The sequence below is a fragment of the Dama dama genome, unplaced genomic scaffold (assembly GCF_033118175.1).
Source record: "Dama dama isolate Ldn47 unplaced genomic scaffold, ASM3311817v1 ptg000051l, whole genome shotgun sequence".
NCBI lineage: Eukaryota > Metazoa > Chordata > Mammalia > Artiodactyla > Cervidae > Dama > Dama dama.
This window is the reverse complement of record NW_026870882.1, coordinates 1,643,715-1,787,893: the sequence shown is the minus strand read 5'-3', so window position 1 is coordinate 1,787,893 and position 144,179 is coordinate 1,643,715.

Here is a 144,179-nt window from a genome sequence, read left to right as displayed (position 1 = left end):
GGAGCCTTGATTTCCTTGATGGCACTCCAGAGAAAACCCAAGATCACTGTCTCAAGTCTAGAGGGATCCTGAGGTCACTGGAGCAACACGAAAGGGCTCCGTGAACCCCAAATCAACTCGAGATGAGAGCTTAGTCCCTGGCTTCGACTCAAGAGGAATACCAACTTTCCACAAGCACCTCAAGAGGAGGCTTCTCTCAGCTACAGGTATGTGAGAGGGACCCTGAGTTTGTGGGCTCAAGTGGAATGGACACCGAGATGCTCTGACTCGAAGTAAGGCCGGATATCCCTGCAGTGAAGTGAATGCAGGCTCGTCTTGCATCTCCCAAGACGAAGGGATGTCTGAATCCCCTGTGGAGACCACAGAGAAAGACCTAATTCTCCGCCTCATCGCGAGTGGAGGCCTCACATCCTTTGAAAACTCTAGAGGTCTTTGGAGATCAATGCTTCAAAAGGAGACGATGCCTGACTCCTCTTGAAAATGGATAGGAGTCCCAGGATCCCTGTGGCTCGTGGAAAGGGACCCTGGGTCTCCCGCCTCACGTGGAGACGCGTCCCAATTGCCATGCCAAGGCTCGAGGAGAATCCCGAGGTTTCCCTCGCACCTAGGCAGGATTCCTGACGACGCAGAACAAACACGTGTCTGGAAGGGCCCTCCCCGTCGTAACTCGAGAATATACCCCAGGTTCCAGCTACAACTCGAGAAAAACCATGAGACTTCCCCCTCGCCGGTGGATGAGGCCCGATTACCCTGCACTGCGTGCAGAACAATTCCGTGTTCCACATCAAACGTGAAAGGAGCCTTGATTTCCTTGATGGCACTCCAGAGAAAACCCAAGATCACTGTCTCAAGTCTACAGGGATCCTGAGGTCACTGGAGCAACACGAAAGGGCTCCGTGGACCCCAAATCAACTCGAGATGAGAGCTTAGTCCCTGGCTTCGACTCAAGAGGAATACCAACTTTCCACAAGCACCTCAAGAGGAGGCTTCTCTCAGCTCCAGGTATGTGAGAGGGCCCCTGAGTTTGTGGCCTCAAGTGGAATGGACACCGAGATGCTCTGACTCGAAGTAAGGCCGGATATCCCTGCAGTGAATTGAATGCAGGCTCGTCTTGCATCTCCCAAGACGAAGGGATGTCTGAATCCCCTGTGCAGACCACAGAGAAAGACCTAGTCCTCCGCCTCATCGCGACCGGAGGCCTCACATCCTTTGAAAATTCGAGAGGTCCACGGAGATCAATGCTTCCAAAGGAGACGATGCCTGACCCCTCTTGAAAATGGATAGGAATCCCAGGATCCCTGTGGCACGTGGAAAATGACACTGGGTCTCCCGCCTCACGTGGAGACGCGTCCCAATTGCCATGCCAAGACTCGAGGAGAATCCCGAGGTGTCCCTCGCACCTAGGCAGGAGTCCTGACGTCGCTGAACAAACACGTGTCTGGAAGGGCCCGCCCCGTCGTAACTCGAGAATATACCCCAGGTTCCGGCCGCAACTCGAGAAAAACCATGAGATTTCCCCCTCGCCTCGAGTTGAGGCCCGATTCCCCTGCACTGCATGCAGAGCAATTCCGTGTTCCACATCAAACGTGAAAGGACTCTTGATTTCCTTGATTGCACTCCAGAGAAAACCCAAGATCACTGTCTCAAGTCTGGAGGGATCCTGAGGTCACTGGATCAACAGGAAAGGGCTCCGTGGACCCCAAATCAACTCGAGATGAGAGCTTAGTCCCTGGTTTTGACTCAAGAGGAATACCAACTTTCCACAAGCACCTCAAGAGGAGGCTTCTCGCAGCTACAGGTATGTGAGAGGGACCCTGAGTTTGTGGCCTCAAGTGGAATGGACACCGTGATGCTCTGAATCGAAGTAAGGCCGGATATCCCTGCAGTGAATTGAATGCAGGCTCGTCTTGCATCTCCCAAGACGAAGGGATGTCTGAATCCCCTGTGGAGACCACAGAGAAAGACCTAGTCCTCCGCCTCATCGCGACCGGAGGCCTCACATCTTTGAAAACTCGAGAGGTCTGCAGAGATCAATGCTTCCAAAGGAGACGATGCCCGACTCCTCTTGAAAATGGATAGGAGTCCCAGCATCCCTGTGGCACGTGGAAAGGGACCCTGGGTCTCCCGCCTCACGTGGAGACGCATCCCAATTGCCATGCCAAGGCTCGAGGAGAATCCCGAGGTGTCCCTCGCACCTAGGCAGGAGTCCTGACGTCGCTGAACAAACACGTGTCTGGAAGGGCCCTCCCCGTCGTAACTCGAGAATATACCCCAGGTTCCGGCCGCAACTCGAGAAAAACCATGAGACTTCCCCCTCGCCGCGAGATGAGGCCCGATTCTCCTGCCCTGCGTGCAGAGCAATTCCGTATTCCACATCAAAAGTGAAAGGAGCCTTGATTTCCTTGATGGCACTACAGAGAAAACCCAAGATCACTGTCTCAAGTCTAGAGGAATCCTGAGGTCACTGTAGCAACACGAAAGGGCTCCGTGGACCCCAAATCAACTCGAGATGAGAGCTTAGTCCCTGGCTTCGACTCAAGAGGAATACCAACTTTCCACAAGCACCTCAAGAGGAGGCTTCTCTCAGCTCCAGGTATGTGAGAGGGCCCCTGAGTTTGTGGCCTCAAGTGGAATGGACACCGAGATGCTCTGACTCGAAGTCAGGCCGGATATCCCTGCAGTGAATTGAATGCAGGCTCGTCTTGCATCTACCAAGACGAAGGGATGTCTGAATCCCCTGTGGAGACCACAGAGAAAGACCTAGTCCTCCGCCTCATCGCGACCGGAGGCCTCACATCCTTGGAAAATTCGAGAGGTCCGCGGAGATCAATGCTTCCAACGGAGACGATGCCTGACTCCTCTTGAAAATGGATAGGAGTCCCAGGATCCCTGTGGCACGTGGAAAATGACCCTGGGTCTCCCGCCTCACGTGGAGACGCGTCCCAATTGCCATGCCAAGACTCGAGGAGAATCCCGAGGTGTCCCTCGCACCTAGGCAGGAGTCCTGACGTCGCTGAAAAAACACGTGTCTGGAAGGGCCCTCCCCGTCGTAACTCGAGAATATACCCCAGGATCCAGCTACAACTCGAGAAAAACCATGAGACTTCCCCCTCGCCGCGAGATGAGGCCCGATTCCCCTGCACTGCGTGCAGAACAATTCCGTGTTCCACAGCAAACGTGAAAGGAGCCTTGATTTCCTTGATGGCACTCCAGAGAAAACCCAAGATCACTGTCTCAAGTCTAGAGGGATCCTGAGGTCACTGGAGCAACATGAAAGGGCTCCGTGGACCCCAAATCAACTCGAGATGAGAGCTTAGTCCCTGGCTTCGACTCAAGAGGAATACCAACTTTCCACAAGCACCTCAAGAGGAGGCTTCTCTCAGCTACAGGTATGTGAGAGGGACCCTGAGTTTGTGGCCTCAAGTGGAATGGACACCGAGATGCTCTGACTCGAAGTCAGGCCGGATATACCTGCAGTGAATTGAATGCAGGCTCGTCTTGCATCTCCCAAGATGAAGGGATGTCTGAATCCCCTGTGGAGACCACAGAGAAAGACCGAGTTCTCCGCCTCATCGCGACCGGAGGCCTCACATCCTTTGAAAACTCGAGAGGTCCGCGGAGATCAATGCTTCCAAAGGAGACGATGCCTGACTCCTCTTGAAAATGGATAGGAGTCCCAGGATCCCTGTGGCACGTGGAAAGGGACCCTGGGTCTCCCGCCTCACGTGGAGACGCGTCCCAATTGCCATGCCAAGACTCGAGGAGAATCCTGAGGTGTCCCTCGCACCTACGCAGGAGTCCTGACGTCGCTGAACAAACACGTGTCTGGAAGGGCCCTCCCCGTCGTAACTCGAGAATATACCCCAGGTTCCGGCCGCAACTCGAGAAAAACCATGAGATTTCCCCGTCGCCGCGAGTAGAGGCCCGATTCCCCTTCACTGCATGCAGAGCAATTCCGTGTTCCACATGAAACGTGAAAGGAGTCTTGATTTCCTTGATGGCACTCCAGAGAAAACCCAAGATCACTGTCTCAAGTCTAGAGGGATCCTGAGGTCACTGGAGCAACACGAAAGCGCTCCTTGGACCCCAAATCAACTCGAGATGAGATCTTAGTCCCTGGCTTCGACTCAAGAGGAATACCAACTTTCCACAAGCACCTCAAGAGGAGGCTTCTCTCAGCTACAGGTATGTGAGAGGGACCCTGAGTTTGTGGCCTCACGTGGAATGGACACCGTGATGCTCTGAATCGAAGTCAGGCCGGATATCCCTGCAGTGCATTGAATGCAGGCTCGTGTTGCATCTCCCAAGACGAAGGGATGTCTGAATCCCATGTGGAGACCACATAGAAAGACCTACTTCTCCGCCTCATCGCGACCGGAGGCCTCACATCCTTTGAAAACTCGAGAGGTCTGCAGAGATCAATGCTTCCAAAGGAGACGATGCCCGACTCCTCTTGAAAATGGATAGGAGTCCCAGCATCCCTGTGGCACGTGGAAAGGGACCCTGGGTCTCCCGCCTCACGTGGAGACGCATCCCAATTGCCATGCCAAGACTCGAGGAGAATCCCGAGGTGTCCCTCGCACCTAGGCAGGAGTCCTGACGACGCTGAACAAACACGTGTCTGGAAGGGCCCTCCCCGTCGTAACTCGAGAATATACCCCAGGTTCCGGCCGCAACTCGAGAAAAACCATGAGACTTCCCCCTCGCCGCGAGATGAGGCCCGATTCCCCTGCCCTGCGTGCAGAGCAATTCCGTATTCCACATCAAAAGTGAAAGGAGCCTTGATTTCCTTGATGGCACTCCAGAGAAAACCCAAGATCACTGTCTCAAGTCTAGAGGGATCCTGAGGTCACTGTAGCAACACGAAAGGGCTCCGTGGACCCCAAATCAACTCGAGATGAGAGCTTCGTCCCTGGCTTCGACTCAAGAGGAATACCAACTTTCCACAAGCACCTCAAGAGGAGGCTTCTCTCAGCTACAGGTATGTGAGAGGGACCCTGAGTTTGTGGCCTCAAGTGGAATGGACACCGAGATGCTCTGACTCGAAGTCAGGCCGGATATCCCTGCAGTGAATTGAATGCAGGCTCGTCTTGCATCTCCCAAGACGAAGGGATGTCTGAATCCCCTGTGGAGACCACAGAGAATGACCGAGTTCTCCGCCTCATCGCGACCGGAGGCCTCACATCCTTTGAAAACTCGAGAGGTCCGCGGAGATCAATGCTTCCAAAGGAGACGATGCCTGACTCCTCTTGAAAATGGATAGGAGTCCCAGGATCCCTGTGGCACGTGGAAAGGGACCCTGGGTCTCCCGCCTCACGTGGAGACGCGTCCCAATTGCAATGCCAAGACTCGAGGAGAATCCCGAGGTGTCCCTCTCACCTAGGCCAGAGTCCTGACGTCGCTGAACAAACACGTGTCTGGAAGGGCCCTCCCCGTCGTAACTCGAGAATATACCCCAGGTTCCGGCCGCAACTCGAGAAAAACCATGAGACTTCCCCCTCGCCGCGAGATGAGGCGCGATTCCCCTGCACTGCGTGCAGAGCAATTCCGTGTTCCACATCAAACGTGAAAGGAGCCTTGATTTCCTTGATGGCACTGCAGAGAAAACCCAAGATCACTGTCTCAAGTCTAGAGGGATCCTGAGGTCACTGGAGCAACACGAAAGGGCTCCGTGGACCCCAAATCAACTCGAGATGAGAGCTTAGTCCCTGGCTTCGACTCAAGAGGAATACCAACTTTACACTAGCACCTCAAGAGGAGGATTCTCTCAGCTACAGGTATGTGAGAGGGACCCTGAGTTTGTGGGCTCAAGTGGAATGGACTCCGAGATGCTCTGACTCGAAGTAAGGCCGGATATCCCTGCAGTGAATTTAATGCAGGCTCGTCCTGCATCTCCCAAGATGAAGGGATGTCTGAATCCCCTGTGGAGACAACAGAGAAAGACCTAGTCCTCCGCCTCATCGCGACCGGAGGCCTCACATCCTTTGAAAACTCGAGAGGTCCGCGGAGATCAATGCTTCCAAAGGAGACGATGCCTGACTCCTCTTGAAAATGGATAGGAGTCCCAGGATCCCTGTGGCACGTGGAAAGGGACCCTGGGTCTCCTGCCTCACGTGGAGACGCGTCCCAATTGCCATGCCAATACTCGAGGAGAATCCCGAGGTGTCCCTCGCACCTAGGCAGGAGTCCTGACGTCGCTGAACAAACAGGTGTCTGGAAGGGCCCGCCCCGTCGTAACTCGAGAATATACCCCAGGTTCCGGCCGCCACTCGAGAAAAACCATGAGACTTTCCCCTCGCCGCGACATGAGGCCCGATTCCCCTGCACTGCGTGCAGAGCAATTCCGTGTTCCACATCAAACGTGAAAGGAGCCTTGATTTCCTTGATGGCACTCCAGAGAAAACCCAAGATCACTGTCTCAAGTCTAGAGGGATCCTGAGTTCACTGGAGCAACACGAAAGGGCTCCGTGGACCCCAAATCAACTCGAGATGAGAGCTTAGTCCCTGGCTTCGACTCAAGAGGAATACCAACTTTCCACAAGCACCTCAAGAGGAGGCTTCTCTCAGCTACAGGTATGTGAGAGGGACCCTGCGTTTGTGGCCTCAAGTGGAATGGACACCGAGATGCTCTGACTCGAAGTAAGGCCGGATATCCCTGCAGTGAATTGAATGAAGGCTCGTCTTGCATCTCCCAAGACGACGGGTTTTCTGAATCCCCTGTGGAGACCACAGAGAAAGACCTAGTCCTCCGCCTCCTCGCGACCGGAGGCCTCATATCCTTTGAAAACTCGAGAGGTCCGCTGAGATCAATACTTCCGAAGGAGACGATGCCTGACTCCTCTTGAAAATGGATAGGAGTCCCAGGATATCTCTGGCACGTGGAAAGGGACCCTGGGTCTCCCGCCTCACGTGGAGACGCGTCCCAATTGCAATACAAAGACTCGAGGATAATTCCGAGGTGTCACTCGCACCTAGGCAGGGGTCCTGACGTCGCTGAACAAACACGTGTCTGGACGGGCCCTCCCCGTCGTAACTCGAGAATATACCCCAGGTTCTGGCCGCAACTCGAGAAAAAGCATGAGACTTCCCCCTCGCCGCGAGATGAGGCCTGATTCCCCTGCACTGCGTGCAGAGCAATTCCGTGTTCCACATCAAACGTGAAAGGAGCCTTGATTTCCTTGATGGCACTGCAGAGAAAACCAAAGATCACTGTCTCAAGTCTAGAGGGATCCTGAGGTCACTGTAGCAACACGAAAGTTCTCCGTGGACCCCAAATCAACTCGAGATGAGAGCTTAGTCCCTGGCTTCGACTCAAGAGGAATACCAACTTTCCACAAGCACCTCAAGAGGAGGCTTCTCTCAGCTACAGGTATGTGAGAGGGACCCTGATTTTGTGGCCTCAAGTGGAATGGACACCGAGATGCTCTGACTCGAAGTAAGGCCGGATATCCCTGCAGTGAATTGAATGCAGGCTCGTCCTGCATCTCCCAAGACGAAGGGATGTCTGAATCTGCTGTGGAGACCACAGAGAAAGACCTAGTCCTCCGCCTCATCGCGAGCTGAGGCCTCACATCCTTTGAAAACTCGAGAGGTCCGCGGAGATCAATGCTTCCAAAGAAGACGATGCCTGACTCCTCTTGAAAAAGGATAGGAGTCCCAGGATTCCTGTGGCACGTGGAAAGGGACCCTGGGTCTCCCGCCTCATGTGGAGACGCTTCCCAATTGCCATGCCAAGACTCGAGGAGAATCCCGAGGTGTCCCTCACACCTAGGCAGGAGTCCTGACGTCGCTGAACAAACACGTGTCTGGAAGGGCCCTCCCCGTCGTAACTCGAGAATATACCCCAGGTTCCGGCCGCCACTCGAGAAAAACCATGAGACTTCCCCCTCGCCGCGACATGAGGCCCGATTCCCCTGCACTGCGTGCAGAGCAATTCCGTGTTCCACATCAAACGTGAAAGGAGCCTTGATTTCCTTGATGGCACTCCAGAGAAAACCAAAGATCACTGTCTCAAGTCTAGAGGGATTCTGAGTTCACTGGAGCAACACGAAAGGGCTCCGTGGACCCCAAATCAACTCGAGATGAGAGCTTAGTCCCTGGCTTCGACTCAAGAGGAATACCAACTTTCCACAAGCACCTCAAGAGGAGGCTTCTCTCAGCTACAGGTATGTGAGAGGGACCCTGAGTTTGTGGCCTCAAGTGGAATGGACACCGAGATGCTCTGACTCGAAGTAAGGCCGGATATCCCTGCAGTGAATTGAATGCAGGCTCGTCTTGGATCTCCCAAGACGAAGGGATGTCTGAATCCCCTGTGGAGACCACAGAGAAAGACCTAATTCTCCGCCTCATCGCGAGCTGAGGCCTCACATCCTTTGAAAACTGGAGAGGTCCGCGGAGATCAATGCTTCCAAATGAGACGATGCCTGACTCCTCTTGAAAATGGATAGGAGTCCCAGGATCCCTGTGGCACGTGGAAAGGGACCCTGGGTCTCCCGCCTCACGTGCAGACGCCTCCCAATTGCCATGCCAAGACTCGAGGAGAATCCCGAGGTGTCCCTCGCTCCTAGGCAGGAGTCCTGTCATCGCTGAACAAACACGTGTCTGGAAGGGACCTCCCCGTCGTAACTCGAGAATATACTCCAGGTTCCGGCCGCAACTCGAGAAAAACCATGAGACTTCCCCCTCGAAGTGAGATGAGGCCCGATTCCCCAGCACTGCATGCAGAGCAATCCGTGTTCCACATCAAACGTGAAAGGAGCCTTGATTTCCTTGATGGCACTCCAGTGAAAACCCAAGATCACTGTCTCAAGTCTAGAGGGATCCTGAGGTCACTGGAGCAACACGAAAGGGCTCCGTGGACCCCAAATCAACTCGAGATGAGAGCTTAGTCCCTGGCTTCGACTCAAGTGGAATACCAACTTTCCACAAGCACCTCAAGAGGAGGCTTCTCTCAGCTACAGGTATGTGAGAGGGACCCTGAGTTTGTGGCCTCAAGTGGAATGGACACCGAGATGCTCTGACTCGAAGTAAGGCCGGATATCCCTGCAATGAATTGAATGCAGGCTCCTCTTGCATCTCCCAAGACGAAGGGTTGTCTGAATCCCCTGTGGAGACCACAGAGAAATACCTAGTCCTCCGCCTTAACGCGAACGGAGGCCTCACATCCTTTGAAAACTCGAGAGGTCCGCGGAGATCAATGCTTCCAAAGGACACGATGCCTGACTCCTCTTGAAAATGGATAGGAGTACCAGGATCCCTGTGGCACGTGGAAAGGGACCCTGGGTCTTCCGCCTCAGGTGGAGACTCGTCCCAATTGCCATGACAAGACTCGAGGAGAATCCCGAGGTGTCCCTCGCACCTAGGCAGGAGTCCTGAAATCGCTGAACAAACACGTGTCTGGAAGGGCCCTCCCCGTCGTAACTCGAGAATATACCCCAGGTTCCGGCCGGAACTCAAGAAAAACCAAGAGACTTCCCCCTCGCCGCGAGATGCGGCCCGATTCCCCTGCACTGAGTGCAGATCAATTCCGTGTTCCACATCAAACGTGAAAGGAGCCTTGATTTCCTTGATGGCACTCCAGAGAAAACCCAAGATCACTGTCTCAAGTCTAGAGGGATCCTGAGGTCACTGGAGCAATACGAAAGGACTCCGTGGACCCCAAATCAACTCGAGATGAGAGCTTAGTCCCTGGCTTCGACTCAAGAGGAATACCAACTTTCCACAAGCACCTCAAGAGGAGGCATCTCTCAGCTACAGGTATGTGAGAGGGACCCTGAGTTTGTGGCCTCAAGTGGAATGGACACCGAGATGCTCTGACTCGAAGTAAGGCCGGATATCCCTGCAGTGAATTGAATGCAGGCTCGTCTTGCATCTCCCAAGACGAAGGGATGTCTGAATCCCCTGTGGAGACCACAGAGAAAGACCTAGTCCTCCGCCTCATCGCGACCGGAGGCCTCAGATCCTTTGAAAATTCGAGAGGTCCACGGAGATCAATGCTTCCAAAGGAGACGATGCCTGACTCCTCTTGAAAATGGATAGGAGTCCCAGGATCCCTGTGGCACGTGGAAAGGGAGCCTGGGTCTCCCGCCTCACGTGGAGACGCGTCCCAATTGCGATGCCAAGACTCGAGGAGAATCCCGAGGTGTCCCTCGCACCTAGGCAGGAGTCCTGACGTCGCTGAACAAACACGTGTCTGGAAGGGCCCTCCCCGTCGTAACTCGAGAATATACCCCAGGTTCCGGCCGCACCTCGAGAAAAACCATGAGACTTACCCCTCGCCGCGAGATGAGGCCCGATTCCCCTGCCCTGCGTGCAGAGCAATTCCGTATTCCACATCAAAAGTGAAAGGAGCCTTGATTTCCTTGATGGCACTACAGAGAAAACCCAAGATCACTGTCTCTAGTCTAGAGGGATCCTGAGGTCACTGTAGCAACACGAAAGGGCTCCGTGGACCCAAAATCAACTCGAGATGAGAGCTTAGTCCCTGGCTTCGACTCAAGAGGAATACCAACTTTCCACAAGCACCTCAAGAGGAGGCTTCTCTCAGCTGAAGGTATGTGAGAGGGCCCCTGAGTTTGTGGCCTCAAGTGGAATGGACACCGAAATGCTCTGACTCGAAGTAAGGCCGGATATCCCTGCAGTGAATTGAATGCAGGCTCGTCTTGCATCTCCCAAGACGAAGGGATGTCTGAATCCCCTGTGGAGACCACAGAGAAAGACCTAGTCCTCCGCCTCATCACGACCGGAGGCCTCACATCCTTTGAAAATTCGAGAGGTCCACGGAGATCAATGCTTCCAAAGGAGACGATGCCTGACTCCTCTTGAAAATGGATAGGAGTCCCAGGATCCCTGTGGCACGTGGAAAATGACCCTGGGTCTCACGCCTCACGTGGATTCGCGTCCCAATTGCCATGCCAAGACTCGAGGAGAATCCCGAGGTGTCCCTCGCACCTAGGCAGGAGTCCTGACGTCGCTGAACAAACACGTGTCTGGAAGGGCCCGCCCCGTCGTAACTCGAGAATATACCCCAGGTTCCGGCCGCAACTCGAGAAAAACCATGAGATTTCCCCCTCGCCTCGAGTTGAGGCCCGATTCCCCTGCACTGCATGCAGAGCAATTCCATGTTCCACATCAAACGTGAAAGGACTCTTGATTTCCTTGATTGCACTCCAGAGAAAACCCAAGATCACTGTCTCAAGTCTAGAGGGATCCTGAGGTCACTGGATCAACAGGAAAGGGTTCCGTGGACCCCAAATCAACTCGAGATGAGAGCTTAGTCCCTGGCTTTGACTCAAGAGGAATACCAACTTTCCACAAGCACCTCAAGAAGAGGCTTCTCTCAGCTACAGGTATGTGAGAGGGACCCTGAGTTTGTGGCCTCAAGTGGAATGGACACCGTGATGCTCTGAATCGAAGTAAGGCCGGATATCCCTGCAGTGAATTGAATGCAGGCTCGTGTTGCATCTCCCAAGACGAAGGGATGTCTGAATCCCCTGTGGAGACCACAGAGAAAGACCTAGTCCTCCGCCTCATCGCGACCGGAGGCCTCACATCCTTTGAAAACTCGAGAGGTCTGCAGAGATCAATGCTTCCCTAGGAGACGATGCCCGACTCCTCTTGAAAATGGATAGGAGTCCCAGGATCTCTGTGGCACGTGGAAAGGGACCCTGGGTCTCCCGCCTCACGTGGAGACGCATCCCAATTGCCATGCCAAGACTCGAGGAGATTCCCGAGGTGTCCCTCGCACCTAGGCAGGAGTCCTGACGACGCAGAACAAACACGTGTCTGGAAGGGCCCTCCCCGTCGTAACTCGAGAATATACCCCAGGTTCCGGCCGCAACTCGAGAAAAACCATGAGACTTCCCCCTCGCCGCGAGATGAGGCCCGATTCCCCTGCCCTGCGTGCAGAGCAATTCCGTATTCCACATCAAAAGTGAAAGGAGCCTTGATTTCCTTGATGGCACTACAGAGAAAACCCAAGATCACTGTCTCAAGTCTAGAGGGATCCTGAGGTCACTGTAGCAACACGAAAGGGCTCCGTGAACCCCAAATCAACTCGAGATGAGAGCTTAGTCCCTGGCTTCGACTCAAGAGGAATACCAACTTTCCACAAGCACCTCAAGAGGAGGCTTCTCTCAGCTCCAGGTATGTGAGAGGGCCCCTGAGTTTGTGGCCTCAAGTGGAATGGACACCGAGATTATCTGACTCGAAGTCAGGCCGGATATCCCTGCAGTGAATTGAATGCAGGCTCGTCTTGCATCTACCAAGACGAAGGGATGTCTGAATCCCCTGTGGACACCACAGAGAAAGACCTAGTCCTCCGCCTCATCGCGACCGGAGGCCTCACATCCTTTGAAAATTCGAGAGGTCCGCGGAGATCAATGCTTCCAACGGAGACGATGCCTGACTCCTCTTGAAAATGGATAGGAGTCCCAGGATCCCTGTGGCACGTGGAAAGGGACGCTGGGTCTCCCGCCTCACGTGGAGACGCGTCCCCATTGACATGCCAAGACTCGAGGAGAATCCCGAGGTGTCCCTCGCACCTAGGCAGGAGTCCTGACGACGCAGAACAAACACGTGTCTGGAAGGGCCCTCCCCGTCGTAACTCGAGAATATACCCCAGGATCCAGCTACAACTCGAGAAAAACCATGAGACTTCCCCCTCGCCGCGAGATGAGGCCCGAATCCCCTGCACTGCGTGCAGAACAATTCCGTGTTCCACATCAAACGTGAAAGGAGCCTTGATTTCCTTGATGGCACTCCAGAGAAAACCCAAGATCACTGTCTCAAGTCTAGAGGGATCCTGAGGTCACTGGAGCAACACGAAAGCGCTCCTTGGACCCCAAATCAACTCGAGATGAGATCTTAGTCCCTGGCTTCGACTCAAGAGGAATACCAACTTTCCACAAGCACCTCAAGAGGAGGCTTCTCTCAGCTACAGGTATGTGAGAGGGACCCTGAGTTTGTAGCCTCACGTGGAATGGACACCGAGATGCTCTGACTCGAAATAAGGCCGGATATCCCTGCAGTGAATTGAATGCAGGCTCGTCTTGCATCTCCCAAGACGAAGGGATGTCTGAATCCCCTGTGGAGACGACAGAGAAAGACCTAGTCCTCCGCCTCATCGCGACCGGAGGCCTCACATCCTTTGAGAACTTGAGAGGTCTGCGGAGATCAGTGCTTCTAAAGGAGAGGATGCCTGACTCCTCTTGAAAATGGATAGGAGTCCCAGGATCGCTGTGGCACATGGAAAGGGACCCTGGGTCTCCCGCCTCACGTGGAGACGCATGCCAATTGCCATGCCAAGACTCGAGGAGAATCCCGAGGTGTCCCTCGCACCTAGGCAGGAGTCCTGACGTCGCTAAACAAACACGTGTCTGGAAGGGCCCTCCCCGTCGTAACTCGAGAATATACCCCAGGTTCCTTCCGGCCGCAACTCGAGTAAACCATGAGATTTCCCCTTCACCGCGAGATGAGGCCCGATTCCCCTGCACTGCGTGCAGAGCAATTCCGTGTTCCACATCAAACTTCAAAGGTGCCTTGATTTCCTTGATGGCACTCCAGAGAAAACCCAAGATCACTGTCTCAAGTCTAGAGGGATCCTGAGGTCACTGGAGCAACACGAAAGGGCTCCGTGGACCCCTTATCAACTCGAGATGAGTGGTTAGTCCCTGGCTTCGACTCAAGAGGAATACCAACTTTCCACTAGCACCTCAAGAGGAGGCTTCTCTCAGCTACAGGTATGTGAGAGGGACCCTGAGTTTGTGGCCTCAAGTGGAATGGACACCGAGATGCTCTGACTCGAAGTCAGGCCGGATATCCCTGCAGTAAATTGAATGCAGGCTCGTCTTGCATCTCCCAAGACGAAGGGATGTCTGAATCCCCTGTGGAGACCACAGAGAAAGACATAGTCCTCCGCCTCAAAGCGACCGGAGGCCTCACATCATTTGAAAATTCGAGAGGTCCACGGAGATCAATGCTTCCAAAGGAGACGATGCCTGACTCCTCTTGAAAATAGATAGGAGTCCCAGGATCCCTGTGGCACGTGGAAAGGGACCCTGGGTCTCCCGCCTCACGTGGAGACGCGTCCCAATTGCCATGCCAAGACTCGAGGAGAATCCCGAGGTGTCCCTCGCACCTAGGCAGGAGTCCTGACATCGCTGAACAAACACGTGTCTGGAAGGGCCCTCCCTGTCGTAACTCGAGAATATACCCCAGGTTCCGGCCGCTACTTAGAAAAACCATGAGACATCCCCCTTGCCGCGAGATGAGGCCCGATTCCCCTGCACTGAGTGCAGAGCAATTCCGTGTTCCACATCAAACTTGAAAGGAGCCTTGATTTCCTTGATGGCGCTCCAGAGAAAACCCAAGATCACTGTCTCAAGTCTAGAGGGATCCTGAGGTCACTGGAGCAACACGAAAGGGCTCCATGGACCCCAAATCAACTCGAGATGAGAGCTTATTCCCTGGCTTCGACTCAAGAGGAATAGGAACTTTCCACAAGCACCTCAAGAGGAGGCTTCTCTCAGCTACTGGTATGTGAGAGGGACCCTGAGTTTGTGGCCTCAAGTGGAATGGACACCGAGATGCTCTGACTCGACGTAAGGCCGGATATCCCTGCAGTGAATTGAATGCAGGCTCGTCTTACATCTCCCAAGACGAAGGGTTGTCTGAATCCCCTGTGGAGACCACAGAGAAAGACCTAGTCCTCCGCCTCATCGCGACCGGTGGCCTCACATCCTTTGAAAACTCGAGAGGTCGGCGGAGATCAATGCTTCCAAAGGAGACGATGCCTGACGCCTCTTGAACATGGATAGGAGTCCCAGGATCCCTGTCCACGTGGAAAGGGACCCTGGGTCTCCCGACTCACGTGGATAGGCGTCCCATTTGCCATGCCAAGACTCGAGGAGAATTCCGAGGTGACCCTCGCACCTAGGCAGGAGTCATGACGTCGCTGAACAAACACGTGTCTGGAAGGGCCCTCCCCGTCGTAAGTCGAGAATATACCACAGGTTCCAGCCGCAACTCGAGAAAAACCATGAGACTTCCCCCTCGCCGCGAGATGAGGCCCGATTCCCCTGCACTGCGTGCAGAGCAATTCCGTGTTCCACATCAAACGTGAAAGGAGCCTTGATTTCCTTGATGGCACTCCAGAGAAAACCCAAGATCACTGTCTCAAGTCTAGAGGGATCCTGAGGTCACTGGAGCAACACGAAAGGGCTCCGTGGACCCCAAATCAACTCGAGATGAGAGCTTAGTCCCTGGCTTCGACTCAAGAGGAATACCAACTTTCCACAAGCACCTCAAGAGGAGGCTTCTCTCAGCTACAGGTCTGTGAGAGGGACCCTGAGTTTGTGGCCTCAAGTGGAATGGACACCGAGATGCTCTGACTCGAAGTAAGGCCGGATATCCCTGCAGTGAATTGAATGCAGGCACGTCTTGCATCTCCCAAGACGAAGGGATGTCTGAATCCTCTGTGGAGACCACCGAGAAAGACCTAGTCCTCCGCCTCAACGCGAACGGAGGCCTCACATCCTTTGAAAACTCGAGACGTCCGAGGAGATCAATGCTTCCCACGGAGACGATGCCTGACTCCTCTTGAAAGTGGATAGGAGTCCCAGGATCCCTGTGGCACGTGGAAAGGGACGCTGGGTCTCCTGCCTCACGTGGAGACTTGTCCCAATTGCCATGCCAAGACTCGAGGAGAATCCCGCGGTGTCCCTCGTACCTAGGCAGGAGTCCTGACGTCGCTCAGCAAACACATGTCTGGAAGGGCCCTCCCGGTCGTAACTCGAGAATATACCCCAGGTTCTGGCCGCAAGTCGAGAAAAACCATGAGACTTCCCCCTCGCCGCGAGATGAGGCCCGATTTCCCTGCACTGCGTGCAGAGCAATTCCGTGTTCCACATCAAACGTGAAAGGAGCCATGATTTCCTTGATGACACTCCAGAGAAAACCCAAGATCACTGTCTCAAGTCTAGAGGGATCCTGAGGTCACTGTAGCAACACGAAAGGGCTCCGTGGACCCCAAATCAACTCGAGATGAGAGCTTAGTCCCTGGCTTCAACTCAAGAGGAATACGAACTTTCCACAAGCGCCTCAAGAGGAGGCTTCTCTCAGCTACATGTATGTGAGAGGGACCCTGAGTTTGTGGCCTCAAGTGGAATGGACACCGAGATGCTCTGACTCGAAGAAAGGCCGGATATCCCTGCAGTGAATTGAATGCAGGCTCGTCTTGCATCTCCCATGACGAAGGGATGTCTGAATCCCCTGTGGAGACCACAGAGAAAGACCTAGTTCCCCGCCTCATCGCGACCGGAGGCCTCACATCCTTTGAAAACTCCAGAGGTACGCGGACGTCAGTGCTTCAAAAGGAGACGATGCCTGACACCTCTTTAATATGGATAGTAGTCCCAGGATTCCTGTGGCAAGTGGAACGGGACCCCTGGTCTCCCCCCTCAGCTGGAGAGACATCCCAATTGCCCTGCCAAGCCTCGAGGAGAGTCCCGAGGTGTCGCTCGCATCTAGGCACAAGTCCTGACGTCGCTCTTCATATTTTTCAGACCTTTTCATGCTCTTCATATGTTTCACACCTTATCATGCTCTTCATATTTTTCACACCTTTTCATGCTGTTAATATTTTTCACACCTTTTTATGCTCCACATATTTAACACACCTTTCCATGCTCTTCTTATTTTTCAGACCTTTTCATGCTCCTTATATTTTTCAGACCTTTTCATGCTCTTCGTATTGTTCACAACTTTTCCTGCTCCTCGTATTGTTCACACCATTTCATGCTCCTCGTATTGTTCACAGCGTTTCATGCTCCTCATAATTTTCACACCTTTTCATGCTCTTCATATTTTTCACAGCATTTCATGCTCTTCATATTTTTCACACTTTTTCAATCACTTCATATTTTTCAGATCTTTTCATGCTCTTAAAATTTTTCAGACCTTTTCATGCTCTTCATAGTTTTCAGACTGTTTCATGCTCCTCGTATTTTTCTGACCTTTTCATGCTCTTCTTATTTTTCAGATCTTTTCATGCTCCTCGTATTTTTTAGACCTCCTCATGCTCTTAGTATTTTTCAGACCTCTTCATGCTCCTCTGATATTTCAGACCTATTCATGCTCTTTGTATTTTTCAGAACTCTTCATGCTACTCGTATTTTTCAGAAATTTTCATGCTCTTCATAATGTTCACACATTTTCATGCTCTTCATATATTTCAGACCTTTTCAAGTTCTTGATATTTTTCAGACCTTTTCATGCTCTTCGTATTTTTCAGACCATTTCATGCTCCTCATTTTTTTCACACCTTTTCATGCTCTTTGTAATATTTCACACCTGTTCATGCTCTTCGTGTTTTTGACACCTTTTCATACTCCTCGCATTTTTCACACCTTTTTATGCTCCTTCTATTTTTCAGACCTTTTCATGCTCCTCATATTTTTCACACCGTTTAATGCTGTTCATATTTTTCACACCTTTTCATGCTCTTCGTATTTTTCACACCTTTTCATGCTCTTTTTATTTTTCACATCTTTTCATGGTCTTCGTAATTTTTTACAACTTTTCCTGCACTTCGTAATTTTTCACACCTTTTCATGCTCTTCGTATATTTCACACCTTTTCATGCTACTCGTATTTTTCAGACTTTTGCAAGCTCCTCGTATTTTTCAGACCTTTGCATGCTCCTCATATTTTTCAGAACTTTTCACGCTCCTCGTGTTTTTCACAGCTTCTCATGCTCCTCACATTGTTCACACCTTTTCATACTCCTCATATTATTCACACCTTTTTATGCTCCTGGTATTTTTCAGACCTTTTCATGCTCCTCCTATTTTTCAGATCTTTTCATTCTGCTCGTAAATCACAGCTTTTTATGCTCCTGGTATTTTTCACACGTTTTCATGCTCTTCATATTTACACACCGTTTCATACTCTTCATATTTTTCAAACCATTTCATGAACCTCATATTGTTCACAACTTTTCATGCTCTTCATAGTTTTCAAACCTTTGCATGCTCTTCGTATGTTTCAGAATTTTTCATGCTCTTCGTATTGTTCACAGCTTTTCATGCTCCTGATATTTTTCACACCTTTTCACGCTCTTCATATTTTTCAGAACTTTTCAAGCTCTTCCTATTTTTCACAGCGTTTCATGCACTTTGTATTTTTCACACCGTTTAATGCTCTTCATATTTTTCACACCTTTTCATGCTCTTCGTATTTTTCACAGCTTTTCATGCTCTTTGTATTTTTCACATCTTTTCATGGTCTTCGTAATTTTTCACAACTTTTCATGCACTTCATAATATTTCACACTTTTTCATGCTCTTTGTATATTTCACACCTTTTCATGCTTTTTGTATTATTCACACCTTTTCATGCTCCTTGTATGTTTTAGACCCTTTCATGCTCCTCGTATTATTCACACCTTTTCATGCTCCTCGTATATTTTAGACCTTTTCATGCTACTCGTATTTTTCAGACCTTTGCAAGCTCCTCGTATTTTTCAGACCTTTGCATGCTCCTCGTATTTTTCAGACCTTTTCACGCTCCTTGTGTTTTTCACAACTTCCCATGCTCCTCATATTGTTCACACCTTTTCATACTCCTCATATTATTCACAACTTTTTATGCTCCTGGTATTTTTCAGACCTTTTCATGCTCCTCGCATTTTTCACACCTTTTCATGCTCCTCCTATTTTTCAGAACTTTTCATTCTCCTCGTAAATCACAGCTTTTCATGCTCCTGGTATTTTTCACACCTTTTCATGCTTTTCATACTTTACACACCGTTTCATGCTCTTCATATTTTTCACACCATTTCATGAACCTCATATTGTTCACAACTTTTCATGCTCTTCATAATTTTCACACCTCTTCAGGCTCTTCGAAATTTTTCACACGTTTTCATGCTCTTCATATTTTTCACACATTTTCATCCTCTTCTCATTTTTCACACCGTTTCATGCTCAATGTATTTTTCAGACCTTTTCATGCTCCTTGTATTTTTCAGACCTTTTCATGCTCCTCGTATTTTTCAGACCTTTGCATGTTCCTCATATTTTTCTGAAATTTTCACGCTCCTCGTATTTTTCACAACTTCTCATTCTCCTCATATTGTTCACACCTTTCATACTCCTCATATTATTCACAACTTTTCATGCTCATTATATTTTTCACACCTTTTCAGCTCTTCATATTTTTCAGAAATTTTCATGCTCTTCATGCTCTTCGTATTTTTCAGACCTTTTCATGCTCTTCGTATTTTTCAGAACTTTTCATGCTCTTCGTATTTTTCACACCTTTTCATGCTCTTGATATTTTTCAGAAGTTTTCATGTTCTTGATATTTTTCAGACCTTTTCATGCTCTTCAATTTTTCACAACTTTTCATGCCTTTCATACTTTTCAGACCTTTTCAGTCTCTTGATATTTTTCAGACCTTTTCATGCTCTTCGTATTTTTCAGACCTTTTCATGCTCTTCATATATTTTACAGCTTTTCATGCTCTTCTTATTTTTCACACCATTTCATGCTCCTCATATATTTCACATCTTTTCATGAGCTTCATGTTGTCACACCGTTTCATGCTCCTCAGATTTTTCACACCTTTTCACGCTCTTCGTATTTTTCAGGCCTTTGCATGCTCCCTGTATTTTTCACACATTTTCATGCTCCTCGTATTTTTCAGAACTTTTCATGCTCCTCATATTTTGCACACCTTTTCATGCTCTTCGTATTTTTCAGACGTTTGCATGCTCTTCGTATTTTTCAGACATTTTCATGCTCTTGATAGTTTTGAAACCTTTTCAGGCTCCTCGTATTTTTCAGACCTTTTCATGCTCCTCGTATTTTTCACACATTTCCATGCTCCTCGTATTTTTCACACCTTTTCACGACCCTTGTATTTTTCAGAACTTTCCATGCTCCTCGTATTTTTCACACCGTTTCATGCTCTTCATATTTTCAGATAGTTTCATGCTCCTCATATTTTTCACACGTTTCATGCTCTTCATATTTTTCAGAAAGCTCTTTGTATTTTTCAGACTTTTTCATGTTCTTGGTAATTTTTCATATCTTTTAATGCTCTCTGAATTTTTCACAACTTTTCATGCTTTTCGTGATTTTTCACAACGTTTCATGCTCTTCATATTTTTCACACCGTTTGATGCGTTTGTACTTTTCACACTTTTTCATGCTCTTTGTATTTTTCACACATTTTAATGCTCTTCGTATATTTCACACCTTTTCATGCACTTCGTATGATTCACACCTTTTCATGCTCTTCATATTTTTCACACCGTTTCATGCTCTTCATATTTTTCACACCTTTTCATGCTCTTCATATTTTTCACACCATTTCATGCTCTTCATATTTTTCACACTGTTTCATGCTCTTCGTATTTTTGACACTTTTTCATGCTCTTCGTATATTTCACACCTTTTCATGCTCTTCATATTTTTCACACCGTTTCATGCTGTTCATATTGTTCACAACTTTTCAGGCTCCCCGTATTTTTCAGACCTTTTCATGCTCCTTGTGTTTTTCAGACCTTTTCATGCTCCTCGTATTTTTCAGACCTTTTCATCCTCCTCGTATTTATCAGACCTTTTCATGCTTCTCGTATTTTTCACACCTTTTCATGCTCCTCGTATTTTTCACACTTTTTCATTCTCCTCGTATTTTTCACACCTTTATATGCTCTTTGTATTTTTCACACCTTTTCATGCTCTTCCTGTTTTTCACACCTTTTCATGCTCTTCGTGTTTTTCACTCCTTTTAATGCTCTTCATATTTTTCAGGCCTTTTCATGCTCTTGATATTTTCCACACCTTTTCATGCTCTCCATGTTTTTCACACCGTTTCTTGCTCTTCGTGTTTTTCACACATTTCATGCTCCTATTTTTCACACTTTTCATGCTCTTCATATTTTCCACACCTTTTCATGCTCCTCGTATTTTTCACACTTTTTCATGCTCCTCATATTTTTCAAACCTTTTCATGCTCTTCGAATTTTTCATTCATTTTCATGCTCTTCGTGTTTTTCACACCTTTTCATGCTCCTCGTATTTTTCACACCTTTTCATGCTCCTCGTATTTTTCACACCTTTTCATGCTCCTTTTTTTTTCAGACCTTGCCTGGTCCTCGTATTTTATAGACCTTTCCATGCTCTTACTATTTTTCAGACAACTTCATGCTCCTCTTATTTTTCAGACCTATTCATGCTCTTCGTATTTTTCAGAACTCTTCATGCTACTCGTATTTTTCAGAACTCTTCATGCTCTTCATACTGTTCACACGTTTTCATGCTCTTCATATATTTCAGACCTTTTCAAATTCTTGATATTTTTCAGACCATTTCATGCTCCTCATATTTTTCACACCTTTTCATGCTCTTTGTAATATTTCACACCTGTTCATGCTCTTCGTGTTTTTGACACCTTTTCATACTCCTCGTATTTTTCACACCTTTTCATGCTCCTCGTATTTTTCAGACCTTTTCATGCTCCCCGTATTTTTCAGACCTTTTTATGCTACTTCTATTTTTCAGACCTTTACATGCTCCTCGTATTTTTCACACCTTTTCATGCTCTTCGTGATTTTCACGCATTTTCATGGTTCTCGTATTTTTCACACCATTTCATGTTCCTCTTTTTTTTTCAGACCTTTTCATGCTCCTCGTATTTTTCACACATTTTCATGCTCCTCGTATTTTTCACACCTTTGCATGCTCTTCGTGATTTTCACGCCTTTTCATGCTCTTTGTATTTTTCAGACCTTTTCATGCTCCGGGTATTTTTCAGAACTTTGCATGCTCTTCATATTTTTCAGAATTTTTAACCTCCTCGTATTTTTCAGATCTTTTCATGCTCCTCAAATTTTTCAGACCTTTCAAGCTCCTCTTATTTTTCAGACCTTTTCATGCTCCTCATATTTTTCACACCTTTTCATGCTCTTCATATAGTTCACACCTTTTCATGCTCTTCATATTGTTCAGAACTTTTCATGCTCCTCGTATTTTTCACAACTTCTCATGCTCCTCATATTGTTCACACCTTTTCATGCTCGTCATAATATTCACACATTTTCATGCTCTTCATATTTTTCACAACTTTTCATGCTCTTCATATTTTTCAGAACTTTTCATTCTCTTCATGCTCTTCGTATTTTCAGACCTATTCATGCTCCTCCTATTTTTCAGACCTTTTCATATTCTGCGTATTTTTCACACCTTTTCTTGCTCTTCATATTTTACACACCGTTTCATGCTCTTCATATTTTTCACACCATTTCATTAACCTTATATTATTCACACCTTTTCATGCTCTTCATATTTTACACACCGTTTCAGGCTCTTCGTATGTTTCACACCTTTTCATGCACTTCGTATTTTTCACAAATTTTCATGCTCTTCGTATTTTTCACACCTTTTCAGGCTCTTCGAAATTTTTCACCCCTTTTCATGCTCTTCGTATTTTTCACACCCTGTCGTGCTCTTCATATTTTTTACATCTTTTCATCCTCTTCGTATTTGTCTCATCTTTTCATGTTCTTCGTATTTTTCAGAACTTTTCATGCTCTTCGTATTTTTCACACTATTTCATGCTCTTCGTATTTTTCAGACATTCTGATGCTTCGTATTTTTCACAGCATTTCATGCACTTCGTATTTTTCACACCTTTTCATGCTCTTCATATTTTTCACACCTTTTCATGCTCTTCGTATTTTTCACACCTTTTCATGCTCTTTTTATTTTTCACATTTGTTCATGGTCTTCGTAATTTTTCACAAATTTTCATGCACTTTGTAATTTTTCACACCTTTTCATGCTCTTCGTATTATTCACACCTTTTCATGCTCCTTGTATATTTTAGACCTTTTCATGCTCCTCGTATTATTCACACCTTTTCATGCTCCTCGTATATTTTAGACCTTTTCATGCTACTCGTATTTTTCAGACGTTTGCAAGCTCCTCGTATTTTTCAGACCTTTGCATGCTCCTCGTATTTTTCAGAACTTTTCACGCTCCTCGTGTTTTTCACAACTTCTCATGCTCCTCATATTGTTCACACCTTTTCATACTCCTCATATTATTCACAACTTTTTATGCTTCTGGTATTTTTCAGACCTTTTCATGCTCCTCCTATTTTTCAGAACTTTTCATTGTCCTTGTAAATCACAGCTTTTCATGCTCCTGGTATTTTTCACACCGTTTCATGCTCTTCATATTTTACACACCGTTTCATGCTCTTCATATTTTTCACACCATTTCATGAACCTCATATTGTTCACAACTTTTCATGCTCTTCATAGTTTTCAAACCTTTACATGCTCTTCGTATGTTTCAGAATTTTTCATGCTCTTCGTATTGTTCACAGCTTTTCATGCTCCTGGGATTTTTCACACCTTTTCATGCTCTTCATATTTTTCAGAACTTTTCAAGCTCTTCCTATTTTTCACAGCGTTTCATGCACTTCGTATTTTTCACACCGTTTAATGCTCTTCATATTTATCACACCTTTTCATGCTCTTTGTATTTTTCACCTTTTCATGCTCTTTGTATTTTTCACATCTTTTCATGTTCCTCGTAATTTTTCACAACTTTTCTTGCACTTCGTAATTTTTCACACCTTTTCATGCTCTTCGTATTTTTCACAACTTTTCGTGCTTTTTGTATTATTCACACCTTTTCATGCTCCTTGTATATTTTAGACCTTTTCATGCTCCTCGTATTATTCACACCTTTTCATGCTCCTCGTATATTTTAGACCTTTTCATGCTACTCGTATTTTTCAGACCTTTGCAAGCTCCTCGTATTTTTCAGACCTTTGCATGCTCCTCGTATTTTTCAGACCTTTTCACGCTCCTTGTGTTTTTCACAACTTCCCATGCTCCTCATATTGTTCACACCTTTTCATACTCCTCATATTATTCACAACTTTTTATGCTCCTGGTATTTTTCAGACCTTTTCATGCTCCTCGCATTTTTCACACCTTTTCATGCTCCTCCTATTTTTCAGAACTTTTCATTCTCCTCGTAAATCACAGCTTTTCATGCTCCTGGTATTTTTCAAACCTTTTCATGCTCTTCATATTTTACACACCGTTTCATGCTCTTCATATTTTTCACACCATTTCATGAACCTCATATTGTTCACAACTTTTCATGCTCTTCATAGTTTTCAGACCTTTACATGCTCTTCGTATTTTTCAGAATTTTTCTTGCTCTTCGTATTTTTCACAGCTTTTCATGCTCCTGGTATTTTTCACACCTTTTCATGCTCTTCATATACTTCAGAACTTTTCAAGCTCTTGATATTTTTCAGACCTTTTCAAGCTCTTCGTAGTTTTCACAACCTTTCATGCTCTGCACATTTTTCACACCATTTCAGGCTCTTCGTATGTTTCACACCTTTTCAAGCACTTCGTATTTTTCACAACTTTTCATGCTCTTCGTATTTTTCACACCTCTTCAGGCTCTTCGAAATTTTTCACACCTTTTCATATTTTTCACACCTTTTCATCCTCTTCTCATTTTTCCGTTTCATGCTTTTTGTATTTTTCAGACCTTTTCATGCTCCTCGTATTTTTCAGACCTTTGCATGCTCCTCGTATTTTTCTGAACTTTTCACACTCCTCGTATTTTTCACAACTTCTCATCCTCCTCATATTGTTCACAACTTTCATACTCCTCATATTATTCACAACTTTTCATGCTCATTATATTTTTCACACCTTTTCAGCTCTTCATATTTTTCAGAAATTTTCATGCTCTTCATGCTCTTCGTATTTTCAGAACTTTTCATGCTCCTCATATTTTTCATACCTTTTCATGCTCTTGATATTTTTCAGAAGTTTTCATGTTCTTGATATTTTTCAGACCTTTTCATGCTCTTCAATTTTTCACAACTTTTCATGCCTTTCATATTTTTCAGACCTTTTCAATCTCTTGATATTTTTCAGACCTTTTCATGCTCCTCCTATTTTTCAGAACTTTTCATGCTCTTCGTATTTTTCCCACCTTTTCATGCTCTTTGTATTTTTCACACCTTTTCATGCTCTTCATATTTTTCACACCTTTTCATGCTCTTCATATTTTTTAGAGCTTTTCATGCTCTTCTTATTTTTCACACCATTTCATGCTCCTCATATTTTTCACATCTTTTCATGAGCTTCATATTGTCACACCGTTTCATGCTCCTCAGATTTTTCACAGCTTTTCATGCTCTTCACATTTTTCAGACCTTTTCATGCTCCACATATTTTTCACACGTTTACATGCTCTTCAAATTTTACACAACTTCTCATGCTCTTCTTATTTTTTAAACCTTTTCTTGCTCTTCTTATTTTTCACACCGTTTCATGCTCTTCATATTTTTCACACCTTGTCATGCTTTTCAAATTTTTTACACCTTTTCATGCTCTTCGTATTTTTCAGGTTTTATCATTCTCTTCGTATTTTTCAGATCTTTTCATGCTCTTTGTATTTTTCACACCGTTTCATGCTCTTCGTATTTATCAGATGTTTTCATGATCTTCTTATTTTTCACACCATTTCATGCTTTTCGTATTTATCAGAACTTTTCGTGATCTCCATATTTTTCAGAACTTTTCATGCTCTTCGCATTTTTCACACCGTTTCATGCACTTCATATTTTTCACACCTTTTCATGCTATTCATATTTTTCACACTGTTTCATAATCTTCATATTTTTCACTTCTTTTCATGCTCTTCATATATTTCACACTGTTTCATGCTCTTCATATGTTCACACCATTACATGCTCCTCATATTTATCATAGTTTCATGCTCTTCAAATTTTTCACACCTTTACATGCTCCTCATATTTTTGACACCATTTCTTGCTCCTCGTATTTTTCAGAACTTTTCATGCTCTTCATATTTTTCACACCTTTACATGCTCCTCATATTTTTGACACCTTTTCTTGCTCCTCATATTTTTCACACCGTTTCATGCTCTTCATATTTTTCACACCTTTTCCTGCTCTTCATATTTTTCATACCGTTTCATGCTCTTCATATTCTCACACTGTTTCATGCTCCTCATATTTTTCAGACCTTTCCATGGTCCTCGTATTTTTCAGACCTTTTCATGCTCCTCATAATTTTCAGACCTTGGCATGCTCCTCGTATTTTCCAGACCTTTTCATCCTCCTCATATTTTTCACACCTTTTCACGCTCTTCGTATTTTTCAGGCCTTTGCATGCTCCCTGTATTTTTCACACATTTTCATGCTCCTCGTATTTTTCAGAACTTTTCATGCTCCTCATATTTTGCACACCTTTTCATGCTCTTCGTATTTTTCAGACGTTTGCATGCTCTTCATATTTTTCAGACATTTTCATGCTCTTGATAGTTTTGAAACCTTTTCAGGCTCCTCGTATTTTTCAGACCTTTTCATGCTCCTCGTATTTTTCACACATTTCCATGCTCCTCGTATTTTTCACACCTTTTCACGACCCTTGTATTTTTCAGACCTTTCCATGCTCCTCGTATTTTTCACACCGTTTCATGCTCTTCATATTTTCAGATAGTTTCATGCTCCTCATATTTTTCACACGTTTCATGCTCTTCATATTTTTCAGAAAGCTCTTTGTATTTTTCAGACTTTTTCATGTTCTTGGTAATTTTTCACATCTTTTAATGCTCTCTGAATTTTTCACAACTTTTCATGCTTTTCGTGATTTTTCACAACGTTTCATGCTCTTCATATTTTTCACACCGTTTGATGCGTTTGTACTTTTCACACTTTTTCATGCTCTTTGTATTTTTCACACATTTTAATGCTCTTCGTATATTTCACACCTTTTCATGCACTTCATATGATTCACACCTTTTCATGCTCTTCATATTTTTCACACCGTTTCATGCTCTTCATATTTTTCACACCTTTTCATGCTCTTCATATTTTTCACACCATTTCATGCTCTTCATATTTTTCACACTGTTTCATGCTCTTTGTATTTTTGACACTTTTTCATGCTCTTCGTATATTTCACACCTTTTCATGCTCTTCATATTTTTCACACCGTTTCATGCTGTTCATATTGTTCACAACTTTTCAGGCTCCCCGTATTTTTCAGACCTTTTCATGCTCCTTGTGTTTTTCACACCTTTTCATGCTTCTCGTATTTTTCACACCTTTTCATGCTCCTCGTATTTTTCACACTTTTTCATTCTCCTCGTATTTTTCACACCTATATGCTCTTTGTATTTTTCACACCTTTTCATGCTCTTCCTGTTTTTCACACCTTTTCATGCTCTTCGTGTTTTTCACTCCTTTTAATGCTCTTCATATTTTTCAGGCCTTTTCATGCTCTTGATATTTTCCACACCTTTTCATGCTCTCCATGTTTTTCACACCGTTTCTTGCTCTTCGTGTTTTTCACACATTTCATGCTCCTATTTTTCACACTTTTCATGCTCTTCATATTTTTCACACCTTTTCATGCTCCTCGTATTTTTCACACTTTTTCATGCTCCTCATATTTTTCAAACCTTTTCATGCTCTTCGAATTTTTCATTCATTTTCATGCTCTTCGTGTTTTTCACACCTTTTCATGCTCCTCGTATTTTTCACACCTTTTCATGCTCCTCGTATTTTTCACACCTTTTCATGCTCCTCGTATTTTTCAGACCTTGCCTGGTCCTCGTATTTTATAGACCTTTCCATGCTCTTACTATTTTTCAGTCATCTTCATGCTCCTCTTATTTTTCAGACCTATTCATGCTCTTCGTATTTTTCAGAACTCTTCATGCTACTCGTATTTTTCAGAACTCTTCATGCTCTTCATACTGTTCACACGTTTTCATGCTCTTCGTATATTTCAGACCTTTTCAAATTCTTGATATTTTTCAGACCATTTCATGCTCCTCATATTTTTCACACCTTTTCCTGCTCTTTGTAATATTTCACACCTGTTCATGCTCTTCGTATTTTTGACACCTTTTCATACTCCTCGTATTTTTCACACCTTTTCATGCTCCTCGTATTTTTCAGACCTTTTCATGCTCCCCGTATTTTTCAGACCTTTTTATGCTACTTCTATTTTTCAGACCTTTACATGTTCCTCGTATTTTTCACACCTTTTCATGCTCTTCGTGATTTTCACGCATTTTCATGGTTCTCGTATTTTTCACACCATTTCATGTTCCTCTTTTTTTTTTTTCAGACCTTTTCATGCTCCTCGTATTTTTCACACATTTTCATGCTCCTCGTATTTTTCACACCTTTGCATGCTCTTCGTGATTTTCACGCCTTTTCATGCTCTTTGTATTTTTCAGACCTTTTCATGCTCCGGGTATTTTTCAGAACTTTGCATGCTCTTCATATTTTTCAGAATTTTTCAACCTCCTCGTATTTTTCAGATCTTTTCATGCTCCTCAAATTTTTCAGACCTTTCAAGCTCCTCTTATTTTTCAGACCTTTTCATGCTCCTCATATTTTTCACACCTTTTCATGCTCTTCATATAGTTCACACCTTTTCATGCTCTTCATATTGTTCAGAACTTTTCATGCTCCTCGTATTTTTCACAACTTCTCATGCTCCTCATATTGTTCACACCTTTTCATGCTCGTCATAATATTCACACATTTTCATGCTCTTCATATTTTTCACAACTTTTCATGCTCTTCATATTTTTCAGAACTTTTCATTCTCTTCATGCTCTTCGTATTTTCAGACCTATTCATGCTCCTCCTATTTTTCAGACCTTTTCATATTCTGCGTATTTTTCACACCTTTTCTTGCTCTTCATATTTTACACACCGTTTCATGCTCTTCATATTTTTCACACCATTTCATTAACCTTATATTATTCACACCTTTTCATGCTCTTCATATTTTACACACCGTTTCAGGCTCTTCGTATGTTTCACACCTTTTCATGCACTTCGTATTTTTCACAAATTTTCATGCTCTTCGTATTTTTCACACCTTTTCAGGCTCTTCGAAATTTTTCACCCCTTTTCATGCTCTTCGTATTTTTCACACCCTGTCGTGCTCTTCATATTTTTTACATCTTTTCATCCTCTTCGTATTTGTCTCATCTTTTTATGTTCTTCGTATTTTTCAGAACTTTTCATGCTCTTCGTATTTTTCACACTATTTCATGCTCTTCGTATTTTTCAGACATTCTGATGCTTCGTATTTTTCACAGCATTTCATGCACTTCGTATTTTTCACACCTTTTCATGCTCTTCATATTTTTCACACCTTTTCATGCTCTTCGTATTTTTCACACCTTTTCATGCTCTTTTTATTTTTCACATTTGTTCATGGTCTTCGTAATTTTTCACAAATTTTCATGCACTTTGTAATTTTTCACACCTTTTCATGCTCTTCGTATTATTCACACCTTTTCATGCTCCTTGTATATTTTAGACCTTTTCATGCTCCTCGTATTATTCACACCTTTTCATGCTCCTCGTATATTTTAGACCTTTTCATGCTACTCGTATTTTTCAGACGTTTGCAAGCTCCTCGTATTTTTCAGACCTTTGCATGCTCCTCGTATTTTTCAGAACTTTTCACGCTCCTCGTGTTTTTCACAACTTCTCATGCTCCTCATATTGTTCACACCTTTTCATACTCCTCATATTATTCACAACTTTTTATGCTTCTGGTATTTTTCAGACCTTTTCATGCTCCTCCTATTTTTCAGAACTTTTCATTGTCCTTGTAAATCACAGCTTTTCATGCTCCTGGTATTTTTCACACCGTTTCATGCTCTTCATATTTTACACACCGTTTCATGCTCTTCATATTTTTCACACCATTTCATGAACCTCATATTGTTCACAACTTTTCATGCTCTTCATAGTTTTCAAACCTTTACATGCTCTTCGTATGTTTCAGAATTTTTCATGCTCTTCGTATTGTTCACAGCTTTTCATGCTCCTGGGATTTTTCACACCTTTTCATGCTCTTCATATTTTTCAGAACTTTTCAAGCTCTTCCTATTTTTCACAGCGTTTCATGCACTTCGTATTTTTCACACCGTTTAATGCTCTTCATATTTATCACACCTTTTCATGCTCTTTGTATTTTTCACCTTTTCATGCTCTTTGTATTTTTCACATCTTTTCATGTTCCTCGTAATTTTTCACAACTTTTCTTGCACTTCGTAATTTTTCACACCTTTTCATGCTCTTCGTATTTTTCACAACTTTTCGTGCTTTTTGTATTATTCACACCTTTTCATGCTCCTTGTATATTTTAGACCTTTTCATGCTCCTCGTATTATTCACACCTTTTCATGCTCCTCGTATATTTTAGACCTTTTCATGCTACTCGTATTTTTCAGACCTTTGCAAGCTCCTCGTATTTTTCAGACCTTTGCATGCTCCTCGTATTTTTCAGACCTTTTCACGCTCCTTGTGTTTTTCACAACTTCCCATGCTCCTCATATTGTTCACACCTTTTCATACTCCTCATATTATTCACAACTTTTTATGCTCCTGGTATTTTTCAGACCTTTTCATGCTCCTCGCATTTTTCACACCTTTTCATGCTCCTCCTATTTTTCAGAACTTTTCATTCTCCTCGTAAATCACAGCTTTTCATGCTCCTGGTATTTTTCAAACCTTTTCATGCTCTTCATATTTTACACACCGTTTCATGCTCTTCATATTTTTCACACCATTTCATGAACCTCATATTGTTCACAACTTTTCATGCTCTTCATAGTTTTCAGACCTTTACATGCTCTTCGTATTTTTCAGAATTTTTCTTGCTCTTCGTATTTTTCACAGCTTTTCATGCTCCTGGTATTTTTCACACCTTTTCATGCTCTTCATATACTTCAGAACTTTTCAAGCTCTTGATATTTTTCAGACCTTTTCAAGCTCTTCGTAGTTTTCACAACCTTTCATGCTCTGCACATTTTTCACACCATTTCAGGCTCTTCGTATGTTTCACACCTTTTCAAGCACTTCGTATTTTTCACAACTTTTCATGCTCTTCGTATTTTTCACACCTCTTCAGGCTCTTCGAAATTTTTCACACCTTTTCATATTTTTCACACCTTTTCATCCTCTTCTCATTTTTCCGTTTCATGCTTTTTGTATTTTTCAGACCTTTTCATGCTCCTCGTATTTTTCAGACCTTTGCATGCTCCTCGTATTTTTCTGAACTTTTCACACTCCTCGTATTTTTCACAACTTCTCATCCTCCTCATATTGTTCACAACTTTCATACTCCTCATATTATTCACAACTTTTCATGCTCATTATATTTTTCACACCTTTTCAGCTCTTCATATTTTTCAGAAATTTTCATGCTCTTCATGCTCTTCGTATTTTCAGAACTTTTCATGCTCCTCATATTTTTCATACCTTTTCATGCTCTTGATATTTTTCAGAAGTTTTCATGTTCTTGATATTTTTCAGACCTTTTCATGCTCTTCAATTTTTCACAACTTTTCATGCCTTTCATATTTTTCAGACCTTTTCAATCTCTTGATATTTTTCAGACCTTTTCATGCTCCTCCTATTTTTCAGAACTTTTCATGCTCTTCGTATTTTTCCCACCTTTTCATGCTCTTTGTATTTTTCACACCTTTTCATGCTCTTCATATTTTTCACACCTTTTCATGCTCTTCATATTTTTTAGAGCTTTTCATGCTCTTCTTATTTTTCACACCATTTCATGCTCCTCATATTTTTCACATCTTTTCATGAGCTTCATATTGTCACACCGTTTCATGCTCCTCAGATTTTTCACAGCTTTTCATGCTCTTCACATTTTTCAGACCTTTTCATGCTCCACATATTTTTCACACGTTTACATGCTCTTCAAATTTTACACAACTTCTCATGCTCTTCTTATTTTTTAAACCTTTTCTTGCTCTTCTTATTTTTCACACCGTTTCATGCTCTTCATATTTTTCACACCTTGTCATGCTTTTCAAATTTTTTACACCTTTTCATGCTCTTCGTATTTTTCAGGTTTTATCATTCTCTTCGTATTTTTCAGATCTTTTCATGCTCTTTGTATTTTTCACACCGTTTCATGCTCTTCGTATTTATCAGATGTTTTCATGATCTTCTTATTTTTCACACCATTTCATGCTTTTCGTATTTATCAGAACTTTTCGTGATCTCCATATTTTTCAGAACTTTTCATGCTCTTCGCATTTTTCACACCGTTTCATGCACTTCATATTTTTCACACCTTTTCATGCTATTCATATTTTTCACACTGTTTCATAATCTTCATATTTTTCACTTCTTTTCATGCTCTTCATATATTTCACACTGTTTCATGCTCTTCATATGTTCACACCATTACATGCTCCTCATATTTATCATAGTTTCATGCTCTTCAAATTTTTCACACCTTTACATGCTCCTCATATTTTTGACACCATTTCTTGCTCCTCGTATTTTTCAGAACTTTTCATGCTCTTCATATTTTTCACACCTTTACATGCTCCTCATATTTTTGACACCTTTTCTTGCTCCTCATATTTTTCACACCGTTTCATGCTCTTCATATTTTTCACACCTTTTCCTGCTCTTCATATTTTTCATACCGTTTCATGCTCTTCATATTCTCACACTGTTTCATGCTCCTCATATTTTTCAGACCTTTCCATGGTCCTCGTATTTTTCAGACCTTTTCATGCTCCTCATAATTTTCAGACCTTGGCATGCTCCTCGTATTTTCCAGACCTTTTCATCCTCCTCATATTTTTCACACCTTTTCACGCTCTTCGTATTTTTCAGGCCTTTGCATGCTCCCTGTATTTTTCACACATTTTCATGCTCCTCGTATTTTTCAGAACTTTTCATGCTCCTCATATTTTGCACACCTTTTCATGCTCTTCGTATTTTTCAGACGTTTGCATGCTCTTCATATTTTTCAGACATTTTCATGCTCTTGATAGTTTTGAAACCTTTTCAGGCTCCTCGTATTTTTCAGACCTTTTCATGCTCCTCGTATTTTTCACACATTTCCATGCTCCTCGTATTTTTCACACCTTTTCACGACCCTTGTATTTTTCAGACCTTTCCATGCTCCTCGTATTTTTCACACCGTTTCATGCTCTTCATATTTTCAGATAGTTTCATGCTCCTCATATTTTTCACACGTTTCATGCTCTTCATATTTTTCAGAAAGCTCTTTGTATTTTTCAGACTTTTTCATGTTCTTGGTAATTTTTCACATCTTTTAATGCTCTCTGAATTTTTCACAACTTTTCATGCTTTTCGTGATTTTTCACAACGTTTCATGCTCTTCATATTTTTCACACCGTTTGATGCGTTTGTACTTTTCACACTTTTTCATGCTCTTTGTATTTTTCACACATTTTAATGCTCTTCGTATATTTCACACCTTTTCATGCACTTCATATGATTCACACCTTTTCATGCTCTTCATATTTTTCACACCGTTTCATGCTCTTCATATTTTTCACACCTTTTCATGCTCTTCATATTTTTCACACCATTTCATGCTCTTCATATTTTTCACACTGTTTCATGCTCTTTGTATTTTTGACACTTTTTCATGCTCTTCGTATATTTCACACCTTTTCATGCTCTTCATATTTTTCACACCGTTTCATGCTGTTCATATTGTTCACAACTTTTCAGGCTCCCCGTATTTTTCAGACCTTTTCATGCTCCTTGTGTTTTTCACACCTTTTCATGCTTCTCGTATTTTTCACACCTTTTCATGCTCCTCGTATTTTTCACACTTTTTCATTCTCCTCGTATTTTTCACACCTATATGCTCTTTGTATTTTTCACACCTTTTCATGCTCTTCCTGTTTTTCACACCTTTTCATGCTCTTCGTGTTTTTCACTCCTTTTAATGCTCTTCATATTTTTCAGGCCTTTTCATGCTCTTGATATTTTCCACACCTTTTCATGCTCTCCATGTTTTTCACACCGTTTCTTGCTCTTCGTGTTTTTCACACATTTCATGCTCCTATTTTTCACACTTTTCATGCTCTTCATATTTTTCACACCTTTTCATGCTCCTCGTATTTTTCACACTTTTTCATGCTCCTCATATTTTTCAAACCTTTTCATGCTCTTCGAATTTTTCATTCATTTTCATGCTCTTCGTGTTTTTCACACCTTTTCATGCTCCTCGTATTTTTCACACCTTTTCATGCTCCTCGTATTTTTCACACCTTTTCATGCTCCTCGTATTTTTCAGACCTTGCCTGGTCCTCGTATTTTATAGACCTTTCCATGCTCTTACTATTTTTCAGTCATCTTCATGCTCCTCTTATTTTTCAGACCTATTCATGCTCTTCGTATTTTTCAGAACTCTTCATGCTACTCGTATTTTTCAGAACTCTTCATGCTCTTCATACTGTTCACACGTTTTCATGCTCTTCGTATATTTCAGACCTTTTCAAATTCTTGATATTTTTCAGACCATTTCATGCTCCTCATATTTTTCACACCTTTTCCTGCTCTTTGTAATATTTCACACCTGTTCATGCTCTTCGTATTTTTGACACCTTTTCATACTCCTCGTATTTTTCACACCTTTTCATGCTCCTCGTATTTTTCAGACCTTTTCATGCTCCCCGTATTTTTCAGACCTTTTTATGCTACTTCTATTTTTCAGACCTTTACATGTTCCTCGTATTTTTCACACCTTTTCATGCTCTTCGTGATTTTCACGCATTTTCATGGTTCTCGTATTTTTCACACCATTTCATGTTCCTCTTTTTTTTTTTTCAGACCTTTTCATGCTCCTCGTATTTTTCACACATTTTCATGCTCCTCGTATTTTTCACACCTTTGCATGCTCTTCGTGATTTTCACGCCTTTTCATGCTCTTTGTATTTTTCAGACCTTTTCATGCTCCGGGTATTTTTCAGAACTTTGCATGCTCTTCATATTTTTCAGAATTTTTCAACCTCCTCGTATTTTTCAGATCTTTTCATGCTCCTCAAATTTTTCAGACCTTTCAAGCTCCTCTTATTTTTCAGACCTTTTCATGCTCCTCATATTTTTCACACCTTTTCATGCTCTTCATATAGTTCACACCTTTTCATGCTCTTCATATTGTTCAGAACTTTTCATGCTCCTCGTATTTTTCACAACTTCTCATGCTCCTCATATTGTTCACACCTTTTCATGCTCGTCATAATATTCACACATTTTCATGCTCTTCATATTTTTCACAACTTTTCATGCTCTTCATATTTTTCAGAACTTTTCATTCTCTTCATGCTCTTCGTATTTTCAGACCTATTCATGCTCCTCCTATTTTTCAGACCTTTTCATATTCTGCGTATTTTTCACACCTTTTCTTGCTCTTCATATTTTACACACCGTTTCATGATCTTCATATTTTTCACACCATTTCATTAACCTTATATTATTCACACCTTTTCATGCTCTTCATATTTTACACACCGTTTCAGGCTCTTCGTATGTTTCACACCTTTTCATGCACTTCGTATTTTTCACAAATTTTCATGCTCTTCGTATTTTTCACACCTTTTCAGGCTCTTCGAAATTTTTCACCCCTTTTCATGCTCTTCGTATTTTTCACACCCTGTCGTGCTCTTCATATTTTTTACATCTTTTCATCCTCTTCGTATTTGTCCCATCTTTTCATGTTCTTCGTATTTTTCAGAACTTTTCATGCTCTTCGTATTTTTCACACTATTTCATGCTCTTCGTATTTTTCAGACATTCTGATGCTTCGTATTTTTCACAGCGTTTCATGCACTTCGTGTTTTTCACACCATTTAATGCTCTTCATATTTTTCACACCTTTTCATGCTCTTCGTATTTTTCACACCTTTTCATGCTCTTTTTATTTTTCACATCTGTTCATGGACTTCGTAATTTTTCACAAATTTTCATGCACTTTGTAATTTTTCACACCTTTTCATGCTCTTCGTATTTTTCACACCTTTTCATGCTTTTCGTATTATTCACACCTTTTCATGCTCCTTGTATATTTTAGACCTTTTCATGCTCCTCGTATTATTCACACCTTTTCATGCTCCTCGTATATTTTAGACCTTTTCATGCTACTCGTATTTTTCAGACGTTTGCAAGCTCCTCGTATTTTTCAGACCTTTGCATGCTCCTCGTATTTTTCAGAACTTTTCACGCTCCTCGTGTTTTTCACAACTTCTCATGCTCCTCATATTGTTCACACCTTTTCATACTCCTCATATTATTCACAACTTTTTATGCTTCTGGTATTTTTCAGACCTTTTCATGCTCCTCCTATTTTTCAGAACTTTTCATTGTCCTTGTAAATCACAGCTTTTCATGCTCCTGGTATTTTTCACACCGTTTCATGCTCTTCATATTTTACACACCGTTTCATGCTCTTCATATTTTTCACACCATTTCATGAACCTCATATTGTTCACAACTTTTCATGCTCTTCATAGTTTTCAAACCTTTACATGCTCTTCGTATGTTTCAGAATTTTTCATGCTCTTCATATTGTTCACAGCTTTTCATGCTCCTGGGATTTTTCACACCTTTTCATGCTCTTCATATTTTTCAGAACTTTTCAAGCTCTTCCTATTTTTCACAGCGTTTCATTCACTTCGTATTTTTCACACCGTTTAATGCTCTTCATATTTATCACACCTTTTCATGCTCTTTGTATTTTTCACCTTTTCATGCTCTTTGTATTTTTCACATCTTTTCATGTTCCTCGTAATTTTTCACAACTTTTCTTGCACTTCGTAATTTTTCACACCTTTTCATGCTCTTCGTATTTTTCACAACTTTTCGTGCTTTTTGTATTATTCACACCTTTTCATGCTCCTTGTATATTTTAGACCTTTTCATGCTCCTCGTATTATTCACACCTTTTCATGCTCCTCGTATATTTTAGACCTTTTCATGCTACTCGTATTTTTCAGACCTTTGCAAGCTCCTCGTATTTTTCAGACCTTTGCATGCTCCTCGTATTTTTCAGACCTTTTCACGCTCCTTGTGTTTTTCACAACTTCCCATGCTCCTCATATTGTTCACACCTTTTCATACTCCTCATATTATTCACAACTTTTTATGCTCCTGGTATTTTTCAGACCTTTTCATGCTCCTCGCATTTTTCACATCTTTTCATGCTCCTCCTATTTTTCAGAACTTTTCATTCTCCTCGTAAATCACAGCTTTTCATGCTCCTGGTATTTTTCAAACCTTTTCATGCTCTTCATATTTTACACACCGTTTCATGCTCTTCATATTTTTCACACCATTTCATGAACCTCATATTGTTCACAACTTTTCATGCTCTTCATAGTTTTCAGACCTTTACATGCTCTTCGTATTTTTCACAGCTTTTCATGCTCCTGGTATTTTTCACACCTTTTCATGCTCTTCATATACTTCAGAACTTTTCAAGCTCTTGATATTTTTCAGACCTTTTCAAGCTCTTCGTAGTTTTCACAACCTTTCATGCTCTGCACATTTTTCACACCATTTCAGGCTCTTCGTATGTTTCACACCTTTTCAAGCACTTCGTATTTTTCACAACTTTTCATGCTCTTCGTATTTTTCACACCTCTTCAGGCTCTTCGAAATTTTTCACACCTTTTCATATTTTTCACACCTTTTCATCCTCTTCTCATTTTTCCGTTTCATGCTTTTTGTATTTTTCAGACCTTTTCATGCTCCTCGTATTTTTCAGACCTTTGCATGCTCCTCGTATTTTTCTGAACTTTTCACACTCCTCGTATTTTTCACAACTTCTCATCCTCCTCATATTGTTCACAACTTTCATACTCCTCATATTATTCACAACTTTTCATGCTCATTATATTTTTCACACCTTTTCAGCTCTTCATATTTTTCAGAAATTTTCATGCTCTTCATGCTCTTCGTATTTTCAGAACTTTTCATGCTCCTCATATTTTTCATACCTTTTCATGCTCTTGATATTTTTCAGAAGTTTTCATGTTCTTGATATTTTTCAGACCTTTTCATGCTCTTCAATTTTTCACAACTTTTCATGCCTTTCATATTTTTCAGACCTTTTCAATCTCTTGATATTTTTCAGACCTTTTCATGCTCCTCCTATTTTTCAGAACTTTTCATGCTCTTCGTATTTTTCCCACCTTTTCATGCTCTTTGTATTTTTCACACCTTTTCATGCTCTTCATATTTTTCACACCTTTTCATGCTCTTCATATTTTTTAGAGCTTTTCATGCTCTTCTTATTTTTCACACCATTTCATGCTCCTCATATTTTTCACATCTTTTCATGAGCTTCATATTGTCACACCGTTTCATGCTCCTCAGATTTTTCACAGCTTTTCATGCTCTTCACATTTTTCAGACCTTTTCATGCTCCACATATTTTTCACACGTTTACATGCTCTTCATATTTTACACAACTTCTCATGCTCTTCTTATTTTTTAAACCTTTTCTTGCTCTTCTTATTTTTCACACCGTTTCATGCTCTTCATATTTTTCACACCTTGTCATGCTTTTCAAATTTTTCACACCTTTTCATGCTCTTCGTATTTTTTAAACCTTTTCTTGCTCCTCATATTTTACACAACTTTTCATGCTCTTCATATTTTTTAAACCTTTTCTTGCTCTTCATATTTTACACACCGTTTCATGCTCTTCATATTTTTCACACCTTGTCATGCTTTTCAAATTTTTTACACCTTTTCATGCTCTTCGTATTTTTCAGGTTTTATCATTCTCTTCGTATTTTTCAGATCTTTTCATGCTCTTTGTATTTTTCACACCATTTCATGCTCTTCGTATTTATCAGATGTTTTCATGATCTTCTTATTTTTCACACCATTTCATGCTTTTCGTATTTATCAGAACTTTTCGTGATCTCCATATTTTTCAGAACTTTTCATGCTCTTCGCATTTTTCACACCGTTTCATGCACTTCATATTTTTCACACCTTTTCATGCTATTCATATTTTTCACACTGTTTCATAATCTTCATATTTTTCACTTCTTTTCATGCTCTTCATATATTTCACACTGTTTCATGCTCTTCATATGTTCACACCATTACATGCTCCTCATATTTATCATAGTTTCATGCTCTTCAAATTTTTCACACCTTTACATGCTCCTCATATCTTTGACACCATTTCTTGCTCCTCGTATTTTTCAGAACTTTTCATGCTCTTCATATTTTTCACACCTTTACATGCTCCTCATATTTTTGACACCTTTTCTTGCTCCTCATATTTTTCACACCGTTTCATGCTCTTCATATTTTTCACACCTTTTCCTGCTCTTCATATTTTTCATACCGTTTCATGCTCTTCATATTCTCACACTGTTTCATGCTCCTCATATTTTTCAGACCTTTCCATGGTCCTCGTATTTTTCAGACCTTTTCATGCTCCTCATAATTTTCAGACCTTGGCATGCTCCTCGTATTTTCCAGACCTTTTCATCCGCCTCATATTTTTCACACCTTTTCACGCTCTTCGTATTTTTCAGGCCTTTGCATGCTCCCTGTATTTTTCACACATTTTCATGCTCCTCGTATTTTTCAGAACTTTTCATGCTCCTCATATTTTGCACACCTTTTCATGCTCTTCGTATTTTTCAGACGTTTGCATGCTCTTCATATTTTTCAGACATTTTCATGCTCTTGATAGTTTTGAAACCTTTTCTGGCTCCTCGTATTTTTCACACCTTTTCACGACCCTTGTATTTTTCAGACCTTTCCATGCTCCTCGTATTTTTCACACCGTTTCATGCTCTTCATATTTTCAGATAGTTTCATGCTCCTCATATTTTTCACACGTTTCATGCTCTTCATATTTTTCAGAAAGCTCTTTGTATTTTTCAGACTTTTTCATGTTCTTGGTAATTTTTCACATCTTTTAATGCTCTCTGAATTTTTCACAACTTTTCATGCTTTTCGTGATTTTTCACAACGTTTCATGCTCTTCATATTTTTCACACCGTTTGATGCGTTTGTACTTTTCACACTTTTTCATGCTCTTTGTATTTTTCACACATTTTAATGCTCTTCGTATATTTCACACCTTTTCATGCACTTCGTATGATTCACACCTTTTCATGCTCTTCATATTTTTCACACCGTTTCATGCTCTTCATATTTTTCACACCTTTTCATGCTCTTCATATTTTTCACACCATTTCATGCTCTTCATATTTTTCACACTGTTTCATGCTCTTCGTATTTTTGACACTTTTTCATGCTCTTCATATATTTCACACCTTTTCATGCTCTTCATATTTTTCACACCGTTTCATGCTGTTCATATTGTTCACAACTTTTCAGGCTCCCCGTATTTTTCAGACCTTTTCATGCTCCTTGTGTTTTTCAGACCTTTTCATGCTCCTCGTATTTTTCAGACCTTTTCATCCTCCTCGTATTTATCAGACCTTTTCATGCTTCTCGTATTTTTCACACCTTTTCATGCTCCTCGTATTTTTCACACTTTTTCATTCTCCTCGTATTTTTCACACCTTTATATGCTCTTTGTATTTTTCACACCTTTTCATGCTCTTCCTGTTTTTCACACCTTTTCATGCTCTTCATGTTTTTCACTCCTTTTAATGCTCTTCATATTTTTCAGGCCTTTTCATGCTCTTGATATTTTCCACACCTTTTCATGCTCTCCATGTTTTTCACACCGTTTCTTGCTCTTCGTGTTTTTCACACATTTCATGCTCCTATTTTTCACACTTTTCATGCTCTTCATATTTTCCACACCTTTTCATGCTCCTCGTATTTTTCACACTTTTTCATGCTCCTCATATTTTTCAAACCTTTTCATGCTCTTCGAATTTTTCATTCATTTTCATGCTCTTCGTGTTTTTCACACCTTTTCATGCTCCTCGTATTTTTCACACCTTTTCATGCTCCTCGTATTTTTCACACCTTTTCATGCTCCTCGTATTTTTCAGACCTTGCCTGGTCCTCGTATTTTATAGACCTTTCCATGCTCTTACTATTTTTCAGACATCTTCATGCTCCTCTTATTTTTCAGACCTATTCATGCTCTTCGTATTTTTCAGAACTCTTCATGCTACTCGTATTTTTCAGAACTCTTCATGCTCTTCATACTGTTCACACGTTTTCATGCTCTTCGTATATTTCAGACCTTTTCAAATTCTTGATATTTTTCAGACCATTTCATGCTCCTCATATTTTTCACACCTTTTCCTGCTCTTTGTAATATTTCACACCTGTTCATGCTCTTCGTATTTTTGACACCTTTTCATACTCCTCGTATTTTTCACACCTTTTCATGTTCCTCGTATTTTTCAGACCTTTTCATGCTCCCCGTATTTTTCAGACCTTTTTATGCTACTTCTATTTTTCAGACCTTTACATGCTCCTCGTATTTTTCACACCTTTTCATGCTCTTCGTGATTTTCACGCATTTTCATGGTTCTCGTATTTTTTACACCATTTCATGTTCCTCTTTTTTTTTTCAGACCTTTTCATGCTCCTCGTATTTTTCACACATTTTCATGCTCCTCGTATTTTTCACACCTTTGCATGCTCTTCGTGATTTTCACGCCTTTTCATGCTCTTTGTATTTTTCAGACCTTTTCATGCTCCGGGTATTTTTCAGAACTTTGCATGCTCTTCATATTTTTCAGAATTTTTCAACCTCCTCGTATTTTTCAGATCTTTTCATGCTCCTCAAATTTTTCAGACCTTTCAAGCTCCTCTTATTTTTCAGACCTTTTCATGCTCCTCATATTTTTCACACCTTTTCATGCTCTTCATATAGTTCACACCTTTTCATGCTCTTCATATTGTTCAGAACTTTTCATGCTCCTCGTATTTTTCACAACTTCTCATGCTCCTCATATTGTTCACACCTTTTCATGCTCGTCATAATATTCACACATTTTCATGCTCTTCATATTTTTCACAACTTTTCATGCTCTTCATATTTTTCAGAACTTTTCATTCTCTTCATGCTCTTCGTATTTTCAGACCTATTCATGCTCCTCCTATTTTTCAGACCTTTTCATATTCTGCGTATTTTTCACACCTTTTCTTGCTCTTCATATTTTACACACCGTTTCATGCTCTTCATATTTTTCACACCATTTCATTAACCTTATATTATTCACACCTTTTCATGCTCTTCATATTTTACACACCGTTTCAGGCTCTTCGTATGTTTCACACCTTTTCATGCACTTCGTATTTTTCACAAATTTTCATGCTCTTCGTATTTTTCACACCTTTTCAGGCTCTTCGAAATTTTTCACCCCTTTTCATGCTCTTCGTATTTTTCACACCCTGTCGTGCTCTTCATATTTTTTACATCTTTTCATCCTCTTCGTATTTGTCCCATCTTTTCATGTTCTTCGTATTTTTCAGAACTTTTCATGCTCTTCGTATTTTTCACACTATTTCATGCTCTTCGTATTTTTCAGACATTCTGATGCTTCGTATTTTTCACAGCGTTTCATGCACTTCGTATTTTTCACACCTTTTCATGCTCTTCGTATTTTTCACACCTTTTCATGCTCTTTTTATTTTTCACATCTGTTCATGGTCTTCGTAATTTTTCACAAATTTTCATGCACTTTGTAATTTTTCACACCTTTTCATGCTCTTCGTATTTTTCACACCTTTTCATGCTTTTCGTATTATTCACACCTTTTCATGCTCCTTGTATATTTTAGACCTTTTCATGCTCCTCGTATTATTCACACCTTTTCATGCTCCTCGTATATTTTAGACCTTTTCATGCTACTCGTATTTTTCAGACGTTTGCAAGCTCCTCGTATTTTTCAGACCTTTGCATGCTCCTCGTATTTTTCAGAACTTTTCACGCTCCTCGTGTTTTTCACAACTTCTCATGCTCCTCATATTGTTCACACCTTTTCATACTCCTCATATTATTCACAACTTTTTATGCTTCTGGTATTTTTCAGACCTTTTCATGCTCCTCCTATTTTTCAGAACTTTTCATTGTCCTTGTAAATCACAGCTTTTCATGCTCCTGGTATTTTTCACACCGTTTCATGCTCTTCATATTTTACACACCGTTTCATGCTCTTCATATTTTTCACACCATTTCATGAACCTCATATTGTTCACAACTTTTCATGCTCTTCATAGTTTTCAAACCTTTACATGCTCTTCGTATGTTTCAGAATTTTTCATGCTCTTCGTATTGTTCACAGCTTTTCATGCTCCTGGGATTTTTCACACCTTTTCATGCTCTTCATATTTTTCAGAACTTTTCAAGCTCTTCCTATTTTTCACAGCGTTTCATGCACTTCGTATTTTTCACACCGTTTAATGCTCTTCATATTTATCACACCTTTTCATGCTCTTTGTATTTTTCACCTTTTCATGCTCTTTGTATTTTTCACATCTTTTCATGTTCCTCGTAATTTTTCACAACTTTTCTTGCACTTCGTAATTTTTCACACCTTTTCATGCTCTTCGTATTTTTCACAACTTTTCGTGCTTTTTGTATTATTCACACCTTTTCATGCTCCTTGTATATTTTAGACCTTTTCATGCTCCTCGTATTATTCACACCTTTTCATGCTCCTCGTATATTTTAGACCTTTTCATGCTACTCGTATTTTTCAGACCTTTGCAAGCTCCTTGTATTTTTCAGACCTTTGCATGCTCCTCGTATTTTTCAGACCTTTTCACGCTCCTTGTGTTTTTCACAACTTCCCATGCTCCTCATATTGTTCACACCTTTTCATACTCCTCATATTATTCACAACTTTTTATGCTCCTGGTATTTTTCAGACCTTTTCATGCTCCTCGCATTTTTCACACCTTTTCATGCTCCTCCTATTTTTCAGAACTTTTCATTCTCCTCGTAAATCACAGCTTTTCATGCTCCTGGTATTTTTCAAACCTTTTCATGCTCTTCATATTTTACACACCGTTTCATGCTCTTCATATTTTTCACACCATTTCATGAACCTCATATTGTTCACAACTTTTCATGCTCTTCATAGTTTTCAGACCTTTACATGCTCTTCGTATTTTTCAGAATTTTTCTTGCTCTTCGTATTTTTCACAGCTTTTCATGCTCCTGGTATTTTTCACACCTTTTCATGCTCTTCATATACTTCAGAACTTTTCAAGCTCTTGATATTTTTCAGACCTTTTCAAGCTCTTCGTAGTTTTCACAACCTTTCATGCTCTGCACATTTTTCACACCATTTCAGGCTCTTCGTATGTTTCACACCTTTTCAAGCACTTCGTATTTTTCACAACTTTTCATGCTCTTCGTATTTTTCACACCTCTTCAGGCTCTTCGAAATTTTTCACACCTTTTCATATTTTTCACACCTTTTCATCCTCTTCTCATTTTTCCGTTTCATGCTTTTTGTATTTTTCAGACCTTTTCATGCTCCTCGTATTTTTCAGACCTTTGCATGCTCCTCGTATTTTTCTGAACTTTTCACACTCCTCGTATTTTTCACAACTTCTCATCCTCCTCATATTGTTCACAACTTTCATACTCCTCATATTATTCACAACTTTTCATGCTCATTATATTTTTCACACCTTTTCAGCTCTTCATATTTTTCAGAAATTTTCATGCTCTTCATGCTCTTCGTATTTTCAGAACTTTTCATGCTCCTCATATTTTTCATACCTTTTCATGCTCTTGATATTTTTCAGAAGTTTTCATGTTCTTGATATTTTTCAGACCTTTTCATGCTCTTCAATTTTTCACAACTTTTCATGCCTTTCATATTTTTCAGACCTTTTCAATCTCTTGATATTTTTCAGACCTTTTCATGCTCCTCCTATTTTTCAGAACTTTTCATGCTCTTCGTATTTTTCCCACCTTTTCATGCTCTTTGTATTTTTCACACCTTTTCATGCTCTTCATATTTTTCACACCTTTTCATGCTCTTCATATTTTTTAGAGCTTTTCATGCTCTTCTTATTTTTCACACCATTTCATGCTCCTCATATTTTTCACATCTTTTCATGAGCTTCATATTGTCACACCGTTTCATGCTCCTCAGATTTTTCACAGCTTTTCATGCTCTTCACATTTTTCAGACCTTTTCATGCTCCACATATTTTTCACACGTTTACATGCTCTTCATATTTTACACAACTTCTCATGCTCTTCTTATTTTTTAAACCTTTTCTTGCTCTTCTTATTTTTCACACCGTTTCATGCTCTTCATATTTTTCACACCTTGTCATGCTTTTCAAATTTTTCACACCTTTTCATGCTCTTCATATTTTTTAAACCTTTTCTTGCTCTTCATATTTTACACACCGTTTCATGCTCTTCATATTTTTCACACCTTGTCATGCTTTTCAAATTTTTTACACCTTTTCATGCTCTTCGTATTTTTCAGGTTTTATCATTCTCTTCGTATTTTTCAGATCTTTTCATGCTCTTTGTATTTTTCACACCATTTCATGCTCTTCGTATTTATCAGATGTTTTCATGATCTTCTTATTTTTCACACCATTTCATGCTTTTCGTATTTATCAGAACTTTTCGTGATCTCCATATTTTTCAGAACTTTTCATGCTCTTCGCATTTTTCACACCGTTTCATGCACTTCATATTTTTCACACCTTTTCATGCTATTCATATTTTTCACACTGTTTCATAATCTTCATATTTTTCACTTCTTTTCATGCTCTTCATATATTTCACACTGTTTCATGCTCTTCATATGTTCACACCATTACATGCTCCTCATATTTATCATAGTTTCATGCTCTTCAAATTTTTCACACCTTTACATGCTCCTCATATCTTTGACACCATTTCTTGCTCCTCGTATTTTTCAGAACTTTTCATGCTCTTCATATTTTTCACACCTTTACATGCTCCTCATATTTTTGACACCTTTTCTTGCTCCTCATATTTTTCACACCGTTTCATGCTCTTCATATTTTTCACACCTTTTCCTGCTCTTCATATTTTTCATACCGTTTCATGCTCTTCATATTCTCACACTGTTTCATGCTCCTCATATTTTTCAGACCTTTCCATGGTCCTCGTATTTTTCAGACCTTTTCATGCTCCTCATAATTTTCAGACCTTGGCATGCTCCTCGTATTTTCCAGACCTTTTCATCCGCCTCATATTTTTCACACCTTTTCACGCTCTTCGTATTTTTCAGGCCTTTGCATGCTCCCTGTATTTTTCACACATTTTCATGCTCCTCGTATTTTTCAGAACTTTTCATGCTCCTCATATTTTGCACACCTTTTCATGCTCTTCGTATTTTTCAGACGTTTGCATGCTCTTCATATTTTTCAGACATTTTCATGCTCTTGATAGTTTTGAAACCTTTTCTGGCTCCTCGTATTTTTCACACCTTTTCACGACCCTTGTATTTTTCAGACCTTTCCATGCTCCTCGTATTTTTCACACCGTTTCATGCTCTTCATATTTTCAGATAGTTTCATGCTCCTCATATTTTTCACACGTTTCATGCTCTTCATATTTTTCAGAAAGCTCTTTGTATTTTTCAGACTTTTTCATGTTCTTGGTAATTTTTCACATCTTTTAATGCTCTCTGAATTTTTCACAACTTTTCATGCTTTTCGTGATTTTTCACAACGTTTCATGCTCTTCATATTTTTCACACCGTTTGATGCGTTTGTACTTTTCACACTTTTTCATGCTCTTTGTATTTTTCACACATTTTAATGCTCTTCGTATATTTCACACCTTTTCATGCACTTCGTATGATTCACACCTTTTCATGCTCTTCATATTTTTCACACCGTTTCATGCTCTTCATATTTTTCACACCTTTTCATGCTCTTCATATTTTTCACACCATTTCATGCTCTTCATATTTTTCACACTGTTTCATGCTCTTCGTATTTTTGACACTTTTTCATGCTCTTCGTATATTTCACACCTTTTCATGCTCTTCATATTTTTCACACCGTTTCATGCTGTTCATATTGTTCACAACTTTTCAGGCTCCCCGTATTTTTCAGACCTTTTCATGCTCCTTGTGTTTTTCAGACCTTTTCATGCTCCTCGTATTTTTCAGACCTTTTCATCCTCCTCGTATTTATCAGACCTTTTCATGCTTCTCGTATTTTTCACACCTTTTCATGCTCCTCGTATTTTTCACACTTTTTCATTCTCCTCGTATTTTTCACACCTTTATATGTTCTTTGTATTTTTCACACCTTTTCATGCTCTTCCTGTTTTTCACACCTTTTCATGCTCTTCATGTTTTTCACTCCTTTTAATGCTCTTCATATTTTTCAGGCCTTTTCATGCTCTTGATATTTTCCACACCTTTTCATGCTCTCCATGTTTTTCACACCGTTTCTTGCTCTTCGTGTTTTTCACACATTTCATGCTCCTATTTTTCACACTTTTCATGCTCTTCATATTTTCCACACCTTTTCATGCTCCTCGTATTTTTCACACTTTTTCATGCTCCTCATATTTTTCAAACCTTTTCATGCTCTTCGAATTTTTCATTCATTTTCATGCTCTTCGTGTTTTTCACACCTTTTCATGCTCCTCGTATTTTTCACACCTTTTCATGCTCCTCGTATTTTTCACACCTTTTCATGCTCCTCGTATTTTTCAGACCTTGCCTGGTCCTCGTATTTTATAGACCTTTCCATGCTCTTACTATTTTTCAGACATCTTCATGCTCCTCTTATTTTTCAGACCTATTCATGCTCTTCGTATTTTTCAGAACTCTTCATGCTACTCGTATTTTTCAGAACTCTTCATGCTCTTCATACTGTTCACACGTTTTCATGCTCTTCGTATATTTCAGACCTTTTCAAATTCTTGATATTTTTCAGACCATTTCATGCTCCTCATATTTTTCACACCTTTTCATGCTCTTTGTAATATTTCACACCTGTTCATGCTCTTCGTATTTTTGACACCTTTTCATACTCCTCGTATTTTTCACACCTTTTCATGCTCCTCGTATTTTTCAGACCTTTTCATGCTCCCCGTATTTTTCAGACCTTTTTATGCTACTTCTATTTTTCAGACCTTTACATGCTCCTCGTATTTTTCACACCTTTTCATGCTCTTCGTGATTTTCACGCATTTTCATGGTTCTCGTATTTTTTACACCATTTCATGTTCCTCTTTTTTTTTTCAGACCTTTTCATGCTCCTCGTATTTTTCACACATTTTCATGCTCCTCGTATTTTTCACACCTTTGCATGCTCTTCGTGATTTTCACGCCTTTTCATGCTCTTTGTATTTTTCAGACCTTTTCATGCTCCGGGTATTTTTCAGAACTTTGCATGCTCTTCATATTTTTCAGAATTTTTCAACCTCCTCGTATTTTTCAGATCTTTTCATGCTCCTCAAATTTTTCAGACCTTTCAAGCTCCTCTTATTTTTCAGACCTTTTCATGCTCCTCATATTTTTCACACCTTTTCATGCTCTTCATATAGTTCACACCTTTTCATGCTCTTCATATTGTTCAGAACTTTTCATGCTCCTCGTATTTTTCACAACTTCTCATGCTCCTCATATTGTTCACACCTTTTCATGCTCGTCATAATATTCACACATTTTCATGCTCTTCATATTTTTCACAACTTTTCATGCTCTTCATATTTTTCAGAACTTTTCATTCTCTTCATGCTCTTCGTATTTTCAGACCTATTCATGCTCCTCCTATTTTTCAGACCTTTTCATATTCTGCGTATTTTTCACACCTTTTCTTGCTCTTCATATTTTACACACCGTTTCATGCTCTTCATATTTTTCACACCATTTCATTAACCTTATATTATTCACACCTTTTCATGCTCTTCATATTTTACACACCGTTTCAGGCTCTTCGTATGTTTCACACCTTTTCATGCACTTCGTATTTTTCACAAATTTTCATGCTCTTCGTATTTTTCACACCTTTTCAGGCTCTTCGAAATTTTTCACCCCTTTTCATGCTCTTCGTATTTTTCACACCCTGTCGTGCTCTTCATATTTTTTACATCTTTTCATCCTCTTCGTATTTGTCCCATCTTTTCATGTTCTTCGTATTTTTCAGAACTTTTCATGCTCTTCGTATTTTTCACACTATTTCATGCTCTTCGTATTTTTCAGACATTCTGATGCTTCGTATTTTTCACAGCGTTTCATGCACTTCGTATTTTTCACACCTTTTCATGCTCTTCGTATTTTTCACACCTTTTCATGCTCTTTTTATTTTTCACATCTGTTCATGGTCTTCGTAATTTTTCACAAATTTTCATGCACTTTGTAATTTTTCACACCTTTTCATGCTCTTCGTATTTTTCACACCTTTTCATGCTTTTCGTATTATTCACACCTTTTCATGCTCCTTGTATATTTTAGACCTTTTCATGCTCCTCGTATTATTCACACCTTTTCATGCTCCTCGTATATTTTAGACCTTTTCATGCTACTCGTATTTTTCAGACGTTTGCAAGCTCCTCGTATTTTTCAGACCTTTGCATGCTCCTCGTATTTTTCAGAACTTTTCACGCTCCTCGTGTTTTTCACAACTTCTCATGCTCCTCATATTGTTCACACCTTTTCATACTCCTCATATTATTCACAACTTTTTATGCTTCTGGTATTTTTCAGACCTTTTCATGCTCCTCCTATTTTTCAGAACTTTTCATTGTCCTTGTAAATCACAGCTTTTCATGCTCCTGGTATTTTTCACACCGTTTCATGCTCTTCATATTTTACACACCGTTTCATGCTCTTCATATTTTTCACACCATTTCATGAACCTCATATTGTTCACAACTTTTCATGCTCTTCATAGTTTTCAAACCTTTACATGCTCTTCGTATGTTTCAGAATTTTTCATGCTCTTCGTATTGTTCACAGCTTTTCATGCTCCTGGGATTTTTCACACCTTTTCATGCTCTTCATATTTTTCAGAACTTTTCAAGCTCTTCCTATTTTTCACAGCGTTTCATGCACTTCGTATTTTTCACACCATTTAATGCTCTTCATATTTATCACACCTTTTCATGCTCTTTGTATTTTTCACCTTTTCATGCTCTTTGTATTTTTCACATCTTTTCATGTTCCTTGTAATTTTTCACAACTTTTCTTGCACTTCGTAATTTTTCACACCTTTTCATGCTCTTCGTATTTTTCACAACTTTTCGTGCTTTTTGTATTATTCACACCTTTTCATGCTCCTTGTATATTTTAGACCTTTTCATGCTCCTCGTATTATTCACACCTTTTCATGCTCCTCGTATATTTTAGACCTTTTCATGCTACTCGTATTTTTCAGACCTTTGCAAGCTCCTCATATTTTTCAGACCTTTGCATGCTCCTCGTATTTTTCAGACCTTTTCACGCTCCTTGTGTTTTTCACAACTTCCCATGCTCCTCATATTGTTCACACCTTTTCATACTCCTCATATTATTCACAACTTTTTATGCTCCTGGTATTTTTCAGACCTTTTCATGCTCCTCGCATTTTTCACACCTTTTCATGCTCCTCCTATTTTTCAGAACTTTTCATTCTCCTCGTAAATCACAGCTTTTCATGCTCCTGGTATTTTTCAAACCTTTTCTTGCTCTTCATATTTTACACACCGTTTCATGCTCTTCATATTTTTCACACCATTTCATGAACCTCATATTGTTCACAACTTTTCATGCTCTTCAAAGTTTTCAGACCTTTACATGCTCTTCGTATTTTTCAGAATTTTTCTTGCTCTTCGTATTTTTCACAGCTTTTCATGCTCCTGGTATTTTTCACACCTTTTCATGCTCTTCATATACTTCAGAACTTTTCAAGCTCTTGATATTTTTCAGATCTTTTCAAGCTCTTCGTAGTTTTCACAACCTTTCATGCTCTGCACATTTTTCACACCATTTCAGGCTCTTCGTATTTTTCACACCCTGTCGTGCTCTTCATATTTTTTACATCTTTTCATCCTCTTCGTATTTGTCCCATCTTTTCATGTTCTTCGTATTTTTCAGAACTTTTCATGCTCTTCGTATTTTTCACACTATTTCATGCTCTTCGTATTTTTCAGACATTCTGATGCTTCGTATTTTTCACAGCGTTTCATGCACTTCGTATTTTTCACACCTTTTCATGCTCTTCGTATTTTTCACACCTTTTCATGCTCTTTTTATTTTTCACATCTGTTCATGGTCTTCGTAATTTTTCACAAATTTTCATGCACTTTGTAATTTTTCACACCTTTTCATGCTCTTCGTATTTTTCACACCTTTTCATGCTTTTCGTATTATTCACACCTTTTCATGCTCCTTGTATATTTTAGACCTTTTCATGCTCCTCGTATTATTCACACCTTTTCATGCTCCTCGTATATTTTAGACCTTTTCATGCTACTCGTATTTTTCAGACGTTTGCAAGCTCCTCGTATTTTTCAGACCTTTGCATGCTCCTCGTATTTTTCAGAACTTTTCACGCTCCTCGTGTTTTTCACAACTTCTCATGCTCCTCATATTGTTCACACCTTTTCATACTCCTCATATTATTCACAACTTTTTATGCTTCTGGTATTTTTCAGACCTTTTCATGCTCCTCCTATTTTTCAGAACTTTTCATTGTCCTTGTAAATCACAGCTTTTCATGCTCCTGGTATTTTTCACACCGTTTCATGCTCTTCATATTTTACACACCGTTTCATGCTCTTCATATTTTTCACACCATTTCATGAACCTCATATTGTTCACAACTTTTCATGCTCTTCATAGTTTTCAAACCTTTACATGCTCTTCGTATGTTTCAGAATTTTTCATGCTCTTCGTATTGTTCACAGCTTTTCATGCTCCTGGGATTTTTCACACCTTTTCATGCTCTTCATATTTTTCAGAACTTTTCAAGCTCTTCCTATTTTTCACAGCGTTTCATGCACTTCGTATTTTTCACACCGTTTAATGCTCTTCATATTTATCACACCTTTTCATGCTCTTTGTATTTTTCACCTTTTCATGCTCTTTGTATTTTTCACATCTTTTCATGTTCCTCGTAATTTTTCACAACTTTTCTTGCACTTCGTAATTTTTCACACCTTTTCATGCTCTTCGTATTTTTCACAACTTTTCGTGCTTTTTGTATTATTCACACCTTTTCATGCTCCTTGTATATTTTAGACCTTTTCATGCTCCTCGTATTATTCACACCTTTTCATGCTCCTCGTATATTTTAGACCTTTTCATGCTACTCGTATTTTTCAGACCTTTGCAAGCTCCTTGTATTTTTCAGACCTTTGCATGCTCCTCGTATTTTTCAGACCTTTTCACGCTCCTTGTGTTTTTCACAACTTCCCATGCTCCTCATATTGTTCACACCTTTTCATACTCCTCATATTATTCACAACTTTTTATGCTCCTGGTATTTTTCAGACCTTTTCATGCTCCTCGCATTTTTCACACCTTTTCATGCTCCTCCTATTTTTCAGAACTTTTCATTCTCCTCGTAAATCACAGCTTTTCATGCTCCTGGTATTTTTCAAACCTTTTCATGCTCTTCATATTTTACACACCGTTTCATGCTCTTCATATTTTTCACACCATTTCATGAACCTCATATTGTTCACAACTTTTCATGCTCTTCATAGTTTTCAGACCTTTACATGCTCTTCGTATTTTTCAGAATTTTTCTTGCTCTTCGTATTTTTCACAGCTTTTCATGCTCCTGGTATTTTTCACACCTTTTCATGCTCTTCATATACTTCAGAACTTTTCAAGCTCTTGATATTTTTCAGACCTTTTCAAGCTCTTCGTAGTTTTCACAACCTTTCATGCTCTGCACATTTTTCACACCATTTCAGGCTCTTCGTATGTTTCACACCTTTTCAAGCACTTCGTATTTTTCACAACTTTTCATGCTCTTCGTATTTTTCACACCTCTTCAGGCTCTTCGAAATTTTTCACACCTTTTCATATTTTTCACACCTTTTCATCCTCTTCTCATTTTTCCGTTTCATGCTTTTTGTATTTTTCAGACCTTTTCATGCTCCTCGTATTTTTCAGACCTTTGCATGCTCCTCGTATTTTTCTGAACTTTTCACACTCCTCGTATTTTTCACAACTTCTCATCCTCCTCATATTGTTCACAACTTTCATACTCCTCATATTATTCACAACTTTTCATGCTCATTATATTTTTCACACCTTTTCAGCTCTTCATATTTTTCAGAAATTTTCATGCTCTTCATGCTCTTCGTATTTTCAGAACTTTTCATGCTCCTCATATTTTTCATACCTTTTCATGCTCTTGATATTTTTCAGAAGTTTTCATGTTCTTGATATTTTTCAGACCTTTTCATGCTCTTCAATTTTTCACAACTTTTCATGCCTTTCATATTTTTCAGACCTTTTCAATCTCTTGATATTTTTCAGACCTTTTCATGCTCCTCCTATTTTTCAGAACTTTTCATGCTCTTCGTATTTTTCCCACCTTTTCATGCTCTTTGTATTTTTCACACCTTTTCATGCTCTTCATATTTTTCACACCTTTTCATGCTCTTCATATTTTTTAGAGCTTTTCATGCTCTTCTTATTTTTCACACCATTTCATGCTCCTCATATTTTTCACATCTTTTCATGAGCTTCATATTGTCACACCGTTTCATGCTCCTCAGATTTTTCACAGCTTTTCATGCTCTTCACATTTTTCAGACCTTTTCATGCTCCACATATTTTTCACACGTTTACATGCTCTTCATATTTTACACAACTTCTCATGCTCTTCTTATTTTTTAAACCTTTTCTTGCTCTTCTTATTTTTCACACCGTTTCATGCTCTTCATATTTTTCACACCTTGTCATGCTTTTCAAATTTTTCACACCTTTTCATGCTCTTCGTATTTTTTAAACCTTTTCTTGCTCCTCATATTTTACACAACTTTTCATGCTCTTCATATTTTTTAAACCTTTTCTTGCTCTTCATATTTTACACACCGTTTCATGCTCTTCATATTTTTCACACCTTGTCATGCTTTTCAAATTTTTTACACCTTTTCATGCTCTTCGTATTTTTCAGGTTTTATCATTCTCTTCGTATTTTTCAGATCTTTTCATGCTCTTTGTATTTTTCACACCATTTCATGCTCTTCGTATTTATCAGATGTTTTCATGATCTTCTTATTTTTCACACCATTTCATGCTTTTCGTATTTATCAGAACTTTTCGTGATCTCCATATTTTTCAGAACTTTTCATGCTCTTCGCATTTTTCACACCGTTTCATGCACTTCATATTTTTCACACCTTTTCATGCTATTCATATTTTTCACACTGTTTCATAATCTTCATATTTTTCACTTCTTTTCATGCTCTTCATATATTTCACACTGTTTCATGCTCTTCATATGTTCACACCATTACATGCTCCTCATATTTATCATAGTTTCATGCTCTTCAAATTTTTCACACCTTTACATGCTCCTCATATCTTTGACACCATTTCTTGCTCCTCGTATTTTTCAGAACTTTTCATGCTCTTCATATTTTTCACACCTTTACATGCTCCTCATATTTTTGACACCTTTTCTTGCTCCTCATATTTTTCACACCGTTTCATGCTCTTCATATTTTTCACACCTTTTCCTGCTCTTCATATTTTTCATACCGTTTCATGCTCTTCATATTCTCACACTGTTTCATGCTCCTCATATTTTTCAGACCTTTCCATGGTCCTCGTATTTTTCAGACCTTTTCATGCTCCTCATAATTTTCAGACCTTGGCATGCTCCTCGTATTTTCCAGACCTTTTCATCCGCCTCATATTTTTCACACCTTTTCACGCTCTTCGTATTTTTCAGGCCTTTGCATGCTCCCTGTATTTTTCACACATTTTCATGCTCCTCGTATTTTTCAGAACTTTTCATGCTCCTCATATTTTGCACACCTTTTCATGCTCTTCGTATTTTTCAGACGTTTGCATGCTCTTCATATTTTTCAGACATTTTCATGCTCTTGATAGTTTTGAAACCTTTTCTGGCTCCTCGTATTTTTCACACCTTTTCACGACCCTTGTATTTTTCAGACCTTTCCATGCTCCTCGTATTTTTCACACCGTTTCATGCTCTTCATATTTTCAGATAGTTTCATGCTCCTCATATTTTTCACACGTTTCATGCTCTTCATATTTTTCAGAAAGCTCTTTGTATTTTTCAGACTTTTTCATGTTCTTGGTAATTTTTCACATCTTTTAATGCTCTCTGAATTTTTCACAACTTTTCATGCTTTTCGTGATTTTTCACAACGTTTCATGCTCTTCATATTTTTCACACCGTTTGATGCGTTTGTACTTTTCACACTTTTTCATGCTCTTTGTATTTTTCACACATTTTAATGCTCTTCGTATATTTCACACCTTTTCATGCACTTCGTATGATTCACACCTTTTCATGCTCTTCATATTTTTCACACCGTTTCATGCTCTTCATATTTTTCACACCTTTTCATGCTCTTCATATTTTTCACACCATTTCATGCTCTTCATATTTTTCACACTGTTTCATGCTCTTCGTATTTTTGACACTTTTTCATGCTCTTCGTATATTTCACACCTTTTCATGCTCTTCATATTTTTCACACCGTTTCATGCTGTTCATATTGTTCACAACTTTTCAGGCTCCCCGTATTTTTCAGACCTTTTCATGCTCCTTGTGTTTTTCAGACCTTTTCATGCTCCTCGTATTTTTCAGACCTTTTCATCCTCCTCGTATTTATCAGACCTTTTCATGCTTCTCGTATTTTTCACACCTTTTCATGCTCCTCGTATTTTTCACACTTTTTCATTCTCCTCGTATTTTTCACACCTTTATATGCTCTTTGTATTTTTCACACCTTTTCATGCTCTTCCTGTTTTTCACACCTTTTCATGCTCTTCGTGTTTTTCACTCCTTTTAATGCTCTTCATATTTTTCAGGCCTTTTCATGCTCTTGATATTTTCCACACCTTTTCATGCTCTCCATGTTTTTCACACCGTTTCTTGCTCTTCGTGTTTTTCACACATTTCATGCTCCTATTTTTCACACTTTTCATGCTCTTCATATTTTCCACACCTTTTCATGCTCCTCGTATTTTTCACACTTTTTCATGCTCCTCATATTTTTCAAACCTTTTCATGCTCTTCGAATTTTTCATTCATTTTCATGCTCTTCGTGTTTTTCACACCTTTTCATGCTCCTCGTATTTTTCACACCTTTTCATGCTCCTGGTATTTTTCACACCTTTTCATGCTCCTCGTATTTTTCAGACCTTGCCTGGTCCTCGTATTTTATAGACCTTTCCATGCTCTTACTATTTTTCAGACATCTTCATGCTCCTCTTATTTTTCAGACCTATTCATGCTCTTCGTATTTTTCAGAACTCTTCATGCTACTCGTATTTTTCAGAACTCTTCATGCTCTTCATACTGTTCACACGTTTTCATGCTCTTCGTATATTTCAGACCTTTTCAAATTCTTGATATTTTTCAGACCATTTCATGCTCCTCATATTTTTCACACCTTTTCATGCTCTTTGTAATATTTCACACCTGTTCATGCTCTTCGTATTTTTGACACCTTTTCATACTCCTCGTATTTTTCACACCTTTTCATGCTCCTCGTATTTTTCAGACCTTTTCATGCTCCCCGTATTTTTCAGACCTTTTTATGCTACTTCTATTTTTCAGACCTTTACATGCTCCTCGTATTTTTCACACCTTTTCATGCTCTTCGTGATTTTCACGCATTTTCATGGTTCTCGTATTTTTTACACCATTTCATGTTCCTCTTTTTTTTTTCAGACCTTTTCATGCTCCTCGTATTTTTCACACATTTTCATGCTCCTCGTATTTTTCACACCTTTGCATGCTCTTCGTGATTTTCACGCCTTTTCATGCTCTTTGTATTTTTCAGACCTTTTCATGCTCCGGGTATTTTTCAGAACTTTGCATGCTCTTCATATTTTTCAGAATTTTTCAACCTCCTCGTATTTTTCAGATCTTTTCATGCTCCTCAAATTTTTCAGACCTTTCAAGCTCCTCTTATTTTTCAGACCTTTTCATGCTCCTCATATTTTTCACACCTTTTCATGCTCTTCATATAGTTCACACCTTTTCATGCTCTTCATATTGTTCAGAACTTTTCATGCTCCTCGTATTTTTCACAACTTCTCATGCTCCTCATATTGTTCACACCTTTTCATGCTCGTCATAATATTCACACATTTTCATGCTCTTCATATTTTTCACAACTTTTCATGCTCTTCATATTTTTCAGAACTTTTCATTCTCTTCATGCTCTTCGTATTTTCAGACCTATTCATGCTCCTCCTATTTTTCAGACCTTTTCATATTCTGCGTATTTTTCACACCTTTTCTTGCTCTTCATATTTTACACACCGTTTCATGCTCTTCATATTTTTCACACCATTTCATTAACCTTATATTATTCACACCTTTTCATGCTCTTCATATTTTACACACCGTTTCAGGCTCTTCGTATGTTTCACACCTTTTCATGCACTTCGTATTTTTCACAAATTTTCATGCTCTTCGTATTTTTCACACCTTTTCAGGCTCTTCGAAATTTTTCACCCCTTTTCATGCTCTTCGTATTTTTCACACCCTGTCGTGCTCTTCATATTTTTTACATCTTTTCATCCTCTTCGTATTTGTCCCATCTTTTCATGTTCTTCGTATTTTTCAGAACTTTTCATGCTCTTCGTATTTTTCACACTATTTCATGCTCTTCGTATTTTTCAGACATTCTGATGCTTCGTATTTTTCACAGCGTTTCATGCACTTCGTATTTTTCACACCTTTTCATGCTCTTCGTATTTTTCACACCTTTTCATGCTCTTTTTATTTTTCACATCTGTTCATGGTCTTCGTAATTTTTCACAAATTTTCATGCACTTTGTAATTTTTCACACCTTTTCATGCTCTTTGTATTTTTCACACCTTTTCATGCTTTTCGTATTATTCACACCTTTTCATGCTCCTTGTATATTTTAGACCTTTTCATGCTCCTCGTATTATTCACACCTTTTCATGCTCCTCGTATATTTTAGACCTTTTCATGCTACTCGTATTTTTCAGACGTTTGCAAGCTCCTCGTATTTTTCAGACCTTTGCATGCTCCTCGTATTTTTCAGAACTTTTCACGCTCCTCGTGTTTTTCACAACTTCTCATGCTCCTCATATTGTTCACACCTTTTCATACTCCTCATATTATTCACAACTTTTTATGCTTCTGGTATTTTTCAGACCTTTTCATGCTCCTCCTATTTTTCAGAACTTTTCATTGTCCTTGTAAATCACAGCTTTTCATGCTCCTGGTATTTTTCACACCGTTTCATGCTCTTCATATTTTACACACCGTTTCATGCTCTTCATATTTTTCACACCATTTCATGAACCTCATATTGTTCACAACTTTTCATGCTCTTCATAGTTTTCAAACCTTTACATGCTCTTCGTATGTTTCAGAATTTTTCATGCTCTTCGTATTGTTCACAGCTTTTCATGCTCCTGGGATTTTTCACACCTTTTCATGCTCTTCATATTTTTCAGAACTTTTCAAGCTCTTCCTATTTTTCACAGCGTTTCATGCACTTCGTATTTTTCACACCGTTTAATGCTCTTCATATTTATCACACCTTTTCATGCTCTTTGTATTTTTCACCTTTTCATGCTCTTTGTATTTTTCACATCTTTTCATGTTCCTCGTAATTTTTCACAACTTTTCTTGCACTTCGTAATTTTTCACACCTTTTCATGCTCTTCGTATTTTTCACAACTTTTCGTGCTTTTTGTATTATTCACACCTTTTCATGCTCCTTGTATATTTTAGACCTTTTCATGCTCCTCGTATTATTCACACCTTTTCATGCTCCTCGTATATTTTAGACCTTTTCATGCTACTCGTATTTTTCAGACCTTTGCAAGCTCCTTGTATTTTTCAGACCTTTGCATGCTCCTCGTATTTTTCAGACCTTTTCACGCTCCTTGTGTTTTTCACAACTTCCCATGCTCCTCATATTGTTCACACCTTTTCATACTCCTCATATTATTCACAACTTTTTATGCTCCTGGTATTTTTCAGACCTTTTCATGCTCCTCGCATTTTTCACACCTTTTCATGCTCCTCCTATTTTTCAGAACTTTTCATTCTCCTCGTAAATCACAGCTTTTCATGCTCCTGGTATTTTTCAAACCTTTTCATGCTCTTCATATTTTACACACCGTTTCATGCTCTTCATATTTTTCACACCATTTCATGAACCTCATATTGTTCACAACTTTTCATGCTCTTCATAGTTTTCAGACCTTTACATGCTCTTCGTATTTTTCAGAATTTTTCTTGCTCTTCGTATTTTTCACAGCTTTTCATGCTCCTGGTATTTTTCACACCTTTTCATGCTCTTCATATACTTCAGAACTTTTCAAGCTCTTGATATTTTTCAGACCTTTTCAAGCTCTTCGTAGTTTTCACAACCTTTCATGCTCTGCACATTTTTCACACCATTTCAGGCTCTTCGTATGTTTCACACCTTTTCAAGCACTTCGTATTTTTCACAACTTTTCATGCTCTTCGTATTTTTCACACCTCTTCAGGCTCTTCGAAATTTTTCACACCTTTTCATATTTTTCACACCTTTTCATCCTCTTCTCATTTTTCCGTTTCATGCTTTTTGTATTTTTCAGACCTTTTCATGCTCCTCGTATTTTTCAGACCTTTGCATGCTCCTCGTATTTTTCTGAACTTTTCACACTCCTCGTATTTTTCACAACTTCTCATCCTCCTCATATTGTTCACAACTTTCATACTCCTCATATTATTCACAACTTTTCATGCTCATTATATTTTTCACACCTTTTCAGCTCTTCATATTTTTCAGAAATTTTCATGCTCTTCATGCTCTTCGTATTTTCAGAACTTTTCATGCTCCTCATATTTTTCATACCTTTTCATGCTCTTGATATTTTTCAGAAGTTTTCATGTTCTTGATATTTTTCAGACCTTTTCATGCTCTTCAATTTTTCACAACTTTTCATGCCTTTCATATTTTTCAGACCTTTTCAATCTCTTGATATTTTTCAGACCTTTTCATGCTCCTCCTATTTTTCAGAACTTTTCATGCTCTTCGTATTTTTCCCACCTTTTCATGCTCTTTGTATTTTTCACACCTTTTCATGCTCTTCATATTTTTCACACCTTTTCATGCTCTTCATATTTTTTAGAGCTTTTCATGCTCTTCTTATTTTTCACACCATTTCATGCTCCTCATATTTTTCACATCTTTTCATGAGCTTCATATTGTCACACCGTTTCATGCTCCTCAGATTTTTCACAGCTTTTCATGCTCTTCACATTTTTCAGACCTTTTCATGCTCCACATATTTTTCACACGTTTACATGCTCTTCATATTTTACACAACTTCTCATGCTCTTCTTATTTTTTAAACCTTTTCTTGCTCTTCTTATTTTTCACACCGTTTCATGCTCTTCATATTTTTCACACCTTGTCATGCTTTTCAAATTTTTCACACCTTTTCATGCTCTTCGTATTTTTTAAACCTTTTCTTGCTCCTCATATTTTACACAACTTTTCATGCTCTTCATATTTTTTAAACCTTTTCTTGCTCTTCATATTTTACACACCGTTTCATGCTCTTCATATTTTTCACACCTTGTCATGCTTTTCAAATTTTTTACACCTTTTCATGCTCTTCGTATTTTTCAGGTTTTATCATTCTCTTCGTATTTTTCAGATCTTTTCATGCTCTTTGTATTTTTCACACCATTTCATGCTCTTCGTATTTATCAGATGTTTTCATGATCTTCTTATTTTTCACACCATTTCATGCTTTTCGTATTTATCAGAACTTTTCGTGATCTCCATATTTTTCAGAACTTTTCATGCTCTTCGCATTTTTCACACCGTTTCATGCACTTCATATTTTTCACACCTTTTCATGCTATTCATATTTTTCACACTGTTTCATAATCTTCATATTTTTCACTTCTTTTCATGCTCTTCATATATTTCACACTGTTTCATGCTCTTCATATGTTCACACCATTACATGCTCCTCATATTTATCATAGTTTCATGCTCTTCAAATTTTTCACACCTTTACATGCTCCTCATATCTTTGACACCATTTCTTGCTCCTCGTATTTTTCAGAACTTTTCATGCTCTTCATATTTTTCACACCTTTACATGCTCCTCATATTTTTGACACCTTTTCTTGCTCCTCATATTTTTCACACCGTTTCATGCTCTTCATATTTTTCACACCTTTTCCTGCTCTTCATATTTTTCATACCGTTTCATGCTCTTCATATTCTCACACTGTTTCATGCTCCTCATATTTTTCAGACCTTTCCATGGTCCTCGTATTTTTCAGACCTTTTCATGCTCCTCATAATTTTCAGACCTTGGCATGCTCCTCGTATTTTCCAGACCTTTTCATCCGCCTCATATTTTTCACACCTTTTCACGCTCTTCGTATTTTTCAGGCCTTTGCATGCTCCCTGTATTTTTCACACATTTTCATGCTCCTCGTATTTTTCAGAACTTTTCATGCTCCTCATATTTTGCACACCTTTTCATGCTCTTCGTATTTTTCAGACGTTTGCATGCTCTTCATATTTTTCAGACATTTTCATGCTCTTGATAGTTTTGAAACCTTTTCTGGCTCCTCGTATTTTTCACACCTTTTCACGACCCTTGTATTTTTCAGACCTTTCCATGCTCCTCGTATTTTTCACACCGTTTCATGCTCTTCATATTTTCAGATAGTTTCATGCTCCTCATATTTTTCACACGTTTCATGCTCTTCATATTTTTCAGAAAGCTCTTTGTATTTTTCAGACTTTTTCATGTTCTTGGTAATTTTTCACATCTTTTAATGCTCTCTGAATTTTTCACAACTTTTCATGCTTTTCGTGATTTTTCACAACGTTTCATGCTCTTCATATTTTTCACACCGTTTGATGCGTTTGTACTTTTCACACTTTTTCATGCTCTTTGTATTTTTCACACATTTTAATGCTCTTCGTATATTTCACACCTTTTCATGCACTTCGTATGATTCACACCTTTTCATGCTCTTCATATTTTTCACACCGTTTCATGCTCTTCATATTTTTCACACCTTTTCATGCTCTTCATATTTTTCACACCATTTCATGCTCTTCATATTTTTCACACTGTTTCATGCTCTTCGTATTTTTGACACTTTTTCATGCTCTTCGTATATTTCACACCTTTTCATGCTCTTCATATTTTTCACACCGTTTCATGCTGTTCATATTGTTCACAACTTTTCAGGCTCCCCGTATTTTTCAGACCTTTTCATGCTCCTTGTGTTTTTCAGACCTTTTCATGCTCCTCGTATTTTTCAGACCTTTTCATCCTCCTCGTATTTATCAGACCTTTTCATGCTTCTCGTATTTTTCACACCTTTTCATGCTCCTCGTATTTTTCACACTTTTTCATTCTCCTCGTATTTTTCACACCTTTATATGCTCTTTGTATTTTTCACACCTTTTCATGCTCTTCCTGTTTTTCACACCTTTTCATGCTCTTCATGTTTTTCACTCCTTTTAATGCTCTTCATATTTTTCAGGCCTTTTCATGCTCTTGATATTTTCCACACCTTTTCATGCTCTCCATGTTTTTCACACCGTTTCTTGCTCTTCGTGTTTTTCACACATTTCATGCTCCTATTTTTCACACTTTTCATGCTCTTCATATTTTCCACACCTTTTCATGCTCCTCGTATTTTTCACACTTTTTCATGCTCCTCATATTTTTCAAACCTTTTCATGCTCTTCGAATTTTTCATTCATTTTCATGCTCTTCGTGTTTTTCACACCTTTTCATGCTCCTCGTATTTTTCACACCTTTTCATGCTCCTGGTATTTTTCACACCTTTTCATGCTCCTCGTATTTTTCAGACCTTGCCTGGTCCTCGTATTTTATAGACCTTTCCATGCTCTTACTATTTTTCAGACATCTTCATGCTCCTCTTATTTTTCAGACCTATTCATGCTCTTCGTATTTTTCAGAACTCTTCATGCTACTCGTATTTTTCAGAACTCTTCATGCTCTTCATACTGTTCACACGTTTTCATGCTCTTCGTATATTTCAGACCTTTTCAAATTCTTGATATTTTTCAGACCATTTCATGCTCCTCATATTTTTCACACCTTTTCATGCTCTTTGTAATATTTCACACCTGTTCATGCTCTTCGTATTTTTGACACCTTTTCATACTCCTCGTATTTTTCACACCTTTTCATGCTCCTCGTATTTTTCAGACCTTTTCATGCTCCCCGTATTTTTCAGACCTTTTTATGCTACTTCTATTTTTCAGACCTTTACATGCTCCTCGTATTTTTCACACCTTTTCATGCTCTTCGTGATTTTCACGCATTTTCATGGTTCTCGTATTTTTTACACCATTTCATGTTCCTCTTTTTTTTTTCAGACCTTTTCATGCTCCTCGTATTTTTCACACATTTTCATGCTCCTCGTATTTTTCACACCTTTGCATGCTCTTCGTGATTTTCACGCCTTTTCATGCTCTTTGTATTTTTCAGACCTTTTCATGCTCCGGGTATTTTTCAGAACTTTGCATGCTCTTCATATTTTTCAGAATTTTTCAACCTCCTCGTATTTTTCAGATCTTTTCATGCTCCTCAAATTTTTCAGACCTTTCAAGCTCCTCTTATTTTTCAGACCTTTTCATGCTCCTCATATTTTTCACACCTTTTCATGCTCTTCATATAGTTCACACCTTTTCATGCTCTTCATATTGTTCAGAACTTTTCATGCTCCTCGTATTTTTCACAACTTCTCATGCTCCTCATATTGTTCACACCTTTTCATGCTCGTCATAATATTCACACATTTTCATGCTCTTCATATTTTTCACAACTTTTCATGCTCTTCATATTTTTCAGAACTTTTCATTCTCTTCATGCTCTTCGTATTTTCAGACCTATTCATGCTCCTCCTATTTTTCAGACCTTTTCATATTCTGCGTATTTTTCACACCTTTTCTTGCTCTTCATATTTTACACACCGTTTCATGCTCTTCATATTTTTCACACCATTTCATTAACCTTATATTATTCACACCTTTTCATGCTCTTCATATTTTACACACCGTTTCAGGCTCTTCGTATGTTTCACACCTTTTCATGCACTTCGTATTTTTCACAAATTTTCATGCTCTTCGTATTTTTCACACCTTTTCAGGCTCTTCGAAATTTTTCACCCCTTTTCATGCTCTTCGTATTTTTCACACCCTGTCGTGCTCTTCATATTTTTTACATCTTTTCATCCTCTTCGTATTTGTCCCATCTTTTCATGTTCTTCGTATTTTTCAGAACTTTTCATGCTCTTTGTATTTTTCACACTATTTCATGCTCTTCGTATTTTTCAGACATTCTGATGCTTCGTATTTTTCACAGCGTTTCATGCACTTCGTATTTTTCACACCTTTTCATGCTCTTCGTATTTTTCACACCTTTTCATGCTCTTTTTATTTTTCACATCTGTTCATGGTCTTCGTAATTTTTCACAAATTTTCATGCACTTTGTAATTTTTCACACCTTTTCATGCTCTTCGTATTTTTCACACCTTTTCATGCTTTTCGTATTATTCACACCTTTTCATGCTCCTTGTATATTTTAGACCTTTTCATGCTCCTCGTATTATTCACACCTTTTCATGCTCCTCGTATATTTTAGACCTTTTCATGCTACTCGTATTTTTCAGACGTTTGCAAGCTCCTCGTATTTTTCAGACCTTTGCATGCTCCTCGTATTTTTCAGAACTTTTCACGCTCCTCGTGTTTTTCACAACTTCTCATGCTCCTCATATTGTTCACACCTTTTCATACTCCTCATATTATTCACAACTTTTTATGCTTCTGGTATTTTTCAGACCTTTTCATGCTCCTCCTATTTTTCAGAACTTTTCATTGTCCTTGTAAATCACAGCTTTTCATGCTCCTGGTATTTTTCACACCGTTTCATGCTCTTCATATTTTACACACCGTTTCATGCTCTTCATATTTTTCACACCATTTCATGAACCTCATATTGTTCACAACTTTTCATGCTCTTCATAGTTTTCAAACCTTTACATGCTCTTCGTATGTTTCAGAATTTTTCATGCTCTTCGTATTGTTCACAGCTTTTCATGCTCCTGGGATTTTTCACACCTTTTCATGCTCTTCATATTTTTCAGAACTTTTCAAGCTCTTCCTATTTTTCACAGCGTTTCATGCACTTCGTATTTTTCACACCGTTTAATGCTCTTCATATTTATCACACCTTTTCATGCTCTTTGTATTTTTCACCTTTTCATGCTCTTTGTATTTTTCACATCTTTTCATGTTCCTCGTAATTTTTCACAACTTTTCTTGCACTTCGTAATTTTTCACACCTTTTCATGCTCTTCGTATTTTTCACAACTTTTCGTGCTTTTTGTATTATTCACACCTTTTCATGCTCCTTGTATATTTTAGACCTTTTCATGCTCCTCGTATTATTCACACCTTTTCATGCTCCTCGTATATTTTAGACCTTTTCATGCTACTCGTATTTTTCAGACCTTTGCAAGCTCCTTGTATTTTTCAGACCTTTGCATGCTCCTCGTATTTTTCAGACCTTTTCACGCTCCTTGTGTTTTTCACAACTTCCCATGCTCCTCATATTGTTCACACCTTTTCATACTCCTCATATTATTCACAACTTTTTATGCTCCTGGTATTTTTCAGACCTTTTCATGCTCCTCGCATTTTTCACACCTTTTCATGCTCCTCCTATTTTTCAGAACTTTTCATTCTCCTCGTAAATCACAGCTTTTCATGCTCCTGGTATTTTTCAAACCTTTTCATGCTCTTCATATTTTACACACCGTTTCATGCTCTTCATATTTTTCACACCATTTCATGAACCTCATATTGTTCACAACTTTTCATGCTCTTCATAGTTTTCAGACCTTTACATGCTCTTCGTATTTTTCAGAATTTTTCTTGCTCTTCGTATTTTTCACAGCTTTTCATGCTCCTGGTATTTTTCACACCTTTTCATGCTCTTCATATACTTCAGAACTTTTCAAGCTCTTGATATTTTTCAGACCTTTTCAAGCTCTTCGTAGTTTTCACAACCTTTCATGCTCTGCACATTTTTCACACCATTTCAGGCTCTTCGTATGTTTCACACCTTTTCAAGCACTTCGTATTTTTCACAACTTTTCATGCTCTTCGTATTTTTCACACCTCTTCAGGCTCTTCGAAATTTTTCACACCTTTTCATATTTTTCACACCTTTTCATCCTCTTCTCATTTTTCCGTTTCATGCTTTTTGTATTTTTCAGACCTTTTCATGCTCCTCGTATTTTTCAGACCTTTGCATGCTCCTCGTATTTTTCTGAACTTTTCACACTCCTCGTATTTTTCACAACTTCTCATCCTCCTCATATTGTTCACAACTTTCATACTCCTCATATTATTCACAACTTTTCATGCTCATTATATTTTTCACACCTTTTCAGCTCTTCATATTTTTCAGAAATTTTCATGCTCTTCATGCTCTTCGTATTTTCAGAACTTTTCATGCTCCTCATATTTTTCATACCTTTTCATGCTCTTGATATTTTTCAGAAGTTTTCATGTTCTTGATATTTTTCAGACCTTTTCATGCTCTTCAATTTTTCACAACTTTTCATGCCTTTCATATTTTTCAGACCTTTTCAATCTCTTGATATTTTTCAGACCTTTTCATGCTCCTCCTATTTTTCAGAACTTTTCATGCTCTTCGTATTTTTCCCACCTTTTCATGCTCTTTGTATTTTTCACACCTTTTCATGCTCTTCATATTTTTCACACCTTTTCATGCTCTTCATATTTTTTAGAGCTTTTCATGCTCTTCTTATTTTTCACACCATTTCATGCTCCTCATATTTTTCACATCTTTTCATGAGCTTCATATTGTCACACCGTTTCATGCTCCTCAGATTTTTCACAGCTTTTCATGCTCTTCACATTTTTCAGACCTTTTCATGCTCCACATATTTTTCACACGTTTACATGCTCTTCATATTTTACACAACTTCTCATGCTCTTCTTATTTTTTAAACCTTTTCTTGCTCTTCTTATTTTTCACACCGTTTCATGCTCTTCATATTTTTCACACCTTGTCATGCTTTTCAAATTTTTCACACCTTTTCATGCTCTTCGTATTTTTTAAACCTTTTCTTGCTCCTCATATTTTACACAACTTTTCATGCTCTTCATATTTTTTAAACCTTTTCTTGCTCTTCATATTTTACACACCGTTTCATGCTCTTCATATTTTTCACACCTTGTCATGCTTTTCAAATTTTTTACACCTTTTCATGCTCTTCGTATTTTTCAGGTTTTATCATTCTCTTCGTATTTTTCAGATCTTTTCATGCTCTTTGTATTTTTCACACCATTTCATGCTCTTCGTATTTATCAGATGTTTTCATGATCTTCTTATTTTTCACACCATTTCATGCTTTTCGTATTTATCAGAACTTTTCGTGATCTCCATATTTTTCAGAACTTTTCATGCTCTTCGCATTTTTCACACCGTTTCATGCACTTCATATTTTTCACACCTTTTCATGCTATTCATATTTTTCACACTGTTTCATAATCTTCATATTTTTCACTTCTTTTCATGCTCTTCATATATTTCACACTGTTTCATAATCTTCATATTTTTCACTTCTTTTCATGCTCTTCATATATTTCACACTGTTTCATGCTCTTCATATGTTCACACCATTACATGCTCCTCATATTTATCATAGTTTCATGCTCTTCAAATTTTTCACACCTTTACATGCTCCTCATATTTTTGACACCTTTTCTTGCTCCTCATATTTTTCACACCGTTTCATGCTCTTCATATTTTTCACACCTTTTCCTGCTCTTCATATTTTTCATACCGTTTCATGCTCTTCATATTCTCACACTGTTTCATGCTCCTCATATTTTTCAGACCTTTCCATGGTCCTCGTATTTTTCAGACCTTTTCATGCTCCTCATAATTTTCAGACCTTGGCATGCTCCTCGTATTTTCCAGACCTTTTCATCTGCCTCATATTTTTCACACCTTTTCACGCTCTTCGTATTTTTCAGGCCTTTGCATGCTCCCTGTATTTTTCACACATTTTCATGCTCCTCGTATTTTTCAGAACTTTTCATGCTCCTCATATTTTGCACACCTTTTCATGCTCTTCGTATTTTTCAGACGTTTGCATGCTCTTCATATTTTTCAGACATTTTCATGCTCTTGATAGTTTTGAAACCTTTTCTGGCTCCTCGTATTTTTCACACCTTTTCACGACCCTTGTATTTTTCAGACCTTTCCATGCTCCTCGTATTTTTCACACCGTTTCATGCTCTTCATATTTTCAGATAGTTTCATGCTCCTCATATTTTTCACACGTTTCATGCTCTTCATATTTTTCAGAAAGCTCTTTGTATTTTTCAGACTTTTTCATGTTCTTGGTAATTTTTCACATCTTTTAATGCTCTCTGAATTTTTCACAACTTTTCATGCTTTTCGTGATTTTTCACAACGTTTCATGCTCTTCATATTTTTCACACCGTTTGATGCGTTTGTACTTTTCACACTTTTTCATGCTCTTTGTATTTTTCACACATTTTAATGCTCTTCGTATATTTCACACCTTTTCATGCACTTCGTATGATTCACACCTTTTCATGCTCTTCATATTTTTCACACCGTTTCATGCTCTTCATATTTTTCACACCTTTTCATGCTCTTCATATTTTTCACACCATTTCATGCTCTTCATATTTTTCACACTGTTTCATGCTCTTCGTATTTTTGACACTTTTTCATGCTCTTCATATATTTCACACCTTTTCATGCTCTTCATATTTTTCACACCGTTTCATGCTGTTCATATTGTTCACAACTTTTCAGGCTCCCCGTATTTTTCAGACCTTTTCATGCTCCTTGTGTTTTTCAGACCTTTTCATGCTCCTCGTATTTTTCAGACCTTTTCATCCTCCTCGTATTTATCAGACCTTTTCATGCTTCTCGTATTTTTCACACCTTTTCATGCTCCTCGTATTTTTCACACTTTTTCATTCTCCTCGTATTTTTCACACCTTTATATGCTCCTTGTATTTTTCACACCTTTTCATGCTCTTCCTGTTTTTCACACCTTTTCATGCTCTTCGTGTTTTTCACTCCTTTTAATGCTCTTCATATTTTTCAGGCCTTTTCATGCTCTTGATATTTTCCACACCTTTTCATGCTCTCCATGTTTTTCACACCGTTTCTTGCTCTTCGTGTTTTTCACACATTTCATGCTCCTATTTTTCACACTTTTCATGCTCTTCATATTTTCCACACCTTTTCATGCTCCTCGTATTTTTCACACTTTTTCATGCTCCTCATATTTTTCAAACCTTTTCATGCTCTTCGAATTTTTCATTCATTTTCATGCTCTTCGTGTTTTTCACACCTTTTCATGCTCCTCGTATTTTTCACACCTTTTCATGCTCCTGGTATTTTTCACACCTTTTCATGCTCCTCGTATTTTTCAGACCTTGCCTGGTCCTCGTATTTTATAGACCTTTCCATGCTCTTACTATTTTTCAGACATCTTCATGCTCCTCTTATTTTTCAGACCTATTCATGCTCTTCGTATTTTTCAGAACTCTTCATGCTACTCGTATTTTTCAGAACTCTTCATGCTCTTCATACTGTTCACACGTTTTCATGCTCTTCGTATATTTCAGACCTTTTCAAATTCTTGATATTTTTCAGACCATTTCATGCTCCTCATATTTTTCACACCTTTTCATGCTCTTTGTAATATTTCACACCTGTTCATGCTCTTCGTATTTTTGACACCTTTTCATACTCCTCGTATTTTTCACACCTTTTCATGCTCCTCGTATTTTTCAGACCTTTTCATGCTCCCCGTATTTTTCAGACCTTTTTATGCTACTTCTATTTTTCAGACCTTTACATGCTCCTCGTATTTTTCACACCTTTTCATGCTCTTCGTGATTTTCACACATTTTCATGGTTCTCGTATTTTTTACACCATTTCATGTTCCTCTTTTTTTTTTCAGACCTTTTCATGCTCCTCGTATTTTTCACACATTTTCATGCTCCTCGTATTTTTCACACCTTTGCATGCTCTTCGTGATTTTCACGCCTTTTCATGCTCTTTGTATTTTTCAGACCTTTTCATGCTCCGGGTATTTTTCAGAACTTTGCATGCTCTTCATATTTTTCAGAATTTTTCAACCTCCTCGTATTTTTCAGATCTTTTCATGCTCCTCAAATTTTTCAGACCTTTCAAGCTCCTCTTATTTTTCAGACCTTTTCATGCTCCTCATATTTTTCACACCTTTTCATGCTCTTCATATAGTTCACACCTTTTCATGCTCTTCATATTGTTCAGAACTTTTCATGCTCCTCGTATTTTTCACAACTTCTCATGCTCCTCATATTGTTCACACCTTTTCATGCTCGTCATAATATTCACACATTTTCATGCTCTTCATATTTTTCACAACTTTTCATGCTCTTCATATTTTTCAGAACTTTTCATTCTCTTCATGCTCTTCGTATTTTCAGACCTATTCATGCTCCTCCTATTTTTCAGACCTTTTCATATTCTGCGTATTTTTCACACCTTTTCTTGCTCTTCATATTTTACACACCGTTTCATGCTCTTCATATTTTTCACACCATTTCATTAACCTTATATTATTCACACCTTTTCATGCTCTTCATATTTTACACACCGTTTCAGGCTCTTCGTATGTTTCACACCTTTTCATGCACTTCGTATTTTTCACAAATTTTCATGCTCTTCGTATTTTTCACACCTTTTCAGGCTCTTCGAAATTTTTCACCCCTTTTCATGCTCTTCGTATTTTTCACACCCTGTCGTGCTCTTCATATTTTTTACATCTTTTCATCCTCTTCGTATTTGTCCCATCTTTTCATGTTCTTCGTATTTTTCAGAACTTTTCATGCTCTTCGTATTTTTCACACTATTTCATGCTCTTCGTATTTTTCAGACATTCTGATGCTTCGTATTTTTCACAGCGTTTCATGCACTTCGTATTTTTCACACCTTTTCATGCTCTTCGTATTTTTCACACCTTTTCATGCTCTTTTTATTTTTCACATCTGTTCATGGTCTTCGTAATTTTTCACAAATTTTCATGCACTTTGTAATTTTTCACACCTTTTCATGCTCTTCGTATTTTTCACACCTTTTCATGCTTTTCGTATTATTCACACCTTTTCATGCTCCTTGTATATTTTAGACCTTTTCATGCTCCTCGTATTATTCACACCTTTTCATGCTCCTCGTATATTTTAGACCTTTTCATGCTACTCGTATTTTTCAGACGTTTGCAAGCTCCTCGTATTTTTCAGACCTTTGCATGCTCCTCGTATTTTTCAGAACTTTTCACGCTCCTCGTGTTTTTCACAACTTCTCATGCTCCTCATATTGTTCACACCTTTTCATACTCCTCATATTATTCACAACTTTTTATGCTTCTGGTATTTTTCAGACCTTTTCATGCTCCTCCTATTTTTCAGAACTTTTCATTGTCCTTGTAAATCACAGCTTTTCATGCTCCTGGTATTTTTCACACCGTTTCATGCTCTTCATATTTTACACACCGTTTCATGCTCTTCATATTTTTCACACCATTTCATGAACCTCATATTGTTCACAACTTTTCATGCTCTTCATAGTTTTCAAACCTTTACATGCTCTTCGTATGTTTCAGAATTTTTCATGCTCTTCGTATTGTTCACAGCTTTTCATGCTCCTGGGATTTTTCACACCTTTTCATGCTCTTCATATTTTTCAGAACTTTTCAAGCTCTTCCTATTTTTCACAGCGTTTCATGCACTTCGTATTTTTCACACCGTTTAATGCTCTTCATATTTATCACACCTTTTCATGCTCTTTGTATTTTTCACCTTTTCATGCTCTTTGTATTTTTCACATCTTTTCATGTTCCTCGTAATTTTTCACAACTTTTCTTGCACTTCGTAATTTTTCACACCTTTTCATGCTCTTCGTATTTTTCACAACTTTTCGTGCTTTTTGTATTATTCACACCTTTTCATGCTCCTTGTATATTTTAGACCTTTTCATGCTCCTCGTATTATTCACACCTTTTCATGCTCCTCGTATATTTTAGACCTTTTCATGCTACTCGTATTTTTCAGACCTTTGCAAGCTCCTCGTATTTTTCAGACCTTTGCATGCTCCTCGTATTTTTCAGACCTTTTCACGCTCCTTGTGTTTTTCACAACTTCCCATGCTCCTCATATTGTTCACACCTTTTCATACTCCTCATATTATTCACAACTTTTTATGCTCCTGGTATTTTTCAGACCTTTTCATGCTCCTCGCATTTTTCACACCTTTTCATGCTCCTCCTATTTTTCAGAACTTTTCATTCTCCTCGTAAATCACAGCTTTTCATGCTCCTGGTATTTTTCAAACCTTTTCTTGCTCTTCATATTTTACACACCGTTTCATGCTCTTCATATTTTTCACACCATTTCATGAACCTCATATTGTTCACAACTTTTCATGCTCTTCAAAGTTTTCAGACCTTTACATGCTCTTCGTATTTTTCAGAATTTTTCTTGCTCTTCGTATTTTTCACAGCTTTTCATGCTCCTGGTATTTTTCACACCTTTTCATGCTCTTCATATACTTCAGAACTTTTCAAGCTCTTGATATTTTTCAGATCTTTTCAAGCTCTTCGTAGTTTTCACAACCTTTCATGCTCTGCACATTTTTCACACCATTTCAGGCTCTTCGTATGTTTCACACCTTTTCAAGCACTTCGTATTTTTCACAACTTTTCATGCTCTTCGTATTTTTCACACCTCTTCAGGCTCTTCGAAATTTTTCACACCTTTTCATATTTTTCACACCTTTTCATCCTCTTCTCATTTTTCCGTTTCATGCTTTTTGTATTTTTCAGACCTTTTCATGCTCCTCGTATTTTTCAGACCTTTGCATGCTCCTCGTATTTTTCTGAACTTTTCACACTCCTCGTATTTTTCACAACTTCTCATCCTCCTCATATTGTTCACAACTTTCATACTCCTCATATTATTCACAACTTTTCATGCTCATTATATTTTTCACACCTTTTCAGCTCTTCATATTTTTCAGAAATTTTCATGCTCTTCATGCTCTTCGTATTTTCAGAACTTTTCATGCTCCTCATATTTTTCATACCTTTTCATGCTCTTGATATTTTTCAGAAGTTTTCATGTTCTTGATATTTTTCAGACCTTTTCATGCTCTTCAATTTTTCACAACTTTTCATGCCTTTCATATTTTTCAGACCTTTTCAATCTCTTGATATTTTTCAGACCTTTTCATGCTCCTCCTATTTTTCAGAACTTTTCATGCTCTTCGTATTTTTCCCACCTTTTCATGCTCTTTGTATTTTTCACACCTTTTCATGCTCTTCATATTTTTCACACCTTTTCATGCTCTTCATATTTTTTAGAGCTTTTCATGCTCTTCTTATTTTTCACACCATTTCATGCTCCTCATATTTTTCACATCTTTTCATGAGCTTCATATTGTCACACCGTTTCATGCTCCTCAGATTTTTCACAGCTTTTCATGCTCTTCACATTTTTCAGACCTTTTCATGCTCCACATATTTTTCACACGTTTACATGCTCTTCATATTTTACACAACTTCTCATGCTCTTCTTATTTTTTAAACCTTTTCTTGCTCTTCTTATTTTTCACACCGTTTCATGCTCTTCATATTTTTCACACCTTGTCATGCTTTTCAAATTTTTCACACCTTTTCATGCTCTTCGTATTTTTTAAACCTTTTCTTGCTCCTCATATTTTACACAACTTTTCATGCTCTTCATATTTTTTAAACCTTTTCTTGCTCTTCATATTTTACACACCGTTTCATGCTCTTCATATTTTTCACACCTTGTCATGCTTTTCAAATTTTTTACACCTTTTCATGCTCTTCGTATTTTTCAGGTTTTATCATTCTCTTCGTATTTTTCAGATCTTTTCATGCTCTTTGTATTTTTCACACCATTTCATGCTCTTCGTATTTATCAGATGTTTTCATGATCTTCTTATTTTTCACACCATTTCATGCTTTTCGTATTTATCAGAACTTTTCGTGATCTCCATATTTTTCAGAACTTTTCATGCTCTTCGCATTTTTCACACCGTTTCATGCACTTCATATTTTTCACACCTTTTCATGCTATTCATATTTTTCACACTGTTTCATAATCTTCATATTTTTCACTTCTTTTCATGCTCTTCATATATTTCACACTGTTTCATGCTCTTCATATGTTCACACCATTACATGCTCCTCATATTTATCATAGTTTCATGCTCTTCAAATTTTTCACACCTTTACATGCTCCTCATATCTTTGACACCATTTCTTGCTCCTCGTATTTTTCAGAACTTTTCATGCTCTTCATATTTTTCACACCTTTACATGCTCCTCATATTTTTGACACCTTTTCTTGCTCCTCATATTTTTCACACCGTTTCATGCTCTTCATATTTTTCACACCTTTTCCTGCTCTTCATATTTTTCATACCGTTTCATGCTCTTCATATTCTCACACTGTTTCATGCTCCTCATATTTTTCAGACCTTTCCATGGTCCTCGTATTTTTCAGACCTTTTCATGCTCCTCATAATTTTCAGACCTTGGCATGCTCCTCGTATTTTCCAGACCTTTTCATCCGCCTCATATTTTTCACACCTTTTCACGCTCTTCGTATTTTTCAGGCCTTTGCATGCTCCCTGTATTTTTCACACATTTTCATGCTCCTCGTATTTTTCAGAACTTTTCATGCTCCTCATATTTTGCACACCTTTTCATGCTCTTCGTATTTTTCAGACGTTTGCATGCTCTTCATATTTTTCAGACATTTTCATGCTCTTGATAGTTTTGAAACCTTTTCTGGCTCCTCGTATTTTTCACACCTTTTCACGACCCTTGTATTTTTCAGACCTTTCCATGCTCCTCGTATTTTTCACACCGTTTCATGCTCTTCATATTTTCAGATAGTTTCATGCTCCTCATATTTTTCACACGTTTCATGCTCTTCATATTTTTCAGAAAGCTCTTTGTATTTTTCAGACTTTTTCATGTTCTTGGTAATTTTTCACATCTTTTAATGCTCTCTGAATTTTTCACAACTTTTCATGCTTTTCGTGATTTTTCACAACGTTTCATGCTCTTCATATTTTTCACACCGTTTGATGCGTTTGTACTTTTCACACTTTTTCATGCTCTTTGTATTTTTCACACATTTTAATGCTCTTCGTATATTTCACACCTTTTCATGCACTTCGTATGATTCACACCTTTTCATGCTCTTCATATTTTTCACACCGTTTCATGCTCTTCATATTTTTCACACCTTTTCATGCTCTTCATATTTTTCACACCATTTCATGCTCTTCATATTTTTCACACTGTTTCATGCTCTTCGTATTTTTGACACTTTTTCATGCTCTTCGTATATTTCACACCTTTTCATGCTCTTCATATTTTTCACACCGTTTCATGCTGTTCATATTGTTCACAACTTTTCAGGCTCCCCGTATTTTTCAGACCTTTTCATGCTCCTTGTGTTTTTCAGACCTTTTCATGCTCCTCGTATTTTTCAGACCTTTTCATCCTCCTCGTATTTATCAGACCTTTTCATGCTTCTCGTATTTTTCACACCTTTTCATGCTCCTCGTATTTTTCACACTTTTTCATTCTCCTCGTATTTTTCACACCTTTATATGCTCTTTGTATTTTTCACACCTTTTCATGCTCTTCCTGTTTTTCACACCTTTTCATGCTCTTCGTGTTTTTCACTCCTTTTAATGCTCTTCATATTTTTCAGGCCTTTTCATGCTCTTGATATTTTCCACACCTTTTCATGCTCTCCATGTTTTTCACACCGTTTCTTGCTCTTCGTGTTTTTCACACATTTCATGCTCCTATTTTTCACACTTTTCATGCTCTTCATATTTTCCACACCTTTTCATGCTCCTCGTATTTTTCACACTTTTTCATGCTCCTCATATTTTTCAAACCTTTTCATGCTCTTCGAATTTTTCATTCATTTTCATGCTCTTCGTGTTTTTCACACCTTTTCATGCTCCTCGTATTTTTCACACTTTTTCATGCTCCTCATATTTTTCACACCTTTTCATGCTCCTCGTATTTTTCAGATCTTTTCATGCTCCTCGTATTTTTCAGACCTTGCCTGGCCCTGTATTTTATAGACCTTTCCATGCTCTTACTATTTTTCAGACATCTTCATGCTCCTCTTATTTTTCAGACCTATTCATGCTCTTCGTATTTTTCAGAACTCTTCATGCTACTCGTATTTTTCAGAACTCTTCATGCTCTTCATACTGTTCACACGTTTTCATGCTCTTCGTATATTTCAGACCTTTTCAAATTCTTGATATTTTTCAGACCATTTCATGCTCCTCATATTTTTCACACCTTTTCATGCTCTTTGTAATATTTCACACCTGTTCATGCTCTTCGTATTTTTGACACCTTTTCATACTCCTCGTATTTTTCACACCTTTTCATGCTCCTCGTATTTTTCAGACCTTTTCATGCTCCCCGTATTTTTCAGACCTTTTTATGCTACTTCTATTTTTCAGACCTTTACATGCTCCTCGTATTTTTCACACCTTTTCATGCTCTTCGTGATTTTCACGCATTTTCATGGTTCTCGTATTTTTTACACCATTTCATGTTCCTCTTTTTTTTTTCAGACCTTTTCATGCTCCTCGTATTTTTCACACATTTTCATGCTCCTCGTATTTTTCACACCTTTGCATGCTCTTCGTGATTTTCACGCCTTTTCATGCTCTTTGTATTTTTCAGACCTTTTCATGCTCCGGGTATTTTTCAGAACTTTGCATGCTCTTCATATTTTTCAGAATTTTTCAACCTCCTCGTATTTTTCAGATCTTTTCATGCTCCTCAAATTTTTCAGACCTTTCAAGCTCCTCTTATTTTTCAGACCTTTTCATGCTCCTCATATTTTTCACACCTTTTCATGCTCTTCATATAGTTCACACCTTTTCATGCTCTTCATATTGTTCAGAACTTTTCATGCTCCTCGTATTTTTCACAACTTCTCATGCTCCTCATATTGTTCACACCTTTTCATGCTCGTCATAATATTCACACATTTTCATGCTCTTCATATTTTTCACAACTTTTCATGCTCTTCATATTTTTCAGAACTTTTCATTCTCTTCATGCTCTTCGTATTTTCAGACCTATTCATGCTCCTCCTATTTTTCAGACCTTTTCATATTCTGCGTATTTTTCACACCTTTTCTTGCTCTTCATATTTTACACACCGTTTCATGCTCTTCATGTTTTTCACACCATTTCATTAACCTTATATTATTCACACCTTTTCATGCTCTTCATATTTTACACACCGTTTCAGGCTCTTCGTATGTTTCACACCTTTTCATGCACTTCGTATTTTTCACAAATTTTCATGCTCTTCGAAATTTTTCACCCCTTTTCATGCTCTTCGTATTTTTCACACCCTGTCGTGCTCTTCATATTTTTTACATCTTTTCATGCTCTTTTTATTTTTCACATCTGTTCATGGTCTTCATAATTTTTCACAAATTTTCATGCACTTTGTAATTTTTCACACCTTTTCATGCTCTTCGTATTTTCACACCTTTTCATGCTTTTCGTATTATTCACACCTTTTCATGCTCCTTGTATATTTTAGACCTTTTCATGCTCCTCGTATTATTCACACCTTTTCATGCTCCTCGTATATTTTAGACCTTTTCATGCTACTCGTATTTTTCAGACGTTTGCAAGCTCCTCGTATTTTTCAGACCTTTGCATGCTCCTCGTATTTTTCAGAACTTTTCACGCTCCTCGTGTTTTTCACAACTTCTCATGCTCCTCATATTGTTCACACCTTTTCATACTCCTCATATTATTCACAACTTTTTATGCTTCTGGTATTTTTCAGACCTTTTCATGCTCCTCCTATTTTTCAGAACTTTTCATTGTCCTTGTAAATCACAGCTTTTCATGCTCCTGGTATTTTTCACACCGTTTCATGCTCTTCATATTTTACACACCGTTTCATGCTCTTCATATTTTTCACACCATTTCATGAACCTCATATTGTTCACAACTTTTCATGCTCTTCATAGTTTTCAAACCTTTACATGCTCTTCGTATGTTTCAGAATTTTTCATGCTCTTCGTATTGTTCACAGCTTTTCATGCTCCTGGGATTTTTCACAGCTTTTCATGCTCTTCATATTTTTCAGAACTTTTCAAGCTCTTCCTATTTTTCACAGCGTTTCATGCACTTCGTATTTTTCACACCGTTTAATGCTCTTCATATTTATCACACCTTTTCATGCTCTTTGTATTTTTCACCTTTTCATGCTCTTTGTATTTTTCACATCTTTTCATGTTCCTTGTAATTTTTCACAACTTTTCTTGCACTTCGTAATTTTTCACACCTTTTCATGCTCTTCGTATTTTTCACAACTTTTCGTGCTTTTTGTATTATTCACACCTTTTCATGCTCCTTGTATATTTTAGACCTTTTCATGCTCCTCGTATTATTCACACCTTTTCATGCTCCTCGTATATTTTAGACCTTTTCATGCTACTCGTATTTTTCAGACCTTTGCAAGCTCCTCGTATTTTTCAGACCTTTGCATGCTCCTCGTATTTTTCAGACCTTTTCACGCTCCTTGTGTTTTTCACAACTTCCCATGCTCCTCATATTGTTCACACCTTTTCATACTCCTCATATTATTCACAACTTTTTATGCTCCTGGTATTTTTCAGACCTTTTCATGCTCCTCGCATTTTTCAGAACTTTTCATTCTCCTCGTAAATCACAGCTTTTCATGCTCCTGGTATTTTTCAAACCTTTTCATGCTCTTCATATTTTACACACCGTTTCATGCTCTTCATATTTTTCACACCATTTCATGAACCTCATATTGTTCACAACTTTTCATGCTCTTCATAGTTTTCAGACCTTTACATGCTCTTCGTATTTTTCAGAATTTTTCTTGCTCTTCGTATTTTTCACAGCTTTTCATGCTCCTGGTATTTTTCACACCTTTTCATGCTCTTCATATACTTCAGAACTTTTCAAGCTCTTGATATTTTTCAGACCTTTTCAAGCTCTTCGTAGTTTTCACAACCTTTCATGCTCTGCACATTTTTCACACCATTTCAGGCTCTTCGTATGTTTCACACCTTTTCAAGCACTTCGTATTTTTCACAACTTTTCATGCTCTTCGTATTTTTCACACCTCTTCAGGCTCTTCGAAATTTTTCACACCTTTTCATATTTTTCACACCTTTTCATCCTCTTCTCATTTTTCCGTTTCATGCTTTTTGTATTTTTCAGACCTTTTCATGCTCCTCGTATTTTTCAGACCTTTGCATGCTCCTCGTATTTTTCTGAACTTTTCACGCTCCTCGTATTTTTCACAACTTCTCATCCTCCTCATATTGTTCACAACTTTCATACTCCTCATATTATTCACAACTTTTCATGCTCATTATATTTTTCACAACTTTTCAGCTCTTCATATTTTTCAGAAATTTTCATGCTCTTCATGCTCTTCGTATTTTCAGAACTTTTCATGCTCTTCATATTTTTCATACCTTTTCATGCTCTTGATATTTTTCAGAAGTTTTCATGTTCTTGATATTTTTCAGACCTTTTCATGCTCTTCAATTTTTCACAACTTTTCATGCCTTTCATATTTTTCAGACCTTTTCAATCTCTTGATATTTTTCAGACCTTTTCATGCTCCTCCTATTTTTCAGAACTTTTCATGCTCTTCGTATTTTTCCCACCTTTTCATGCTCTTTGTATTTTTCACACCTTTTCATGCTCTTCATATTTTTCACACCTTTTCATGCTCTTCATATTTTTTAGAGCTTTTCATGCTCTTCTTATTTTTCACACCATTTCATGCTCCTCATATTTTTCACATCTTTTCATGAGCTTCATATTGTCACACCGTTTCATGCTCCTCAGATTTTTCACAGCTTTTCATGCTCTTCACATTTTTCAGACCTTTTCATGCTCCACATATTTTTCACACGTTTACATGCTCTTCATATTTTACACAACTTCTCATGCTCTTCTTATTTTTTAAACCTTTTCTTGCTCTTCTTATTTTTCACACCGTTTCATGCTCTTCATATTTTTCACACCTTGTCATGCTTTTCAAATTTTTCACACCTTTTCATGCTCTTCGTATTTTTTAAACCTTTTCTTGCTCCTCATATTTTACACAACTTTTCATGCTCTTCATATTTTTTAAACCTTTTCATGCTCTTCATATATTTCACACTGTTTCATGCTCTTCATATGTTCACACCATTACATGCTCCTCATATTTATCATAGTTTCATGCTCTTCAAATTTTTCACACCTTTACATGCTCCTCATATTTTTGACACCATTTCTTGCTCCTCGTATTTTTCAGAACTTTTCATGCTCTTCATATTTTTCACACCTTTACATGCTCCTCATATTTTTGACACCTTTTCTTGCTCCTCATATTTTTCACACCGTTTCATGCTCTTCATATTTTTCACACCTTTTCCTGCTCTTCATATTTTTCATACCGTTTCATGTTCTTCATATTCTCACACTGTTTCATGCTCCTCATATTTTTCAGACCTTTTCATGGTCCTCGTATTTTTCAGACCTTTTCATGCTCCTCATAATTTTCAGACCTTGGCATGCTCCTCATATTTTCCAGACCTTTTCATCCTCCTCATATTTTTCACACCTTTTCACGCTCTTCGTATTTTTCAGGCCTTTGCATGCTCCCTGTATTTTTCACACATTTTCATGCTCCTCATATTTTTCAGAACTTTTCATGCTCCTCATATTTTGCACACCTTCTCATGCTCTTCGTATTTTTTAGACGTTTGCATGCTCTTCGTATTTTTCAGACATTTTCATGCTCTTGATAGTTTTGAAACCTTTTCAGGCTCCTCGTATTTTTCAGACCTTTTCATGCTCCTCGTATTTTTCACACATTTCCATGCTCCTCGTATTTTTCACACCTTTTCACGACCCTTGTATTTTTCAGACCTTTCCATGCTCCTCGTATTTTTCACACCGTTTCATGCTCTTCATATTTTCAGATAGTTTCATGCTCCTCATATTTTTCACACGTTTCATGCTCTTCATATTTTTCAGAAAGCTCTTTGTATTTTTCAGACTTTTTCATGTTCTTGGTAATTTTTCACATCTTTTAATGCTCTCTGAATTTTTCACAACTTTTCATGCTTTTCGTGATTTTTCACAACGTTTCATGCTCTTCATATTTTTCACACCGTTTGATGCGTTTGTACTTTTCACACTTTTTCATGCTCTTTGTATTTTTCACACATTTTAATGCTCTTCGTATATTTCACACCTTTTCATGCACTTCGTATGATTCACACCTTTTCATGCTCTTCATATTTTTCACACCGTTTCATGCTCTTCATATTTTTCACACCTTTTCATGCTCTTCATATTTTTCACACCATTTCATGCTCTTCATATTTTTCACACTGTTTCATGCTCTTCGTATTTTTGACACTTTTTCATGCTCTTCGTATATTTCACACCTTTTCATGCTCTTCATATTTTTCACACCGTTTCATGCTGTTCATATTGTTCACAACTTTTCAGGCTCCCCGTATTTTTCAGACCTTTTCATGCTCCTTGTGTTTTTCAGACCTTTTCATGCTCCTCGTATTTTTCAGACCTTTTCATCCTCCTCGTATTTATCAGACCTTTTCATGCTTCTCGTATTTTTCACAGCTTTTCATGCTCCTGGTATTTTTCACACCTTTTCATGCTCTTCATATACTTCAGAACTTTTCAAGCTCTTGATATTTTTCAGACCTTTTCAAGCTCTTCGTAGTTTTCACAACCTTTCATGCTCTGCACATTTTTCACACCATTTCAGGCTCTTCGTATGTTTCACACCTTTTCAAGCACTTCGTATTTTTCACAACTTTTCATGCTCTTCGTATTTTTCACACCTCTTCAGGCTCTTCGAAATTTTTCACACCTTTTCATATTTTTCACACCTTTTCATCCTCTTCTCATTTTTCCGTTTCATGCTTTTTGTATTTTTCAGACCTTTTCATGCTCCTCGTATTTTTCAGACCTTTGCATGCTCCTCGTATTTTTCTGAACTTTTCACGCTCCTCGTATTTTTCACAACTTCTCATCCTCCTCATATTGTTCACAACTTTCATACTCCTCATATTATTCACAACTTTTCATGCTCATTATATTTTTCACACCTTTTCAGCTCTTCATATTTTTCAGAAATTTTCATGCTCTTCATGCTCTTCGTATTTTCAGAACTTTTCATGCTCTTCATATTTTTCATACCTTTTCATGTTCTTGATATTTTTCAGAAGTTTTCATGTTCTTGATATTTTTCAGACCTTTTCATGCTCTTCAATTTTTCACAACTTTTCATGCCTTTCATATTTTTCAGACCTTTTCAATCTCTTGATATTTTTCAGACCTTTTCATGCTCCTCCTATTTTTCAGAACTTTTCATGCTCTTCGTATTTTTCCCACCTTTTCATGCTCTTTGTATTTTTCACACCTTTTCATGCTCTTCATATTTTTCACACCTTTTCATGCTCTTCATATTTTTTAGAGCTTTTCATGCTCTTCTTATTTTTCACACCATTTCATGCTCCTCATATTTTTCACATCTTTTCATGAGCTTCATATTGTCACACCGTTTCATGCTCCTCAGATTTTTCACAGCTTTTCATGCTCTTCACATTTTTCAGACCTTTTCATGCTCCACATATTTTTCACACGTTTACATGCTCTTCATATTTTACACAACTTCTCATGCTCTTCTTATTTTTTAAACCTTTTCTTGCTCTTCTTATTTTTCACACCGTTTCATGCTCTTCATATTTTTCACACCTTGTCATGCTTTTCAAATTTTTCACACCTTTTCATGCTCTTCGTATTTTTTAAACCTTTTCTTGCTCCTCATATTTTACACAACTTTTCATGCTCTTCATATATTTTAAACCTTTTCTTGCTCTTCATATTTTACACACCGTTTCATGCTCTTCATATTTTTCACACCTTGTCATGCTTTTCAAATTTTTTACACCTTTTCATGCTCTTCGTATTTTTCAGGTTTTATCATTCTCTTCGTATTTTTCAGATCTTTTCATGCTCTTTGTATTTTTCACACCGTTTCATGCTCTTCGTATTTATCAGATGTTTTCATGATCTTCTTATTTTTCACACCGTTTCATGCTTTTCGTATTTATCAGAACTTTTCGTGATCTCCATATTTTTCAGAACTTTTCATGCTCTTCGCATTTTTCACACCGTTTCATGCACTTCATATTTTTCACACCTTTTCATGCTATTCATATTTTTCACACAGTTTCATAATCTTCATATTTTTCACTTCTTTTCATGCTCTTCATATATTTCACACTGTTTCATGCTCTTCATATGTTCACACCATTACATGCTCCTCATATTTATCATAGTTTCATGCTCTTCAAATTTTTCACACCTTTACATGCTCCTCATATTTTTGACACCATTTCTTGCTCCTCGTATTTTTCAGAACTTTTCATGCTCTTCATATTTTTCACACCTTTACATGCTCCTCATATTTTTGACACCTTTTCTTGCTCCTCATATTTTTCACACCGTTTCATGCTCTTCATAATTTTCACACCTTTTCCTGCTCTTCATATTTTTCATACCGTTTCATGTTCTTCATATTCTCACACTGTTTCATGCTCCTCATATTTTTCAGACCTTTTCATGGTCCTCGTATTTTTCAGACCTTTTCATGCTCCTCATAATTTTCAGACCTTGGCATGCTCCTCATATTTTCCAGACCTTTTCATCCTCCTCATATTTTTCACACCTTTTCACGCTCTTCGTATTTTTCAGGCCTTTGCATGCTCCCTGTATTTTTCACACATTTTCATGCTCCTCATATTTTTCAGAACTTTTCATGCTCCTCATATTTTGCACACCTTCTCATGCTCTTCGTATTTTTTAGACGTTTGCATGCTCTTCGTATTTTTCAGACATTTTCATGCTCTTGATAGTTTTGAAACCTTTTCAGGCTCCTCGTATTTTTCAGACCTTTTCATGCTCCTCGTATTTTTCACACATTTCCATGCTCCTCGTATTTTTCACACCTTTTCACGACCCTTGTATTTTTCAGACCTTTCCATGCTCCTCGTATTTTTCACACCGTTTCATGCTCTTCATATTTTCAGATAGTTTCATGCTCCTCATATTTTTCACACGTTTCATGCTGTTCATATTTTTCAGAAAGCTCTTTGTATTTTTCAGACTTTTTCATGTTCTTGGTAATTTTTCACATCTTTTAATGCTCTCTGAATTTTTCACAACTTTTCATGCTTTTCGTGATTTTTCACAACGTTTCATGCTCTTCATATTTTTCACACCGTTTGATGCGTTTGTACTTTTCACACTTTTTCATGCTCTTTGTATTTTTCACACATTTTAATGCTCTTCGTATATTTCACACCTTTTCATGCACTTCGTATGATTCACACCTTTTCATGCTCTTCATATTTTTCACACCGTTTCATGCTCTTCATATTTTTCACACCTTTTCATGCTCTTCATATTTTTCACACCATTTCATGCTCTTCATATTTTTCACACTGTTTCATGCTCTTCGTATTTTTGACACTTTTTCATGCTCTTCGTATATTTCACACCTTTTCATGCTCTTCATATTTTTCACACCGTTTCATGCTGTTCATATTGTTCACAACTTTTCAGGCTCCCCGTATTTTTCAGACCTTTTCATGCTCCTTGTGTTTTTCAGACCTTTTCATGCTCCTCGTATTTTTCAGACCTTTTCATCCTCCTCGTATTTATCAGACCTTTTCATGCTTCTCGTATTTTTCACACCTTTTCATGCTCCTCGTAATTTTCACACTTTTTCATTCTCCTCGTATTTTTCACACCTTTATATGCTCTTTGTATTTTTCACACCTTTTCATGCTCTTCCTGTTTTTCACACCTTTTCATGCTCTTCGTGTTTTTCACTCCTTTTAATGCTCTTCATATTTTTCAGGCCTTTTCATGCTCTTGATATTTTCCACACCTTTTCATGCTCTCCATGTTTTTCACACCGTTTCTTGCTCTTCGTGTTTTTCACACATTTCATGCTCCTATTTTTCACACTTTTCATGCTCTTCATATTTTTCACACCTTTTCATGCTCCTCGTATTTTTCACACTTTTTCATGCTCCTCATATTTTTCAAACCTTTTCATGCTCTTCGAATTTTTCATTCATTTTCATGCTCTTCGTGTTTTTCACACCTTTTCATGCTCCTCGTATTTTTCACACTTTTTCATGCTCCTCATATTTTTCACACCTTTTCATGCTCCTCGTATTTTTCAGACCTTTTCATGCTCCTCGTATTTTTCAGACCTTGCCTGGTCCTCGTATTTTATAGACCTTTCCATGCTCTTACTATTTTTCAGACATCTTCATGCTCCTCTTATTTTTCAGACCTATTCATGCTCTTCGTATTTTTCAGAACTCTTCATGCTACTCGTATTTTTCAGAACTCTTCATGCTCTTCATACTGTTCACACGTTTTCATGCTCTTCGTATATTTCAGACCTTTTCAAATTCTTGATATTTTTCAGACCATTTCATGCTCCTCATATTTTTCACACCTTTTCATGCTCTTTGTAATATTTCACACCTGTTCATTCTCTTCGTATTTTTGACACCTTTTCATACTCCTCGTATTTTTCACAGCTTTTCATGCTCCTCGTATTTTTCAGACCTTTTCATGCTCCCCGTATTTTTCAGACCTTTTTATGCTACTTCTATTTTTCAGACCTTTACATGCTCCTCGTATTTTTCACACCTTTTCATGCTCTTCGTGATTTTCACGCATTTTCATGGTTCTCGTATTTTTTACACCATTTCATGTTCCTCTTTTTTTTTTCAGACCTTTTCATGCTCCTCGTATTTTTCACACATTTTCATGCTCCTCGTATTTTTCACACCTTTGCATGCTCTTCGTGATTTTCACGCCTTTTCATGCTCTTTGTATTTTTCAGACCTTTTCATGCTCCGGGTATTTTTCAGAACTTTGCATGCTCTTCATATTTTTCAGAATTTTTCAACCTCCTCGTATTTTTCAGATCTTTTCATGCTCCTCAAATTTTTCAGACCTTTCAAGCTCCTCTTATTTTTCAGACCTTTTCATGCTCCTCATATTTTTCACACCTTTTCATGCTCTTCATATAGTTCACACCTTTTCATGCTCTTCATATTGTTCAGAACTTTTCATGCTCCTCGTATTTTTCACAACTTCTCATGCTCCTCATATTGTTCACACCTTTTCATGCTCGTCATAATATTCACACATTTTCATGCTCTTCATATTTTTCACAACTTTTCATGCTCTTCATATTTTTCAGAACTTTTCATTCTCTTCATGCTCTTCGTATTTTCAGACCTATTCATGCTCCTCCTATTTTTCAGACCTTTTCATATTCTGCGTATTTTTCACACCTTTTCTTGCTCTTCATATTTTACACACCATTTCATGCTCTTCATGTTTTTCACACCATTTCATTAACCTTATATTATTCACACCTTTTCATGCTCTTCATATTTTACACACCGTTTCAGGCTCTTCGTATGTTTCACACCTTTTCATGCACTTCGTATTTTTCACAAATTTTCATGCTCTTCGAAATTTTTCACCCCTTTTCATGCTCTTCGTATTTTTCACACCCTGTCGTGCTCTTCATATTTTTTACATCTTTTCATCCTCTTCGTATTTGTCCCATCTTTTCATGTTCTTCGTATTTTTCAGAACTTTTCATGCTCTTCGTATTTTTCACACTATTTCATGCTCTTCGTATTTTTCAGACATTCTGATGCTTCGTATTTTTCACAGCGTTTCATGCACTTTGTATTTTTCACACCGTTTAATGCTCTTCATATTTTTCACACCTTTTCATGCTCTTCGTATTTTTCACACCTTTTCATGCTCTTTTTATTTTTCACATCTGTTCATGGTCTTCATAATTTTTCACAAATTTTCATGCACTTTGTAATTTTTCACACCTTTTCATGCTCTTCGTATTTTTCACACCTTTTCATGCTTTTCGTATTATTCACACCTTTTCATGCTCCTTGTATATTTTAGACCTTTTCATGCTCCTCGTATTATTCACACCTTTTCATGCTCCTCGTATATTTTAGACCTTTTCATGCTACTCGTATTTTTCAGACGTTTGCAAGCTCCTCGTATTTTTCAGACCTTTGCATGCTCCTCGTATTTTTCAGAACTTTTCACGCTCCTCGTGTTTTTCACAACTTCTCATGCTCCTCATATTGTTCACACCTTTTCATACTCCTCATATTATTCACAACTTTTTATGCTTCTGGTATTTTTCAGACCTTTTCATGCTCCTCCTATTTTTCAGAACTTTTCATTGTCCTTGTAAATCACAGCTTTTCATGCTCCTGGTATTTTTCACACCGTTTCATGCTCTTCATATTTTACACACCGTTTCATGCTCTTCATATTTTTCACACCATTTCATGAACCTCATATTGTTCACAACTTTTCATGCTCTTCATAGTTTTCAAACCTTTACATGCTCTTCGTATGTTTCAGAATTTTTCATGCTCTTCGTATTGTTCACAGCTTTTCATGCTCCTGGGATTTTTCACACCTTTTCATGCTCTTCATATTTTTCAGAACTTTTCAAGCTCTTCCTATTTTTCACAGCGTTTCATGCACTTCGTATTTTTCACACCGTTTAATGCTCTTCATATTTATCACACCTTTTCATGCTCTTTGTATTTTTCACCTTTTCATGCTCTTTGTATTTTTCACATCTTTTCATGTTCCTCGTAATTTTTCACAACTTTTCTTGCACTTCGTAATTTTTCACACCTTTTCATGCTCTTCGTATTTTTCACAACTTTTCGTGCTTTTTGTATTATTCACACCTTTTCATGCTCCTTGTATATTTTAGACCTTTTCATGCTCCTCGTATTATTCACACCTTTTCATGCTCCTCGTATATTTTAGACCTTTTCATGCTACTCGTATTTTTCAGACCTTTGCATGCTCCTCGTATTTTTCAGACCTTTGCATGCTCCTCGTATTTTTCAGACCTTTTCACGCTCCTTGTGTTTTTCACAACTTCCCATGCTCCTCATATTGTTCACACCTTTTCATACTCCTCATATTATTCACAACTTTTTATGCTCCTGGTATTTTTCAGACCTTTTCATGCTCCTCCTATTTTTCAGAACTTTTCATTCTCCTCGTAAATCACAGCTTTTCATGCTCCTGGTATTTTTCAAACCTTTTCATGCTCTTCATATTTTACACACCGTTTCATGCTCTTCATATTTTTCACACCATTTCATGAACCTCATATTGTTCACAACTTTTCATGCTCTTCATAGTTTTCAGACCTTTACATGCTCTTCGTATTTTTCAGAATTTTTCTTGCTCTTCGTATTTTTCACAGCTTTTCATGCTCCTGGTATTTTTCACACCTTTTCATGCTCTTCATATACTTCAGAACTTTTCAAGCTCTTGATATTTTTCAGACCTTTTCAAGCTCTTCGTAGTTTTCACAACCTTTCATGCTCTGCACATTTTTCACACCATTTCAGGCTCTTCGTATGTTTCACACCTTTTCAAGCACTTCGTATTTTTCACAACTTTTCATGCTCTTCGTATTTTTCACACCTCTTCAGGCTCTTCGAAATTTTTCACACCTTTTCATATTTTTCACACCTTTTCATCCTCTTCTCATTTTTCCGTTTCATGCTTTTTGTATTTTTCAGACCTTTTCATGCTCCTCGTATTTTTCAGACCTTTGCATGCTCCTCGTATTTTTCTGAACTTTTCACACTCCTCGTATTTTTCACAACTTCTCATCCTCCTCATATTGTTCACAACTTTCATACTCCTCATATTGTTCACAACTTTTCATGCTCATTATATTTTTCACACCTTTTCAGCTCTTCATATTTTTCAGAAATTTTCATGCTCTTCATGCTCTTCGTATTTTCAGAACTTTTCATGCTCCTCATATTTTTCATACCTTTTCATGCTCTTGATATTTTTCAGAAGTTTTCATGTTCTTGATATTTTTCAGACCTTTTCATGCTCTTCAATTTTTCACAACTTTTCATGCCTTTCATATTTTTCAGACCTTTTCAATCTCTTGATATTTTTCAGACCTTTTCATGCTCCTCCTATTTTTCAGAACTTTTCATGCTCTTCGTATTTTTCCCACCTTTTCATGCTCTTTGTATTTTTCACACCTTTTCATGCTCTTCATATTTTTCACACCTTTTCATGCTCTTCATATTTTTTAGAGCTTTTCATGCTCTTCTTATTTTTCACACCATTTCATGCTCCTCATATTTTTCACATCTTTTCATGAGCTTCATATTGTCACACCGTTTCATGCTCCTCAGATTTTTCACAGCTTTTCATGCTCTTCACATTTTTCAGACCTTTTCATGCTCCACATATTTTTCACACGTTTACATGCTCTTCATATTTTACACAACTTCTCATGCTCTTCTTATTTTTTAAACCTTTTCTTGCTCTTCTTATTTTTCACACCGTTTCATGCTCTTCATATTTTTCACACCTTGTCATGCTTTTCAAATTTTTCACACCTTTTCATGCTCTTCGTATTTTTTAAACCTTTTCTTGCTCCTCATATTTTACACAACTTTTCATGCTCTTCATATATTTTAAACCTTTTCTTGCTCTTCATATTTTACACACCGTTTCATGCTCTTCATATTTTTCACACCTTGTCATGCTTTTCAAATTTTTTACACCTTTTCATGCTCTTCGTATTTTTCAGGTTTTATCATTCTCTTCGTATTTTTCAGATCTTTTCATGCTCTTTGTATTTTTCACACCGTTTCATGCTCTTCGTATTTATCAGATGTTTTCATGATCTTCTTATTTTTCACACCGTTTCATGCTTTTCGTATTTATCAGAACTTTTCGTGATCTCCATATTTTTCAGAACTTTTCATGCTCTTCGCATTTTTCACACCGTTTCATGCACTTCATATTTTTCACACCTTTTCATGCTATTCATATTTTTCACACAGTTTCATAATCTTCATATTTTTCACTTCTTTTCATGCTCTTCATATATTTCACACTGTTTCATGCTCTTCATATGTTCACACCATTACATGCTCCTCATATTTATCATAGTTTCATGCTCTTCAAATTTTTCACACCTTTACATGCTCCTCATATTTTTGACACCATTTCTTGCTCCTCGTATTTTTCAGAACTTTTCATGCTCTTCATATTTTTCACACCTTTACATGCTCCTCATATTTTTGACACCTTTTCTTGCTCCTCATATTTTTCACACCGTTTCATGCTCTTCATATTTTTCACACCTTTTCCTGCTCTTCATATTTTTCATACCGTTTCATGTTCTTCATATTCTCACACTGTTTCATGCTCCTCATATTTTTCAGACCTTTTCATGGTCCTCGTATTTTTCAGACCTTTTCATGCTCCTCATAATTTTCAGACCTTGGCATGCTCCTCATATTTTCCAGACCTTTTCATCCTCCTCATATTTTTCACACCTTTTCACGCTCTTCGTATTTTTCAGGCCTTTGCATGCTCCCTGTATTTTTCACACATTTTCATGCTCCTCATATTTTTCAGATCTTTTCATGCTCCTCATATTTTGCACACCTTTTCATGCTCTTCGTATTTTTTAGACGTTTGCATGCTCTTCGTATTTTTCAGACATTTTCATGCTCTTGATAGTTTTGAAACCTTTTCAGGCTCCTCGTATTTTTCAGACCTTTTCATGCTCCTCGTATTTTTCACACATTTCCATGCTCCTCGTATTTTTCACACCTTTTCACGACCCTTGTATTTTTCAGACCTTTCCATGCTCCTCGTATTTTTCACACCGTTTCATGCTCTTCATATTTTCAGATAGTTTCATGCTCCTCATATTTTTCACACGTTTCATGCTCTTCATATTTTTCAGAAAGCTCTTTGTATTTTTCAGACTTTTTCATGTTCTTGGTAATTTTTCACATCTTTTAATGCTCTCTGAATTTTTCACAACTTTTCATGCTTTTCGTGATTTTTCACAACGTTTCATGCTCTTCATATTTTTCACACCGTTTGATGCGTTTGTACTTTTCACACTTTTTCATGCTCTTTGTATTTTTCACACATTTTAATGCTCTTCGTATATTTCACACCTTTTCATGCACTTCGTATGATTCACACCTTTTCATGCTCTTCATATTTTTCACACCGTTTCATGCTCTTCATATTTTTCACACCTTTTCATGCTCTTCATATTTTTCACACCATTTCATGCTCTTCATATTTTTCACACTGTTTCATGCTCTTCGTATTTTTGACACTTTTTCATGCTCTTCGTATATTTCACACCTTTTCATGCTCTTCATATTTTTCACACCGTTTCATGCTGTTCATATTGTTCACAACTTTTCAGGCTCCCCGTATTTTTCAGACCTTTTCATGCTCCTTGTGTTTTTCAGACCTTTTCATGCTCCTCGTATTTTTCAGACCTTTTCATCCTCCTCGTATTTATCAGACCTTTTCATGCTTCTCGTATTTTTCACACCTTTTCATGCTCCTCGTATTTTTCACACTTTTTCATTCTCCTCGTATTTTTCACACCTTTATATGCTCTTTGTATTTTTCACACCTTTTCATGCTCTTCCTGTTTTTCACACCTTTTCATGCTCTTCGTGTTTTTCACTCCTTTTAATGCTCTTCATATTTTTCAGGCCTTTTCATGCTCTTGATATTTTCCACACCTTTTCATGCTCTCCATGTTTTTCACACCGTTTCTTGCTCTTCGTGTTTTTCACACATTTCATGCTCCTATTTTTCACACTTTTCATGCTCTTCATATTTTTCACACCTTTTCATGCTCCTCGTATTTTTCACACTTTTTCATGCTCCTCATATTTTTCAAACCTTTTCATGCTCTTCGAATTTTTCATTCATTTTCATGCTCTTCGTGTTTTTCACACCTTTTCATGCTCCTCGTATTTTTCACACTTTTTCATGCTCCTCATATTTTTCACACCTTTTCATGCTCCTCGTATTTTTCAGACCTTTTCATGCTCCTCGTATTTTTCAGACCTTGCCTGGTCCTCGTATTTTGTAGACCTTTCCATGCTCTTACTATTTTTCAGACATCTTCATGCTCCTCTTATTTTTCAGACCTATTCATGCTCTTCGTATTTTTCAGAACTCTTCATGCTACTCGTATTTTTCAGAACTCTTCATGCTCTTCATACTGTTCACACGTTTTCATGCTCTTCGTATATTTCAGACCTTTTCAAATTCTTGATATTTTTCAGACCATTTCATGCTCCTCATATTTTTCACACCTTTTCATGCTCTTTGTAATATTTCACACCTGTTCATGCTCTTCGTATTTTTGACACCTTTTCATACTCCTCGTATTTTTCACACCTTTTCATGCTCCTCGTATTTTTCAGACCTTTTCATGCTCCCCGTATTTTTCAGACCTTTTTATGCTACTTCTATTTTTCAGACCTTTACATGCTCCTCGTATTTTTCACACCTTTTCATGCTCTTCGTGATTTTCACGCATTTTCATGGTTCTCGTATTTTTTACAACATTTCATGTTCCTCGTTTTTTTTCAGACCTTTTCATGCTCCTCGTATTTTTGATAACATTTCATGCTCCTCTTATTTTTCACACCTTTTCATGCTTCCCGTATTTTCCAGACCTTTTCATGCTCCTCGTATTTTTCAGACATTTACATGCTCCTCGTGTTTTTCAGACCTTTTCATGCTCCTCGTATTTTTCACACATTTTCATATTCCTCCTATTTTTCACACCTTTTCACGCTCCTTGTATTTTTCAGACATTAAGGCCCCTCGTACTTTTCACACCTTTTCATGCTCCTCGTAGTTTTCACACCTTTTCATGCTCCTCATATTGTTCACACCTTTTCTTGCTCTTCATATTTTTCACATCTTTTAATGCTCCTCATATTTTTCATACCTTTTCATGCTCTTCGTATTTTTCACACCTTTTCATGATCTTTGTATATTTCACACCTTTTCATGCTCTACGTTTTTTTCACACTGTTTCATGTTCTTCATATTTTTCACACAGTTTCATGCTCTTCATATTTTCACACCTTTTCATGGTCTTCATTTTTACACCATTTCATGCTCCTCATATTTTTCACACGTTTCATGCTCTTCATATTTTTACACCGTTTCATGCTCCTCCTATTTTTCACACCTTTTCATGCTCTTCATATTTTTCACACGTTTTCATGCTTTTCATATTTTTCACACAGTTTCATGCTTTTCATATTTTTCACACAGTTTCATGCTCTTCATAATTTTCACACCTTTTCATGCTCTTCATATTTTTCACTCCGTTCTATGCTCCTCATATTTTCAGACCATTTTATGATCCTCATATTTTCACCCCGTTTCATGCTCTTCATATTTTTCAAACCATTTCATGCTCTTCGTATTTTTCACACCTTTTCATGATCTTTGTATATTTCACACCTTTTCATGCTCTTCGTTTTTTTCACACCGTTTCATGTTCTTCATATTTTTCACACAGTTTCATGCTCTTCATATTTTCACACCTTTTCATGCTCTTCATATTTTTCACACTTTTTCATGCTTTTCATATTTTTCATACAGTTTCATGCTCTTCATAATTTTCACACCTTTTCTTGCTCTTCATATTTTTCACTCCGTTCTATGCTCCTCATATTTTCAGACCTTTTCATGCTCCTCATATTTTCACACCTTTTCATGCTCTTTGTATTTTTCACACATTTTCATGCTCTTTGTATTTTTCAGACATTTTCATGCTCTTGGTAATTTTTCACACCTTTTCATGCTTTTCGTAATTTTTCACACCTTTTCATGCTCTTCATATATTTCACACCTTTTCTTGCTCTTCGTATTTTTCACACCGTTTCATGCTCTTCAGATTTTTCACACCTTTTCATGCTCTTCATATTTTTCACACGTTTTCATGCTTTTCATATTTTTCCCACCGTTTCATGCTCTTCATATTTTTCACACAGTTTCATGCTCTTCATATTTTTCACACCTTTTCATGCTCTTCATATTTTTCACACGTTTTCATGCTTTTCATATTTTTCACACAGTTTCATGCTTTTCATATTTTTCACACCTTTTCATGCTCTTCGTATTTTTCCCACCTTTTCATGCTCTTCATATTTTTCAAACCTTTTCATGCTTTTTGAATTTTTCATACATTTTCATGGTCTTCGTGTTTTTCACACATTTTCATGCTCTTCGTATTTTTTACACTTTTTCATGGTCCTCATATTTTTCAAACCTTTTCATGCTCATCATAGTTTTCACAGCTTTTCATGGTCCTCGTATATTTCAGACCTTTTCGTGCTCCTCGGATTTTTCACACCTTTTCATCCTCTTCGAATTTTTCACACATTTTCATGCACTTCGTTTTATCCACAACTTTTCATGCTGCTAGTGTTTTTCACACCATTTCATGCTCTTCATATTTTTCAGACCGTTTCTTGCTCCTCATATTTATCACACCTTTCTATGCTCTTCATAATTTTCACACCGTTTCATGCTCTTCATTTATTCACACCTTTTCAGGCTCCTCATATTTTTGAGACCTTTTCATGCTCTTCGTATTTTTCACACTTTTTAATGCTCCTCCTGTTTTCCAGACCTTTTCATGCTCCTCGTATTTTTCAGACCTTTTCATGCTCCTCATATTTTTCACACCTGTTCATTCTCCTAGAATTTTTCAGATCTTTTCATGCTCCTAGTATTTTTCAGACCTTTTCATGGTCCTCGTATATTTCAGACTCTTCGTACTCCTCGGATTTTTCACACCTTTTCATGCTCCTCGTATTTTTCCACACATTTTCATGCTCTTCGTGTTTTTCACACCTATTCATGCTCCTCGTGTTTTTCACACCTTTTCATGCTCCTCATATTTTTCAAACCTTTCCATGCTCCTCATGTTTTCCAGACCTTTTCATGCTCCTCGGATTTTTCACACCTTTTCATGCTCCTCGTTTTTTTCACACATGTTCATGCTCTTCGTGTTTTTCACACATTTTCATGCTCTTCGTGTTTTTCACACAGTTTCATGCTCTTCGTGTTTTTTACACTCTTTCATGGTCCTCATATTTTTCAAACCTTTTCGTGCTCTTAGTATTTTTCACACCTTTTCATGGTCCTCGTATATTTCAGACCTTTTTGTGCTCCTCGCATTTTTCACACCTTTTCATGCTCTTCGAATTTTTCACACATTCATGCACTTCGTTTTATCCACAACTTTTCATGCTGCTCGTGTTTTTCACACCATTTCATGCTCTTCCTATTTTTCAGACCGTTTCATGCTCCTCCTATTTATCACACCTTTCCATGCTCTTCATAATTTTCACACCGTTTCATGCTCTTCATATTTTCACACCGTTTCATGCTCTTCATATTTTTCAGACCTTCTCATGCTCCTCGTATTTTGCCCACCGTTTCACGTTCTTCGTGTTTTCACACCATTTCAAGCCCTTTGTATTTTTCACACCTTTTCGTGCTCTTCATATTGTTCACACCTTTTCATGCTCCAAGTAAATTTTAGACCTTTTCATGCTCCTCGTGTTTTTCAGAACTTTTCATGCTCCTCGTATTTTTCAGACCTTTTCATGCTCCTCGTATTTTTCAGACCTTTTCATGCTCCTCGTATTTTGCCCACCATTTCACGTTCTTCGTGTTTTCACACCATTTAAAGCCCTTTGTATTTTTCACACCTTTTCGTGCTCTTCATATTGTTCACACCTTTTCATGCTCCAAGTAATTTTTAGACCTTTTCATGCTCCTCGTGTTTTTCAGAACTTTTCATGCTCCTCGTATTTTTCAGACCTTTTCATGCTCCTCGTATTTTTCAGACCTTTTCATGCTCCTCGTATTTTTCAGACCTTTACATGCTCCTCGTATTTTTCACACCTTTTCATGCTCCTCGTATTTTTCACACCTTTTCATGCTCTTCGTATTTTTCAACCCTTTTCATGCTCTTTGAATTTTTCATACAATTTCATGCTCTTCGTGTTTTTCACACATTTTCATGCTCTTCGTGTTTTTCACACAGTTTCATGCTCTTCGTGTTTTTTACACTCTTTCATGGTCCTCATATTTTTCAAACCTTTTCGTGCTCTTAGTATTTTTCACACCTTTTCATGGTCCTCGTATATTTCAGACCTTTTTGTGCTCCTCACATTTTTCACACCTTTTCATGCTCTTCGAATTTTTCACACATTCATGCACTTCGTTTTATCCACAACTTTTCATGCTGCTCGTGTTTTTCACACCATTTCATGCTCTTCCTATTTTTCAGACCGTTTCATGCTCCTCCTATTTATCACACCTTTCCATGCTCTTCATAATTTTCACACCGTTTCATGCTCTTCATATTTTCACACCGTTTCATGCTCTTCATATTTTTCAGACCTTCTCATGCTCCTCGTATTTTGCCCACCGTTTCACGTTCTTCGTGTTTTCACACCATTTCAAGCCCTTTGTATTTTTCACACCTTTTCGTGCTCTTCATATTGTTCACACCTTTTCATGCTCCAAGTAATTTTTAGACCTTTTCATGCTCCTCGTGTTTTTCAGAACTTTTCATGCTCCTCGTATTTTTCAGACCTTTTCATGCTCCTCGTATTTTTCAGACCTTTTCATGCTCCTCGTATTTTGCCCACCGTTTCACGTTCTTCGTGTTTTCACACCATTTAAAGCCCTTTGTATTTTTCACACCTTTTCGTGCTCTTCATATTGTTCACACCTTTTCATGCTCCAAGTAATTTTTAGACCTTTTCATGCTCCTCGTGTTTTTCAGAACTTTTCATGCTCCTCGTATTTTTCAGACCTTTTCATGCTCCTCGTATTTTTCAGACCTTTTCATGCTCCTCGTATTTTTCAGACCTTTACATGCTCCTCGTATTTTTCACACATTTTCATGCTCTTCGTGTTTTTCACACCTATTCATGCTCCTTGTGTTTTTAACATCTTTTCATGCTCCTCGTGTTTTGCAGAGCTTTTCATGCTCCTCGTATTTTTCAGACCTTTTCATGTTCCTCGTATTTTTGACACCTTTTCATGCTCCTCATATTTTTCAGAACTTTTCATGCTCCTGGTATTTTTCAGACCTTTTCACGCTCCTTGTATTTTTCAGACCTTTTCGGGCTCCTCCTATTTTCAGGCCTTTTCATGCTCCTCGTATGTTTCACACCTTTTCATGCTCCTCATATATTTCACAACTTTTTATGCTCTTCATATTTTTTACATATTTCATGCTCCTCATATTTTTCATACCATTTCATTCTACTCATATTTTTCACATCTTTTCATGCTCCTCATATTTTTGACACCTTTTAAAGGTCATCATATTTTTCTACCGTTTCATGCTCTTGATATTTTCACACGGTTTCATGCTCCTCGTATTTTTCAGACCTTTTCATGCTCCTACTAGTTTTCCCACCTTTTCATGCTCCTCATATTTTTCGCACATTTTCTTTCTCATCGTATTTTTCACACCTTTTCATGCTCCTCGTATTTGTGACACCTTTAATGCTCCTCGTATTTTTCACACCTTTATATGCTCTTCGTATTTTCAATCCTTTTCATGCTCTTCGAATTTTTCACACATTTTCATGCACTTCGTGTTTTCCACATTTTTTCATGCTGCTCGTGTTTTTCACACCATTTCATGCTCTTCTTATTTTTAACACCGTTTCATGCTCTTCATATTTTCACACCGTTTCATGCTCCTCATATTTTTCACACCTTTTCATGCTCCTCGTATTTTTCACACCCATTCATGCTCCTTGTTTTTTTCAGACCTTTTCATGTTCTTCGTATTTTTCACACCTTTTCATGCTCCTCATATTTTTGAAACCTTTTCATGTTCCTCATATTAATCACACCGTTTCATACTCCTCATATTTTTCACACCTTTTCATGTTCCTCGTATTTTTCAAACCTTTTCATGCTCCTCATATTTTTCAGACATGTTCATGCTCCTAGTATTGTTCACACCTTTTCATGCTCCTCGTTTTTTTCACACCTTTTCATATTCCTCGTATTTTTCACACCTATTCATGCTCCTTGTATTTTTCAGACCTTTTCGTGCTCTTCATATTTTTCACAGCATTTCATGCTTTCGCATTTTTAACACCGTTTCAAGCTCCTCGTATTTTTCACACCTTGTCATGCACTTTGTATTTTTCAAACCTTTTCATGCTCTTTGTATTTTTCACAACTTTTCATGCTTTTCATAATTTTTCACACCTTTTCATTGTCTTCGTATATTTCACACCAGTCATGCTCTTTGTATTTTTCACACCTTTTCAAGCTCTTCATACTTTTAAAACCATTTCATGCTCTTCATATTTTTCACAACTTTTCATGCTCTTCATATTTTTTACATATTTCATGCTTCTCATATTTTTCATACCATTTCATGCTCCTCATATTTTTCACATCTTTTCATGCTCCTCATATTTTTGACACCTTTTGAAGTCTTCATATTTTTCACACCGTTTCATGCTCTTTATATTTTCACACCGTTTCATGTTCCTCGTATTTTTCAGACCTTTTCATGCTCCTACTATTTTTCCCACCTGTTCATGCTCCTTGTATTTTTTAGCACATTTTCTTTCTCATCGTATTTTTCACACCTTTTCATGCTCCTCGTATTTTTCACACCTTTAATGCTCCTCGTATTTTTCACACCTTTACATGCTGTTCGTATTTTTCAAACCTTTTCATGCTCTTCGAATTTTTCACACATTTTCATGCACTTCGTGTTTTCCACATTTTTTCTTGCTGCTCGTGTTTTTCACACCGTTTCATGCTCTTCATATTTTTAACACCGTTTCATGCTCTTCATATTTTCACACCGTTTCATGCTCCTCATATTTTTCACACCTTTTCATGCTTCTCATATTTTTAAGATCTTTTCATGCTTCTCGTATTTTTCAGACATTTTCATGCTCCTAGTATTTTTCACACGTTTTCATGCACCTCGTAGTTTTCACACCTTTTCATGCTCCTCATATTTTTCAGACCTTTTCGTGCTCCTCATATTTGCAGACCTTTTCGTACTCCTCATATTTTTCACACCTTTTCATGCTCATCATATATTTCACAACTTTTCATGCTCTTCATATTATTGACATATTTTAATGCTCCTCATATTTTTCACATCTTTTCATGCTCCTCATATTTTTGACACGTTTAAAAGGTCTTCATATTTTTCACACCGTTTCATGATCTTCATATTTTCACACCATTTCATGCTCCTCAAATATTTTAGACTTTTTCATGCTCCTCATATTTTTCAGACCTTTATATGCTCCTCGTATTTTTCACACCTTTTCATGCTCCTCGTGTTTTTCACACCTTTTCATGCTCCTCGTATATTTTTCAGACCTTTTCATGCTCCTGTTTTTTTCACACCTTTTCATGCTCCTCGTATTTTTCACACTTTTTCATGCTCCTCATATTTTTCAAACCTTTTCATGCTCTTCGAATTTTTCATTCATTTTCATGCTCTTCGTGTTTTTCACACCTTTTCATGCTCCTCGTATTTTTCACACTTTTTCATGCTCCTCATATTTTTCACACCTTTTCATGCTCCTCGTATTTTTCAGACCTTTTCATGCTCCTCGTATTTTTCAGACCTTGCCTGGTCCTCGTATTTTATAGACCTTTCCATGCTCTTACTATTTTTCAGACATCTTCATGCTCCTCTTATTTTTCAGACCTATTCATGCTCTTCGTATTTTTCAGAACTCTTCATGCTACTCGTATTTTTCAGAACTCTTCATGCTCTTCATACTGTTCACACGTTTTCATGCTCTTCGTATATTTCAGACCTTTTCAAATTCTTGATATTTTTCAGACCATTTCATGCTCCTCATATTTTTCACACCTTTTCATGCTCTTTGTAATATTTCACACCTGTTCATGCTCTTCGTATTTTTGACACCTTTTCATACTCCTCGTATTTTTCACACCTTTTCATGCTCCTCGTATTTTTCAGACCTTTTCATGCTCCCCGTATTTTTCAGACCTTTTTATGCTACTTCTATTTTTCAGACCTTTACATGCTCCTCGTATTTTTCACACCTTTTCATGCTCTTCGTGATTTTCACGCATTTTCATGGTTCTCGTATTTTTTACAACATTTCATGTTCCTCGTTTTTTTTCAGACCTTTTCATGCTCCTCGTATTTTTCACACATTTTAAAGCTCCTCGTATTTTTCACACCTTTGCATGCTCTTCGTGATTTTCACGCATTTTCATGGTTCTCGTATTTTTTACAACATTTCATGTTCCTCGTTTTTTTTCAGACCTTTTCATGCTCCTCGTATTTTTCACACATTTTCATGCTCCTCGTATTTTTCACACCTTTGCATGCTCTTCGTGATTTTCACGCCTTTTCATGCTCTTTTGTATTTTTCAGAACTTTTCATGCTCTTCATATTTTTCAGAATTTTTCAACCTCCTCGTATTTTTCAGATCTTTTCATGCTCCTCAGATTTTTCAGACCTTTCAAGCTCCTCTAATTTTTCAGACCTTTTCATGCTCCTCATATTTTTCACACCTTTTCATGCTCTTCATATAGTTCACACCTTTTCATGCTCTTCATATTGTTCAGAACTTTTCATGCTCCTCGTATTTTTCACAACTTCTCATGCTCCTCATATTGTTCACACCTTTTCATGCTCGTCATAATATTCACACATTTTCATGCTCTTCATATTTTTCACAACTTTTCATGCTCTTCATATTTTTCAGAACTTTTCATTCTCTTCATGCTCTTTGTATTTTCAGACCTATTCATGCTCCTCCTATTTTTCAGACCTTTTCATATTCTGCGTATTTTTCACACCTTTTCTTGCTCTTCATATTTTACACACAGTTTCATGCTCTTCATGTTTTTCACACCATTTCATTTACCTTATATTATTCACACCTTTTCATGCACTTCATATTTTACACACCGTTTCAGGCTCTTCGTATGTTTCACACCTTTTCATGCACTTCGTATTTTTCACAAATTTTCATGCTCTTCGTATTTTTCACACCTTTTCAGGCTCTTCGAAATTTTTCACCCCTTTTCATGCTCTTCGTATTTTTCACACCCTGTCGTGCTCTTCATATTTTTTACATCTTTTCATCCTCTTCGTATTTGTCCCATCTTTTCATGTTCTTCGTATTTTTCAGAACTTTTCATGCTCTTCGTATTTTTCACACTATTTCATGCTCTTCGTATTTTTCAGACATTCTGATGCTTCGTATTTTTCACAGCGTTTCATGCACTTCGTGTTTTTCACACCGTTTAATGCTCTTCATATTTTTCACACCTTTTCATGCTCTTCGTATTTTTCACACCTTTTCATGCTCTTTTTATTTTTCACATCTGTTCATGGTCTTCGTAATTTTTCACAAATTTTCATGCACTTTGTAATTTTTCACACCTTTTCATACTCTTCGTATTTTTCACACCTTTTCATGCTTTTCGTATTATTCACACCTTTTCATGCTCCTTGTATATTTTAGACCTTTTCATGCTCCTCGTATTATTCACACCTTTTCATGCTCCTCGTATATTTTAGACCTTTTCATGCTACTCGTATTTTTCAGACGTTTGCAAGCTCCTCGTATTTTTCAGACCTTTGCATGCTCCTCGTATTTTTCAGAACTTTTCACGCTCCTCGTGTTTTTCACAACTTCTCATGCTCCTCATATTGTTCACACCTTTTCATACTCCTCATATTATTCACAACTTTTTATGCTTCTGGTATTTTTCAGACCTTTTCATGCTCCTCCTATTTTTCAGAACTTTTCATTGTCCTTGTAAATCACAGCTTTTCATGCTCCTGGTATTTTACACACCGTTTCATGCTCTTCATATTTTTCACACCATTTCATGAACCTCATATTGTTCACAACTTTTCATGCTCTTCATAGTTTTCAAACCTTTACATGCTCTTCGTATGTTTCAGAATTTTTCATGCTCTTCGTATTGTTCACAGCTTTTCATGCTCCTGGGATTTTTCACACCTTTTCATGCTCTTCATATTTTTCAGAACTTTTCAAGCTCTTCCTATTTTTCACAGCGTTTCATGCACTTCGTATTTTTCACACCGTTTAATGCTCTTCATATTTATCACACCTTTTCATGCTCTTTGTATTTTTCACCTTTTCATGCTCTTTGTATTTTTCACATCTTTTCATGTTCCTCGTAATTTTTCACAACTTTTCTTGCACTTCGTAATTTTTCACACCTTTTCATGCTCTTCGTATTTTTCACAACTTTTCGTGCTTTTTGTATTATTCACACCTTTTCATGCTCCTTGTATATTTTAGACCTTTTCATGCTCCTCGTATTATTCACACCTTTTCATGCTCCTCGTATATTTTAGACCTTTTCATGCTACTCGTATTTTTCAGACCTTTGCAAGCTCCTCGTATTTTTCAGACCTTTGCATGCTCCTCGTATTTTTCAGACCTTTTCACGCTCCTTGTGTTTTTCACAACTTCCCATGCTCCTCATATTGTTCACACCTTTTCATACTCCTCATATTATTCACAACTTTTTATGCTCCTGGTATTTTTCAGACCTTTTCATGCTCCTCCTATTTTTCAGAACTTTTCATTCTCCTCGTAAATCACAGCTTTTCATGCTCCTGGTATTTTTCAAACCTTTTCATGCTCTTCATATTTTACACACCGTTTCATGCTCTTCATATTTTTCACACCATTTCATGAACCTCATATTGTTCACAACTTTTCATGCTCTTCATAGTTTTCAGACCTTTACATGCTCTTCGTATTTTTCAGAATTTTTCTTGCTCTTCGTATTTTTCACAGCTTTTCATGCTCCTGGTATTTTTCACACCTTTTCATGCTCTTCATATACTTCAGAACTTTTCAAGCTCTTGATATTTTTCAGACCTTTTCAAGCTCTTCGTAGTTTTCACAACCTTTCATGCTCTGCACATTTTTCACACCATTTCAGGCTCTTCGTATGTTTCACACCTTTTCAAGCACTTCGTATTTTTCACAACTCTTCATGCTCTTCGTATTTTTCACACCTCTTCAGGCTCTTCGAAATTTTTCACACCTTTTCATATTTTTCACACCTTTTCATCCTCTTCTCATTTTTCCGTTTCATGCTTTTTGTATTTTTCAGACCTTTTCATGCTCCTCGTATTTTTCAGACCTTTGCATGCTCCTCGTATTTTTCTGAACTTTTCACGCTCCTCGTATTTTTCACAACTTCTCATCCTCCTCATATTGTTCACAACTTTCATACTCCTCATATTATTCACAACTTTTCATGCTCATTATATTTTTCACACCTTTTCAGCTCTTCATATTTTTCAGAAATTTTCATGCTCTTCATGCTCTTCGTATTTTCAGAACTTTTCATGCTCTTCATATTTTTCATACCTTTTCATGCTCTTGATATTTTTCAGAAGTTTTCATGTTCTTGATATTTTTCAGACCTTTTCATGCTCTTCAATTTTTCACAACTTTTCATGCCTTTCATATTTTTCAGACCTTTTCAATCTCTTGATATTTTTCAGACCTTTTCATGCTCCTCCTATTTTTCAGAACTTTTCATGCTCTTCGTATTTTTCCCACCTTTTCATGCTCTTTGTATTTTTCACACCTTTTCATGCTCTTCATATTTTTCACACCTTTTCATGCTCTTCATATTTTTTAGAGCTTTTCATGCTCTTCTTATTTTTCACACCATTTCATGCTCCTCATATTTTTCACATCTTTTCATGAGCTTCATATTGTCACACCGTTTCATGCTCCTCAGATTTTTCACAGCTTTTCATGCTCTTCACATTTTTCAGACCTTTTCATGCTCCACATATTTTTCACACGTTTACATGCTCTTCATATTTTACACAACTTCTCATGCTCTTCTTATTTTTTAAACCTTTTCTTGCTCTTCTTATTTTTCACACCGTTTCATGCTCTTCATATTTTTCACACCTTGTCATGCTTTTCAAATTTTTCACACCTTTTCATGCTCTTCGTATTTTTTAAACCTTTTCTTGCTCCTCATATTTTACACAACTTTTCATGCTCTTCATATATTTTAAACCTTTTCTTGCTCTTCATATTTTACACACCGTTTCATGCTCTTCATATTTTTCACACCTTGTCATGCTTTTCAAATTTTTTACACCTTTTCATGCTCTTCGTATTTTTCAGGTTTTATCATTCTCTTCGTATTTTTCAGATCTTTTCATGCTCTTTGTATTTTTCACACCGTTTCATGCTCTTCGTATTTATCAGATGTTTTCATGATCTTCTTATTTTTCACACCGTTTCATGCTTTTCGTATTTATCAGAACTTTTCGTGATCTCCATATTTTTCAGAACTTTTCATGCTCTTCGCATTTTTCACACCGTTTCATGCACTTCATATTTTTCACACCTTTTCATGCTATTCATATTTTTCACACTGTTTCATAATCTTCATATTTTTCACTTCTTTTCATGCTCTTCATATATTTCACACTGTTTCATGCTCTTCATATGTTCACACCATTACATGCTCCTCATATTTATCATAGTTTCATGCTCTTCAAATTTTTCACACCTTTACATGCTCCTCATATTTTTGACACCATTTCTTGCTCCTCGTATTTTTCAGAACTTTTCATGCTCTTCATATTTTTCACACCTTTACATGCTCCTCATATTTTTGACACCTTTTCTTGCTCCTCATATTTTTCACACCGTTTCATGCTCTTCATATTTTTCACACCTTTTCCTGCTCTTCATATTTTTCATACCGTTTCATGTTCTTCATATTCTCACACTGTTTCATGCTCCTCATATTTTTCAGACCTTTTCATGGTCCTCGTATTTTTCAGACCTTTTCATGCTCCTCATAATTTTCAGACCTTGGCATGCTCCTCATATTTTCCAGACCTTTTCATCCTCCTCATATTTTTCACACCTTTTCACGCTCTTCGTATTTTTCAGGCCTTTGCATGCTCCCTGTATTTTTCACACATTTTCATGCTCCTCATATTTTTCAGATCTTTTCATGCTCCTCATATTTTGCACACCTTTTCATGCTCTTCGTATTTTTTAGACGTTTGCATGCTCTTCGTATTTTTCAGACATTTTCATGCTCTTGATAGTTTTGAAACCTTTTCAGGCTCCTCGTATTTTTCAGACCTTTTCATGCTCCTCGTATTTTTCACACATTTCCATGCTCCTCGTATTTTTCACACCTTTTCACGACCCTTGTATTTTTCAGACCTTTCCATGCTCCTCGTATTTTTCACACCGTTTCATGCTCTTCATATTTTCAGATAGTTTCATGCTCCTCATATTTTTCACACGTTTCATGCTCTTCATATTTTTCAGAAAGCTCTTTGTATTTTTCAGACTTTTTCATGTTCTTGGTAATTTTTCACATCTTTTAATGCTCTCTGAATTTTTCACAACTTTTCATGCTTTTCGTGATTTTTCACAACGTTTCATGCTCTTCATATTTTTCACACCGTTTGATGCGTTTGTACTTTTCACACTTTTTCATGCTCTTTGTATTTTTCACACATTTTAATGCTCTTCGTATATTTCACACCTTTTCATGCACTTCGTATGATTCACACCTTTTCATGCTCTTCATATTTTTCACACCGTTTCATGCTCTTCATATTTTTCACACCTTTTCATGCTCTTCATATTTTTCACACCATTTCATGCTCTTCATATTTTTCACACTGTTTCATGCTCTTCGTATTTTTGACACTTTTTCATGCTCTTCGTATATTTCACACCTTTTCATGCTCTTCATATTTTTCACACCGTTTCATGCTGTTCATATTGTTCACAACTTTTCAGGCTCCCCGTATTTTTCAGACCTTTTCATGCTCCTTGTGTTTTTCAGACCTTTTCATGCTCCTCGTATTTTTCAGACCTTTTCATCCTCCTCGTATTTATCAGACCTTTTCATGCTTCTCGTATTTTTCACACCTTTTCATGCTCCTCGTATTTTTCACACTTTTTCATTCTCCTCGTATTTTTCACACCTTTATATGCTCTTTGTATTTTTCACACCTTTTCATGCTCTTCCTGTTTTTCACACCTTTTCATGCTCTTCATGTTTTTCACTCCTTTTAATGCTCTTCATATTTTTCAGGCCTTTTCATGCTCTTGATATTTTCCACACCTTTTCATGCTCTCCATGTTTTTCACACCGTTTCTTGCTCTTCGTGTTTTTCACACATTTCATGCTCCTATTTTTCACACTTTTCATGCTCTTCATATTTTTCACACCTTTTCATGCTCCTCGTATTTTTCACACTTTTTCATGCTCCTCATATTTTTCAAACCTTTTCATGCTCTTCGAATTTTTCATTCATTTTCATGCTCTTCGTGTTTTTCACACCTTTTCATGCTCCTCGTATTTTTCACACTTTTTCATGCTCCTCATATTTTTCACACCTTTTCATGCTCCTCGTATTTTTCAGACCTTTTCATGCTCCTCGTATTTTTCAGACCTTGCCTGGTCCTCGTATTTTATAGACCTTTCCATGCTCTTACTATTTTTCAGACATCTTCATGCTCCTCTTATTTTTCAGACCTATTCATGCTCTTCGTATTTTTCAGAACTCTTCATGCTACTCGTATTTTTCAGAACTCTTCATGCTCTTCATACTGTTCACACGTTTTCATGCTCTTCGTATATTTCAGACCTTTTCAAATTCTTGATATTTTTCAGACCATTTCATGCTCCTCATATTTTTCACACCTTTTCATGCTCTTTGTAATATTTCACACCTGTTCATGCTCTTCGTATTTTTGACACCTTTTCATACTCCTCGTATTTTTCACACCTTTTCATGCTCCTCGTATTTTTCAGACCTTTTCATGCTCCCCGTATTTTTCAGACCTTTTTATGCTACTTCTATTTTTCAGACCTTTACATGCTCCTCGTATTTTTCACACCTTTTCATGCTCTTCGTGATTCTCACGCATTTTCATGGTTCTCGTATTTTTTACAACATTTCATGTTCCTCGTTTTTTTTCAGACCTTTTCATGCTCCTCGTATTTTTCACACATTTTCATGCTCCTCGTATTTTTCACACCTTTGCATGCTCTTCGTGATTTTCACGCCTTTTCATGCTCTTTGTATTTTTCAGAACTTTTCATGCTCTTCATATTTTTCAGAATTTTTCAACCTCCTCGTATTTTTCAGATCTTTTCATGCTCCTCAGATTTTTCAGACCTTTCAAGCTCCTCTTATTTTTCAGACCTTTTCATGCTCCTCATATTTTTCACACCTTTTCATGCTCTTCATATAGTTCACACCTTTTCATGCTCTTCATATTGTTCAGAACTTTTCATGCTCCTCGTATTTTTCACAACTTCTCATGCTCCTCATATTGTTCACACCTTTTCATGCTCGTCATAATATTCACACATTTTCATGCTCTTCATATTTTTCACAAATTTTCATGCTCTTCATATTTTTCAGAACTTTTCATTCTCTTCATGCTCTTCGTATTTTCAGACCTATTCATGCTCCTCCTATTTTTCAGACCTTTTCATATTCTGCGTATTTTTCACACCTTTTCTTGCTCTTCATATTTTACACACAGTTTCATGCTCTTCATGTTTTTCACACCATTTCATTTACCTTATATTATTCACACCTTTTCATGCACTTCATATTTTACACACCGTTTCAGGCTCTTTGTATGTTTCACACCTTTTCATGCACTTCGTATTTTTCACAAATTTTCATGCTCTTCGTATTTTTCACTGCGTTTCATGCACTTCGTATTTTTCACACCGTTTAATGCTCTTCATATTTATCACACCTTTTCATGCTCTTTGTATTTTTCACCTTTTCATGCTCTTTGTATTTTTCACATCTTTTCATGTTCCTCGTAATTTTTCACAACTTTTCTTGCACTTCGTAATTTTTCACACCTTTTCATGCTCTTCGTATTTTTCACAACTTTTCGTGCTTTTTGTATTATTCACACCTTTTCATGCTCCTTGTATATTTTAGACCTTTTCATGCTCCTCGTATTATTCACACCTTTCCATGATCCTCGTATATTTTAGACCTTTTCATGCTACTCGTATTTTTCAGACCTTTGCAAGCTCCTCGTATTTTTCAGACCTTTGCATGCTCCTCGTATTTTTCAGACCTTTTCACGCTCCTTGTGTTTTTCACAACTTCCCATGCTCCTCATATTGTTCACACCTTTTCATACTCCTCACATTATTCACAACTTTTTATGCTCCTGGTATTTTTCAGACCTTTTCATGCTCCTCGCATTTTTCACACCTTTTCATGCTCCTCCTATTTTTCAGAACTTTTCATTCTCCTCGTAAATCACAGCTTTTCATGCTCCTGGTATTTTTCAAACCTTTTCATGCTCTTCATATTTTACACACCGTTTCATGCTCTTCATATTTTTCACACCATTTCATGAACCTCATATTGTTCACAACTTTTCATGCTCTTCATAGTTTTCAGACCTTTACATGCTCTTCGTATTTTTCAGAATTTTTCTTGCTCTTCGTATTTTTCACAGCTTTTCATGCTCCTGGTATTTTTCACACCTTTTCATGCTCTTCATATACTTCAGAACTTTTCAAGCTCTTGATATTTTTCAGACCTTTTCAAGCTCTTCGTAGTTTTCACAACCTTTCATGCTCTGCACATTTTTCACACCATTTCAGGCTCTTCGTATGTTTCACACCTTTTCAAGCACTTCGTATTTTTCACAACTCTTCATGCTCTTCGTATTTTTCACACCTCTTCAGGCTCTTCGAAATTTTTCACACCTTTTCATATTTTTCACACCTTTTCATCCTCTTCTCATTTTTCCGTTTCATGCTTTTTGTATTTTTCAGACCTTTTCATGCTCTTTGTATTTTCCAGACCTTTTCATGCTCCTCGTATTTTTCAGACCTTTGCATGCTCCTCGTATTTTTCTGAACTTTTCACGCTCCTCGTATTTTTCACAACTTCTCATCCTCCTCATATTGTTCACAACTTTCATACTCCTCATATTATTCACAACTTTTCATGCTCATTATATTTTTCACACCTTTTCAGCTCTTCATATTTTTCAGAAATTTTCATGCTCTTCATGCTCTTCGTATTTTCAGAACTTTTCATGCTCTTCATATTTTTCATACCTTTTCATGCTCTTGATATTTTTCAGAAGTTTTCATGTTCTTGATATTTTTCAGACCTTTTCATGCTCTTCAATTTTTCACTTTTCATGCCTTTCATATTTTTCAGACCTTTTCAATCTCTTGATATTTTTCAGACCTTTTCATGCTCCTCCTATTTTTCAGAACTTTTCATGCTCTTCGTATTTTTCCCACCTTTTCATGCTCTTTGTATTTTTCACACCTTTTCATGCTCTTCATATTTTTCACACCTTTTCATGCTCTTCATATTTTTTAGAGCTTTTCATGCTCTTCTTATTTTTCACACCATTTCATGCTCCTCATATTTTTCACATCTTTTCATGAGCTTCATATTGTCACACCGTTTCATGCTCCTCAGATTTTACACAGCTTTTCATGCTCTTCACATTTTTCAGACCTTTTCATGCTCCACATATTTTTCACACGTTTACATGCTCTTCATATTTTACACAACTTCTCATGCTCTTCTTATTTTTTAAACCTTTTCTTGCTCTTCTTATTTTTCACACCGTTTCATGCTCTTCATATTTTTCACACCTTGTCATGCTTTTCAAATTTTTCACACCTTTTCATGCTCTTCGTATTTTTTAAACCTTTTCTTGCTCCTCATATTTTACACAACTTTTCATGCTCTTCATATTTTTCAGAACTTTTCATTCTCTTCATTCTCTTCGTATTTTCAGACCTATTCATGCTCCTCCTATTTTTCAGACCTTTTCATGCTCTTCGTATTTTTCACTCCTCTTCATGATCCTCATATTTTTCAGACCTTTTCATGCTCCACATATTTTTCACACGTTTACATGCTCTTCATATTTTACACAACTTCTCATGCTCTTCTTATTTTTTAAACCTTTTCTTGCTCTTCTTATTTTTCACACCGTTAGATGCTCTTCATATTTTTCACACCTTGTCATGCTTTTCAATTTTTCACACCTTTTCATGCTCTTCGTATTTTTTAAACCTTTTCTTGCTCTTCATATTTTACACAACTTTTCATGCTCTTCATATTTTTCAGAACTTTTCATTCTCTTCATGCTCTTCGTATTTTCAGACCTATTCATGCTCCTGCTATTTTTCAGACCTTTTCATTCTCTTCGTATTTTTCACTCCTCTTCATGCTCCTCGTATTTTTCAAACCTTTTCATGCTCCGCGTATTTTTCACATCTTTTCATGCTCTTCATATTTTTCACACCATTTCATTAACCTCATATTATTCACAACTTTTCATGCTCTTCATATTTTACACACCGTTCAGGCTATTCGTATGTTTCACACCTTTAATGCACTTCGTATTTATCACAAATTTTCATGCTCTTCGTATTTTTCACACCTTTTCAGGTTCTTCGAAATTTTTCACACCTTTTTATGCTCTTCATATTTTTCACACCTTTTCATCCTCTTCTCATTTTTCACACCGTTTCATGCTCTACTTATTTTTCACACCTTGTCATGCACTTCATATTTTTTACATCTTTTCATGCTCTTCGTATTTGTCCCATGTTTTCAAGCTCTTCGTATTTTTCAGACCTTTTCATGCTCTTCGTATTTTTCACACTTTATCATGCTCCTCATATTTTTCACACCTTTTCATGCTCTTCGTATTTTTCACACCTTTTCATGCTCATGTTTTTCACTCCTTTTAATGCTCTTCATATTTTTCAGGCCTTTTCACGCTCTTGATATTTTTCACACCTTTTCATGCTCTCTGTGTTTTTCACACCTTTTATTGCTCTACGTGTTTTTCACACGTTTTCATGCTCCTCATATTTTTCACACCATTTCATGCTCTTCATATTTTCACACCGTTTCATGCTAGTCATATTTTTGACACCTTTTCATGCTCCTAATATTTTTCAGACCTTTTAATGCTCCTCGTGTTTTTCAGACGTATTCACGCTCCTCGTATTTTTCAGACATTCTGGCCCCTCCTATTTTTCAGACCTTTTCATGCTCCTCATATTTTCAGACCGTTTCATGCTCCTCATATTTTTCAAACCGTTTCATGCTCCTCATATTTATCACACCGTTTCGTGCTCCTTGTGTTTTACAGACATTTTCATGCTTCTCGTATTTTTCAGAACTTTTCATGCTCCTCGTGTTTTTCAGACCTTTTCATGCTCCTCGTATTTTTCACACATTTTCATACTCCTCGTATTTTTCACACCTTATCACGCTCATCATATTTTTCAGACATTAAGGCCCCTCGTATTTTTCAGACCTTTCCATGCTCATCGTATTTTTCATACCTTTTCATGATCCTCATATTTTTCACACCTTTTAATGCTCTTAATATTTTTCAGGCCGTTTCATGCTCCTCATATTTTTCACACCTTTTCATGCTCTTCATATTTTTCACACCGTTTCATGCTCTTCATGTTTCCACACTGTTTCATGCTCCTCATATTTTTCAGATATTTTCAAGCTCCTCGTATTTTCCAGACCTTTTCATGCTCCTCGTAATTTTCACAACTTTTCATGCTCCTTGTAGTTTTCAGACCTTTTCATGCTCCTCATATTTCTCACACCTTTCATGTTCTTCATATTTTTCACACCGTTTCATGCTCTTTATATTTTCACACTGTTTCATGCTCCTCATATTTTTGACACCTTTTCATGCTCCTCTTATTTTTCAGACCTTTTCATGCTAGTCGTATTTTTCAGACCTTTTCAGGCTCCCCGTATTTTTCATACCTTTCTTGGTCCTCGTATTTTTCAGAACGATTCATGCTTCTCGTATTTTTCACACCTTTTCTTGTTCCTCGTATATTTCAGACCTTTTCATGCTCCTCGTATTATATAGACCTTTTCATGCTCCGAGTATTTTTCAGACCTTTTCATGCTCCTCGTATTTTTCAGACCTTTTCATGCTCCTCGTATTTTTACACCTTTTCATGCTCCTTGTATTTTTCAGACCGTTTCATGCTCCTCTTATTTTTCAGACCGTTTCATGCTCCTCGAATTTTTCACACCTTTTCTTGCTCCTCGTATTTTTCACACCTTTTCATGCTCCTCATGTTTTCCACACCTTTCATGCTCTTCATATTTTTCACAGCGTTTCATGCTCTTCATATTTTCACACCGTTTGATCCTCCTCATATTTTTGAGATGTTTTCATGCTCCTCATGTTTTTCACACATTTTCATGCTCCTCGTATTTTCCAGACATTTTCATGCTCCTCGTATTTTTCACACCTTTTCTTGCTCCTCATATTTTTCAGACCTTTTCATGCTCCTCGTATTTTTCAGACCTTTTCATGCTCCTCGTATTTTTCAGACCATTTCATGCTGCTCATATTTTTCAGACCTTTTCATTCTCCTAGTATTTTTCCGATCTTTTCATGCTCCTTGTACTTTTCAAACCTTTTCATGCTCCTCATATTTCTCACACCTTTCATGCTCTTCATATTTTTCACACGGTTTCATGCTCATGATATTTTCACACCGTTTCATGCTCCTCATATTTTTGATAACTTTTCATGCTCCTCTTATTTTTCACAACTTTTCATGCTCCTCGTATTTTTCAGACCTTTTCATGCTCCCTTTATTTTTCATAACATTCATGGTCCTCGTATTTTTCAGACCGTTTCATGCTTCTCGTATTTTTCACACCTTTTCATGCTCTTCCTGTTTTTCACACCTTTTCATGCTCTTCGTGTTTTTCACTCCTTTTAATGCTCTTCATATTTTTCAGGCCTTTTCACGCTCTTGATATTTTACACACCTTTTCATGCTCTCCATGTTTTTCACACCTTTTCTTGCTCTTTGTGTTTTCCACACCTTTTCATGCTCCTGATATTTCTTCACAGCACTTCATGCTCTTCATATTTTCACAGCATTTCATGCTAGTCATATTTTTGACACCTTTTTATGCTCCTCATATTTTTCAGACCTTTTCATGCTCCTCGTATTTTTCAGACCTTTTCACGCTCCTCGTATTTTTCAGACATTCAGGCCCCTCATATTTTTCAGACATTTTCATGCTCCTCGTGTTTTTCAGACCTTTTCATGCTCCTCGTATTTTTAACACATTTTCATATTCCTCCGATTTTTCACACCTTTTCACGCTCCTCGTATTTTTCAGACATTAAGGCCCCTCGTATTTTTCAGACCTTTTCATGCTCCTCCTATTTTTCACACCTTTTCATGCTCCTCATATTGTTCACAACTTTTCATGCTCTTCATATTTTTCACATCTTTTCATGCTTTTCATATTTTTCATACCTTTTCATGCTCCTCGTATTTTTCAGAGCTTTTCATGCTCCCTGTATTTTCATACCTTTCATGGTCCTCGTATTTTTCAGACCGTTTCATGCTTCTCGAATTTTTCACACCTTTTCATGCTCTTCCTGTTTTTCACACCTTTTCATGCTCTTCGTGTTTTTCACTCCTTTTCTTGCTCTTCGTGTTTCCACACCTTGTCCTGCTCCTCATATTCTTCACACCATTTCATGCTCTTCATATTTTCACAGCATTTCATGCTAGTCATATTTTTGACACCTTTTCATGCTCCTCATATTTTTCAGACATTTTCATGCTCCTCGGGTTTTTCAGACCTTTTCACGCTCCTCGTATTTTTCAGACATTCAGGCCCCTCGTATTTTTCAGACATTTTCATGCTCCTCGTGTTTTTCAGAACTTTTCATGCTCCTCGTATTTTTCACACATTTTCATATTCCTCCTATTTTTCACACCTTTTCACGCTCCTCGTATTTTTCAGACATTAAGGCCCCTCGTATTTTTCAGACCTTTTCATGCTCCTCGTATTTTTCACACCTTTTCATGCTCCTCATATTGTTCACAACTTTTCATGCTCTTCATATTTTTCACATCGTTTCATGTTCCTCATATTTTTCATACCGTTTCATGCTCCTCATATTTTTCACATCTTTTTATGTTCGTCATATATTTGATACGATTTAAAGCTCTTCATATTTTTCATACCATTTCATGCTCTTCATATTTTCACAACGTTTCATGCTCCTCATATTTTTCAGACCGTTTCATGTTCCTCATATATTTCACACATTTTCATGCTCCTCATATTTTTGACACCTTTTCATGATCCTCGTATTTTTCACACCTTTTCATGCTCCTCGTATTTTTCACAACTTTTCATGCTCCTCATATTTTTCAAACCTTTTCATGCTCCTCTTATTTTTCACACATTTTCATTCTCTTGTGTTTTTCACTCCTTTTCATGCTCCTCGTATTTTTCAGACCTTTTCATGCTCCTTGTAATTTTCAGACCTTTTCATGCTCCTCGTATTATATAGACCTTTTCATGCTCCTAGTATTTTTCAGACATTTTCATGCTCCTCGTATTTTTCAGACCTTTTTTTGCTCCTCGTATTTTTACACCTTTTCATGCTCCTCGTATTTTTCAGACCTTTTCATGCTCCTCGTATTTTACAGAGCTTTTCATGCTCCTCGTATTTTTCAGAACTTTTCGTGCCTCTCGTATTTTCAGACCTTTTCGTGTTCCTCAAATTTTTCACACCTTTTCATACTCCTCATGTTTTCCACACCTTTCATGCTCTTCATATTTTTCACACAGTTTCATGCTCATGATATTTTCACACCGTTTCATGCTCCTCATATTTTTGATAACTTTTCATGCTCCTCTTATTTTTCACACCTTTTCATGCTCCTCATATTTTTCAGACCTTTTCATGCTCCCTGTATCTTTCATACCTTTCATGGTCCTCATATTTTTCAGACCGTTTCATGCTTCTCGTATTATTCACACCTTTTCATGCTCTTCCTGTTTTTCACACCTTTTCATGCTCTTCGTGTTTTTCACTCCTTTTAATGCTCTTCATGTCTTTCAGGCCTTTTCACGCTCTTGATATTTTTCTCACCTTTTCATGCTCTCCGTGTTTTTCACACCTTTTCTTGCTCTTCGTGTTTTCCACACCTTTTCATGCTCCTCATATTTCTTCACACCATTTCATGCTCTTCATATTTTCACAGCATTTAATGCTAGTCATATTTTTGACACCTTTTCATGCTCCTCATATTTTTCAGACCTTTTCATGCTCCTCGTGTTTTTCAGACTTTTTCACGCTCCTCATATTTTTCAGACATTCAGGCCCCTCATATTTTTCAGACATTTTCATGGTCCTCGTATTTTTCAGACCATTTCATGCTCCCTGTATTTTTCATACCTTTCATGCTCCTCGTATTTTTCAGACCTTTTCATGCTCCCTGTATTTTTCATACCTTTCATGGTCTTCGTATTTTTCAGACCTTTTCATGCTCCTCGTGTTTTTCAGACCTTTTCACGCTCCTCGTATTTTTCAGACATTTAGGCACCTCGTATTTTTCCGACATTTTCATGCTCCTCGTGTTTTTCAGAACTTTTCATGCTCCTCGCATTTTTCACACATTTTCATATTCCTCCTATTTTTCACACCTTTTCACGCTCCTCGTAGTTTTCAGACATTAAGGCCCTCGTATTTTTCAGACATTTTCATGCTCCTTGTATTTTTAAGACCATTTCATGCTCCTCGTATTTTTCAGACCTTTTCATGCTCCTCGTATTTTACAGAGCTTTTCATGCTCCTCGTATTTTTCAGAACTTTTCGTGCTCCTCGTATTTTCAGACCTTTTCATGCTCCTCGAATTTTTCACACCTTTTCTTGCTCCTCGTATTTTTCACACCTTTTCATGCTCCTCATGTTTTCCACACCTTTCATGCTCTTCATATTTTTCACAGCGTTTCATGCTCTTCATATTTTCACACCGTTTCATCCTCCTCATATTTTTGAGACGTTTTCATGCTCCTCATGTTTTTCACACATTTTCATGCTCCTCGTATTATATAGACCTTTTCATGCTCCGAGTATTTTTCAGACCTTTTCATGCTCCTCGTATTTTTCAGACCTTTTTTTGCTCCTCGTATTTTTACACCTTTTCATGCTCCTTGTATTTTTCAGACCATTTCATGCTCCTCGTATTTTTCAGACCTTTTCATGCTCCTCGTATTTTACAGAGCTTTTCATGCTCCTCGTATTTTTCAGAACTTTTCGTGCTCCTCGTATTTTCAGACCTTTTCATGCTCCTCGAATTTTTCACACCTTTTCTTGCTCCTCGTATTTTTCACACCTTTTCATGCTCCTCATGTTTTCCACACCTTTCATGCTCTTCATATTTTTCACAGCGTTTCATGCTCTTCATATTTTCACACCGTTTGATCCTCCTCATATTTTTGAGACGTTTTCATGCTCCTCATGTTTTTCACACATTTTCATGCTCCTCGTATTTTCCAGACCTTTTCATGCTCCTCGTATTTTCCAGACCTATTCATGCTCCCCGTATTTTTCAGACCTTTTCATTTTTCTCGTATTTTTGACATCTTTTCATGCTCCTCGTAATTTTCAGACCATTTCATGCTCCTCGTATTTTTCAGACCTTTTCATTCTCCTAGTATTTTTCCGATCTTTTCCTGCTCCTTGTACTTTTCAGACCTTTCCATGCTCCTCATATTTCTCACACCTTTCATGCTCTTCATGTTTTTCACACGGTTTCATGCTCATGATATTTTCACACCGTTTCATGCTCCTCATATTTTTGATAACATTTCATGCTCCTGTTATTTTTCACACCTTTTCATGCTTCCCGTATTTTCCAGACCTTTTCATGCTCCTCGTATTTTTCAGACATTTACATGCTCCTCGTGTTTTTCAGACCTTTTCATGCTCCTCGTATTTTTCACACATTTTCATATTCCTCCTATTTTTCACACCTTTTCACGCTCCTTGTATTTTTCAGACATTAAGGCCCCTCGTACTTTTCACACCTTTTCATGCTCCTCGTATTTTTCACACCTTTTCATGCTCCTCATATTGTTCACACCTTTTCTTGCTCTTCATATTTTTCACATCTTTTAATGCTCCTCATATTTTTCATACCTTTTCATGCTCTTTGTATTTTTCACACCTTTTCATGATCTTTGTATATTTCACACCTTTTCATGCTCTACGTTTTTTTCACACTGTTTCATGTTCTTCATATTTTTCACACAGTTTCATGCTCTTCATATTTTCACACCTTTTCATGGTCTTCATTTTTACACCATTTCATGCTCCTCATATTTTTCACACGTTTCATGCTCTTCATATTTTTACACCGTTTCATGCTCCTCCTATTTTTCACACCTTTTCATGCTCTTCATATTTTTCACACGTTTTCATGCTTTTCATATTTTTCACACAGTTTCATGCTTTTCATATTTTTCACACAGTTTCATGCTCTTCATAATTTTCACACCTTTTCATGCTCTTCATATTTTTCACTCCGTTCTATGCTCCTCATATTTTCAGACCATTTTATGATCCTCATATTTTCACCCCGTTTCATGCTCTTCATATTTTTCAAACCATTTCATGCTCTTCGTATTTTTCACACCTTTTCATGATCTTTGTATATTTCACACCTTTTCATGCTCTTCGTTTTTTTCACACCGTTTCATGTTCTTCATATTTTTCACAGTTTCATGCTCTTCATATTTTCACACCTTTTCATGCTCTTCATATTTTTCACACTTTTTCATGCTTTTCATATTTTTCATACAGTTTCATGCTCTTCATAATTTTCACACCTTTTCTTGCTCTTCATATTTTTCACTCCGTTCTATGCTCCTCATATTTTCAGACCTTTTCATGCTCCTCATATTTTCACACATTTTCATGCTCTTTGTATTTTTCACACATTTTCATGCTCTTTGTATTTTTCAGACATTTTCATGCTCTTGGTAATTTTTCACACCTTTTCATGCTTTTCGTAATTTTTCACACCTTTTCATGCTCTTCATATATTTCACACCTTTTCTTGCTCTTCGTATTTTTCACACCGTTTCATGCTCTTCAGATTTTTCACACCTTTTCATGCTCTTCATATTTTTCACACGTTTTCATGCTTTTCATATTTTTCCCACCGTTTCATGCTCTTCATATTTTTCACACAGTTTCATGCTCTTCATATTTTTCACACCTTTTCATGCTCTTCATATTTTTCACACGTTTTCATGCTTTTCATATTTTTCACACAGTTTCATGCTTTTCATATTTTTCACACCTTTTCATGCTCTTCGTATTTTTCCCACCTTTTCATGCTCTTCATATTTTTCAAACCTTTTCATGCTTTTTGAATTTTTCATACATTTTCATGGTCTTCGTGTTTTTCACACATTTTCATGCTCTTCGTATTTTTTACACTTTTTCATGGTCCTCATATTTTTCAAACCTTTTCATGCTCATCATAGTTTTCACAGCTTTTCATGGTCCTCGTATATTTCAGACCTTTTCGTGCTCCTCGGATTTTTCACACCTTTTCATCCTCTTCGAATTTTTCACACATTTTCATGCACTTCGTTTTATCCACAACTTTTCGTGCTGCTAGTGTTTTTCACACCATTTCATGCTCTTCATATTTTTCAGACCGTTTCTTGCTCCTCATATTTATCACACCTTTCTATGCTCTTCATAATTTTCACACCGTTTCATGCTCTTCATTTATTCACACCTTTTCAGGCTCCTCATATTTTTGAGACCTTTTCATGCTCTTCGTATTTTTCACACTTTTTAATGCTCCTCCTGTTTTCCAGACCTTTTCATGCTCCTCGTATTTTTCAGACCTTTTCATGCTCCTCGTATTTTTGACACCTTTTCATGGTCCTCATATTTTTCAGACCTTTTCATGCTCCTCATATTTTTCACACCTGTTCATTCTCCTAGAATTTTTCAGATCTTTTCATGCTCCTAGTATTTTTCAGACCTTTTCATGGTCCTCGTATATTTCAGACTCTTCGTACTCCTCGGATTTTTCACACCTTTTCATGCTCCTCGTATTTTTCCACACATTTTCATGCTCTTCGTGTTTTTCACACCTATTCATGCTCCTCGTGTTTTTCACACCTTTTCATGCTCCTCATATTTTTCAAACCTTTCCATGCTCCTCATGTTTTCCAGACCTTTTCATGCTCCTCGGATTTTTCACACCTTTTCATGCTCCTCGTTTTTTTCACACATGTTCATGCTCTTCGTGTTTTTCACACCTATTCATGCTCCTCGTGTTTTTCACACCTTTTCATGCTCCTCGTATTTTTCACACCTTTTCATGCTCTTCGTATTTTTCAACCCTTTTCATGCTCTTTGAATTTTTCATACAATTTCATGCTCTTCGTGTTTTTCACACATTTTCATGCTCTTCGTGTTTTTCACACAGTTTCATGCTCTTCGTGTTTTTTACACTCTTTCATGGTCCTCATATTTTTCAAACCTTTTCGTGCTCTTAGTATTTTTCACACCTTTTCATGGTCCTCGTATATTTCAGACCTTTTTGTGCTCCTCGCATTTTTCACACCTTTTCATGCTCTTCGAATTTTTCACACATTCATGCACTTCGTTTTATCCACAACTTTTCATGCTGCTCGTGTTTTTCACACCATTTCATGCTCTTCCTATTTTTCAGACCGTTTCATGCTCCTCCTATTTATCACACCTTTCCATGCTCTTCATAATTTTCACACCGTTTCATGCTCTTCATATTTTCACACGGTTTCATGCTCTTCATATTTTTCAGACCTTCTCATGCTCCTCGTATTTTGCCCACCGTTTCACGTTCTTCGTGTTTTCACACCATTTCAAGCCCTTTGTATTTTTCACACCTTTTCGTGCTCTTCATATTGTTCACACCTTTTCATGCTCCAAGTAATTTTTAGACCTTTTCATGCTCCTCGTGTTTTTCAGAACTTTTCATGCTCCTCGTATTTTTCAGACCTTTTCATGCTCCTCGTATTTTTCAGACCTTTTCATGCTCCTCGTATTTTGCCCACCATTTCACGTTCTTCGTGTTTTCACACCATTTAAAGCCCTTTGTATTTTTCACACCTTTTCGTGCTCTTCATATTGTTCACACCTTTTCATGCTCCAAGTAATTTTTAGACCTTTTCATGCTCCTCGTGTTTTTCAGAACTTTTCATGCTCCTCGTATTTTTCAGACCTTTTCATGCTCCTCGTATTTTTCAGACCTTTTCATGCTCCTCGTATTTTTCAGACCTTTACATGCTCCTCGTATTTTTCACACCTTTTCATGCTCCTCGTATTTTTCACTCCTTTTCATGCTCTTCGTATTTTTCAACCCTTTTCATGCTCTTTGAATTTTTCATACAATTTCATGCTCTTCGTGTTTTTCACACATTTTCATGCTCTTCGTGTTTTTCACACAGTTTCATGCTCTTCGTGTTTTTTACACTCTTTCATGGTCCTCATATTTTTCAAACCTTTTCGTGCTCTTAGTATTTTTCACACCTTTTCATGGTCCTCGTATATTTCAGACCTTTTTGTGCTCCTCGCATTTTTCACACCTTTTCATGCTCTTCGAATTTTTCACACATTCATGCACTTCGTTTTATCCACAACTTTTCATGCTGCTCGTGTTTTTCACACCATTTCATGCTCTTCCTATTTTTCAGACCGTTTCATGCTCCTCCTATTTATCACACCTTTCCATGCTCTTCATAATTTTCACACCGTTTCATGCTCTTCATATTTTCACACCGTTTCATGCTCTTCATATTTTTCAGACCTTCTCATGCTCCTCGTATTTTGCCCACCGTTTCACGTTCTTCGTGTTTTCACACCATTTCAAGCCCTTTGTATTTTTCACACCTTTTCGTGCTCTTCATATTGTTCACACCTTTTCATGCTCCAAGTAATTTTTAGACCTTTTCATGCTCCTCGTGTTTTTCAGAACTTTTCATGCTCCTCGTATTTTTCAGACCTTTTCATGCTCCTCGTATTTTTCAGACCTTTTCATGCTCCTCGTATTTTGCCCACCATTTCACGTTCTTCGTGTTTTCACACCATTTAAAGCCCTTTGTATTTTTCACACCTTTTCGTGCTCTTCATATTGTTCACACCTTTTCATGCTCCAAGTAATTTTTAGACCTTTTCATGCTCCTCGTGTTTTTCAGAACTTTTCATGCTCCTCGTATTTTTCAGACCTTTTCATGCTCCTCGTATTTTTCAGACCTTTTCATGCTCCTCGTATTTTTCAGACCTTTACATGCTCCTCGTATTTTTCACACCTTTTCATGCTCCTCGTATTTTTCACTCCTTTTCATGCTCTTCGTATTTTTCAACCCTTTTCATGCTCTTTGAATTTTTCATACAATTTCATGCTCTTCGTGTTTTTCACACATTTTCATGCTCTTCGTGTTTTTCACACAGTTTCATGCTCTTCGTGTTTTTTACACTCTTTCATGGTCCTCATATTTTTCAAACCTTTTCGTGCTCTTAGTATTTTTCACACCTTTTCATGGTCCTCGTATATTTCAGACCTTTTTGTGCTCCTCGCATTTTTCACACCTTTTCATGCTCTTCGAATTTTTCACACATTCATGCACTTCGTTTTATCCACAACTTTTCATGCTGCTCGTGTTTTTCACACCATTTCATGCTCTTCCTATTTTTCAGACCGTTTCATGCTCCTCCTATTTATCACACCTTTCCATGCTCTTCATAATTTTCACACCGTTTCATGCTCTTCATATTTTCACACCGTTTCATGCTCTTCATATTTTTCAGACCTTCTCATGCTCCTCGTATTTTGCCCACCGTTTCACGTTCTTCGTGTTTTCACACCATTTCAAGCCCTTTGTATTTTTCACACCTTTTCGTGCTCTTCATATTGTTCACACCTTTTCATGCTCCAAGTAATTTTTAGACCTTTTCATGCTCCTCGTGTTTTTCAGAACTTTTCATGCTCCTCGTATTTTTCAGACCTTTTCATGCTCCTCGTATTTTTCAGACCTTTTCATGCTCCTCGTATTTTGCCCACCGTTTCACGTTCTTCGTGTTTTCACACCATTTAAAGCCCTTTGTATTTTTCACACCTTTTCATGCTCTTCATATTGTTCACACCTTTTCATGCTCCAAGTAATTTTTAGACCTTTTCATGCTCCTCGTGTTTTTCAGAACTTTTCATGCTCCTCGTATTTTTCAGACCTTTTCATGCTCCTCGTATTTTTCAGACCTTTTCATGCTCCTCGTATTTTTCAGACCTTTACATGCTCCTCGTATTTTTCACACATTTTCATGCTCTTCGTGTTTTTCACACCTATTCATGCTCCTTGTGTTTTTAACATCTTTTCATGCTCCTCGTGTTTTGCAGAGCTTTTCATGCTCCTCGTATTTTTCAGACCTTTTCATGTTCCTCGTATTTTTGACACCTTTTCATGCTCCTCATATTTTTCAGAACTTTTCATGCTCCTGGTATTTTTCAGACCTTTTCACGCTCCTTGTATTTTTCAGACCTTTTCGGGCTCCTCCTATTTTCAGGCCTTTTCATGCTCCTCGTATGTTTCACACCTTTTCATGCTCCTCATATATTTCACAACTTTTTATGCTCTTCATATTTTTTACATATTTCATGCTCCTCATATTTTTCATACCATTTCATTCTACTCATATTTTTCACATCTTTTCATGCTCCTCATATTTTTGACACCTTTTAAAGGTCATCATATTTTTCTACCGTTTCATGCTCTTGATATTTTCACACGGTTTCATGCTCCTCGTATTTTTCAGACCTTTTAATGCTCCTACTAGTTTTCCCACCTTTTCATGCTCCTCATATTTTTCGCACATTTTCTTTCTCATCGTATTTTTCACACCTTTTCATGCTCCTCGTATTTGTGACACCTTTAATGCTCCTCGTATTTTTCACACCTTTATATGCTCTTCGTATTTTCAATCCTTTTCATGCTCTTCGAATTTTTCACACATTTTCATGCACTTCGTGTTTTCCACATTTTTTCATGCTGCTCGTGTTTTTCACACCATTTCATGCTCTTCATATTTTTAACACCGTTTCATGCTCTTCATATTTTCACACCGTTTCATGCTCCTCATATTTTTCACACCTTTTCATGCTCCTCGTATTTTTCACACCCATTCATGCTCCTTGTATTTTTCAGACCTTTTCATGCTCTTCGTATTTTTCACACCTTTTCATGCTCCTCATATTTTTGAAACCTTTTCATGTTCCTCATATTAATCACACCGTTTCATACTCCTCATATTTTTCACATCTTTTCATGTTCCTCGTATTTTTCAAACCTTTTCATGCTCCTCATATTTTTCAGACATGTTCATGCTCCTAGTATTGTTCACACCTTTTCATGCTCCTCGTTTTTTTCACACCTTTTCATATTCCTCGTATTTTTCACACCTATTCATGCTCCTTGTATTTTTCAGACCTTTTCGTGCTCTTCATATTTTTCACAGCATTTCATGCTTTCGCATTTTTAACACCGTTTCAAGCTCCTCGTATTTTTCACACCTTGTCATGCACTTTGTATTTTTCAAACCTTTTCATGCTCTTTGTATTTTTCACAACTTTTCATGCTTTTCATAATTTTTCACACCTTTTCATTGTCTTCGTATATTTCACACCAGTCATGCTCTTTGTATTTTTCACACCTTTTCAAGCTCTTCATACTTTTAAAACCATTTCATGCTCTTCATATTTTTCACAACTTTTCATGCTCTTCATATTTTTTACATATTTCATGCTTCTCATATTTTTCATACCATTTCATGCTCCTCATATTTTTCACATCTTTTCATGCTCCTCATATTTTTGACACCTTTTGAAGTCTTCATATTTTTCACACCGTTTCATGCTCTTTATATTTTCACACCGTTTCATGTTCCTCGTATTTTTCAGACCTTTTCATGCTCCTACTATTTTTCCCACCTGTTCATGCTCCTTGTATTTTTTAGCACATTTTCTTTCTCATCGTATTTTTCACACCTTTTCATGCTCCTCGTATTTTTCACACCTTTAATGCTCCTCGTATTTTTCACACCTTTACATGCTGTTCGTATTTTTCAAACCTTTTCATGCTCTTCGAATTTTTCACACATTTTCATGCACTTCGTGTTTTCCACATTTTTTCTTGCTGCTCGTGTTTTTCACACCGTTTCATGCTCTTCATATTTTTAACACCGTTTCATGCTCTTCATATTTTCACACCGTTTCATGCTCCTCATATTTTTCACACCTTTTCATGCTTCTCATATTTTTAAGATCTTTTCATGCTTCTCGTATTTTTCAGACATTTTCATGCTCCTAGTATTTTTCACACGTTTTCATGCACCTCGTAGTTTTCACACCTTTTCATGCTCCTCATATTTTTCAGACCTTTTCGTGCTCCTCATATTTGCAGACCTTTTCGTACTCCTCATATTTTTCACACCTTTTCATGCTCATCATATATTTCACAACTTTTCATGCTCTTCATATTATTGACATATTTTAATGCTCCTCATATTTTTCACATCTTTTCATGCTCCTCATATTTTTGACACGTTTAAAAGGTCTTCATATTTTTCACACCGTTTCATGATCTTCATATTTTCACACCATTTCATGCTCCTCAAATTTTTTAGACTTTTTCATGCTCCTCATATTTTTCAGACCTTTATATGCTCCTCGTATTTTTCACACCTTTTCATGCTCCTCGTGTTTTTCACACCTTTTCATGCTCCTCGTATTTTTTTCAGACCTTTTCATGCTCCTGTTTTTTTCACACATTTTCATGCTCCTCGTATTTTTCACACCTTTTCATGCTCCTCATATTTTTCAGCCCTTTTCGTGCTCCTACTATTGTTCACACCTTTTCATGCTCTTCGTATTTTTCGCACATTTTCTTTCTCATCGTATTTTTCACACCTTTTCATGCTCCTTGTATTTTTCACACCTTTTCATGCTCTTCGTATTTTTCACACCTTTTCATGCTCCTCGTGTTTTTCACACCTTTTCATGCTCCTCGTATTTTTTTCAGACCTTTTCATGCTCCTGTTTTTTTCACACATTTTCATGCTCCTCGTATTTTTCACACCTTTTCATGCTCCTCGTATTTTTTTCAGACCTTTTCATGCTCCTGTTTTTTTCACACATTTTCATGCTCCTCGTATTTTTCACACCTTTTCATGCTCCTCATATTTTTCAGCCCTTTTCGTGCTCCTGCTATTGTTCACACCTTTTCATGCTCTTCGTATTTTTCGCACATTTTCTTTCTCATCGTATTTTTCAGACCTTTTCATGCTTCTCGTATTTTTCACACCTTGTCACGCTACTCGTATTTTTTAGAACTTTTCATGGTCGTCGTATATTTCAGACCTTTTCGTGCTTCTCGGATTTTTCACATCTTTTCATGCTACTCGTATTTTTCAGACCTTTTCATGCTCCTACTATTGTTCACACCTTTTCGTGCTCCTCGTATTTTTCACACCTTTTCATGCTCCTCGTATTTATCACACCGTTTCATACTCCTCATATTTTTCACACCTTTTCATGCTCCTCGTATTTTTCACACCTATTAATGCTCCTTGTATTTTTCAGACCTTTTCATGCTCTTCGTATTTTTCACAGCATTTCATGCTTTCACATATTTCACACCGTTTCATGCTCCTCGTATTTTTCACATGTTTTCATGCACTTTGTATTTTTCAAACCTTTTCATGCTCTTTGTATTTTTCACAACTTTTCATGCTTTTCATAATTTTTCACACCTTTTCATTGTCTTCGTATATTTCACACCAGTCATGCTCTTTGTATTTTTCACACCTTTTCAAGCTCTTCATACTTTTAAAACCATTTCATGCTCTTCATATTTTTCACAACTTTTCATGCTCTTCATATTTTTTACATATTTCATTCTCCTCATATTTTTCATACCATTTCATGCTCCTCTTATTTTTCACATCTTTTCATGCTCCTCATATTTTTGACACCTTTTAAAGGTCTTCATATTTTTCACACCCTTTCATGCTCTTTATATTTTCACACAGTTTCATGTTCCTCGTATTTTTCAGACCTTTTCATGCTCGTACTAGTTTTCCCACCTTTTCATGCTCCTTGTGTTTTTAGCAGATTTTCTTTCTCATCGTATTTTTCACACCTTTTCATGCTCCTCGTATTTTTCACACCTTTAATGCTCCTCGTATTTTTCACACCTTTACATGCTCTTCGTATTTTTCAAACCTTTTCATGCTCTTCGAATTTTTCACACATTTTCATGCACTTCATGTTTTCCACATTTTTTCATGCTGCTCGTGTTTTTCACACCGTTTCTTGCTCTTCATATTTTTAACACCGTTTCATGCTCTTCATATTTTCACACCTTTTCATGCTCCTCATATTTTTCACACCTTTTCATATTCTCATATTTTTCACATCTTTTCATGCTCCTCATATTTTTGACACGTTTAAAAGGTCTTCATATTTTTCACACCGTTTCATGATCTTCATATTTTCACACCGTTTCATGCTCCTCAAATTTTTTAGACCTTTTCATGCTCCTCATATTTTTCAGACCTTTATATGCTCCTCGTATTTTTCACACCTTTTCATGCTCCTCGTATTTTTCGCACATTTTCTTTCTCATCGTATTTTTCACACCTTTTCATGCTCGTTGTATTTTACAGACCTTTTCATGCTCCTGTTTTTTTCACACCTTTTCATGCTCCTCGTATTTTCACAACTTTTCATGCTCCTCGTATTTTTCAGACCTTTTCATGCTCCTACTATTGTTCCCACCTTTTCATGCTCTTCGTATTTTTTGCACATTTTCTTTCTCATCGTATTTTTCACACCTTTTCATGCTCCTTGTATTTTTCACACCTCTTCATGCTCTTCGTATTTTTCACACCTTTTCATGCTCTTCATATTTTTCCGACGTTTTCATGCTTCTCGTATTTTTCACACCTTGTCATGCTACTCGTATTTTTTAGAACTTTTCATGGTCCTCGTATATTTCAGACCTTTTCGTGCTCCTCGGATTTTTCACATCTTTTCATGCTCCTCGTATTTTTCAGACCTTTTCATGCTCCTACTATTGTTCACACCTGTTCGTGCTCCTCGTATTTTTTGCACATTTTCTTTCTCATCGTATTTTTCACACCTTTTCATGCCAGTCGTATTTTTTAGAACTTTTCATGGTCCTCGTATATTTCAGACCTTTTCGTGCTCCTCGGATTTTTCACATCTTTTCATGCTCCTCGTATTTTACAGACCTTTTCATGCTCCTCGTATTGTTCCCACCTTTTCATGCTCTTTGTGTTTTTCAAACCTTTTCATGCTCTTCGAATTTTTATACATTTTCATGCTCTTCGTGTTTTTCACACATTTTCATGCTATTCGTGTTTTTTACACTTTTTCATGCTCCTCATATATTTCACACCTTTTCATGCTCCTCGTATTTTTCACACCTTTTCATGCTCCTCGTATTTTTCTGACCTTTACATGCTCCTCATATTTTATAGACCTTTTCATGCTCCACGCATTTTTCAGACCTTTTCATGGTCCTCGTACTTTCAAACCTTTTCGTGCTCCTCGTATTTTTCACACCTTTTCATGCTCCATGTATTTTTCACACCTTTTCATGCTCCTCATATATTTCACAACTTTTCATGCTCTTCATATTTTTGACACATTTTCATGCTCCTCCTATTTTTCATACCGTTTCATGCTCCTCATATTTTTCATATCTTTTCATGGTCCTCATATTTCTGACATGTTTTAAAGGTCTTCATGTTTTTCACACCATTTCATGCTCTTTATATTTTCACACCGTTTCATGCTCCTCACATTATTTAGACCGTTTCATGCTCCTCATATTTTTCAGACCTTTATATGCTCCTCGTATTTTTCACACCTTTTCATGCTCCTATTATTTTTCACACCTTTTCATGCTCCTCGTATTTTTCGCACATTTTCTTTCTCATCGTATTTTTCACACCTTTTCATGCTCCTCGTATTTTACAGAGCTTTTCATGCTCCTTGTTTTTCTCACACCTTTTAATGCTCTACGTATTTTTCACAACTTTTCATGGTCCTCGTATTTTTCAGACCTTTTCATGCTCCTACTATTTTTCACACCTTTTCATGCTCCTCGTATTTTTCACACCTTTAATGCTCCTCGTATATTTCACACCTGTACATGCTCTTCGTATTTTGCAAACCTTTTCATGCTCTTCAAATTTTTCACACATTTACATGCACTTCGTGTTTTCCACAACTTTTCATGCTGCTCGTGTTTTTCACACCATTTCATGCTCTTCATATTTTTCAGACCGTTTCATGCTCCTCAAATTTTTCACACCTTTCCATGCTTCTCGTATTTTTCAAACTTTTTCATGCTCCTGTATTTTTCACACTGTTTCCTGCTCTTCATGTTTTTCACACCTATTCATGCTCCTCGTGTTTTTCACAGCTTTTCATGCTCCTCTTTTTTTTCACATCTTTTCATGCTCCTCGTATTTTTCACACCTTTTCATGCTCCTTATATTTTTCACACCTTTTCATGCTCCTTATATTTTTCACACCTTTTCAGGCTCCTTATATTTTTGAGACCTTTTCATGCTCTTCGTATTTTTCACATCTTTTTATGCTCCTCCTGTTTTCCAGACCTTTTCATGCTCCTCGTATTTTTCAGACCTTTTCATGCTCTTTGTATTTTTCACAGCATTTCATGCTTTCGCATTTTTCACACCGTTTCATGCTCCTCATATTTTTCACACCTTTTCATGCACTTTGTATTTTTCAAACCTTTTCATGCTCTTTGTATTTTTCACAACTTTTCATGCTCCTCGTGTTTTCCAGACCTTTTTATGCTCCTTATATTTTTCACACCTTTTCATGCTCCTCCTATTTTTCACACCTTTTCATGCTCCTTATATTTTTCACACCTTTTCATACTCCTCGTATTTTTCACACCTTTTCAGGATCCTCGTATTTTTCACACCTTTTCAGGCTCCTCATATTTTTGAGAACTTTTCATGCTCTTTGTATTTTTCACACCTTTTTATACTCCTCCTGTTTTCCAGACCTTTTCATGCTCCTCGTATTTTTCAGACCTTTTCATGCTCCTCGTTTTTTTCAGATCTTTTCATGCCTCTCGTATTTTTCAGACCTTTACATGGTCCTCGTATATTTCAGACCTTTTCGTTCTTCTCGGATTATTCACACCTTTTCAGGCTCCTCATATTTTTGAGACCTTTTCATGCTGTTCGTGTTTTCACACCTTTTCAAGCTCTTTGTATTTTTCACACTTTTTCGTGCTCTTCATATTGTTCACATCTTTTCATGCTCCAAGTATTTTTTAGACCTTTTCATGCTCCTCGTGTTTTTCAGAACTTTTATGCTTCTCGTATTTTTCAGACCTTTTCATGCTCCTCGTATTTTTCACAGCTTTTCATTCTCCTCGTATTTTTCAGACCTTTTCATGCTCCTCGTATTTTTCACACATTTTCATGCTCTTCGTGTTTTTCACACCTATTCATGCTCCTTATGTTTTTAACACCTTTTCATGCTCCCTATATTTTTCACACCTTTTCAGGCTCCTCATATTTTTGAGACCTTTTCATGTTCTTCGTGCTTTCACACCTTTTCAAGCTCTTTGTATTTTTCACACTTTTTCATGCTCTTCATATTGTTCACACCTTTTCATGCTCCACGTATTTTTTAGACCTTCTCATGCTCCTCGCGTTTTTCAGAACTTTTCATGCTTCTCGTATTTTTCAGACCTTTTCATTCTCCTCGTATTTTTCAGACCTTTTCATGCTCCTCATATTTTTCAGACCTTTTCATGCTCCTCGTGTTTTGCAGACCTTTTCATGCTCCTCGTATTTTTCAGAACTTTTCATGCTCCTCGTATTTTTGACACCTATTCATGCTCCTCATATTTTTCAGAACTTTTCATGCTCCTGGTATTTTTCAGACCTTTTCATGCTCCTCGTATTTTTCAGACCTTTTCATTCCCCTCCTATTTTCAGACCTTTTTTGCTCCTCATATTTTTCATACCATTTCATGCTACTCATATTTTTCACATCTTTTCATGCTCCTCATATTTTTGACACCTTTTAAAGGTCTTCATATTTTTCACACCGTTTCATGCTCTTTATATTTTCACACCGTTTCATGTTGCTCGTATTTTTCAGACCTTTTCATGCTCCTACTATTTTTCCTACCTTTTCATGCTCCTCGTATTTTTCTCACATTTCCTTTCTCATCGTATTTTTCACACCTTTTCATGCTCCTCGTATTTTTCACACCTTTAATGCTCCTCGTATTTTTCACACCTTTACATGCTCTTCGTGTTTTTCAAACCTTTTAATGCTCTTCGAATTTTTCACACATTTTCATTCACTTCGTGTTTTCCACATTTTTTCATGCTGCTCGTGTTTTTCACACCGTTTCATGCTCCTCATATTTTTAACACCGTTTCATGCTCTTCATATTTTCACACCGTTTCATGCTCCTCGTATTTTTCACACCTTTTCATGCTCCTCGTATTTTTCACACCCTTTCATGCTCCTTGTGTTTTTCAGACCTTTTCATGCTCTTCGTATTTTTCACAGCATTTCATGCTTTCGCATTTTTCACACCATTGCATGCTCCTCGTATTTTTCTCACCTTTTCATGCACTTCGTATTTTTCAAACCTTTTCATTCTCTTTGTATTTTTCACAACTTTTCATGCATTTCATAATTTTTCAGACCTTTTCATGGTCTTCGTAGATTTCACACCAGTCATGCTCTTCGTATTTTTCACACCTTTTCAAGCTCTTCGTACTTTTCAAACCGTTTCTTGCTCTTCATATTTTTCACATATTTTCATGCTCTAAATATTTTTCACATCTCTTCATGCGCTTCATATTTTTCACATCTTTTCATCCTCTTCATATTTTTCACAACTTTTCATGCTCTTCATATTTTTTACATATTTCATGCTCCTCATATTTTTCATACCATTTCATGCTCCTCATATTTTTCATATCTTTTCATGCTCCTCATATTTTTGACACCTTTTAAAGGTCTTCATATTTTCACACCGTTTCATGCTCTTTATATTTTCACACCGTTTCATGTTCCTCGTATTTTTCAGACCTTTTCATGCTCCTACTATTTTTCCCACCTTTTCATGCGCCTCGTATTTTTAGCACATTTTCTTTCTCATCGTATTTTTCACACATTTTCATGCTCCTCGTATTTTTCACACCTTTAATTCTCCTCGTATTTTTCACACCTTTAAATGCTCTTCGTATTTTTCAAACCTTTTCATGCTCTTCATATTTTTCACATTTTTTCATGCACTTCGTTGTTTTCACACCTTTTCATTCTCCTCATATTTTCAGACCTTTTCATACTCCTCATATTTGCAGACATTTTCGTACTCCTCGTGTTTTTCACACCATTTCATGCTCCTCATATATTTCACAACTTTTCATGCTCTTCATATTATTGACATATTTTAATGCTCCTCATATTTTTCCCATCTTTTCATGCTCCTCATATTTTTGACACGTTTAAAAGGTCTTCATATTTTTCACACTGTTTCATGATCTTCATATTTTCACACCGTTTCATGCTCTTCAAATTTTTTAGACCTTTTCATGCTCCTGTTTTTTTCACACCTTTTAATGCTCCTCGCATTTTTCACACCTTTTCATGCTCCTCGTATTTTTCAGACCTTTTCATGCTCCTAATATTGTTCACACCTTTTCATGCTTCTCGTATTTTTCGCACATTTTCTTTCTCATCGTATTTTTCACACCTTTTCATGCTCCTTGTATTTTTCACACCTTTTCATGCTCTTCGTACTTTTCACACCTTTTCATGCTCTTCGTATTTTTCCCACCTTGTCATGCCAGTCGTATTTTTTAGAACTTTTCATGGTCCTCGTATATTTCAGACCTTTACATGCTCCTCGGATTTTTCACATCTTTTCATGCTCCTCGTATTTTACAGACCTTTTCATGCTCCTTGTATTGTTCCCACCTTTTCATGCTCTTCGTGTTTTTCAAACCTTTTCATGCTCTTCGAATTTTTATACATTTTCATGCTCTTCGTGTTTTTCACACATTTTCATGCTCTTCGTGTTTTTTACAATTTTTCATGCTCCTCATATATTTCACACCTTTTCATGCTCCTCGTATTTTTCACACCTTTTCATGCTCCTCCTATTTTTCATACCGTTTCATGCTCCTTATATTTTTCACATCTTTTCATGGTCCTCATATTTCTGACACGTTTTTAAGGTCTTCATGTTTTTCACACCGTTTCATGCTCTTTATATTTTCACACCGTTTCACGCTCCTCACATTTTTTAGACCGTTTCATGCTCCTCATATTTTTCAGACCTTTATATGCTCCTCGTATTTTTCACACCTTTTCATGCTCCTCGTATTTTACAGAGCTTTTCATGCTCCTTGTTTTTCTCACACCTTTTAATGCTCTACGTATTTTTCACAACTTTTCATGGTCCTCATATTTTTCAGACCTTTTCATGCTCCTACTATTTTTCACACCTTTTCATGCTCCTCGTATTTTTCACACCTTTAATGCTCCTCGTATATTTCACACCTTTACATGCTCTTCGTATTTTGCAAACCTTTTCATGCTCTTCGAATTTTTCACACATTTACATGCACTTCGTGTTTTCCACAACTTTTCATGCTGCTCATGTTTTTCACACCATTTCATGCTCTTCATATTTTTCAGACCGTTTCATGCTCCTCAAATTTTTCACACCTTTCCATGCTCCTCGTATTTTTCGTACCTTTTCATGCTCCTGTATTTTTCACACTGTTTCCTGCTCTTCATGTTTTTCACACCTATTCATGCTCCTCGTGTTTTTCACAGCTTTTCATGCTCCTCTTTTTTTTCACATCTTTTCATGCTCCTCGTATTTTTCACACCTTTTCATGCTCCTTATATTTTTCACACCTTTTCATGCTCCTTATATTTTTCACACCTTTTCAGGCTCCTTATATTTTTGAGACCTTTTCATGCTCTTCGTATTTTTCACATCTTTTTATGCTCCTCCTGTTTTCCAGACCTTTTCATGCTCCTCGTATTTTTCAGACCTTTTCCTGCTCCTCGTATTTTTGACACCTTTTCATGCTCCTCGTATTTTTCAGACCTTTTCATGCTCTTTGTATTTTTCACAGCATTTCATGCTTTCGCATTTTTCACACCGTTTCATGCTCCTCATATTTTTCACACCTTTTCATGCACTTTGTATTTTTCAAACCTTTTCATGCTCTTTGTATTTTTCACAACTTTTCATGCTCCTCGTGTTTTCCAGACCTTTTTATGCTCCTTATATTTTTCACACCTTTTCATGCTCCTCCTATTTTTCACACCTTTTCATGCTCCTTATATTTTTCACACCTTTTCATACTCCTCGTATTTTTCACACCTTTTCAGGATCCTCGTATTTTTCACACCTTTTCAGGCTCCTCATATTTTTGAGAACTTTTCATGCTCTTTGTATTTTTCACACCTTTTTATACTCCTCCTGTTTTCCAGACCTTTTCATGCTCCTCGTATTTTTCAGACCTTTTCATGCTCCTCGTTTTTTTCAGATCTTTTCATGCCTCTCGTATTTTTCAGACCTTTACATGGTCCTCGTATATTTCAGACCTTTTCGTTCTTCTCGGATTATTCACACCTTTTCAGGCTCCTCATATTTTTGAGACCTTTTCATGCTGTTCGTGTTTTCACACCTTTTCAAGCTCTTTGTATTTTTCACACTTTTTCGTGCTCTTCATATTGTTCACATCTTTTCATGCTCCAAGTATTTTTTAGACCTTTTCATGCTCCTCGTGTTTTTCAGAACTTTTATGCTTCTCGTATTTTTCAGACCTTTTCATGCTCCTCGTATTTTTCACAGCTTTTCATTCTCCTCGTATTTTTCAGACCTTTTCATGCTCCTTGTATTTTTCACACATTTTCATGCTCTTCGTGTTTTTCACACCTATTCATGCTCCTTATGTTTTTAACACCTTTTCATGCTCCCTATATTTTTCACACCTTTTCAGGCTCCTCATATTTTTGAGACCTTTTCATGTTCTTCGTGCTTTCACACCTTTTCAAGCTCTTTGTATTTTTCACACTTTTTCATGCTCTTCATATTGTTCACACCTTTTCATGCTCCACGTATTTTTTAGACCTTCTCATGCTCCTCGCGTTTTTCAGAACTTTTCATGCTTCTCGTATTTTTCAGACCTTTTCATTCTCCTCGTATTTTTCAGACCTTTTCATGCTCCTCATATTTTTCAGACCTTTTCATGCTCCTCGTGTTTTGCAGACCTTTTCATGCTCCTCGTATTTTTCAGAACTTTTCATGCTCCTCGTATTTTTGACACCTATTCATGCTCCTCATATTTTTCAGAACTTTTCATGCTCCTGGTATTTTTCAGACCTTTTCATGCTCCTCGTATTTTTCAGACCTTTTCATTCCCCTCCTATTTTCAGACCTTTTTTGCTCCTCATATTTTTCATATCATTTCATGCTCCTCATATTTTTGACACCTTTTAAAGGTCTTCATATTTTTCACACCATTTCATGCTCTTTATATTTTCACACCGTTTCATGTTGCTCGTATTTTTCAGACCTTTTCATGCTCCTACTATTTTTCCTACCTTTTCATGCTCCTCGTATTTTTCTCACATTTCCTTTCTCATCGTATTTTTCACACCTTTTCATGCTCCTCGTATTTTTCACACCTTTAATGCTCCTCGTATTTTTCACACCTTTACATGCTCTTCGTGTTTTTCAAACCTTTTAATGCTCTTCGAATTTTTCACACATTTTCATTCACTTCGTGTTTTCCACATTTTTTCATGCTGCTCGTGTTTTTCACACCGTTTCATGCTCCTCATATTTTTAACACCGTTTCATGCTCTTCATATTTTCACACCGTTTCATGCTCCTCGTATTTTTCACACCTTTTCATGCTCCTCGTATTTTTCACACCCTTTCATGCTCCTTGTGTTTTTCAGACCTTTTCATGCTCTTCGTATTTTTCACAGCATTTCATGCTTTCGCATTTTTCACACCATTGCATGCTCCTCGTATTTTTCACACCTTTTCATGCACTTCGTATTTTTCAAACCTTTTCATTCTCTTTGTATTTTTCACAACTTTTCATGCATTTCATAATTTTTCAGACCTTTTCATGGTCTTCGTAGATTTCACACCAGTCATGCTCTTCGTATTTTTCACACCTTTTCAAGCTCTTCGTACTTTTCAAACCGTTTCTTGCTCTTCATATTTTTCACATATTTTCATGCTCTAAATATTTTTCACATCTCTTCATGCGCTTCATATTTTTCACATCTTTTCATCCTCTTCATATTTTTCACAACTTTTCATGCTCTTCATATTTTGTACATATTTCATGCTCCTCATATTTTTCATACCATTTCATGATCCTCATGTTTTTCACATCTTTTCATACTCCTCATATTTTTGACACCTTTTAAAGGTCTTCATATTTTTCACACCGTTTCATGCTCTTTATATTTCACACAGTTTCATGTTCCTCGTATTTTTCAGACCTTTTCATGCTCCTACTATTTTTCCCACCTTTTCATGCTCCTCGTATTTTTAGCACATTTTCTTTCTCATCGTATTTTTCACACCTTTTCATGCTCCTCGTATTTTTCACACCGCTTCATGTTTCTCCTATTTTTCAGACCGTTTCATGCTCCTCATATTTTTGACACCTTTTGAAGCTCTTCATATTTTCACACCTTTTCAGGCTCTTCATGTTTTTCATTACAGCTTCATGCTCCTCCTATTTTTCAGACCGTTTCATGCTCCTCATATTTTTGACACCTTTTGAAGCTCTTCATATATTTCTCCACTGTTTCATGCTCCTCCTATTTTTCAGACCGTTTCATGCTCCTCCTATTTTTCAGACAGTTTCCTGCTCCTCTTATTTTTCAGACAGTATCATGCTCCTCCTATTTTTCAGACTGTTTCATGCTCCTCTTATTTTTCAGACAGTATCGTGCTCCTCCTATTTTTGACACCTTTTGAAGCTCTTCATGTTTTTCACCACGTTTCATGCTCCTCCTATTTGTCAAACCGTTTCATGCTCTTTCATATTTTTCAGACCGTTTCATGCTCCTCCTATTTTTGGCAGCTTTTGATGCTTTTCATATTTTTCACAATTTTCAGGCTCTTCATGTTTTTCAACACCGTTTCATGCTCCTCCTATATGGCAGACCGTTTCATGCTCCTCATATGTATCAGACCGTTTCATGCTCCTCAAATTTTGGCCAACTTTTGAAGCTCTTCATATTTTTCACACCTCTTCATGCTCTTCATGTTTTTCAACACCGTTTCATGCTCCTCCAATTTTTCAGACCGTTTCAAGCTCCTCATATTTCTGACACATTTTGAATCTCTTCATGTTTTTCAACACCGTTTCATGCTCCTCCTATTTTTCAGACCGTTTCATGCTCCTCATTATTTTGACACCTTTTGAAGCTCTTCATATATTTCACACCTTTTCATGTCTTCATGTATTTCAGCATCGTATCATGCTCCTCCTATTTTTCAGACCGTTTCATGCTCCTCATATTTTTGACACCTTTGGAAGCTCTTCATATTTTTCACACCTTATCATGTCTTCATGTTTTTCAACATCGTTTCATGCTCCTCCTATTTTTCAGACCGTTTCATGCTCCTCATTTTTTTGACACCTTTTGAAGCTCTTCATATTTTTCACACCTTTTGAGGCTCTTCATGTTTTTCAACACCATTTCATGCTCGTCATATTTTTAGACGGTTTCATGCTCCTCATAATTTTGAAACCTTTTGAAGCTCTTCATATTTTTCACACCATGTCAGGCTCTTCATGGTTTTCAACAGCGCTTCATGCTCGTCCTATTTTTCAGACCATTTCGTCTTCCTCATATTTTTGACACCTTTTGAAGCTCTACATATTTTTCTCACATTTTCATGCTCTTCATCTTTTTCAACAACGTTTAATGCTCCTCCTATTTCAGACAGTTTCGTGCTCCTCATATTTTTCTGACCATTTCATGCTCCTCATATTTTTGAAACCTTTTTTAGCTCTTCATATATTTCACACCTTTTCAGGCTCTTCATATTTTTCAACACCACTTCATGCTCCTCCTATTTTTCAGTCAGTTTCATGCTCCTAATATTTTTCACACCTTTTTAAGCTCCTCATATTTTTTACACCTTTTTAAGCTCTTCATATTTTTACACCTTTTCAGGCTCTTCATGTTTTGAACACCGCTTCATGCTCCTCCTATTTTTCAGACAGTTTCATGCTCCTCATATTTTTCACACCTTTTTAAGCTCTTCATATTTTTTACACCTTTTCAGGCTCTTCAGGTTTTTCAATACCGCTTCATGCTCCTCCTATTTTTCAGACTGTTTCATGCTCCTAATTTTTTTACTCGTTTTGAAGCTATTCATATTTTTCACACCTTTTCAGGCTCTTCATGTTTTTCAACACCGCTTCATGCTCCTCCAATTTATCACACCGTTTCATCCTCCTAATTTTTTTGACACGCTTTGTAGCCTTTCATATTTTTCAAACCTTTTCATGCTCTTCATGTTTTTGAACACAGTTCATGCTCCTCCTATTTTTCAGAAGGTTTAATGCTCCTCATATTTTTGACACCTTTTGAAGCTCTTCATATTTTTCACATCTTTTCAGGTTCATTTTTTTGAACACCGCTTCATGCTCCTCCTATTTTTCAGACAGTTTCATGCTCCTCATATTTTTCACACATTTTAAGCTCTTCATATTTTTTACACCTTTTCAAGCTCTTCATGTTTTTAAACACCACTTCATCCTCCTCCTATTTTGCAGAGAGTTTCATGCTCCTCATGTTTTTTACTAGTTTTGAAGCTATTCATATTTTTCACACCTTTTCAGGCTCTTCAAGTTTTTCAACAGCGTTTCATGCTCCTCCTATTTTCCAGACGGTTTCACGCTCCTCATATTTTTGAAAACCTTTTGAAGCTCTTCATATTTTCCCCACCTTTTCAGGCTCTTCATGTTTTTCAACACTACTTCATGCTCCTCCTATTTTTCAGCCCATTTCATGCTCCTCATATTTTTAACACCTTTTGAAGCTCTTCATATTTTTCACACCTTTTGAGGCTCTTGATGTTTTTCAACACCGCTTCATTCTCCTCCTATTTTACATACCGTTTCATGCTCCTCATATTTTTGACTCCTTTTGAAGTTCTTCATATATTTCACACCATTTCAGGCTCTTCATGTTTTTCAACACCACTTCATGCTCCTCCTATTTTTCAGACCGTTTCATGCTCCTCTCATTTTTGACACGTTTTGAAGGTCTTCATATTTTTCACACCTTTTGAAGCTCTTCATATTTTTCACAAGTTTTCAGGCTCTTCATGTTTTTCAACACAACTTCATGCTCCTCCTATTTTTCAGACCGTTTCATGCTCCTCAGATTTTTGACACCTTTTGAAGCTCTTCATATTTTTCACACCTTTTCAGGCTCTTTATGTTTTTCAACACAATTTCATGCCCCTACTATTTTCCAGACCGTTTCATGCTCCTCATATTTTTGACACCATTTGATGCTCTTCATATTTTTCTCACCTTTTCAGGCTCTTCATATTTTTGAACACCGCTTCATGCTCTTCCTATTTTTCAGACCGTTTCATGCTCCTCAGATTTTTGACACCTTTGGAAGCTCTTCATATATTTGACACCTTTTCAGGCTCTTCATGTTTTTCAACACCGCTTCATGCTCCTCCTATTTTTCAAAGCGTTTCATGCTCCTTATATATTTCACACATTTTGAAATTCTGCATATTTTTCACACCTTTTCAGGCTCTTGATGTTTTTGAACACCACTTCATGCTCCTCCTATTTTTCAGACCGTTTCACGCTCCTCATAATTTTGACACCTTTTGAAGCTCTTCATATATTTCACAGCTTTTCAGGCTCTTCATGTTTTTCAACTCCTCTTCATGCTCCTCGTATATTTCAGTCGTTTCATGCTCCTCATATTTTGACACCTTTTGAAGCTCTTCATATTTCTCATACCTTTTCATGCTCTTCATCTTTTTCTAAACCGATTCATGCTCCTCCTATTTTTCAGACTGTTCCATGCTCCTCATATTTTTGATACATTTTTAAGCTCTTCATATTTTTTACACATTTTCAGGCTCTTCATCTTTTTCTAAACCAATTCATACTCCTCCTATTTTTCAGACCGTTTCCTGCTCCTCATATTTTTGACACCTTTTGAAGCTCTTCATATTTTTCACACGTTTTCAGGCTCTTCGTGTTTTTGAAAACCGCTTCATGCTCCTCCTATTTTTCAGACTGTTCCATGCTCCTAATAATTTTGACACGTTTTGAAGCTCTTCATATTTTTCACACATTTTCATCCTCTTCATCTTTTTAAAAACCGTTTCATGCTCATCCTGTTTTTCAGGCTGTTTCATGCTCCTCATATTTTTGACACCTTTTTAAGCTCTTCATATATTTCAAACCTTTTCAGGCTCTTCAAGTTGTTCATCACTACTTCATGCTCCTCCTATTTTTCAGTCGTTTCATGCTTCTCATATTTTTAAAAACTCTAGAAGCTCTTCATATATTTCAAACCTTTTCAGGCTCTTCAAGTTTTTCAACACCGCTACATGCTCCTCCTATTTTTCAGACAGTTTCATGCTCCTCATATTTTTGACACCTTTTTAAGCTCTTCATATTTTTCACAACTTTTCAGGCTCTTCATGTTTTTGAGGACCGGTTCATTCTCCTCCTATTTTTCAGACCGTTTCATGCTCCTCATATATTTGAGATCTTTTGAAGCTCTTCATATTTTTCACACCTTTTCAGGCACTTCATGTTTTTAAACACCGCTTCATGCTCCTCCTATTTTTCAGACCGTTTCATGCTCCTGATATTTATGACACCTTTTGAAACTCTTCATATATTTCACACCTTTTCAGGCTCTTAATGTTTTTCAGCACCTCTTCATGCTCCTCCTATTTTTCATTCGTTTCATGCTTCTCATATTTTTGACACCTTTTGAAGCTCTTCATATTTTTCACACCTTTTCAGGCTCTTCAGGCTTTTGAACACCGTTTCATGCTCCTCCTATTTTTCATTCGTTTCATGCTTCTCATATTTTTGACACCTTTTGAAGCTCTTCATATTTTTCACTTCTTTTTAGGCTATTCATGTTTTTCAACACCGCTTCATGCTTCTCCTATTTTTCAGACTGTTTCATGCTCCTCCTAGTTTTGACACCTTTGAAGCTCTTCATATATTTCAAACCTTTTCAGGCTCTTCATGTTTTTCAACACCGCTTCATGCTCCTCCTATTTTTCAGTCGTTTCATGCTTCTCATATTTTTAACTCATTTAGAAGCTCTTCATGTTTTTCACCCCTTTTCAGGCTCTTCATGTTTTTAACCACCGCTTCATGCTCCTCGTATTTTTCAGACCGTTTCATGCTCCTCATATTTTTGACACATTTTGAAGCTCTTCATATTTTTCACACCTTTTCAGGCTCTTCATGTCTTTGAGAACCGCTTCATGCTCCTCCTATTTTTCAGACCGTTTCATGTTCCTCATATTTTTGACACGTTTGAAGCTCTTCATATATTTCAAAACTTTTCATGCTCTTCATGTTTTTCAACACGGCTTCATGCTCCTCCTCTGTTTCAGCCTGTTCCATACTCCTCATATTTTTGACACATTTTGAAGCTCCTCATATTTTTCACACCTTTTCAGGCTCTTCATGTTTTTGACCACCGCTTCATGCTTCTCCTATTTTTCAGACCGTTTCCTGCTCCTCATATTTTTGACACCTTTTGAAGCTCTTCATATTTTTCACACATTTTCCTGCTTTTCATTTTTTTCAAAATCGTTGCATGGTCATCCTATTTTTCAGGCTGTTTCATGCTCCTCATATTTTTGACACCTTTTGAAGCTCCTCATATTTTTCACACCATTTCAGGCTCTTCATGTTTTTGACCACCGCTTCGTGCTCCTCCTATTTTTCAGACCGTTTCATGCTCCACATATTTTTGAGATCTTTAGAAGCTTTTCATATTTTTCACACCTTTTCAGGCTCTTCATGTTTTTTAACACCGCTTCATGCTCCTCCTATTTTTCAGACCGTTTCATGCTCCTCATATTTTTGACATCTTTTGAAGCTCTTCATTTATTTCACACTTTTTCAGGCTCTTCATGTTTTTAAAAACCGGTTCATGCTCCTCCTATTTTTGAGACCGTTTCATGCTTCTCATATTTTTGACACCCTTTGAAATTCTTCATATTTTTCACACCTTTTCATGCTCTTCATGTTTTTAAACACCGCTTCATGCTCCTCCTATTTTTCAGACCGTTTCATGCTCCTCATATTTTGGACACGTTTTTAAAGCTCTTAATATATTTCACAACTTTTCAGGCTCTTCATGTTTTTCAACACCTCTTCATGCTCCTCCTATTTTTCAGTCGTTACATGCTTCTCATATTTTTGACACCTTTTGAAGCTCTTCATATTTTTCACACCTTTTCAGGCTCTTCATGTTTTTGAACACCGTTTCATGCTCCTCCTATTTTTCCGACTGTTTCATGCTCCTCATATCCTTGAGACCTTTTGAAGCTGTTCATATTTTTCACATCTTTTCATGATCTTCATGTTTTTGACGACTGCTTCATGCTCCTCCTATTTTTCAGACCGTTTCTTGCTCCTCATATTTTTGACAACTTTTGAAGCTCTTCATATATTTCACACCTTTCCATGCTCTTCATGTTTTTCAACACCACTTCAAGCTCCTCCTATTTTTCTGTCGTTTCATGCTTCTCATATTTTTGACTCCTTTTGAAGCTCTTCATATTTTTGACACCTTTTGAAGCTCTTCATATTTTTCACACCTTTTCATGCTCTTCATCTTTTTCAAAACCGATTCATTCTCATCGTATTTTTCGGACTGTTTAATGCTCCTCATATTTTTGACACCTTTTGAAGCTCTTCATATTTTTCACACCTTTTGAAGCTCTTCATATTTTTCACACTTTTTCAGGCTCTTCATGATTTGCAAAACCTTTTCATGCTCATCATATTTTTCAGAACGTTTCATGCTCCTCATATTTTTGACACCTTTTGAAGCTCTTCATATTTTTCACACCTTTTCAGGCTCTTCATGTTTTGAACACCACTTCATGCTCCTCCTATTTTTCAGACCATATCATGCTCCTCATATTTTTGACACCTTTTGAAGCTCTTCATGTTTTTCACATCTTTTCAGGCTCTTCATGTTTTTGAACATCGCTTCATGCTCCTCGTATTTTTCAGACCGTTTCATCCTCCTCATGTATTTCACACCATTTGAAGCTCTTCATATTTTTCACACCTTTTAAGGCTCTTCATGTTTTTCAACATTGTTTCATGCTCCTCCTGTTTTTCAGACCGTTTCAATCTCCTCATATTATTGACACTTTTTGAAGCTGCTCATATTTTTCACACCTTTAGAAGCTGTTCATATATTTCACACCTTTTCAAACACTTCATGTTTTTCAACACCACCTCATGCTCCTCCTATTTTTCAGACCGTTTCATCTCATCTTAATTTCGAAACCTTTGGAAGCTCTTCATATTTTTCACACCTTTTGAAGCTCTTCATATTTTTCACACGTTTTCAGGCTCTTCATGTTTTTCAACACCGCTTCATGCTCCTCCTAAATTTCAGACCGTTTCATTCTCCTCATATTTTTCTCACATTTGAAGCTCTTCATATTTTTCACACCTTTTTAGGCTCTTCATGTTTTTCAACAACACTTCAGGCTCCTCCTGTTTTTCAGACCGTTTCATGCTCCTCATATTTTTGACACCTTTTGAAGCTCTTCATATTTTTCACACCTTTTCAGGCTCTTCAAGTTTTTCAACACCACTTCATGCTCCTCCTGTTTTTCAGACCGTTTCAACCTCCTCATATTTTTGACAGCATTTGAAGCTCTTCATATTTTTCACACCTTTTAAGGCTCTTCATGTTTTTCAACATTGTTTCATGCTCCTCCTGTTTTTCAGACCGTTTCAATCTCCTCATATTATTGACACTTTTTGAACCTGCTCATATTTTTCACACCTTTTGAAGCTGTTCATATATTTCACACCTTTTCAAACACTTCATGTTTTTCAACACCACCTCATGCTCCTCCTATTTTTCACACCGTTTCATCTCATCTTATTTTCGACACCTTTGGAAGCTCTTCATATTTTTCACACCTTTTGAAGCTCTTCATATTTTTCACACGTTTTCAGGCTCTTCATGTTTTTCAACACCGCTTCATGCTCCTCCTAAATTTCAGACCGTTTCATTCTCCTCATATTTTTGACACCTTTTGAAGCTCTTCATATTTTTCACACCTTTTTAGGCTCTTCATGTTTTTCAACACCACTTCATGCTCCTCCTGTTTTTCAGACCGTTTCATGCTCCTCATATTTTTGACACCTTTTGAAGCTCTTCATATTTTTCACACCTTTACAGGCTCTTTATGTTTTTCAACACCTCTTTATGCTCCTCCTATTTTTCAGACCGTTTCAACCTCCTCATATTTTTGACAGCATTTGAAGCTCTTCATATTTTTCACATTTTTTCAGGCTCTTCATGTTTTTGAACACCGTTTCATGCTGCTCCTATTTTTCATACCATTTCATACTCCTCATATTTTTGACACCTTTTGAAGCTCTTCATATTTCTTACACCTTTTCAGGCTCTTCATGATTTTGAACACCGCTTCATGCTCCTTCTATTTTTCAGACCGTTTCATGCTCCTCATATATTTGA